Source organism: Pleuronectes platessa, chromosome 4 (assembly GCF_947347685.1).
Source record: "Pleuronectes platessa chromosome 4, fPlePla1.1, whole genome shotgun sequence".
Classification (NCBI taxonomy): Eukaryota; Metazoa; Chordata; class Actinopteri; order Pleuronectiformes; family Pleuronectidae; genus Pleuronectes; species Pleuronectes platessa.
In genome coordinates, this window is record NC_070629.1 from 7,761,784 (window position 1) to 7,885,955 (window position 124,172).

General features: G+C 41.3%; 7 protein-coding genes and 1 long non-coding RNA gene across 8 annotated transcripts; 3 read left to right on the forward strand and 5 right to left on the reverse strand.

Moving 5' to 3' along the window:
* The first annotated feature begins 11,429 nt into the window (after nt 1-11,429).
* Nucleotides 11,430-14,989, forward strand: znf703 (zinc finger protein 703). Its single transcript, XM_053420525.1, has 2 exons — nt 11,430-12,141; nt 12,696-14,989. The coding sequence occupies exons 1-2, from the start codon at nt 11,875-11,877 to the stop codon at nt 14,205-14,207; spliced, it is 1,779 nt and encodes a 592-aa protein (XP_053276500.1). The 5' UTR covers nt 11,430-11,874; the 3' UTR covers nt 14,208-14,989.
* Nucleotides 14,990-21,056: 6,067 nt separating this feature from the next.
* On the reverse strand, nt 21,057-24,136 carry LOC128438122 (uncharacterized). Its single transcript, XR_008338291.1, has 3 exons — nt 24,021-24,136; nt 23,521-23,615; nt 21,057-21,192 (listed from the first exon to the last, which is right to left on the reverse strand). It is a non-coding gene; the product is annotated as an uncharacterized LOC128438122 (long non-coding RNA).
* A 20,497-nt stretch (nt 24,137-44,633) lies between these two features.
* Nucleotides 44,634-58,120, forward strand: erlin2 (ER lipid raft associated 2). The gene is made up of 12 exons (XM_053420526.1): nt 44,634-44,737; nt 46,311-46,418; nt 47,064-47,145; nt 48,965-49,011; nt 49,274-49,335; nt 49,578-49,703; nt 50,869-50,942; nt 51,703-51,761; nt 53,905-53,996; nt 54,090-54,179; nt 54,444-54,523; nt 54,602-58,120. Exons 2-12 carry the CDS (start codon nt 46,312-46,314, stop codon nt 54,779-54,781), a joined length of 999 nt encoding a protein of 332 aa, XP_053276501.1. The 5' UTR covers nt 44,634-44,737; nt 46,311; the 3' UTR covers nt 54,782-58,120.
* A 1,476-nt stretch (nt 58,121-59,596) lies between these two features.
* On the forward strand, nt 59,597-63,108 carry ch25hl3 (cholesterol 25-hydroxylase like 3). Its single transcript, XM_053420529.1, has 2 exons — nt 59,597-60,260; nt 62,190-63,108. Exons 1-2 carry the CDS (start codon nt 59,821-59,823, stop codon nt 62,539-62,541), a joined length of 792 nt encoding a protein of 263 aa, XP_053276504.1. The 5' UTR covers nt 59,597-59,820; the 3' UTR covers nt 62,542-63,108.
* Nucleotides 63,109-65,654: 2,546 nt separating this feature from the next.
* Nucleotides 65,655-71,662, reverse strand: bmp10 (bone morphogenetic protein 10). The gene is made up of 2 exons (XM_053420528.1): nt 68,402-71,662; nt 65,655-67,801 (listed from the first exon to the last, which is right to left on the reverse strand). Exons 1-2 carry the CDS (start codon nt 68,805-68,807, stop codon nt 66,732-66,734), a joined length of 1,476 nt encoding a protein of 491 aa, XP_053276503.1. The 5' UTR covers nt 68,808-71,662; the 3' UTR covers nt 65,655-66,731.
* Nucleotides 71,663-71,711: 49 nt separating this feature from the next.
* On the reverse strand, nt 71,712-83,434 carry arhgap25 (Rho GTPase activating protein 25). Its single transcript, XM_053420527.1, has 11 exons — nt 83,137-83,434; nt 79,944-80,146; nt 78,401-78,488; nt 77,739-77,852; nt 76,811-77,015; nt 75,615-75,747; nt 75,078-75,151; nt 74,750-74,871; nt 73,933-74,087; nt 72,796-73,328; nt 71,712-72,265 (listed from the first exon to the last, which is right to left on the reverse strand). Exons 1-11 carry the CDS (start codon nt 83,198-83,200, stop codon nt 72,064-72,066), a joined length of 1,893 nt encoding a protein of 630 aa, XP_053276502.1. The 5' UTR covers nt 83,201-83,434; the 3' UTR covers nt 71,712-72,063.
* Nucleotides 83,435-83,722: 288 nt separating this feature from the next.
* On the reverse strand, nt 83,723-99,284 carry cds2 (CDP-diacylglycerol synthase (phosphatidate cytidylyltransferase) 2). The gene is made up of 13 exons (XM_053420530.1): nt 99,053-99,284; nt 94,516-94,649; nt 93,663-93,759; nt 93,474-93,571; nt 91,718-91,857; nt 89,967-90,025; nt 89,317-89,399; nt 89,014-89,101; nt 88,730-88,798; nt 88,058-88,210; nt 87,815-87,934; nt 87,443-87,546; nt 83,723-86,938 (listed from the first exon to the last, which is right to left on the reverse strand). The coding sequence occupies exons 1-13, from the start codon at nt 99,119-99,121 to the stop codon at nt 86,803-86,805; spliced, it is 1,350 nt and encodes a 449-aa protein (XP_053276505.1). The 5' UTR covers nt 99,122-99,284; the 3' UTR covers nt 83,723-86,802.
* A 10,020-nt stretch (nt 99,285-109,304) lies between these two features.
* zgc:65851 (uncharacterized protein LOC321113 homolog) lies at nt 109,305-114,014 on the reverse strand. The gene is made up of 4 exons (XM_053420531.1): nt 113,262-114,014; nt 111,216-111,533; nt 110,836-110,960; nt 109,305-110,031 (listed from the first exon to the last, which is right to left on the reverse strand). Exons 1-4 carry the CDS (start codon nt 114,012-114,014, stop codon nt 109,662-109,664), a joined length of 1,566 nt encoding a protein of 521 aa, XP_053276506.1. The 3' UTR covers nt 109,305-109,661.
* Nucleotides 114,015-124,172: the final 10,158 nt, after the last annotated feature.

Below are 124,172 nucleotides of genomic sequence, written 5' to 3' on the forward strand. Positions count from 1 at the left end.
GACCTACGTGGCATTGTGAGTGTAAGTACAGTATGCCTTCCGGTATGTGCGGCTGCGTGTCAGAGAGAGAGAGAGAGAGAGAGTGAGTGTTGTGTTGGATTTGCCGGCAAACATGATTTATGTTGCGGAACTTTGATCTTCTAAAAGGCTTTGGGATTTTACACAACAATAATTCTCTTCTGCCCAGCAGCTAAAATAAATGATGTGTCCATGGCGAGCGTCCAGAATAGGTTTTAATAGACTGATCTCTGTTGGACACAGACACAGAGGTGAGGGGAGAATGAAAGGCTGTGGCCACACTTGACATTTTTGCAGGTTTTTTCCAGACACCTCATTACAAAGATTGGATGTTATGAGATCACATTACTTCATGTCAAAACAACGCTTGTAAATGAAGGGGGGGATTTTTCTGAGGCTGCATTCATAAGGAGTCATACTATCCTTCTTCGTGCTGCAGCTTAAATGTACCGGTGCAATCAATGACGGACGTCGAAGGGTTAAACTTAGTCCCACCTCCTTTGTCACTGTTGCTTTGCCTTTTCCGAACTTTCCATCCTCACATAACATGTGTCCATGACAGATTTACTACGATGTGTTCGTGATTTCACACAGAGGCAGACAAAAGCTGACTTCTAATTGCTACTTGACAACCATCAATTTGGCTGTTGTTAGCGTTTTATCATATTTATGTATTGTCACTGGCTCCACGAGTTGGTTGAATACGTCAGCTCATTCCGAAACTAGTCTTTCACTCGATTACGTAACATCGTGCTAAAAGACGAAGGTGAAGAACGCCGGCATCGTCACCAGCCGATACAGGAGGAAGAAATGGAAACAAAGGAGCAGGGTTGTTTCGTACTGCAGGGCCGAGTTAATGATTTGTAGTTTACGATACAAAACAAAATGCTATGAGAGAATCTAATATCTGAGGTCATTTTTTAACTCTGTTTAGGTGTTTACAGAAAATATACAACACATGATGGTCACAGTATGTTTCCCTCTTCCATTACTGCTCTTGTGTTTTTGGTTTAAAGTCTCCATAGACAGACCACCTTTGTTTACTGAGTCATTGCTCCTGCACATCTTTGGTGCCTTTTACAATAGTCACAAAACTCACTGACACACACTATCACCTTGCTTTTGTCTGCTATTGGAATGGATACAATTAACAATCACTTCTGAGTCAAATTACTCTGCAGTTAAGTCTTTATCGGCTTCGTTTCCGTTTGGCAGTGACTTCGGGTGACGATGCATAAATATCAACAAACGTTTGTGTCCTGTTTTTTACATCTTGGGAACAACATGCAATTTTTTACTTCGTACTTCATGTGCAAGATGCCACGCTAGCAAGACAGCAAGGTGAGAGAGCCTCTAAGTTTCTAGCACTACTGTGACGGTGAACATGAGTCAGTAGGAGAAGGAAAATACAGATCCTCCTCTACTGGCAATGGGAGAGGAGTCAATCACCTTTTTAGAGGGTTAACCAGCATTTAAAAAACATGTGTATACCTGCTAGTTATATGGACAAATCTGGAACTAAGTCAAACTTAGAGCAAACAACTACATCTGGTTTCCGGGGGGAAAAGTGTTGCCGGCATTGCTGAGAAGGTCAGTCTTCAAACATTCAGAGCTGCAGCCCTGAAGCTGGGGCAGACTCGATGCCTTTGCTCAAGGGCACTTCAGTAGGAGCGTATGTTTGCCAGCTCCCGGCCCTTGACCTTGGATCCTCTTGTTGAAGGGCAGATTCTCCCTACTCCCTACAGATAAACAGATAAAGTACACAAACTCATTACCACAAAATAGGAAACACAATGTGAAGCCTGGTCTCTGTAGGGGGAAAAAAAGAGTTTACATGAGGGAAAAAATGCCTTAAATGCTTTCCAGAGAAATGGGATTTCTGTTTGTGTTCGAGAGAACGAGGCCTGTGTTTCTCATTATGTTTTGTGTCATAAGCAGTGATGAGATCGCTGCTGCCTGCTGCCTGCTCTCCAGGTGTGTGCATGTGCAGTGCACACATTCAGCTGGGTTTTAGGATGAGGTCACCTAAAACAGAACACACATTGTTATTATGTTCCCTTTCAGGTCAAGACTGCTGACCAAAATTAAAGTCACGTTAAGCCAGATTGCCTAAATGGAAGGTTGATGAGATGTGTCACATGGGCAAAACACTAAAGGCCAATGTATGCTTCTCCGTTTTGACGAACACGGACAGATAGGACCGCCCTCTCCAACGTGGAACGCCCTCTGCGTGCCTCTCCGCGGCTCCTCGCAGAGCTTTTCGTGCAGCTCTCATTTTTCTAACTACATGTCGAAATGACGGACAGCCCACGGATAGCACTTGGCTGTGATTGGTCCGCTAACGCCAGCATTTCGGAATGGAAACTTCCTGTTCCATTCCCTACATCACAATAAACCAAAATAACAACTACGACTCTATGATTAATGTGACAAGTGTGTTAAGCCAGCGGCGTTGTCCGGCTGACGGTGGCTGGTTAGAGCACTTACGGCATGTGTGTACGGTCACATGAGGTTATAACGAACTTTCATAACGGGGCTAGCGGGCTAACCAACATGCTAACTGCGGTGGGAACAGCGCACAAACCCGCTGACTTTAATCCCACGGCTCTCATGACACTGTTTCTCAAACACCGTCAGGTTAGAAGCAAACACTTGGTAGTAGTTAGTATCGGGTGTCCGTGCTGACTGTGTGTGGAAGCTGGGGGGAAGCTAGCTGCCTCCGTGTAGCTTCAAGCTGTTGCAGCTGTTGAATTAGCAACGCAGTTTGGAAACAAGACCGGGGAACCGCTGCGCTAAGACACGATAACATAAGCATTTTGACCCGCTGGGTGTCACTTTATTCAGCGAAAACTGTCGCGTCATCAACATCCTTTTTCTGTTACCATCGTTCACTGTGTGTGAGGAGCCGGGACGACGTAAATACACCAGCGTGGACTTCTTCTATATACCTCATGAGGTAGGCTTCTCTAAGCTCGACTTCAGTTGCGCCATCTACTGTTCTGGCGGTGAATTGTTTTCACAACAAAAAGGCTCGTAGAACTATAAATCAAAAAGGGTCCGTCCGCTCTGTCCGTCCGTCATTCCGCAACGGACTCGGAGAAGCATACTGAGGCCTTTAGGCTGCATCCAGACTATTACATTACAACTCTGCAACAGATTTGCCTGCTGTCCACACTACTCTGAAAACTTTGGCAACACTGCTGGCCCTGTTTTAGATTGAAAACTCCAGGGCAAGCGAAGAAACTGAAATGTTTGGAAACATTGTTTTCAAAAGAAAATGTAGTATATGGATGCAGCGTGAAACAACCATGTTCAATTCCCATTGATATACAGACATAGACATTGACACAAAGTAGATACATAGATACATACTTGAACATAGGCCTGAAGTCTGAGGTAACAGATTATCCTCAGTAGGAGGCCCACATGTAGCAAAAGGTAAAGACAGGTTTACACCCAAAATAATGCTGACTTCCTTACTTTCTTTCAAACTACTGTTTTGCACCATGAGTTTTACCACCTGTTTCGCTCAATTTGTAGGCTATCATGGAAAATTACACTTCATTACTTTCTGGAAGCATAACTATAAATCTGATAGACAGGTTGATGTACACACATGTACACACTTCTCTTGTCTGTCAGTTTGCCCTTTGCTGAGAGAGCGAGCAGTCTGTCAGTGGAAGAATTCCTCCCTGCAGGACTCTTGTGATGAACGACCTTGGCCAAACCATGGATTTCGTTTTAATAGCAGCTCGCACAAACAATGTAAATTTACAGCTGGGAACCGCTCACTGAAAAGAACTTCAAATCTGCCAAAACCATAAGTCCAGTCAGCAGTCTCTCACACTAACCGTGTCTCCGTCCTGTTCTTTCACACTCCTTCAGTGGATCAGTGACTCTCTCTCTCTCTCTCTCTCTCTCTCCAGCTTACGAAATCATTCAGCCATCAATACCCGACTGATTTAGAAATTACTGAGGATGTTCAAACACCACTCCAAACGCAAAACTTTAGTCCAGACCACAGTATCATGACATTCATGGTCCCCAGAGGATCAATTCTACTCACTGATTTTATTCATGTTCCCTAGAGGATTAATTATAATTAACTTTGCTGTAGTAATGATTACCATTCTATACCATTGGCCAAAGCTGAATTCAGTTATTAAAGTAAGGTTAGTAATTCGTTTTGGAAACATTTTTGTATATTTTTTTGGGCAAAAAAGCTAAATGTTTCACCTGCTCTTAGCTTTTCAAGGATTACCAACCCTAGCTTTAATGTTGTTTAGACAGCACATTAGCTGTCAATTAATATTGTCCTTGTGAGACTATTAGCATACATTCCACATAGAAAACCTATGTGTAAACTGCAAATCCCACGACTTTACTCAACAGAAACAGGTTACATTTTGGGCTCCATGTGTGAAAGGAGTTTCTGTGTGTCTCCTGGTCACTGGCAGCTGGAGGTACTCAGCACTGACTCTAACATAGAGCTTTGAAATAGCAATCAATGCCTTTATACTGCAGGGAGGGCTCGTAAAAGTGTCGTTGGGAGGAATATATGATGTCGTATTTCAACCTCCCCTCCCTATTTTTAAACGCTGAGTTATGGCTGCAGAAATGTGTACCCATTAAAGGTGATATGATGTATTTTCTGCCTTGTTCAGAAACTCATTCATCACCATGGACCAAAAAGAAAACTGCACTTACTCTTTCACCCCCTCTCCTTCCTCTCCCATGTCTCCTCCCCTCCTCACCCCAACACTCCCCCACCCTGTTCTTGTACGCTGTCTTGAGTAATTTACGATACACCGGTAGTGCAACCTTCTGGCAGGAGCTGCAAGAGCAGCTTGCTTTCTCTCTCTCTCTCCTGGCAACTAAATAACCTTTTATAAAGGACCAAACTTGGCCAAGTCATCTGCTGTTGCACATTAAGACACACCAGGGTTGGACAGAGACTGCAGCTACATTCAGGAAGAAGAAGGAGGGTGAAGAGGTGGCATCTTGATGGCTAATGTGGATCTTTAACAGGCTTCTTCTCGGCTGTGGCTGAGGGGTGGAGTGGTCGTCCTCCAACCTGAAGGTCGGCGGTTCGATCCCCAGTCTGACCCATCTGCATGCCGAAGTGTCCTTGGGCAAGATGCTGAACCCTGAATGGCCCCCCATAGAATAACAAAGTGCTGTGAATAGATGCACTTTATGAATGTGTGTGTGAATGGGTGAATGTAAAACTGTACTGTAAAGAGCTTTGAGTGGTCATCAAGACTAGAAAAGCGCTATTTAAATACAAAACCATTTACCATTCTTCCTCACTTATAAGGCAGTGGAACAGCCAAAATGACTTGACTTTAACAAACAATTGATTCCATTTCACATGAAAAAAAAAAAGTTGAGATTTGGGTAACACAATCTAATAATTCCATATGTCTCTGTCAGTCTGTCTGTCCGTTTGTGGCTTGCATATTTCAAGAACTGTTCAACTTATCGCGTTCACAATTGGCATATAAGTTGATAGGGGCCCAATAAAGTGTGTTGTTGAACCTGATGTGATTTGACGTGAAATAACGTTGTCGATCATGAAAACAGAGGGGTTGGATCTGCACTACTGTGTGAAAAAAACAAGAGCTAAACACAGGCTGTTTGAAAGTCTGCTTACCCCATTTTGGTCTGAAAATTCTTGGGGGTGACATTTGGGTCCTGATGGGCAGATATTTTTGGAAACAGTGGCACAGATACCCATGTTTGCTTTCTGATTGTGTCTTCTCAGTTGTGACTCACCAGCCATACTACTTGAATCCAATATAGACTACAAATGAAAAGCATTTCTAACTCTTACTTTGCAGTTCCAGCTCATTGTCAGTCCAAGAAAAGAACTTCCTTATCATGTTTTTCACAATTGCTTTTCCTCATTCTCATTATTTTCCTCAACTAAGAAACCCACTAGAGAGTAGACAATCTGCTTCCTGCAGGAATCCTGTCCATGAATGATCATTTTAGATTATTTTCTGGTTGTCTGGTCAGAGAACACAAGTGTAGAATAACCTTAAAAAAATATTTTTCAAGTTCAAATAAACAAAAAGTGTCAAGGGTTTCCAGACATTCACCAGAACGTCTTTTTACTTGGATCAAATGACAGACTGTTTAAGCTCATCCCGTCTACTGGATTCCATTCTGACTTAACTAGTTTTCCTTGGAAGGTTCAAGTTTATACTTTCGCGTTGAATTTGATTCCTACACGTTTGTGTGTGTGTGTCTGTGTGTGTGTGTGTGTAAGGGTGTCTGTGTCACATATTTGTGGAAAACACTGCAATAATTCAGATTGTTGAGGAAAAGCTTATACGCATTACTTAATGTCCTTATGTGGTTCAGAATAATTTCAACAGACATTGTCGTAACTCAAAAGCTAACTGCTAACTGTTGCATTAACATTTGTTTTCAGTGTGTGTGTGTGTGTGTGTGTGTGTGTGTGTGTGTGTGTGTGTGTGTGTGTGTGTGTGTGTGTGTGTGTGTGTGTGTGTGTGTGTGTGTGTGTGTGTGTGTGTGTGTGTGTGTGTGTGTGTGTGTGCTGATGCAGTCTGCTCCCAGACTCTGCCGAGAGAGGATTAATCTCCCTAGCTGAGGCAGTAGCTAAGGTCAGCATGGGAAATATTTCATAAGTGTCAGCTTGGCCCGTAGCCCTCAGCGCAGAGTTTGAAATGAGAATGCATAGTCGCATAACAAACAGCCGTGTGTGACATTGCACGGCTCACATGGAGCACATGATATAGGAGGATACATAGCACTGCATCATTTTCATCTAAGCTGGTGTATTACTGCCATGGAAAAGCATGGGGCTTTGTAACCACAATTGACTACTCGACAGTTATGACAAATGTTTCTGCCACAATTGTCTTTTCAATAACGGCCCGTTCTCTAAATACCAACTTCTCTTATACCATGTTTACCATACTTCAGGTCAATGAACCAGCATTGTTTTTAAAAAAAATCCCCTGCATGTGTTTTTGTCCATCAGGTTAAAAAATGGTTTTATAAATTGACTTTGTCATATTGTCTGAATTTTATACCCTTACTGTTGCAGGGTTTTGTGCTCGTGCGGTGACCCAGGGTTGGCAAGCTCATGCAGAGAGATTAATGGCATGGGCGGGCCGCTTCAATAATCGTTTGATGTTCGATGTGTCAAGCCTGAAAGACACTGATTTACTTACAAATTGATAGGCTTTTAATTGAGCGATGCCATCCCTTGTCACATGAAAGCCGTTGCAGCTGATATGACTCGGCCTCACTGTGGGCTGTGATGATTGACAAGTACTGCTTAGCCCCATCCATCCCTCATCCTCCTCATCATCATCCTCATTATCATCATCATCATCATCATCATCATCCCCAGTTATGTTTGGCCGAAACTTTGCGGCTACTTCAACCTTCTGACAGGTCATAAATGCTTTGTCATGCTCTTAAATAGACCAGTAGGGCTAAGTTTGAGAGACTACAATGAGGAACTTTCTTTTTTATTGACCCAACTTCATTGTACTGATGAGAAAATATGTTGCGGTTTCTTGAGACATAGGAGTGGTTTCAAAGAAAGATGGACAGTTTCTTTCACATAACAAAGGCCGGTGATGAAGACACTTAGGCAATGAGTCTGAGCGAAGGAAGCAGCGCTGACTTTAACAAGCATGAGGAATGTACTGGGGAGATTTTTTCTTTGCACGACCTGTTGTTGTTCCTTCAACCAGACCTGTCACAGGTCCAGCTTGTGAATACCTTGATTGTGCCTCTATCAAAGTGACCTGCCCTCCGTTTTCAAACCAATGGAAAATAGAACATCTCTTGATGTCATCTGAAATTTCACACCACAATGCAGGATGATGTGATTTGAGTCAGACGCTGTCTGGCAGCGCAGGCCCATTCGTCCCTCGCCTCCACCTCCCTCTCCATGCTCTCGATAACTTTTCGGCGTGGAGGACAATAGCAGCTTTTGTTTCCCAGTGTGGAGAGGACCTGCTCGGGTGTGGGCGGCGTGCATCCTACGTGCCTGTCTGCGAATGCATTTCAGGAGTAGCAAGTACGACAAGGCGGAACCCTGCATGGTGTAGGATTCGGAAATAAAAGTGCCAATCTGCGAACACAGAGGGAAGCCTATTATCCCGGTGTGATTATAATGCAGACAGATAGACGACAGGTAGGCAGAGTGGATAAGAGCGTTAGCTTGTGAGACGCGATGAGCTGACAAGAAAGACAATCTCTCTCCTAAACTGGAGAGATAAGGTTGTCAGCCACAGCTCTGACTCTGACACACACAACTAACACTGATACAGTATGCAGACAGTCAGATAGATTATACTGTATAAGACCTGCAAAAAGGTACCATTTTAAGATGGTATCATGCACTGTTTGGCCTGTCTGTTTGTGTTTGTGTGCACAGGGTGCTTTTTCTCATGTGAGCGCATGCACATGCAACTGTGAAAGGATTAGTGTGTGTATGTCAACGACAGAGGGAGAGGCAGCCACACAAAGATAAACGAGGAAGTGTGAATACATTTGGTACACTGTGTGGATATTGTTTGTGGACCTTTCAGCTCAAGTAAATCCTTGTTTCAACATTCTGTCCTGGCTGGAATGTTGCCTGCAAGGCTCTTTTTAAGTGTTTGGGTCTAAATGCCATGTCTGCTACACCCCATGAAACTGTCTTAATCCACTTTTTTTTCTCCCTTGGTTTTATTACTGCAGGAGAAAACACTAGGGGTAGAGCAGAGCCCCAGCCTCAGGCCTCTATTCCCATTCCACACACCCCATAAGTCAGTCACAGATAATTAAATAGGAGTTATTTACACTCGTTTTCCCTCCTCTGCCTTTCTGGCGCTTTTATCATTTCTTTCTCCCTCTCTTTGTACAGTACTACACACAGCCGACCTTGTCAAAGTCTGGCTGACACCAGTGAAGGCCTGTAGAAGCATAATAACTTGAAAAGGAAAATAAAAAAGGAGAAAAGGGGAAAACGAGACTCTTATGAGCTCACATCAATGTCAGCCCCTCATTAAACAATCACAAAGAGCATCTACACGGCACTAATCCCTGTATGCGCCACAAAATGCCTCAGTGCTTCCTAAAAACGGAGCAAAAGACAAACGAGCAGATGAGGATTTGCTTGAGCCAGGTTTGAAGAATTCAGCTGCCTAATGTCAGCATTATATATTTACTCTGGAGTCAGGCAAACAGCAGCTTTTCAACACGGGGATGAATTAGGCCCCGCCACAGAGCTATGGCGTCTATTACAGGCCTCAGCGGCTCTATAAATCACTGGATCACAGGGGCATGTGGGGTCTGCTCCTCCTCACTCCTCCCCAGACCCTAGCAGCCCCATCCTGGGGGTTTTGTTTGGCTGCTCTTCCAGTCAAACCCGCTGCTTTGATACAGCTATGGAAAGGCATGGAAATGCCCCGAGGGCTAGTGGGACCTGGACATGCTGAGAAGTCTCTTTAACTGGAAAGCTGTCCCCTTAAAATATCCACAACAGGAAACAGCCATCAGTCATCAACACGCCAAAACAGCTGTTACCAGCCTACATCAAGGGGACACATGAAAGGAGCTGCTCCCTGTTGTTTGAGCCCTCCCTTGTTTCATTCTCTCGCTGCCTTTGTCTGGCTTTTCCCAATGCCCTCCTCTTTGGTCTCCTTTTAAACGCCCCCCTTCCTCATGCAACCCCACCCACACTGCAGCGACTTACCCGCTCGCCTTCTTAACAAGGGGATGACTGTGTGATAAACAAGAGTGCAATCGGAAACCTTGCATCTTAAATGGCAGTCTGCGCTGTAAAAAAAACTGTTTGACATCCCCTTTAAGCTCTCAGCGTTACCTTTAAATCTCACTGTGAGAAAAGCAGTTGCTATGCGTCACCTGTTTATGTGTCTCGGGCCGAGGTGGCGACAGACAGTTTTAAACAAACAGGCGGATTCAAAAGAAGATTGTACCGCACTTAGCCCGGTGGCGTGCACATCGGCGCACACATATTCTCGGATCTCTGCAGGCCACCGAAGCGTGAGTGGCAGCGTGTGGGTGATGAGTGACGACTAAGCCTTATGATGACAGGTCAAACAGTGACTATGCTGAGTGAGGCTGAAGTGACTTCATCACGCCGCCTTTCCCCTCAGCTGCAGATAAATGGCAGCAGCCATTATGATCAAGGAGCAAGCTGATGGCAGCGTACGGATAAGGCCGTCCTGTGTTGTGAAATGTCAAACTAGTTTACCCAGTAAAGCTCAGAAGAAAGGATTGCACCGACTTTCATTAGCCACTAATCAATAATCCGTGAAACCAATTTGAACAAGATACACCAGTGTTGTCATATCTTGGATTATGGGTCGGGTCGTTTCGAGCCAAGCGATCAGATTAGTTGAAGAGACATTCCAACCGAGATGGAAATCCCCATAAAGCACAACATTTCTTTTCTTTCAGGGGAAAATGAAATTAAGTCACTGGACCCAGTAATGTGGCAACCAAGGACAAGCTTCACTGTCTTTTTGTTTACTCTGATTTAGGCCGATGCACATTCTGGGAGACAAATGCATTAGAGTAGATGCAAATAAAGAAAATGTAAAGCACAACATTGGAGATGTTTGGGAACGTTTGACTGTAAAGCTGAAGATGTCATTTCAGCTGCTCTCTGACATTCACTGAACTCTGGGCACTCTGTAGCCACAAATGTCCCAGTGAGAGGCGCCGGACTTTCTACAAAGTTTCTCCTCCCAGCCCCCATGTAGAAACTCAGAAAACAGCAAGAGACCCTCTGTAGGGCTCAATAGGAGCGAGTGGGTGTGTTAATGACGTATCAAGAGCTTTCAGTGATAAGGGCTTATGCCGGAATTGGAATTGATAGGTTAGGTCCTGCTTCTGTATGCTGCGCCACCCCTCACCTGAACGCTGTGTCGTGTGTGAGAGGCAAACTCCAGAGAGAGTCCGGACTCAATTCTGACATCCTCAAGAGCCAATAGTCTGGAGAGGCCAGGGTTTCAGAGAAATAAAGCAAAATTGAATTTATTTCATGGTTGAAAATTGACTCAAACCCATAGCAGTGGTTTGGTCACTAAAATGTAATAAATCCATTAACAGAAGCTTCCCTCAGGCCTAGGTTGTTATAGTTCTCCCATTTTGATCCTCACCAGGAATATTTGTGTTTAAAATTACTCAATGTTGTCACTGTGTTACATAATTGAGAACTGTTAGATGTGGTTCGCATGTGTCCTATGGAGGTCACTGACTCAGATGTGTACACACACACACACACACAACAGCCTGGATCCGCGGGTGAGGCCAGGAGACAAGCCACGCCCCTACCGCTACCCCGCCCCCTGTCTGTGAATGCGGTCACTTGTGATTGGACGGCGGCTCATCGCTATGAAACCCCCCCTCATATCGCCAGTATGTGGAAGAAGTGATGCACTGTGAAGCTGTGGCAGACAGAGAGAGACCCCCACACACACCGGAGGACCCACACACACCATCCTCTGCGGAGATATTCCTTCACTCGCCCCGTGTCTTGAAGAGCATCGACTACTTATGGTGTTTGTTTTTTTAAATCTTGGCTCCATTGCTCGGTTTTTCATCTCCGGATACAGGAATATTTAGGATAGTTAGTGGCTGATATTCAAGAGTGCGATCGAGGATGACATTCTGGCGATTTGTTCTTCTTTAGAGACAGTTTGGGTTCAGACACGGAGGACGCGTACTGCGCACATGCCCCTGTTGGATTACCGCACTTCCCTCTGTCTAAAGCTGTCATCATGAAACGTGCCTGTAAATGAATTTCACCTCCGCGTCCACTCGTCACATGCCGCCGTCCCTCACAGCCTCCGGATCTAGATGAGAGATCTCCCCGGTGGAGCTCAACCGCTTTTACGCAGCCAGTCCCCAGAGCGCAGCACCGCCGACGCCAGCTGTTACCCACGCCGGACAGGAGCGGAGCGACCGTACGTTCCCTCACCCGCAATTTGTCCGTCTCCCTCGGATCCCTTGCGTCAGGCTAAGAGGCTGCCCATCCGGATCGTCAGGATGTTGACGGCGCACAGCGGCCACTTGCTGCACCCGGAGTATCTCCAGCCCCTCACATCCGCGCCAGTCAGCATTGAAGTAAGTAAAAGCAAAAAACTAAAATCGAAATGACTCTCAGAATCAACTGATATAATGTCCCTTATTTGTTAGTCAGGTGGTTTTTAATACACGGGCGCTGGTGGCAATGAATCTAATTCTGACAAAAAAGCGTATGCGCCATTTTACGCGCAGGATTTTCAAGTTTGCGAGTAACCAGAGTTTAGAAATGTTAAATAAATGTTTTAACGGCCAAGATTCAAAATAAATTCATCTCTTTAAAAATAAATCATAAAAAATGCAAATGTTCTCTGAATAAAATTGTCAAATTAGAATTTTTACCTTTTTTATTTTTTTCTCACTCTCTTTCCTAAAGTTGACTTCAGCCTTGTGTACTCTGACTTCTTTTATTATTTATTTCTAATATGAATAAACTAAGGAATGTGGTTGTGAAATGTTTTTTATTACTTACTGGACAGGGACATATTTGGTCAGGAATTTGATTTGTGATAAAGTCAATGTGCCACACGGTGTTAAACTTGAATTAAACTTAAACAAAGTGTATTCACCTTCTTGCTCTCCCTTTTCTTTCCCAGTTGGATGCCAAGAAGAGTCCTTTGGCTCTGCTGGCCCAGACCTGCTCTCAGATTGGCAAACCTGACCCCCCCTCTTCCTCAAAGTTGGCCTCCCTCTCCTCAGGCATCCTGGGAGACAAGGAGTCATCCAGCCGCTCATCCAAGTCTGGAGAGCAGCACCAGTCCCCTGAGGACAAATCCAGCTTCAAGCCTTACTCCAAGTCATCAGGCGGTGACTCTCGCAAGGATGTTCTAGTGACAAAGGGGCCTTCTGATAAACAAGCTTTCAGGGTGCCAAATGGAAACTCCAGTGGTGGCAGTGCTTCGTGTCAATCCTTTCCCCCCCATTCCCGGTCACCCAGCTCCAGCTCTCCTCCACTGCACACCCAGAGCCAGTCCCACAGACAAAGCCATTCCCCCTCCACGCAGCCCCCATCACACTCACATTCCCCGCACATGGACATCAAATCCGGGAGCTCAGAGCTGGCCAGCTCGGACACCAACCACAGCAGTGCTGGCAAAAAAGAATCCGATGCGGCTAAATCAGGGATGGATGGGGCTCAGTTAGCCAACTCAAGCCACGTACGGGCCAGTGCCAACTCCAGCAATGCTAGCTCAGCCAGCAGCCCGCGGCCGGAGAGCAAGGCTGACCTGCAGGCCTCTTCACAATCTGGCCTGGGCTCAGGGCACATTGCTCCTGTTTCCCCTTTTAAGCCAGGACACTCTGTCTACCCCATGCCTCCTGCTTCAATGGGCTACCATGGCTCGATTGTGGGAGCCTATGCTGGCTACCCCTCCCAGTTTGTACACAGTTTGGATCATACCAAGTCTAGTTTGGGGATGGGACTTCAGGGGAAGCACCCCAGCTCAAGCCCCCTCACTGGAGCCTCACCTCCATCTTTAATGCAGGGCTTATGTCGGGACCCATACTGTCTGACTTACCCCAATGCACATCATCTAGGAGGCAGTAACTGCAACACCTGTGTTCACGATCCCTCAAACTTTAAGTCTGGTTTCCCCATGGTTTACCCTTCACATCATCTTCACTCCTTGCATGCCAGCGCTCTGAACTCCAGCACCAACCCCTCCCTTTCCCACCCCCTCTACACGTATGGTTTCATGCTCCCCAATGAACCTCTGCCTCACGCCTGTAACTGGGTCTCTGTTGGAGGTCCTTGTGACAAGCGTTTTTCCACATCAGAGGAGCTACTAGCACACCTGCGCACCCACACAGCCCTGCATGGGATGGTGGACAGTAAGCTGTTGTCAGGTTACCCGTCATCGGTTTCATCGACAGCCTCTTGCCACATGCACCTGCCCCCACACAGCAGCCAAGGTACTCTGCCCAGTTCCTTCTCCCTCCGAGGCTCCCCTGGTTTGAGCCTGGCTCGGTACCATCCCTACAGCAAATCCCACATGCCCGGAGCCCCAGGACTTCATATGCCTTCCCTCGCCTCCTCCTCAGCGTATTACTCCCCCTATGCCCTCTACAGTCAGAGACTGGGCTCAGCCTCAGCCCTTGGATACCAGTGACGTCTGAAATAATGGCGATAACAGTGGGCTCTTCAGAGCAGCCATGAAGAAGGACTCTCGAGACTGGGGTCATCACCAGTACAGGACATTACGCCTGTCAGGACTAGCACCTGTTAGCCTCAGGATTGTGATTGGGTCAATGTTGGATTGTCCACAGCACAGAACCAAGAGACTTAAGTCCTAAAGATGGTCGGGAGCAGAGCTTGAAAATTATGAATTTGTGGGATTTTTTTATTCAACAGTTTGATTTGTATTCTCTATATCTGTCTCCCAGAACTGAAAGTCTGTATTTATTTTTCACTCAAGCGCTTGGTACTCAACTCTGGAGGGAACTTTTGCTGTCCAAATAAATTGTTCCTAAGTATTCTAACTGAAAAAGAATGATTTAAGTATAGTACCATTATGCCTATCATACACACTAAAAATAAAAATCTTGCACCATGATGACGATGGACTATGATGCTTTATTCTGGGAATCTGGTTATATCTCCTTTCCTTTCTGCTGTTGTTTTTTTTCCCTTCAAATTCTACTGTACATTCAAATTCTGGAGGAGTGCATGTCCATGAAAGTTATCTTGAACAATGTCATTATTTTTATTTGTAAATATGCAAAGATGTACTATTTTTTCAATCTTACTTGGGGTCAGCAATTTGGGATCAAATAATGCAAATGGTACAAAGATAAGATAAAATGACATTAATAAAAACGATTAATGATGGCTGTGCTATCAAACCAACAGTAAAGGGTCTTATTTTGTTGAATAAACAATACATGATTTTGACTTCTGTATATCCTTATTGGCTTCTATAAATAGGAGTGTCCTTTTCCACAGATGATGGAGTAAATCTTACCAGACTGCTGCACTGCACTTACCTAGGCCTATCTATCATTACGGCTGTTACAGCCACGCTATATGTGGCTATGTGCAATACTTCATGGCTCATATCAGTTGACAGGCGTGTCCCAAGGAGGGCAGGCCGGGTCACATTAGCCCTGTTAGCTGGTCTCTGAAGACCTTCATCCCTCATCCTCTCTCCATCAGCCCCATTGCTTTTGTTGTTGCGAGTGCAGCTTTTAATTGCTGATTCCTGTTTGCGAGACCTCAAAAGAGCCTCCTCAGCAGAGTGGAGTGGCTGCTGGGTCACTGGGACTTCCATAATGACCTGAGGGAGATGTCGACCCAGGATCTCCTCACGGTCTGACGGATTGGCCTGCAACACAAAGGCCGGAGCTGACAATGGCGGTTAATAGAGAAATATTCATCAAAGTCCGGACACCTCCCCTGAGGAGAGTGGGCTCTTACAGGAACCACAAACCTGGAGGCATCCATCCTGACGCACAGAGCCATTTTCTTGCTGCTCTCTGCTGCCCTGTGGTCTACTGCGGTCAGCATTCTCGACCCAGAGCTGTTAAGATACTAATTCGAAGGGAAGGAGTGGGTCTATCTGAAAGCCGCACCAGTGCCATTAAGAGTGTTGTGGCCCTGATAATGTATCCGCATCTCCTCTCTATTTGGCTCACAGGGTTTAGGAGGCACAGAGCGAAGAAGCTGTAGTCTCAGAGGCGGCTATTGACCCCGACTCCCAGACTCCTCTACTCTCGCGGTTCATTAGCACTCCAGACAGGGGAAAGGCGAGCACAGGTGTCACTTGACAGGACCATTAACAAAATGGATGACCCTCCCAAACAACACCCAGCCCCTGCCACACCAGCAAGGTCACGGCGTCCTGATCACGGCTCTGGTTCGCTCTTTGGGACACAGCACTTGTTTTTCTTCCTTAGAAACTGGAGCTATGTGGGCACTTCTCTGGAGGAGGACAGGCTTACTTTCTGGATGCTTCTACTTTGACTTTACAAAGTGAAATCTGATAAAATGGGTCAAAGTAATTCTGGTTTAGTGTTGCATTGCTCATATGTATTCCGTGCAACATATTTCTTAGCAACCTGCAGCTGTGCCACAAGAGATAAACTGGATTGTGTTGCCCCCTAAAGTAACGTTGTTGAAGTACAGGGGGGATTTGTAAAGTAAGGCAGATATGTCTCTCTCATGACAAATGTATATCAGTTATCTTGTTGTTGATATGTATGATCGTGAATGTAAGGATGCTGGTGGACAATAGAGAAGAGGGTATGTTGGCTCAAATCTGAAAATGATTCACACTGGAGGTCACCCAGAGGGGAGAACTTTCAATCTTGTCGGGGAGGTGGAATTAATTCCACTGCTGCCAGTTTACACTCGTTCATCAAATGCCTCACTATTCTCCCTATCCCTGTGCTCATCAATCTCCTCAATCTATCTCCCCCCACACACACACATACCCGCAGCTGGGTCAACACCCACACACTCCGTTTATGTCGCCTGTGTGAGGGTGTGTATGTGTGTGTGTGTGTATTCAGCCCCAGTCCTTTGTCCATAGGGGGGGGTACATGTGAGACTGAATTCTGTGGGGACACAAATGTTTTGTAGCCAAAGAAACAGGCTGATGTGATGTAAGAGCAGTGTTTAACATTTAAATGTCACACTAAAAAAGTTTAAACATTAAAGCTGTCTTCAACTTGTCATGAAAAAGGACTTAACATTACTTAGCATTATTTGTTTTAATCCTCTACGCTTGAAGGTGCTGAACACAAAATTTTGTTTTTTATTGTTAAACAATTTTTTTGACGTTTCATTGTTATCCAGTGCTATTTCACCTTATTCAATGGAATTTATTTTAAATAAAAAGCAGTAAAAAAGCAGCATTTAACCCAAAAAGTAATGATATCTTATAAATTATATACTATTCTTTTTCTTCATTCAGGTAGCAAAATAAAAAAATGTTTATAGATATATACATACACACACATATATATGTTTATATATAGTATCAGTATTTTACATTTTTTACAAAACAGCCACAAGAATAATAATCTCCCCATGATCTCAATCTCTACAAGGTAACAGCTGCAGAAGTACAGATAGAAGCGGCCCTGAAGTATTCAAATAGTAACAGTACTAGAATGATCATAGTCATCAAAGTAGTGGTATCAGTGGAGGTGGTGACGGTGATGGAGGGTACTAATATTTTCCCCTGGGTGCAGAGACGGTGCAGAGTGCCACTGTGAGGTCCTGAGCAGCGGCTGACAGGCCTGGTGATTAATGACGACAGGGTGTGGAGCTGCTCTTCAATTAGACGCCAGCTCTACCACGACTCGCCATCGCCGCTGACAGCCAGGACAGAGGGAGAGAGAGACAGAGCTGTGGGTTTTCTCTCTCCCTCTCTCTCTCTCGCTCTCACTCGCTCTGTCTCTCTGTGTCTCCAGAACAAAACATTAACCTCAACTCCATGGCTACCACCTCTGTGTTAAACATCAGGACACAATACAGAGCCCTCGGCATCCAACAGTGACCGCAGTGTTAAAGCAACCCAGATGGCGTGAACACATCCCTCATCAGGGCCTGTCACACAATCTCTGCTTCATTTCTCCACATAAACCCTGTGACTGACTCTTTCACGTGCCTGTTTCAACTCCCCTCTCATTCACGTCTGCACTCAGGCATGCTGTAATGCTCGCTGTGAAAACAATAACAGCCACATTACAGTCTTCTAGGTTGTTAAGCAGGTTGTGCACTGGTTTGAGCAACTTCCTCCCACAATTATACACTGATGTTTGCTTGGTCAGTGGAATAAGAGGATCATGAAAGCATAACTTCCTTCGCAGGAGTGACCCAAGCTGGTTTGATTGTTGAAAGTGGCAAACATGACTACAAAACTTGCTTGTTTGTCATTGGTTGAATTAAATGACACCATACCATTGGCTACAGGAATGAAAAATCTAAAGATTTATAAAGATATTTATGTGGATGCAGGTTCATATACACATAATTTAATGTAATGTCATTTTGTCATAAAAGTAATACACAAATTTAGAGCAAATTTTAAAGCAAATAAAGGATGGACATACACTGTCTGATTTGACCAGATCTCTGAGACTTTCAGTCATTTGCCGTGCAGTGTACAGGGGGATGTGAGGAGCGATCGGATGCTCCCCATCCCTCGTTGGATGAATTTTTCGTAATCTTCGCAAAATACACTAGTAGGAAATGTTTTGTTTCTGACAGGAAGCAACTATACAGCAAGAAAGAAAAACAAGGAGAGAATGGGGTTCTTACAGTACCGTCATCTGACTGTGTCTAGTAATCACTTTACAATACAGTAGCCTCAAACGTAATTAGCTTTCTATCTGCAATGTAGCCATGCCCAGAATGCCCACATGTTCCGAGCCACGCGCGTGTAGATAGGCAGTCGCCTCCTGTTTGAATTTTTAAACACAGAACGACACATACGATCAAGGCATTTTTCTCCTCCAAACTTTGACTTCTTCCTCTTTGACAAAAACAACGGTCCTGTGCTGGTCCGGAGGAGCAACACAGTGTGAGCAGGCAGGTCGTGTCAGCCAGTCGGAGTGTGAGCACATGAATCGGGCTTTTGTCACATGGTGTGAGATGGAATTATCAACATTTCTCAAGTCACACAGTGTATGTCCAGCTTAAGAGACAATAGAGTTAATGGAACATTTTCTAAATGGGCAGCTCTGCATCAAAATAGTTTGTGATTTTGTAGACCTGTAAGATGTCCCAGTTTTTTTTTCTCACCTGTGCCTGAATGTATTATAAGATACAAAAATAAATGTAAAAGAATCCAACTTCCCAAATATACTTTTTGTAAGTATTATCAATCTTCTTTTTCGCTAAGTGAAAGCAAATTTCCCGAATATTTTCTGAAGTGTCACTTAATGTTACCATCACTACTGAATAAGTGATCTGTTTCTTCTGTTCTCAAAACTGTTCGGTTTGAGCGTGTCATAATTATTGCTGCCACTAGTGGTCACCAACCAATATAACGTAACTAATGGTCATAATAAGCTACCGGCACAGGCGACCTATAAGGCTGTTCTTTTTAATAGTGTCACATCAGCTAATGACAGGGTAAAGGGCCATTATGTAATTTAAAATAGTTTTTTGCCCTCGTCAGTAACCTAAGAAACAGAAGTGACAGTTCTTTGATGCAGCCTGTAATTATTTAAGAGGCTACAAATTATGTTGTCAACTTCTACAATAACAATACTGCATGTTAATTCTTTTAAACATTTAACCTCCTGAGATGTTGTACAACATAAGTTGCGTCCCTCCTGCTTAATCAGGCCTTGAAAATGCACAAAAAATCTGGTGCTGTTGTTCAATCCTCTTCTTTGGCTTGATGAATTTATAGATCAGTGATGAATAGGGGCTGTCAGCTCAGTCGTAGCTTCAGATAGAGAAATAGTGCTGTCATTTACTTTTCAGCCAGCCCTGACCTTGGCAACCCTCACTTGGCCTCAACATGGAAAGCTGCCCAGTGCTGCTGTGGCCTCTCCAAAGTTCCAGTGGTGTGGGTGAGCACCGTTAATAAACATACCCTCCCTAGCCACCAGTGGAGAAATTAACGTTTCAATTACAGTACGGAGCACTGCTAATAGGGCTTGGACCGCGTGTCCAGCTCGATTCCATTTGTTGACTTGCAGGGAGTTTGCGGCAAAGACGTCACGAACGTTAGGAAATGATCGTGCCTTGGCGAGGAACGAGCGGCGGTGATGACGGTCATGATTCATGCTCTGATTGACAACTTGTTTTTTCTCTTCCACTTAGGGACAGCCTGTGGTCATAATGTACTCACTTTAAGTATCATAGGCCTTATGTCTGTTCTCCTACTGGATTGGTCATCCAGACTCAGAGGCTGCCATTATGATGATTGTACTCATCTTAACCGCTGCACTACAGGCCAGGATACACAGTTTCTACCCACTTTATACAAGCTGCTCAACGTTTCTTGCACAAGTGCCGCCACATTAATGGCAGATTGCCCCTTTCCATTAAAACGAATCTACGGGCATACAGGATAATAAACCCTGTAGAGAAACAGGGGAGCTGATTGACAGGGAGGATGAAATGGAACAAGGTCCCGCACTTAGGTTGGAGCATGTGGAAACAAGAGCCAACATGCTGATTCAATTAACTTTAAACGTGAGTATGTGTGTAACAGATAATGCAAATGTAGGTCCTTTAGCCAAGCATTCAAAATAAATGAATGTACGTCATTGAACACACCAGAGATGTTCAGCCGCTAACTGACAATGGAGTGTGACTTCAGCCGCTCAGTGTGAGTGGGTTTGTTTGTGTATGTTTGTGCCATCATCACTCTGCTGTGATTTCAGACATAGTCACACAACAAATAGATTCGTTATTACACATGTCAACACATTGTAAGAGCCCATTCACACCCTTGATGTTTATATTCAACTGAATGTAAACAGTATGCAGTCACTCTTGATAATACATGTATTCTGTGTTCACAGCCTGTTTAATGGTCACTTAAAACTTTGTGCTAGTGGGTATATAGGATTCTTTAACCCTTTGATAGACAACATGGGTCAAAAGTCTCAGTTTTTGAACTGAAATCCTTTTTTCAGTTACTTTTGGAATAAAAAAAGGTTTGTATCTTTGTCCTTCTAATGCATAACATGGGTCAAAAATGGCCAGTATTCATTTCCTGTTTTATTTCATGCATGATGAAATGTATTTTATCAGTTAAAATTCGAAGTATTCATTATATATCTTGTTTTTGATAACCACAAATCATTATTTTCCCTTTCCTTATTTTAACTTTTTAAACAAAAGTAAAGTTTGTATTTCTACATCACTTTTACACACATGGGTAAAAGACTTGTATTCAGTATGAGAAATATGTACAAAACTAGATAGCTAGCTTCTTTTCTGGCTAGCTAACCACAGCTAGATCAACAAAATAAAACTCATAAAGATGCTGGGATGAAGAACAGGATTAGGAAGATGAGCAGGAAATTCTTTGTCTTGATTCTGAGTCTGAAATATCTGAAGCTGAGGACCTAGACGATGTTCCACAGGATCAAGCTGGAGTTGTGGGTGTGTCTTGGAATTCAGCTTTTCTAAATGAAAAAGGAAAAATAAGGTATAAAAGAATATAGCAAAGAAACTTCCCGCCATGCATGAAATAACAAGGGTATGATAACATGAATTCTGGTCTTTTTTTACCCATGTTGTGCATTAGAAGGTGTTTGCATAGCTTGTGTATGAAAGGGTTAACTACAAATACTTGAGATTTTTTGACTATAGTTTGGTGAGGTACAGGACGTTTTAAGTTTTGCTAGTTTTTATTCCTAAATTCTCATTAGTATATAACAAAAACTAGAAATCAAGAGCTCCTACCTCTGCCGAGGCCCAACAGTCCCTTCATGAAACCACATTTAAATTCATTGAATCCTGATTTTTATTTTTGACCTGCACCATATTGCCAAAACTCATAAATATCAGTTAAATAAACATGCAACATTTATCATATTTAAAATATTAAATATTAAGTACTCTCTAAGAGCATAACAAAAATGTCTATACATCAAGGTCTATAGAAAACAATTAATCAATTCTCCCTTGGGTTATGTTCCATCATTCCACCAAGTTTGCCGGATACTATTTTGCTTTGACAGGGGTGAAAACATAACCTCTTTGGCAGAGGTAACAAATACAAAAATCTGCACTCAGACCACTTTAGGGCTGTGAAAATATCCACTATACCCAACAATAGTAAAACATCATGATTAAATCATGATTAAAAACACAGCCAATAGTCTTTTAACAGCTTTGACCAATCAGAAAATGTACATGTGCTCAAATAAATAAGGCCTCACTTCAACCAAGTGTCCTCAACATGCCAGTGAGGCAGTTCCTGCCCATGAAACTGCCTGACCTAAATGTTCCACATGTGGAAGTGGAACATAAATATTACTATTCATTAATGGCTCTGTGTCAACCTGTGTATTTCCTGCCATGATATATCATCACATCACATCTTCCATGGAATGAGTTTGACATCTCGTCAAACTGGTGCATTAGAATAGATTGAAGAACATTTCCACTGATTCAGTGCTGCAGGTCCATCTTGTTAAATGCCCTCATATTTTAAAACTCTGTGCAGATCAAAGTCTTTAATTCAGTCTTCACTCTTCATGTCTAGGCAGAAAAAACTCTGATGAAATTAGTATTGATATTGATATTGTTATTGCTATTTTCCGGGACTTGATTAAGCTCTTTCAGGGCCACAAATTTCATTAAATAAGACTGTTTTTAAACTCTGACTAATCCTCCCCATGGACAGTAATGTATATCGCTGTATGTAATAATCTAGATGTGTAATCATTGGACTCCCACTGTTAGGATCGGGTTTTCCACCTCTTTTTTGTGCTCTGTGTTTTCCCCTCTCCCACTGTTTCTCGTTTCCTGTGTGGCTCTACCTGGAGCCGGGAGGGTCCTCCTGCTGAATACCTGCGCAGCTGAGCTTCATCTTCTAGTAAACTCCATCTCTCAGTCTACAATACCTCAGCTCATCTCCCCTGTCGTCGCCAGATCTTCCGTTCACCAGTGTGATAACTTATCTCTGCTTTGTGATTTCACCTCTCTTGCTGTTTGATGCTTATTTACCCCGTGCTCCCTGTTTGCCACAGAACCAGCTGCGCACCATCCGTTTCTTAACCTTAATCTGCTCGGGCCTCACCCTGCCAGGACCTTTGGCTCCCCACTGCCTGCCATCACCACCCCAGCTCCAGCCATGGAACAATAAACCTTTTTTACTACCATCTTCCTGCTGTGTTTGTGTTCTGCACTTTGGGTCGGCAAGAAACAGATCATATCACCCACTTCAACGATTTCCCAATCGTAACTAGTTTAATATTGATAATTTCTACAATAAATGTTACATTACATTTGCTCATTGACAGATGCTTTAACCTAAAGTGACTTAACAACTGAAGAATGAATATGAAACTTCAGTACAGTAGAAAACCTTCAGCGATTGGTAGAGACCAAAAAAAGAGCTAAAAAAGAGTGAACGTTTACCGGTTTACAGCTTATTTCTAATTCCTCCGTCCCAATGGTTAAAGAAAAAAAATTGTGTTTAAGGGCAAAAGTTTTAATTTAATTTAAATTATAATATGGATCAAAAGAAGAGCCTGTTTAACCCAAAATATTGTAGTCCCCATACCTACACAAAAAATGGATTCTGATGATGGATTTCTTTTTTTAGATTTAATTTTAATTGTAATTATAATTAACAATTTCATCATGATGTGTTATTGAACCTTATATATATTTTTAAATACATTTTAAAATGCTGACAAATAATAAGTGTAATCAACTTAAAAAAAGATATGTACATTAAACATAAAACACAAAGATTGATTTAGATAAATGAATTGTGCAACCAAAATTTCAGTGGACCTCCCATGTGTGGCTGAGGTACTGTGCCGACAGCTCCAGGGACCGATTCCTTCAAAGTGAAGATAAAGGCTGCACTATCCTGCAGATGGAAAAACTGACAGTTAGGAAATGAGACAGAAGTCATTTCACCCACCGTCTCCTTCAACAGACATTTCACTTCACCTCAAGTTCAGCTCCAAAGTTCTTAAAGTTATGAGTGAAGCAAAAGTTTACAAATTTCTCCCTTTCATATTCTACTTAGAAAGTAAAAAGTTTTAGAACAGCCTTCTGGCTTTGCATTTCTAGTTTGGTATGCTCAATTCAACATCGTCAAATCCCACTGTTATTCTCACATTTTCACATTGCAAGGTCAGTTTATGTTTTTAAGTTCCCGGAGACCTTTACACATTAAGACGTTTATGGTTCATGTTAGCAGCTCTACACTATCCACAGATTTCGGTGTTGGATTTAGCAGGACCGTGTCAGTGTGAGTGTGTGTGCTCACATAGTTTGTATTAGCAGAGTCCTTGCGGTTTGTTGAGTGAGGGTGAAGAAAAAAATATTTTTCCACAGGCATCATGATTATTTTTACTTTTTCGGAGAACTCTTTTGGACTTTGAGAGACCCCTCCCTCGCTTCCACAATCCCTCCTTCACCTTCTCCTCTCCACCCACATGCCGACGATGGTGCTCTGGGCAAAAGACAAAAAAGAGAGAAAAACATACGAGTACAGGATAGGAAGGAGAGCCAGGGAGAGCCAAGGAGAGGGCGGGAAGGGAAACCGAGCTGATTATCCAAATACAGTCATTAAAGGGGAAATGTGTTTTTCAAGCTGTCAAGATGATTAATGGGCGAGAGCAAATCCTCACAAATGCTCTTGTTTAGTCTAACTGGCAGACACGATCCTACCCATTGATTTATGGCAGGCCTGCTGTGTGAGACCATAGTGAGGTTAGAGGGGGGTTGTGTGTGTGTGTGTGTGTGTGTGTGTGTGTTAATTTAGAGTGCGTGTGTGTTCATGTTAAGCTGTTTGGTTTGTGTGCACACGCTTGTATGTGTGTGTGTAGTGGAGTGGAGGGAGAAAGCAGTGTGTCGCTCCACGTGACCAGCAGGAGTTGAGGAGGAATCGGAGCACAGAGTCGATACAGTGAGTACATTCACCCTCAGTTCCGACAAATCAGCCACACAAACCAGAGCTTGGCTGGGGACTTTTTTATTTTATGGTTCCGTGATTGAACATCAACGACAGAATCAATGTTACATCCAGAATGAATCGAACTGCTGTCGAGAAGGACTTAGGCTTTCATCCGTCACTTGCTGATATCCCTCCTCACAGATGAGATCGCAACAGAATAAACAATATTTCTCTCCCTGCTCAACTGTTACTGATGTTTATCTGGCTGAGTTGTAGATAACGTTATTACATACAGTCCTGACACTTATCATAATTTGGTGCTGATGAGCCAAATATTAAGTATTTTGTGAAAACTACAATTACGTATATCTTGAGAAGAAGCTCCACATTCGTCATTTGAATGGAGGCAAAAGTTGACACGTAGCTTAAAATTATAACTTTTACTACAGTAAATTAATACAGACTTAATTATCATAATATTAGAACTTTATTCTCATCAATTTACTTTATTACTGAAATTTCCAAAAGTGGTGGTCCCTTAAAGTCACCCAAATACCCCGTTGTAGCTCAGAATGATGCATGTAATTCATGACGTTTAAAAAATAAAAAATAAAATAGATGTGGATGAGTGTTGCATACATTTACAAAATCCATATTTCTATTTATTTTTCCCACTGTCTGTATCACCTTCTTCATCCTCCTCATTGTTGCTGCTGCACCAATCCAGATTTACAGTGATACATTCTCATCTTATTGTTTCTGTATAAGCTGGGCTTTCAAGGGATTTTAAAACAAACTCTATGAATTTATAGCAGACACTTACTGACCCTCCTCTGATGGAAAGTCCCAGTGCACTCATCCACTGAAGGTGAGTACGTCACTGCAGGCCGATCCAGCCCAGCTATCCAGGCTGGTCCAGATGGATGGCTCGCAGCTGTTGGCCCCACAACCTCTTCCCTCAGCACGACCATTAGGCCTATCTGTCTGCAATTTCCTCATTCTTCCTCGGTTCCCTCTGAAGTCCACTGTGATCGCTTTCCCACACCCCCACAGCTCCGCGTAGTACCACACTGTACGTACACTGGAGTATCGTTTGGCCTGAGCAGACCTAAGCACATTCACAGGACCAATTACCATGTCCACCCACACATGATACACACACAGGCATGCATGCACACACACACACACACACACACACACACACACACACACACACACACACACACACACACACACACACACACACAAACAAACAACTCTAATACATGAACTACAAAAGAAGTCAGAAACCCACGAGGAAGATGTTAAAAATAGATTTCTGGGGGGGAGATTAATTTTGTGCCGCAGAGAGAGACCAGTTGTGTATCTTTGTGGTTGGACCTCCTCTGGGACTCTGCAGAACAAGCCAACCCCTCAAATGCTAATAGTAACAGATGATACAGAGTAGAGAATAGAGGAGGAGGATGAGAGTGGACGTCCAAACCTTAAAATTAAATTGTGACTTATTGGAGTTGGGATGTTAATGTTGGTCTCCTTCTAGAGGCAAGAAGATGTGACGGATTAATTCTTCACCTGACTTTAAAGGTGGTAGAAACAATATTTCTATAATATCAATTAATCAATTATATTATTAATATCAAAGGGGTCGCTCGTTGTGACAACCCCACAGAGAAGAATCACCTGAATTATTCCCTTACTTGCCCTTGTTTCTGGGCAGGTCCAGGTCTACAGGAGTGATTTAAAACCATGCATTGCACCCTCAGTGGAAATTTGAAGCATAAATATGGAGTGATTTAATTGTAAGTGTTGATCGAAATTGCACAGGTCTGATGCATCATGTCAAATGGAGCGATGTTGGTGACATGCCTCACTCTCCACAATCCTGCATCATACACAACCTTCCAATTGGCGTTCTGTTTAAGCTGCAACGATTTGCCATCACTCCTTTTGCTTATCGAAGCCTCTGCTGCCAGAATCGCTGCCTGACGATTCAGGTTCTCCATCACGCCAGCATTCACCTGTAGGCTCGGAAAGGCAGGTTTGAAATTTAGATGAAGTCACAGCCTAGAAGCCAAACTATGGTCTGCTTCTGTAATAAACATTTCAGACGTGATTTGTCTAAATGAACTGTGCTTGGTACAAGAATCTTCCATAGCTGAAGATCTTGGAGACAACAGTAACGTTAGCATCAGCAAAGTCAGATTCCAGTCAATGCTAGCCTACAGCCATCTCACATTTAGCACCTATACTACACAAGTGTCTAAATAAGTAGTTTTTTCACTCCACTGTGGGAACTGGTGCGTTTCTTGATCATATTGTGAGGTCTTGACTTTACACTGATCGCTATGAGATCATGTATGTGGAGATTGGGCGATAAACAAAATAATATTGATTTGAATTGAAGTGAATTTCAACTCATTGTTTCGTTTAACTTAAATGTTTTAGTTCACTTTCACTGCTGTCGTTAGCGTAATCTTAGCCCGCAGAAGGGAGCTGTTCTAAAAACCCATCTAGGCAGAACCAAGCAGCTGAACAACAACATGAGCAGTTACTGGAGACAAAACCAGAGGAAGGTATATTCAATTTAGGTTTTCAAGATGCAAGACTTTATATTCAATTGCACAACAAATACATTTAGCAGTCGCTGGATATGAAATGCTTGGGTCACAGGCTCTCTTTTAGCAATGCTCAAATATTATTCAAGCAAAAAATGTAAATAAAATATAGAATAGAATACAGAAAAAAAAAAATATATATATAGACCTAAAAAGATTAGTGCAGGTGGTCTGTGTCAGGGGAATCTGCAAATAGTTACTATTTTAAAGGTTTCGGCTGCCTTTAAGAACCCCCAAAACAGTAATTGCCTTTTTACAAATGTTGCTTTATGCTTTTTGTTGTATTAGCAACAGATCATAGGGTTGGACTCACTTTGAGGCTGTTCTACCTAAAAGGTTATTTCATGTTACGAAAAATGTTAAAGACCTGAGAAAGATAAGTAACTGGGGATCAGAGCTTATCACTATTTAACCAACCCAAGCTTAAAGGCCAAAAGATATCAGCTTGGTGAGCACAAGTGAAAAATAAAATGTAAAATAATAAATAGTAAGACTTATTCCTAATAAGTGTCATCAACACATCTGCATTATCTTGTGTCGAGCTGTGTAGAATCACACCTGAGCTGACCCTGAGTCAGTTAAATCAGCAGTGTCCTGTTGGGTTTGGGTTCTAACATGAAGTTGTTATTCCATGTGTAAACTCTGCTCAGTATACCCCTCCAGGCCTCACCTAGGACTCTATGGAGAAACGTATAGGCCTCGGTATATGAGTCCACGTGTCAACACAGAAATGATTAATGACCCACAGCCCTGCTTTCTTCTACTTCCTTCCTCTCTCGTCGTGTCACACACGTCATCGTGCGTTGCCGTAACAGAGGCTGGCAGACGGCTGCAGCAGCACCTGCTTGGCCTCATGGCTACAAACAGACCATAACATGCAAATACACGTATACATTTACATGTAAAGCTGCTCTGGAAGACTTTGCATGTCAGTAGCCTCAGAATGTGACATCAGTAATGAGAGGTCAGCTTTATGTTGCTGGAGTCACTGGATGCTGTTTGAACCGGACTGTTTCATGTTCCTCATCAATGTTTTGAAGTTGGCAGGACCCTCATTAAAGTAATGCTCAGGATTTGAGTATTACCAAAGGTGCAGCAATTTCACTTGGAGTCTAAAGCTACACTGAAGCCCCCTAAGGGGATTGCTTGATATGTTGGGCAATTCAATACTACTACAAAGAAGCACCTCTTTATGGGATTACCTGCAGTTTAAGGGTAGATTTAGATGGCCTTTTATGTTGTGATCTTCTCAACCTATATCTAACTTGCCATTTTATTAACTGATACAACTCCTTCTCCATTTTTGACTTTCTTTTCTCAATTTGTCAACTATAGTGAGCAAACTTTGGTCAATAACTGAGCAAATTTCCTTCATTAATACAGTTTGCAATCTTACCCAGATAAACACCACTGTTAGAATATATATTATTCTCACCTAAGGTCTGCATCGTGTTTTCTTTTTGTAGTTTGAACAAAATATGTTGAGATAGGATTGTGTTGGTCCGATTTTTTTTTCTCAGCCACTTACACTTCCTTTCTTTATGCTAGGCTGACAAAGCATAGCTATGCTAAATGCCTCCTGACTATTTATTTAATAATAAGTGTTTGAACCCCAGATAGCAGTATCTATCAGTTCATTTTTGATCTGCTGATAACACACAGAAATATAACTGACTAGACATACTAGACGTTATATAAAAAGGAACATGTGAACCATACTGGGGCCACTTTGACTGGGAAGGTTTTGTTGATCTGTGTTCACACTAATAAAACAGAGTGGACTTTGGGATAAAATGTACTCTGATCCAGGCCCAGGTCCCCAAAATGAAAATCCCCTTTTTCTTGGAGAGACAGTAAAATCATTATACTTGATGGGGAGATATTGGGTCAGCTCTCACAGGTTTGTAATATGAGCTGATATGGAGACAGCAGCTTTAATATTTTTAAATGTTTCAACTGGCTCTTACAAAGCTAATTCACTAACAACCATTTAACATTAGTCTATATTTAAATTCCTACATTGCCACCAAGTGATATTAAACAGCTAATATAAGACTTTACAATCATACAAATACATGCACACACAAACCCGGGTAACAATATCTCCATATCCATTTTCCAAACTTGACATGTCAAAAACACTTATGTATGGGACACAATGAAAGAGTGTGATCATGTGAGCACATGTGTCCTGAGCTGTCTGCTGACATGCTGCAATGTGCTGTAAGTGTGTGTGACAGACAGATAAAAGAGACAGAAAGAGTCAGAAAGGGGGTTGGTGCTGAAAAAAAAGAGAGGAGAAATGGGGAGAGAATTGAAGATAATGAAGGAAAAAACGAATAAGCATTGGTAAACCAGTCAGAGAAGAGAAAGAAAGGGAACTGTGGAGAGGCAGAAAGCAAGCGAGTGTTGCATGTGTGCTGGTTCCCAGCCCTGTCAGGGCCCTGTCAGACTGTGATTTATGGCTCCGAGACTGGGAGCAGTCTCTGCTGCCAGCTCAGTATTGTTACAACTGACAGCTAATGAGGCCAGACGGGCTTTCAAGCACAGCACTTAACAGAGGCCTCCATCTTCACAAGTCACGAGCTCGCCTCTTTCTTTTCTCCCCCTTTCTCTCTCTCCCCCATTTATTTCTTCTTCCAGGGTGGCAGCAGTGTGGCGAGCTAGCACAGGATTTCTGGGGGTGCAGCGAGAAAACGAGGCCGGCCGACAGAGATGTATGGGCGACGCTCTGCTACTGCCGCACTTCCTCTCTCCTCCTCCTACTGCATGCTATTAAGCAAGAGGCTCAGCTCATATAAATGAGGGAGAGAGGATGAAATGCAACAAGGGAAAGAACCAGCCCTGTACCACTTCTTGAACCTTAATATTCCACTCTCTCTACATTTACCCTCCCGTGTTTCAAAGGCCCGGAGTTACATGCTGTCTTCTCACTCTGTTATTGTGTGTGTGACCTGTGTGAAGGCACGTGAACTCCGTAGCCTTGGCTGTGGTGTGTTTTACCTTCAGCACCACTGGCCCTGGTTGCTTGGACCCCGCTCTGTAATCACTACCAGAGTCTCTGGCAGAGCGGCCCCCTCCCCTCCGCCCCCTCCCTCGGCCCCTGGTTTCTTGTCACTCGTGATTAATGGCACTAGGGCCCCGGCGCGGCTTACGCTGCCAGTTCCAGCAATGTTCCCTTGATACTTAATGAAGTCTGACAAACTTCTTTTCCCTTGCTCTGTTGTTCCCTCTCCCCTCCGCCGCTCCGCCTCTCCCTGTTTAAAATGCAAGGCCCAGAGCTGCCACTGCAGCACCTAGGGGTTAACTGTGGTCCTTTGAACATTGCTCAAGGGGCCAGTGTCTAAAAATAAAGCGCACAGTCTTTTAGTGTCAGGACCCTTGTGTTGTGTATCAACTTGAGGCTTGTTGCTGTTTGAGAATGAAATTAATCGACTTCTTGTGTTTTGCACTGTTTGCACTTCTGGTTGGTAGATTTTTTGCCTAATTTTCTTTAATAAAATCAAGACTTTCTTATTGTTTCCTGTGCCAACAGCTAAATATATCCACTGCAAATGGATAAACAGTTAAAAATAAATTCCTGCTGCAATGTAATAGTGAAAACATGTTGAATTAAAAATAAACAGTGTGAAGTAGTGTGGAGCCTTCAGCCTCTCAATACATCTATCATGGAAACGAAGCTGCACGTATCATCTGGTCTGTGTCGCCATCTGCTGTCCACATGAGGTAATTTCTAAGGTCCAATGAAGTAAAATGTGAATTATTGTTAGGTTCAGGTTCAGGTTACAGTTAAGGTTAAGGTTAGGTTTAGGGTTAGGGCTAGGGTTTAGGATCAGGGTTAGAGTTAGGTTAGGTTAGGTTAAGGTTAGGTAAGGTTAAGGTTAGGATAAGGCACGAATAATGTTTTGGTTTGACTGTCCACGGTAATAGAAGTCAAATCTAAGTCCTCATAAGTACAGCTGTGCAAACCTGTGTGTTTGTGTGTGAGTGGTTACTAAATACATTGTATCATTATCAGAAAAACGAAAAAGTCTTTAGGTATAATTGGAAAAACAACTTTATCGTTAAATCAACAATTTGAAAATAAAATCACTAAATACATCAAATAAATATGATTTAATGAAAATCAAATGTATTTATAGTTAGACCACCACATCCATACTGTAATATAATTTATATAATTAATTTACAAATTGATATATATAAATTAAATCATTTTACATTGACTTCAGTGCCATGAACATGTCTTCTGATCTGATATTGACCTCAACCATAAATAAATTGAAATAAATGTGTATATATATAGTAAATATATAAATGATAATGACTTGTGTGTGTGTGTGTGTGTGTGTGTGTGCGTGCGTGTGTGTGTATGCGTGTGTGTAAGTGTATTTGTGTGTGTGTGTGTGTGCATGTGTGTGTGTGCGTGAGTGTGTTTGCGTGTCAGATGGGCGTGGTCAGTGTGATGGGTGGGCCCTCAGATGAGATGATAGTATTATTATTGTATTGTTGTCATAATTAATATATAGATTTGACCAAATGTAAAAAGGTTAAGAAACATTGTTTGTCTATGCTCTGCTGTGTTCGTATGAATAGTAGCAAACTAAATGAATCACACTGATTTGTTTCACTCCAACACTGTGTTAATTGATCGATGAATCCTGTATCTATATTCAGAAAGACAGAGGTAGATGTTACTGTACTAGTTATTTTTATTCAAAAAGTTTGACATATTTACAACACATCATTAGATCATTTCAAATATGTACAAAGGGGGACAGGGGAGGGGTTTGTTTTGAGGAGTAGAAAAAGGGTGAGGGCGGGGCTTCTCCACCTCTTCTCTCTCCTCCGGCTCATCTCGGCCTCATCTCAGTCCCATAGTTGGAGTCTCCTGCTGCAGTTTAGTCTCCTTTCGGCCCTGAAGCAAGCACCTTCTCGTTCTCCTTCTCCTTCTCCTTCTCCTTGTTGACCTCCACCTCACTGCTCCTTCTTGTCTCAGGTTCCTGGTGCAGGCTCCTGGTGCAGACTTGCTTCCAAAATGTTAGCCTTGGCCTGACAGTCAGTGAGCTCCGCCAAGCAGTCCAGATAGGCCCTGAGGCGAGCGCGCCGTTTCTTGACCTCCTTCGTTATGACATCATCTTTGTCTTTCAGCTGGTTTTCCAGCTGCTCCACCTTCTCCTTCAGAGCCTGGATCTCATTCTCCTTCTCCGTCTCCATCTCCCTCTCGGTCTCAGTCTCAATCTTAATCTCCTTCTCCTTCTCCTTCTCCTTCTCCTTCTCCTTCTCTTTCTCTTTCTCTTTCTCCTCCTCCTTCTCCACCGCCATCTTTATGACATCATCTCTGTCTTGAAGCTGGTTTTCCAGCTGCCACACCTCATCCTTAAGAACCGAAATCTTCCTGTAGGCTTGGAGGATTTCGACATTGTAGAGCGTCACAAGTTTCTCCTTCTCCTTCTCTTTCTCCTTCTCCTTCTCCTTCTCCTTCGCTTTCTCCTTCTCCTTCTCCTTCTCCTTCTCTTTCTCTTTCTCTTTCTCCTTCTCCTTCTCCTTCTCTTTCTCTTTCTCCTTCTCCTTCTCCTTCTCCTTCGCTTTCTCCTTCTCCTTCTCCTTCTCCTTCTCATTCTCCTTCTCATTCTCCTTCTCTTTCTCCTTCTCCTTCTCCTTCTCCTTCTCTTTCTCCTTCTCCTTCTCCTTCTCCACCGCCATCTTTATGAACTCATCTCTGTCTTGAAGCTGGTTTTCCAGCTGCCACACCTCATCCGTAAGAGCATTAATCTTCCTGTAGGCTGTGAGGAGTTTGTCATTGAGGATCTTCAGAATATCTGGTTTCTCCATAGTTTACAGCAGAGAATAGATCTATCTTTTGATGAAGCTGATGGAACAGTTGATGCACTATTTTCAGAAGAAGTTTCCGTTCTTGTCTGGATCTTGAAGTCAAATGGCTTTTGTCTACAGGTGACAGGATGAAATAGTGTGTAAGATTTAGGTGAATTTGATCTATCAAACATTCAATATAAAACAATGACACAGATAGACACACGCAGAGAGAAGGAGAGAGAGGGAGAGAGACAGACTGGCTGGTTTAAGCGAGAGATTGAGAGAGAGAGAGAGAGAGAGAGAGAGAGAGAGAGAGAGAGAGAGAGAGAGAGAGAGAGAGAGAGAGAGAGAGAGAGAGAGACTCCCCTCCTGCTAGTGTGTATCTGGTTGCCATGGAAACTCAACTGAATGCACCTGTTCTCTCCTCACTGGGAAGAGAGAAATCTAAACTCTGAGTGCACCACTCAAACAACTATAATTCAGAAACTATAAGTCCTATCTGTGAAATAAAGACATCGTGAGAATTCCAAGACTTTGCCGGACACACAAATATATTTGAAATTTGTGAGAGTAAAAAAATGGGACTGTGTTAGCAAGTTATGCAAGTTGATGCTCCTTCCAGAAAAGTTTTCTCTGAAATAACATTAGACCCAATGGAGAGGGATTGTTTTTTTCCTTAAAGGAGCTACACACCTCATGTAATGTGCTCCTAGCATTAACTTAAGCTTCCGTCAACTTGTCCTTCAACACATTCAAACTACACCTTAACCAAAAAATCACCAGTACATTTTTTTTTTAAAATAAAACTTCCCTCATCAATCACCATGGCACCAAGCCCCTTTGATTTGAATTTGAATCTGACTTTGATTGGCAGTGATGGAAGCTGTTGTTTTTTTTACCTTGTCTTAAATACTAAAGTTAAACACCAAGGTTAATCTTCCCAATGTTACAAAACACATCGTTTGGTAGAATAAGCTGTGAAATGGGAAAATGTCCTGGTGCTACAGGTGTTTTGTCCATAATGCCTCGCTCTGCCTGGCCTCGGCGACCTAACCCTACTTAGCATTACGTTAACACATATCACACATTAAGATAAGCAGCAGAAAACACAAAAGAAGCCATCAACAATATTTTCACATTTGTCATAAAAGCAACAGAAAACAGCACATTATCAACATGTAACAGCAGAAGCTTCATATTATACAGTGGTTTCATTTCAAACTTGAATAATGAGCCTGAATTGTATTGGTTAGCATGCTGGGTAAATACAGAGAGAGAGTGAGACATGACTTACCTCAGTCAAGGTCAGAGTGCAATAGCAACTGTCTTAAACTTTAACAGTATTTAAAGCAATCAACAGCCAATCGGAGGTCTCCTATCAAAATACCAACTTTGATGCTGTTCATCAAAGCATCAAAGGAGGTATTGAGAGAGTGTCCCTGTCAATCAAAATAATCTTCTATTTCAAATCTTAGCATCTGGTTGCTATGGTGATAGAACACCTACTGATGAGGAAGTTTTGCGATCAGTTATTTCGGTAAATAAAAACAGGACGTTTCATTTTGGTGGACTTTTAATTGCGTCGTTCTTGCAGCATCTGATCTTTAATTTGTTATCACCTTCTTGTCTTAGTATTAATATATATATATATATATATATTATATATATATTATATATATATATATATATACAATATATACTTACATATATGTTTATATACATATACATATGCATGTATACATACATACACATACACATTGTGTGATGGTAGAAAATGTATTTTGTTTCATTTCATTCTCTATTGTTCATTTCGTCGTGTAACTCTTAGCATTCAGTATTATTAGTATTAGTATGTGAACATTATACAACCCAGGATATTTCCAAACAAAATTCAGACTTAAATAGTTAAAATTTATTTTATCAATAGGTTCATGTCACACTGTATGGAGAACATTTAAGAAAAGACGATTTTCTACAACCACAAATTCCATTGCACAAGTGTTTTGCAGCAGAAAATACCTTCATAGGTGTCTATGGATGAGAGTAATACAGCTCAGAGCTCAAACAAAACCTAAAGAATCACGGAGACGGATGACCAATTACAATACATATGACTAACTGGATATGAAATGACTTCTATAGAGGATATGAGATTTTGATCATTTTGCGCAGCCCTAGTTTTCATTGAAATGCTTGTTCTCCCACATGAAAACACTTTGTTTTTTAAAATGCAAAACAATGTTTGTCAGTAGGACTTCCTGATATCTTCCTCAACGATGAATGGACACACATTCTGTTCATCCACCGACGGCCCTACCTTACACATGGCATGAGAGTATGATTTTGAAGGTCAGATTTCAAAAACATCTCAGAGTTAATTTTTACTGTTTTAGATTTTTAGTACTGGAGATCCTTAACATCTTTCTGTCTAAAGTCGATTTTAGGTCTATTTAAGAAGACCTGTACTGTTTGTAGTGATCTATTAATGCAAAATGCAACAAATTGGCAGCTAACCTGGTCTATCAATGAGGCCTAACTGGTTTGACCGCTATAGAGGCTATTGGAATATATGAACTTTATATGAACGGCATATCAACGACAATAAAGAACCAATGTTTGCTGCAGATGTTCTTTCAAAATTTGTATTATTGTACAAAGATAACAAGAACTGTAGGAGTAACCTTTTGTACTTCATTTCTTTGTCAACATAACACACCATTCATTATGTAAGAGAAGTTTTTTATGAGATCAAATTATGACCTGATTTGACAGATTCTTCTTCAGCGTGTCTTACAGTGCAGGGCTGTAATATTAATGTTGCTCTCTGTCCTGCACCTCACGTCACCTCTCTGTTCCTCTGGTAACTCAGACCAAATGCTTTCCTGAAAATCCATGTCATATTTTTACCATATTTTGGCAAACTGTGTGCACACAGCAGCACTGGATGATCTTGAGTCTTTACTTTGTTGCTCATACTGTGAGTTATATCAGTCATTGTAAGAGTGAAGTCCTCGCAAAGAGATGTAATTCCTGACACAGCCAATATTTTCAACATTATTAGAAATAGCTCCGTTTGTTTAAACCCCTGCTTATCAAGCAAAGTGGAAAAAACTATTCTTCTCAGGTTCCTTTTCATCCTCTAATGCAATAAAGAGAAGAACTGAAAATAAAATCGACTGCATTAAATTACTACCAAAGATGCCGGCTTCTAAAGGCATGCACATGTATTTATTTTAAAGTAATGTGCTTTTTTTCAATGATAAACAGTGTAGTATATGAGGAATAATGCAGTGTGGCATGCATCTTAATTATCTTGACAGACACATAATGGTTTCGGGTCTTTCTAAAAAAATGTAGCATTTAAATCCAGAGCCTAAATTAGCGAAGTAAATTGGTAAATTTTAAAAATCTATTTTACTCATTCAGCTGAATGGAAATATATTATCAGGTGCATGTAGACTATATATGTAGAGTATTTCTTTCTTTCTCTCTCTTTCTACATTTCTTGTTTGTTTGTAGTACTTTTGTGTGTCTCTCTGTAGCCATTTTGTGCCACTTCAGACTTGTGTTGTGTCTCTTAGTCTTTTTTTTGTCTGTTTGCAGTGGATTTGTGTCAAATTGTATATTGTTTGGTTAATCTTTATAGTTATTTTTAGTTTCTTGGTAGTTGTTTGTTCTGCCTTAAAAGATATAAAACAAGCACGACGATATCCATGACTTTTTATAACTTCAGACGACAAGAAATAGCAAATAATGATTCAAAGGAAGCAAACAACATGGAACCTCGAACAAACACAGGAGAAATGATACATGTAAAATTATTTAGATCAGTCAATTATATTAATGATTAGATAATAAGATATAACAAATACGATTCTTAGTTTCAAAATGTACTCAAAGGAGAGACGTTTAAATGTGCAAAAGTATTGACATTGACAAATGTGACAACTGAAACAATAACATTTGTATTGGAAGCTATCAAATCTGCCCCATCAGCAAATGTAGTCATCCTTATAAATCCTAAACATCTCATTTAATTCAATTCAAAAATATATCAGGCAGCACTATTTTGACATGTGACCATCAAATACTACAAATTGCAGCACTGACTGAGCTTTCTCATAGGTTTGACCCAATAGTTAATACTTTCTCTGGGCTTCAGAAGAGAGTTTCCCTTTAAGTGCCACAATAAGAATCCTTTTCCAACAGGTTGGACATCTCCATCCAGGACAGGTCCCACTGCACCTCCGTCACATCCAACTTGGTGGCAGGAAGCATCCCTGCTGGAACTTCCTGTTTGGAAACTGGCCAGCAGCTCCAAGTGCAGAACTTCTGGTACTTTCAAGAAAATACAACAGGCAGTGAATCATTTACTTCACCACCTGTTGGGCTTGTCGTTCATGCAGTAGAAAGTAGGAAGTCAAGACGGATGAAGATTTTATAAATACTAACCTGTAGTGACAAACGAGCCAAACAGTCAAAGGAATGACGATCAGAAGTAGAACCCCACATGAAGCAATGATCCATTTCCAGGAACCTGATTAAGACGACATAATACTTGTTTAAATAAATAAAACTGTTATAATAACAACAACAATTGGATTTCCAATCAACTTGGCGGACAGATGTAGTGGGTGTCAGGACTGTATTTTGGTATTAAGCTGATCCAGTCATTTTTTATCTCTTTCTTTAACATTTTGCTTTTAAAACGTTTTCCCAGGGAATAATTCTTGGACCTTAATGAAAAAAATCTGCCGTATGTAGAGGACTGATATCTATGAGTGTGTGAAATTTGGTGCGGCTTGATTGTAAGTAAGGGGACTGCTGGGCCTTGGTGAATATGCGCTCTACTGAGTCCCGTTCTAGTTTCTTTCATCTCATTAGATCCTGAGGGATCTTCCTGATGAAAAGGAGAACCAGACAACCAAAAGGCTTCACTCAATAATGGAAAATGTGTTGATGAATATTGAGTATTTCCTCCAAAACAAGTTGATGTATATAAATAAGAAAAATACCAGTGGAGGCTGGAGTCTCCTCTGATGAGAAGTTTCCTAAAAGAAGCAACAGTGTATATGTGACACTGATCCACTTCTATAGAACACACAGCAGAGTGATGATGTTCAGCTAACTTCTGTCCGGTCTCACTGATAACCAGCTCTCTTGACTCTGCAGCTGTCTGTCGTGGGACGCACACCTGTAGAAGCCTTCATCTTCCCCTGTCACATTCTTAAGAGTCATCTTTATGACTCAGTCTGAACCGGACAAACTGTTAGAGTCAATCAATGCTCCGTTTTGAAAGAAGCTGGTTTGTTTGTGTTTGCCGCTCTGATACTGACAATACAAGGTGACATCGTCACCCGTAAACACAGGGGAGGCTTGGGTCTTCAGAATGATATCGCCATCTGTGGGAGAAAAATAGAAGGCAAGATTGAACTACTTCTTTTATGTTACCTTTGTATTAAATACAGTCCTATTTAATCATCAGTGCTACACAGAAGTCGGTGGTTTCTTCCTGAGTTTGTCCTGAAACTTCTCTGTTACACAAGACTCACAGCTTACTGTAATGTTGACTGCGTTGCTGCGGCCCCTGGCGCCCTCACACCAGTACACTCCACTGGTCCCACTGGCAGAAGTGAACACAAACGCTTCAGAATTGTAAGGGCTCATGCTACCTCCTGGCGGTGAATAGTGAACGGTGAGGTTTGAGGTCCCTGCTTTTAGGTCAGGAGAGAAATGCACCAGCTTCCACCCTGAGGAGTTAGTCGGAGATGTGAGGCACTGCAGAGTGAAACACTCCCCACTGAACATCAGTCTGGTGTCAGGAGTCAGAGAGAGCGAGGGAGGGGGCAACTCTAGGACAGAGGTTGATAGAGAGAAAAAGAAAAGGGGAGAGAAGATGAGAGAAGCAACAGAAACAGTCTGAGATTGAGGCTTTTCAGACGTATCCTGGTTTGACGATTGGTCAATCTGTAATGGACATAACTGAAATAGCCACATATCTTGACAAAATGTCAGAAACAACACAAAAACAGAGATGTGTTTGGCATAGTCAGAAAGTTTGGACAACCAATCAGGGATGAGTAAAGTCATTTGAAAGCAATCCATCGATGTGTCTGCCATTGTTACCTCTGCCGAGGTCAGAGGTCATGTTTTCACCCCTGTCTGTTTGTTTGTAAGGAAAGTAACACAAGAACAACCCAACAGATTTGCAGGGAACTTGGTGGAACAATTTGGTTTGAGTCATAGAAGAAGCCATTATATTTGGATCTTCCTGTAACATTTTGAGATTCTACGTTTTTCAACACTTTCACCATTTTCCAAGGGAGCAATCTTCAAGAAAAAAGATCTGGCACATTTATGGAACTAATATCTATGAGTGAGTGTAGCAGCTTGATTGAATTTAAGGGGACTGATGGGCCTTGGCGGAGGTGCGCTCCACCGAATGCCCTTTTAGTTTTAACTGTAAATCTCTGCTGTCTGTGAAACTTGTGCTCTCACTTAATGTGATTTGCCTTCAGCTGTACTCTAATCTCCATACTTGCTTGACTGTAGTCTCTAAAATCACCTGGGCCTACACTTCACTAACAATTATACATTTAGGAAACACCCTTCTCATGTGATAATCTGTCAAACCCAGTCAACATGAATTTCTCCAGTAGGGGTCAGATTGCCTATTTAATTCCTACATGAACGACATAAAACCAACAATGTATCTAATGTTTGCATGCTTTTGTTTGCTGTTCGGCAACAGCTGTGTCCTGCTCACTGTTGTTAAAGCAGGACAATGGCTTCACATCTCACAGTGATGACATAGGATTTTATAATAATGAGACATATTAGCATTGAGTAATAAAGGGGTGTAAAATATGATGACTTGCTCTTATAATAACCTTGTTGGTGCAAGGACACTAATACTTTTAAAGGTAATGGTAGATGGCTCTCTAATTGGTTTATTGCATGTTATGCCCAAAACACACCTCTGAATAGTAAAGAGACAAAACAAATCTTGTGTCGAGTGCAGCAACATTTTGTAATAAATCTAGTACTACAGTGAGAGTTGTGTCTGTTTTTGGATTCAATGTTTGGCAAAAAAATGTATGACTGATGAAGATATCCTATTGATAATTAATATACATTCTTTTTGACAGTTTTACATTTTGAGATTGAACTGTCCGGGGTGTACCCTCTCAACTAATGTCAGCTAGGGTTCGCTCCAGGGACCCTCAAAGGGGTTTTCAACATTTTATTGTTGCTACACTGGCCTCCAGAGATCCTGCAGGAACAGGGGAGGCTACATTATGGGCTTTTGCATGCCGGTGTCAAATACTAGTACTGTATCTGTGTGTCAGACAGGTGGACCCTGATTCATCATCTCTGCCAGTACCTTTAAATGCAGCAACATGGAGAACTACACCTGAAACACAGAGAAATTATTTTACACAAACACAACTCATATCATCACTATTGTTGTTTTTATATTGTTGTTTGTACAGTGCACCAACCACACCAAGGCAATTTCCTGTATGTGCAAATATACATGGCAAAATAATTCTGATTGTGATTCTGATTTTGATAGGAATTATATTTATTCATGTCTTTGTACAAGAAACTGTTGGGGTTGAGTTCCACTAATAAGGAAGAAGAAATCTGATAATCTTTGTCTGGAATATATTGCATTCAGAAGTGTAGAGGAATAAAATCAATAAATATATATGTATTAATTTTATTTATCTATAAATATTTATAACTATATGTTATTGAGTATGTGAAGCAATGCAGCCACCAATTTCTCTACACTTGCTTCTGCTTCTTCTTCTTCTTTTTTCCGGCTTACTGATCATCCTGGGGGCTCTGCAGAGGTCTCCAGGTAATTAAAAAGGTATTTAGGCATATTTCACTGCCAGTCTGCCATGATTGTTCACCAGCAACAACAATGCACTCAAATGTCTCTAATGCCCAAAGAGGTCTAACTTCTTTTACTATTTTGTAAGTTTGTTCAAATGCGTAAACTGTGAGCAGGTTTATGCTCAAGCATACAGTGTATCAACTACAGAGGAAGACAACAATCTGCAGAGAACGACATGCTTTCAAAAGTCCTTTGAAAAAGCACTGGTTTCTATGAGGTATTATTGTTAAAATCCCATCACGCAACCAGAACCTGTCGGCAGTGTGTCACAGGGCCGACATACAGAGACAAACAACGCTCTTCACACTTAAATCTTTACAAACAACTTAAATGGGAGGATTTTTAAATTTTCATGTATAGCTGAAAATACTCACTCAAGCACACTAATGCAGATCAATTATTTATTAATCAAATTGGTTTCCTCAAACATCTTAACGTTGACATCTACCGACAGTGAAGATGATGCAGATGAGTCCAAAGGGCTCACTCACTCTTCAAAACAACACCCAGCGAAAAAAGACTATTATCTGAAATCAATACATTTTCTCTGAAGACTAAATGGGCAGTTTTCCTGTCAGTGATAATAAAAACTCGCTGTTGGTTCAACTACATTTTGAATAAAAAGTCTTTAAATTAATATTGTTTAAAACAGTTTGATGAGTTGGACATCATTTGATATCACACATCACATCACCAATAAAGGTGTGAATATTTTAAATGAGATGGATGCTTCTTTCCTCCTCATCATCCCAAAATATTGCAACGAACATTACATAGTGTGAATGCTATGAAGTGCAACATTTAAACTGGCATATAAATATGGATATTTAGGGCCCGAGCACTGACAGTGGGAGGCCCTATTGAAACTGTAATGATTATTATTATTATTATTATTATTATTATTATTATTATTATTATTATTATTATCATTATTATTATTCAGGCAAATGAATTGGCTTTTTGAGGGCTTTAACACGCTCAAATTCTTACCAAAATTTGGGGTGCTGAAGCCCCCCTAAAATGTTCTTCAGCCCCCCCAAATAATTATTGTGATTTTTTATTTATTTTTTTAATTAAACTATTGTTTTACACATGGACAAGTTATTTATAACTCTAACATGCTACATATATGAGTGCGTTTCTGGTTTGTATGTTTTCTCCCCCTTCAAATTACAATCCAATAGCCTCTCATCATTAGCCTGACGTTGTCATACTCACAATTCTAGTCAGAATGTGAGTCTGATACTGCTCCATTGGGCTGTGGTTATGGGGCGTGTTTCAACCGAACCAGAAAAAAAAAAGCCTCTTGTCTCAATTGGATAGACCTACAACCAATCAGAGCAACGTAGTATGTGACGTATGTTAAGCGACTCATTGTGAGTTATTTACTAACGCCGGGTTCACACCGGACGCTGAAGCGCAGCGCCAAGCCTTAAATAACAGCTGGCTCCCACCATCAACTCCCATGTTAAACCTTTGTGCTGGTCACACCGGAGGCTGAAGCACCGCGCTGTGCCAAGGCTGCGTCGCGCCGTGCAGCGATCGTTTCGGTGTGGAGTCTATTTTTTGCGCTTGCTGCGAGCGTATCGCGCCAGGCACAACCACACAAGCAGTGATAAAGATAAAAAGAGAGAGGGGGGGGCTACGTATTCTCCACATAGGCTTGAGTGGAGAATACGTAATTTACCCTCAACACCCGACATTTAACGGAGCAAACAGCGGAGAAGTTCTTCAACCTGGATGACATTAAATTAACAATTGAAGTGGAGAAGTGCAGTGAGTTGTATGATCCTCGGAACATGTTGTATAAAGACAACACAAAAAAGACACATGTTGGGATGCTGTTGCTTAATGTTGGAGCAACAAGTAAGTATATGCTTTTATACTACTGGATCAACGGGTGATATTATTAGCGCTGCCCGGCGGTTCAGCGTCGCTTCAGCGTCCGGTGTAAACAGCCAAGCGCCGGCGCGATAGGGATTAGCGCGGCGCTTTGGCGTCGCCTCAGCGTTCTTTGTTCCTCTTTCAAAATGAATGCGCTGTCGATGTCTTCTAAAACAGACTCAAATGCAGCATCTACACATCTCAGCTCTCCAGCGGAAGGCATTCAACCTAAGCGCACTTTGATGACGTGGTTGATTACGTTATCGTTGATCATCTCTCCATCATCGTATAAAGCCCGCCCTGACAATCTGATTGGCCCGGTCGATTTTGTACCGGGCATAACTTCTCCCCAACGGAGCGACTCCAGACCGAACTTCCCGACCTCAAAAGTTGTGGGCGGGGCTAAGTTCGTCTGGCATCCAGGCTATCTCATCATACTTAACAATAATAGACCGGGCACTAGGACCTTGGAGAGTCTGCATCGCTGCTGCGCTGGCTTTCTCACTCTGCCAAGTAACGTCTCTCATCAAGACAGCAGGATTACAGCCAAGGAGTTTAGCTCATAGTAAATGATGCACGGAGTGAAATTGTAAGTACAGGTAGTTACAGAATGTGGCTATCTGTAGTTGTTAACGATTGTTACCTGCTTAAATTTAGGTTTACTTGAGGCAAATGAAAGGGAATATTGTAATGAGCTATGTTAACACTAAGCTAGCTAGCTAGCTATTTTGTTAGAAAATGTCTCCAGTGAGCAAGAGTGTGAACGAGCAAATTTGAAATGTAAGAAATAATCAGTTCATATTTGTGTTTTCAAATTTCACAATTTCACATTCAGCATCCTTAGGGGCTAAGCCCCCCTTTCTTTCAATCCTATAAATGTCCCTGATTAAAATTAGTATTACAACAGTAGAACTACATAGTGTTGCATCACTATTACATTCGAATAATGTGTACATCTAATATCTAATAATAATATATACACATTTATTCTCTGAGATGTTCTTCTTTTCATTACAGTTATAGAGTGGTTACCATAGCCTCTCTGTCAGCTGCAACCAGTCGGACCATTCTCCTCTTAACATTTATTTCATCCACAGAACTGCTGCTTATGGCTTTAATTCTGAGTAAAAACTCTACAAAATGTAAAACTACCCCATTTATTGCCAACAATCATATCGGGGTCAAAGTCACTCAGATTACCTTTTCTTTCTTATTTAGATATTTGTTATGACCATAAATTGAAGCACCTGACCCGTATATCTGAAGAATTCTGTTCAATGATTGTCTGATAGTGGCTTACAATTCAATTTTAGCAATAATAAAATGTAAAATTACGTCCATGCCAAGCAATGCAGGGAGTGATAAACCAGTCAGCTCAGCAAGTTTTAGATTGATATGCAGGAAAAGGAAACTTGAACAATCACAAAGATTTTGTACAAAACACAGTAGTCCAGTCGCCCCAACCGGTACTACTAATAATAATACTTATACTATCTCTAACAATAATAATCACAATAATGATAATCATCATCACCATCATTCATGTCAATGTGTTTGATTTAAAGAGATTCTGGGGGGGGTCCAGGTCCAGTCAGTATTCTTCTCTCTACAGACCTGTCACTTACCAACAAAACAAACAATATTCATGACAATTTGTCATGAATATTTATTTGAATGTTTTTCAAATAAGTGTCATCGTGCACTACTGCACACTGAAAAACAGGAGGTGCCCACAGAGGGCGCTAACGTAGCGATCTGGATGTTGAACAGTAAGATTCAGAGGAGGAGGAGGAGGAGAAGAAGAGTGTAGCGGGTGCCAAAGTACCTGCTTCGTTTGTGTTCTTGGTTTAATCTCTAATTTACAGGTAAGAGCCGCCGAGCATCCGGAACATGAGTCACTGTGTGTCTAAACTAGATCTCTGTCTCGAACCCTCTGCTTTAATATGGCCGGTGAACGTCAACAGGAGAGGAGAGGCGCAAACATGAGTTTTGCTAACTTGAATTAAAGGTTAGTCAGTATTTGGCCTTGTGTTGTGTTTCGACACTGACACTGAGGTCAAGGCTGAGACACCAAGTCAATGATATCACATCGGAACTGCTTCTCCGTTACAGGAGGCTTCAGTCGTAGAGAACACAGCCACAGAGTAACTGGCGTCCTGCTAACGCTGTTAGCCCTGAAGCTCTCTGAACCGAATCCCTTGCATATGCTTTTATATTGAAAGTTGAGTTGCCATAAAGTCAGACACACTTGTCATAATCTGATTCATTTGAATCTGTATACAATTCTTTAGACTCGCATCTTTCATTCGGCAAACTTGAAATGATGTTAATGTTTACGGTTTTAGCTTGAAACCATTTTATAAAGCTGTTGCCGCAGAGGAAGCGGTGTCCTCCACAGCTTGGGAGCTTAAACGGTTGAGGCTGAAAGACACTGTCAAATGGTTCAAGTTATTAAAACTGAATTACCCATGGTGCTTTGCCAGGAAGAAACCATCGCTTCCTCCCGGTCTGCCCATTCAGGATGTTAATCTCACTGTATTGATCATGGTATAGTTTACTTTGTCTCACATGTTCATTTCATTGAGAGTTTAATCGATTTTGTTTGTCCAAACAAGACAACTTAGTGTCCAAAGAAAAAGCTGCAGACCAGTGGCATAGATTTGTATTTATATTTTTATTTAGCATATATGAAAATAATACAGAGATCAATTTAAAAATAATAATGAAATATGGTGCAGAAGGAGGCAAAAAATCCATTGGGCTTATTAGAAAGCCTCGGCCTAAGTATGGCCTAAAATTGGAAAATACAGTATCAATATACAGAAAATTAAATGACTACCTGTGAGAGTCAGCAAACAAACAATAAGTTAAATGGACACAATCAAAACACAGTCAAACACACATTGAAGAAAGGTTAATATATAATGAGAAACAACACAGAAGCACCGGCCGCTAGATAAACATTTACTCTCTGACCAGAGCTGAGACATCCTCTTCCAACTCCCTCTGCTCAGACCAGCTACATTAAACCTTTGTATATATGTATATATATATATATATATATATATATATATGTAGAGGAGTTGAGATATTGTTTCATGTCCGTAGCAAGATGTTTATTTTACATATGCAGGAGAAGTTAGAACGTTTTCGCGCTTTAGCCATAATCCTCTTTAAGTGTGACAAGGTCACTGAGTCCCAGCTGACGCCTGGCTAAGCATGAGCTGAGATAAACCAGTGAGCAAGATGCCAACTCCAAAGTTGTTTTACTACTGCACGAGCTGCTGAGTGGTTCCTCTGGTTGGATTGACAGTTTAGTCACTTAAAGTAAGGAGGAGAGTGTCTGAACATTTCATTGTGATAAAGGAGGGACACTGTGAGAACTTTAAAAGGCAAACTGTTGATTTCCACATGCTCTCTCCTCTGTCTGCTTGTCAGGATGGCACAGTGGGGTGCCATATTCTCAATTATTGTTGCTCTTGGAGGAGCAGCACTCTTGGCCTCCGTGCACAAGATCGATGAGGGACACACTGGAGTTTACTACAGGTGAGACTTGTTTTATTTTTATCTCGATCTGAGACTATAGAGAGAGCTACTGTTAAAGTGAGACATTAAAGAAGGTAACATCTTCTTCAGAAGTCTTCGCCTTAAGAAAATTTACTTTTAATCAGCAGGTTCTGCAAATATTAGAATGTTAAGGTTGACTTAAATGTCACTCACGATTGTGACGCTTGACGGTAATCTTAGTCTTATCACTTGCACAGACATGAAGTAAGTATCAGAGTTTTCATGAGACAGTGATGACTGACACTGTTGTCTGTATTGACTCATCGTATTGTGCGGTCGATAAGCAAAGTATGATTCTTCATCTTGAAAAGAGATTCATGTGGGAAAATTCTTTATCTCTTGCAGTATGAAACAGGGTGAAGAGGTTGTGCAATGTTTGATTTCTAGACTTGTTCTCAGCAGCAGGAAAAAGGGCAATGAGAGCAAATGACTCCTGTTGCTAACAATGATTACAAAAGTAAAACTGAACTCCCTCTTGTTGTCTTAACATGAGTAATCATAATATAGTGGGTTTTCTTTGATTACAAGCTGAAGTTCCAGCAGGAAATTGTCTTGTGGTGATCAGAAGCCTACTCTGACCTATAATGATCATTTGATTTGTATATACGTTTGTCTGTATGACAGGGGAGGGGCTCTCCTGACTATCACCAGCGGCCCTGGTTTCCATCTTATGCTTCCATTTATCACAACCTACAAGTCTGTTCAGGTGAGTTACGTCAAGCAAGTTTAATATTCATAGCCTTAAGTCCCAAATCTCTGGCCTGAGATTTTCAGTTCACAGACACAACCTATTAATGGCTGTACTTTATATCACAAACAGAGTGCGTGTGAGAATTAAGCCACTTTTCCGCTTATCAAAAAACTCACTAACACTCGATAGTATCTGAATTTTGTCTGATTGGGAATGGATTTAATCAACATTCAGTCCCGGGTCAAACTACTAATCAGTAGAGACAGGTTTTCATCGTCTCTGGCTCTAATTCGTGATGTCGGACATGACTCAAGAAATCAATCATCTTTTTGCAGTCTTACTGTCATTAAAAAAATCTGCGTACCTGCTAACTGTGTAAGAGAGATATAACAATATATATAAAAATTAAAAGTGTAAACACAACATCTGAATCTTTTCCCTGGAATCCTTTCTGAATGGTCTCAATATTATATTACTGGTTATGTTATTGGACAGCCGTATTTAATTGAATATTTGAAACATCCACTGTGTCCAGGGAATAAGTGGACTTCAAATGGTCAAGACAATCACAGGCTGAAATTTTTTTGGGGGGGGGGTCATACAAAGTAATAAGAGCAAGCATGTGGTACAGGTTAAGAGGAGGCCATGCCATATCATCTGTATATGGGAGTCCTATTTATTAAGACTGACAGAAAGATGGTCTAGCCTTCAATACGAACAGTTTGCACAGTGACTAATAAGCTGGTTAGCCACATTAATGATGAACGCACTGATCATTTGCACAGAGGAAACAAGCTCAGAAGACTTCATTTCCTTTTACGGCTGATTGCAATTCTAGATGAAAGAAAAAGGGATTCCAGGACGAAGAATGGATTTTTATCAACATTATGTTATTTATTTAGCCAAAAGTCACTAAGATGCATACCTACAACAATGATCTTACAGTATAAAATTTAACTTGTGTTGTGGTGGTCGAACTGTGTAATGGTGTCACTGTATGTCTTCTCTGCTGCATTTTCTTGTTATTTATTGTTTATTCATAGGCTAATAAGCCTGCGGGTGCACTGATGCTATTATATCTTCAATAAGCTGATATCAGCTGGGATGGCACTCTGGCCTATCTCAACAGTTGTAAGTGAGGTGTGCTCTCCTCTGCTGCTCCAACACACTAAAACCCAGATGAATCAAAACAACATGCCTTTGGCAAGGTTGTGATGTTCAGGTGGTCTGGATTTCCACACTGTATGCACAACTGAAATCCGACTCTTTAATAAAAGGAGTGGAATGGTCTAATTTCAAAAAGTGTTGATGGATTGTCAGGTATTTTTACAACCAGTTCAGAGCCTGCCTGTTTAAATGGTCGGTTTACTTTGCCTATGGTGATGCTGGTTGTAGCTTTTCTTACTGAAACTGTAAAAGGGACCTGCAGTAATTTAAGCTGCTGCAGATAAAGACCTGCTGCCTTATTCAAAGTTTAGTGACTCAGTGGTTTTTGCTGCTGTTGTGAATGACAAAATCATTTCCACTGATGAGTCCAAGCAACCACTGCTTGTGGACTGTAAATTCAAAGTTTATTTATATTGAGCGGATTGCACATCCAAATCCTACCAGATTTGACACTGCACTAACTTGGGCCCTTCACAACAGACTTTCCAGGTTTGAAGCTGATGAGATGAAGTGTTCTTGAGTTATTCCTTCCACCGGCACACAGGAAGGCTGACACACAGAGATTTCAGAAATTATTCGATAGATCAGTAGATTGATGATGATGATATTGTGAGAAAAACTCTATGCCAGAAAGTTATACGTTAAATGTGAATCTTTATTTTCACAGACGACGCTGCAGACAGATGAGGTGAAGAATGTACCATGTGGCACAGGGTACGTTTGCAGTTTTCACTCACTTAAGTGGAATCCAATATGTTAAAGACACGCATTATAGCCAGCATTCATCTTGTACCAACACACTCCCTCACAGGATATTGGGTAGAATACGAAACCAACTGAGTCAGAGGTTCATCGGTGCATGTCTGAACATCTGACATCTCTCAGAGTGAACATGAAACACCTTTTATCACATTTCAGTGTTTTGAATAAAAGTGCAAATAACAAATGTGAAGTCTCTATGTTTTTCTTTTTTCAGTGGAGGAGTGATGATTTACTTCGACCGCATAGAAGTGGTGAACTATCTCGTTCCATCAGCAGGTAAACTCCACAGGCCACTAACATCAAACAGTGTATTTATTCTAAAGGCCCTGAGGTTTGTCTTTAGGATTGTGCAACTGTGAGTCAGTAAGACACAGCTGAAGATAACTTCTTTGGCACCCACAGACGCATTCAATCTCATTTTTTTGCAGCTGGCTCCAGCAGAATCAAATATAACCCTTTGCTCAGTTTTTTTTGCTATAATGTCTGACGTGTTTGAATGCCTGTTCTCTCCTCTGCAGTGTACGACATAGTGAGGAACTTCACCGCAGACTACGATAAAGCTTTGATTTTCAACAAGGTGCACCATGAGCTCAACCAGTTCTGCAGTGTTCACTCGCTGCAGGAGGTCTACATCGGCCTGTTTGGTGAGTGTTGTTCGCCACAGACTGCACCACTAAGTTGCAACCGCTCCTCTCAGTTCTTTTATTGGACAGGGAACAGTTTCAACGAACAGCATGGATTCAGTCTGTGGCCAAGGGAACAAAACACCCTGCATTTATGGGTTTTCCAATTAGGTCTCATTAAACGCTACGATGCATATGGAATTTATTGAAGCAACACATGTGAGTGTGGAAATCTATCCATCTTACAACAGTCAACAGAGTGCGGACACAACCATGTTGTGAAAACAAGAAACGCACTTATGGATTATTTATCAGACGAATAATGTAGGATTTTTTTTATTTGCAGATCACTTCTCTTAATAAGTTAATTTTACTTCTGATCTCAACACTAATGAAATATTTATGAGAAATTATGGCCAGATATCTGAAGTTGACTGATATATTGGACAGTACTTTTGCACTGATCATTTGACTATGTAGTAGTTATATGAATAGTAGAGTTTTCAATGGTCACAGACAGTAACGGTTCTCTGATATGTGGATTAATTGTGTTGAGACCCTGACTCAGACCAGTGTGTTACTTCTTACATTAATTAGCAGCAAAGTCCCTCCAGAATTACAGTCAGGATGTCTCACTACATACCTAGTAACCACATCCGAAGGACTGTTCTCTGGCATGCTACGGTTTCACAATAAGTATTTTTACAAAGTTTCTTTCAGAATAGGGCGATGTAAACTTAACTTTAATTAAATACACATTTGTTTTATTAATGAAATCACTAAACTGAACCACATATGAAAGAGCCATTTTCAAGCTGCTGAGGGGGATTTGTTAAAAAAATTAAGTTGGATTAATTTTTAAAGCCATGATGGGCTTCTTGGTATATTATTGAAGAAGCAAAAGCAAGTAGCTTAAAATCTGTTTTCATACATAAACGAAAAATGACCAAACAAGTGAATTTTGGGCATTCCACAGTGTTTGTCTTTCACATACGAGGAACACAGCAGGAGATTGTCCGAGTCAAACGGTTCACAGCAGAAGAAAAATATCCGGAACAGGTTAGGGAAGGTGTCTAGGTAGAACAAGCATCATATGTAAACTGTTATGTCTGGATGAAGCTCTAAGGGGAACACCTGCTGTGTGATACCGTTTTTTATTGAAGTTACTCCCTCTTTTCCCACTCAGACCAAATTGATGAAAACCTGAAGTTGACGCTACAAGAGGATCTAACATCCATGGCACCTGGACTCATCATACAGGTACAGGGAGACCCTCAGAAAGCCTGCAGTCAAAACAACGTTTATTTATTCTGTTGACATTGACTTTCTCAATTCCAGTTTATTTAAAAAAAACACAGCTTGGTTAGTGCAGTTAACTATTGATTTAAGGAATTTATCAAATGAGCTCTCGGTCATGTATTTGTCACAGTTTTGACAATTTTATATCGGGTATAGCATAATATTAAATTGTGTAGTATTGGCTTGATTGTGGTAAATGGTGTGTATTTGTATAGCACTTTACTAGGCTGGAAAATCCCCCAAGCACTTTACAGTGAAGTTTCGCCATTCAACCATTCACGCACGCACGCACGCATGCACGCACACACACACACACATTCCTACTTTCACAGCACCTCTCCTGGCACATTCATCATAAGAACACAATACTTTGTTTTGTGACAAAAGTTATGATAAGGTGTGGTTCCCCTCCTGTTGAATCCTTACACACACTCATTTATATATGTGGGTGTGAAATGTTTTACTGGGCTTTAACTCTCCGGCATTAGGATTCCTGTAAATCTCCAGAATCACTTGAAGTAACAATTGCTCTTGTCTCTCTGTAGAACCAGTTATCCTACAGTTCAGGGGGTGTTTGAAAATAAGTCTTTTTCTCAGGGCTTCTCTCCAACAGTTTTTTCTAACTTGCACATTTTTTTTTAATGACATGTTTCTTATTACGCCCCTGCTGTCTTCGTCGAACTACTTCAGTTTCTCTTTTGGTGTCTCATGTGGTCAACAGGCGGTGCGTGTGACAAAGCCCAACATCCCAGAGAGCATCCGGCGAAACTATGAGCTCATGTAAGTTTTTTTTGTCTGTGTCCAACAAGGATTGTTCCCTATCCCCCGAAGGCCTGAATTATATATTTATGTTCATCCAACTCTCGCCTGCCAAGTCTCATAGAGAAGCAACACTCTGCTGTTTCATGTCAGTGAGCTCCTAGTTTGGCTTCATGGCTCAACAGGATGTGCCTCGTCACAGGAAATTTGATCTGAAGAAGAAATAGATTTACAGTAAGTTCTAGTCATATTCAGGAAAACACTGTGAGGCATCAGACAGACTGTGGAGAGTGGTAGTCTTCCAATGAGACGTGTAATGTTAAATAACAGACAGAGTTTTTATTTTAGTTTATGCAACAGGCATGTCCCAACTTATCTTAAGGTGTGTATATTTGATGGTGTAACTGTGGTGGGTCCAACTCTGTATTGTGTTGTGCTGGGCATGCACAGTTCCCTTACTTTGCAAAGCACAGCATATCAGCATAACTGTTTGCAACTGTAGAGAAACATGCCCAGGGTCAATTTTACATAGATACTCTCTGTGGTTTATCCACGAACATTCCACAGTAAAAATAAACAAATTAGCATTTACACAGAAATTTACACAGAAACCTGATGTAAGCTTTTAGGAGATGTGCACGAATACACTGATTGGAGCAAAGTAGGCATGTTCCTTTCACCAAATTCAGTGTGACAACTGATTGCAAAATATACACTCACTCTCTCCCATCACAGCCCTTAACTTTTCCCTCCTCATGTTGAGCAACTGTCAGTGTTATAGATGAATCACACGGATGTCGCTGTCTAGTGATGAACTGAGACAAAAGGGGGATTCACTTTGTAACCTGTGGCTGAGTTTCAGCTTCCTCAATCATCACTCTTAATATTTCACTAATCCTCTGAAAAAATATTGCATAATTTGGCACATTTATCAGAAACGACTTGCAACTTAGCTTCACACAAAGCATCATCACAGTAGGAAATCTTAGTAAGTACTGAATCTGTTCTATAAGACAAAGTGTAGGAGATCCAGTATCCAGAGGAAATACTATATTTAACTTTCATACTTTTATTTTCCCTTTCCAATTAGTGGTTCACAGTACTTTCACTTTTGTTTTTACAGCCTGTGCGAAAGTGTGGGTCTTTGTGTGGCTTACTCTGCCCTCCAGACATGGAAGCAGAATTTGAAATATGACAATAGCTGTTGGTAAAGTTAATCCAGTCTGAAAGTTAAAATTGCATACAACATCATCTGCAGGGAAAAGAAGCCACATCTTCTCAGTCTCTAGATAGATTGTTTTAATTTAGTGGGACTGTCTGTAATTAAAAATGTTTCAGTGCAGTGGAAAGAGTAACAGTACTGTGCACTCAAGTAAGACAACTGTTACTTAAAACAATTTTCATTCAAATATAAGTAAAAACTACCTCAGATAAAAGTACAAAGTGAGTGTGTTAATGTGTTCTGGGTAAACATTACTGTTACATTTTAAATAGGTGTGGGATGATGTGCAAAAATGTTGATAAATAGTTTTATATGCAAGCACATCTTTAGGCTACAAGTCTATCAGTATTTCAATGCATATCAACTGATCATTGATAATAACACGGATAATTATCAACACTGCTGGGGTGTCCATAGACTTGTTTAAATTTTAAGCTAAAATAATTAAAGCCCCTTCCCCTGAGAAAAAAAGGAAAGGGCGAGCTGTATAAACAACCAAATCCACCGCAGCCGCAGCCAAAAAAAACACAACAACAAATGCTTCTGGCTACTCAGGCGTGCAGGGAAATTCAGAGTCTTTGTCTCACGCATCCTCTTACCGGTTTCCAAATATAACTACTCTCAGCATTCAACATGTTGCTTAATTTGAACAAGTGCCTCAAAAGGCAAACATTTAACGTCATTCAATCTAAAGTGAAGGTTTGGTTATACTAACTATGATTACACCTCTGCACGTGTGTTAAAGTTGGAGGAATTTGGAATAATGTGACCAAACCCAACACTGCAGTAAGGTGTTCATTGTCCTGCCCTCTAACACTGTCAACAGGGGAGTGGGGCAGATGTTAATCAGGCCTGTTCTGCACGTGCCCACACAGCCCTGAGGATTCAGAGAAACGAGCGAAAACCCCTTTTTTATGGTAAAGTGTGCTTTAATCACTCCAGGGAGAGCGAGAAGACCAAGCTGTTGATCTCTGCACAGACACAGAAGGTTGTGGAGAAGGAGGCAGAGACCGAAAGGATCAAAGCTGTGATAGGTGAGAGAGAGCAGAGAAAACGGTAATTGGTGCGGTTTGTTGTCGATGGAGCTTCGTGAAAAACGGTTTGATCATAATTCTTTTGTTATGCAGAGGCGGAGAAATTGGCACAAGTGGCAGAGATCAAGTTTGAACAGAAAGTCATGGAGAAGGAAACAGAGAAAAAGATTTCTCAAATTGAAGGTTTGTCTCCAGTCAGTCGAAGAAGTACTCAATTGCTTACCACTGATTCACTCTTCAGTTTGTTCACAGATATTGCTACAACATGTGTTAGTACTTAGCTCTCCCCCTCTATTTGTGTCCGACAACCAGATATATGGCCCCAGAGAATCGGCTGTTAAAATGGAACTTGTTTATTTAACCATCTTTCTTAGTTTTGGACCTGTAAAATAATGTGGACCTTTCAAAACAAACCTCCTGGTGACTCTGACTGTTTGTGATTTCTAGATGGTGCTTTCCTGGCCCGGATGAAAGCCAGGGCAGATGCAGACTTCTATACAGCTCAGAGAGCTGCCGAGGCCAATAAGGTAAAGAGGCAGGACATCAGGTAATGGAGTGACTAAACAGACTTTTTTGTAACTTGAATTGTGTTGCCACTCTTGCAGATGAAGTTAACACCTGAGTACCTGCAGCTAATGAAGTACAAGGCCATCGCAGCCAACAGTAAGATCTACTTTGGGAACGACATACCCCAGATGTTTGTGGACTCTGGCTCTGCAGGGAGCTCCATGAAAGTCTCTGCAGCCATGGACATTATGGCTGAGCAGATCCTGGACATGGATTAAGTAGTGGGACGCACAGGACCACCCGGGGGTGGAGGACTGTCTGTTGGAGGGTAGTAGCCTGACCCACAGGCTGCCAGGTTCACCTTCTGACTCAGAGAAGTTCTGCTGACAAGGGCCGGTATTTCTCAAATATCTCAGAATCACTGCTAGAAGCCATGTTAAAAATTCATTAGAAAGTTGAAAAAAATCCCTATAAGTTAAAATTCCTCTTCCTCAGAGAAGAGCACTGGAGATATTTTCCTATTCTCGTTGTTTTGATTAGGAATGGTACCATCTACTCAGAACCATAATATAGGTGGAGGAAAAACTAGATGATATAGCATCGCCAATGGATGACAAGCCCCTTTAAAACTGACATTAGCCAACGCAGCAACTTTTTATTATAGTAATTTAGCCTATGCACAGCTTTATTTGGCCCATGTGGCAAGTGTACCCACTTACAACCAAACCAAAATCTCTCATTGCTTGTGTGTTAAACTGTGTTATCCCTCATGTGACGTGTTCTAATTGAGCATTAAAGTAGTGATATTTGTTGCCTGTTGTTACGCTGCATTGTCCTTGTTACATGAATTGACCATTTGCTAAAAGCCTCATTCCTCTGAAGCCATTCTCAGACCTGAACTCAGACCGCTATGTGAACGCCTTTCGCCTATGAAAACTGCGGCAGGAGATTTTCAATGCAGCAGATTGTCAATGCGGCAGGTGACAGGAAGTGCAGCATAAATAGACAGGGCTTAATGTATAAATTCCTACGCTGATCACATTATTGCAAACAGCACATTGACACTACCGTCGATATGCTGCTCAAAGCATGCTGAAACAGACACTTTTAGCATATATTTTTTTCTGTAGCCGTGTTGGCAAACTAGCGCCAACATGAGCGCCATCAGCTGGTTGAAATGAGGACAACAGCTGACTTTCTAATGTCGCCAACTAATTTATATCATTAGTAGAACCCAGTCAAAACGGATTCTGTTAATATGCAGTTTAAGGTTGCATACATGATGTGATGCTAACGGGCTGTTCCAACAAACAGTCATCATTGTAGGCGTGAATTTGGGTAATCTGGGAACTTGGGTACTGTGGGACACGACTAATCTTCACTCTGTTTATTTCATGATCTAACAAATTCTAGTCAACAGGACTTTTACTATAAATTAGCATAGACATCATGTGACTGAAATCACATGACTTCACGGGGATGATGTCACAGAAAGGGGTGGGGAAAATGTAAATTTGAAGCTCCCCCTTGGAATTGCATAACAAGATCAATTACATATGATTCTGACAATAATGTTAATGATATAAATGTATCATCAATAAGACAATGTTCCCTGAGTAGCCCCAATAGAATGGTGAATGAATAATCTTTTTTTTTATATATGATACACCTTGAATGTATTTAATTAATTTGAGATTCATAATTTAAGATAGAATTCTTTATGAAAAAACTTATTGTTGACATTTCCATGAATAATTTCTTATTCAACTTTCTGTCCTTTTTTCTGAGCTTGGCTCAGAAACATCTACGTTGATTTAATGTGTAAACAGATATTGGAATCAATCGCAGAAATCGAAGTTGCAAAAAATGTCCCAGATTACCAGAATTCGCCCTAACCAGTGGATTGACTGAGGATTTACAAGACACCGACATAATGACAACTTTAGACCTCGGAACCAAAGCAAAGTTGCTACTATGTTTTGTAAGCTAGTTAGCCAGTTAACCATTGCAGTTTACGTTACAGCAGATAACACAGTTTGATCAGTTTCAACCCTTTTTGCTTTCGGGCTCTGAGTCTTTTAAAGGTGATTCGAATGACACCATCCTTTTGACTCCTTTCAATACAGATTACCACTCTTTCTACATCCCCATCAACACCACCTTTGGAGGGGTTGAAAAAATGCAAAAAGAACTGTTTAAATCTAGATGATCTTTTTTTAGGAAACCTAGTTGATGTCAGTGATCATTTTATAATACAAATATTTAAAATGATTATAATGTTGACGGTGCTAAATGGAGGAGCAAACATATGCGTCACCCTGAGGATAATGTTCTGGGATTCTGAACAGGCTGAAAAATACTGGCCCAAATCAGATCTGTCACTGAAGACAAATCACAGGGAAGATGAATGTACTGTGTGACTGTCTCCACCAACATCGTTTCCTTTTGTTTTATATGTTTTTGTAAAATTTCTCTTCAGCACTGACGACTTATTGAATTGACTTCGGACCACATCTTTGCTGTTGATGTGTAAACAACTTTTTGTGTGAGACTGAACCTGTAGTGGAGACTATGTTTGTGCAATTATTTGTTTAATGTTTTGCATCAGGATTTTATTGGAAAAAAAAAAGATGGAGTTGATGTGACGTTGGAGCAGCATTTTATACTTTTGTTTGATAACCAAACTATAGATATGTAACATCAGCTCCATTTAGCCATTTTTAAGGATAATTATAGAAAGCATTGCATGTGTGTCATGTAAGAATCTCTACAGGACACGTAGTTTCCAAGTAGAGATTTTTCTTTGAGCCTTCGGCAACATGACCCACCGTCCAGTAGGAGGAAGAGGTCGTAGGATGTGAGATGAAGAAAGCGATAATATGTAAGTCATAGTCTGTAAGAGTCAGTTATTCTCTGTGGACACTTGAAACCTTTTTCATAGACATCTTGAGATGGTCAGGACCAAAAAACGCGTTGTTTACTTTGTACAATTTGTCCAACTGTTGAAAAAAGGTTCATGTTTGATTGTCAGTTTTGTGTTGTGGCACAGAATGCAAGTTAGTCACCAAATGAAAAAGAACCACGCAACACACTGTCAACATCAGAGTCATTTCATTTCATAGCTCAAGGTTTAGTAAGAAGTTAGAACCACATTTGTTTTAGTCATGTTTCGCAACTGATCCAGGGAAATTGGTTTCCTTTTTTTCCAGAGTCTTTAACACAAAGCTAAGAATCTTTTCTCCTGAATTCACTATAACCTACTACAAACAGATATTATGTTCTTAATCACTCCAATCTGCTGATTTCCTCAAAAGTTGGTCTAGTGAACCCTCAAAGTGACGACTGTCATTTTAGTTCTTTTTGGATTGATTTAGAATTATGACGACTTGAAGGGCCAATGCTTTTGCACTGATTTTAATAGTTTGTGCAATTGGGATTTTGTCATTAGATAATAAAGCACCATGGGTTATTGTGTGAGAACTCACTGGCATTATGAAGACTTTTGTTATGTATATTTAAAGTGCACTGTGATCTAGGATGATTATTCTTATTATTAAAATTGTATAAAAGACAATAAGTGTGTTTTGAACCCAATAAAATGTTGAATATTTAAACAACTCTTAAAATCCTGCTGGGTTATTTTTGAAGTTGATACTGAAGAGTTACAATGTTCAGACAGATAGACAGACACTTAGAAGAGCCATATTCCAATGGAACCCTAACAACATATATTCATATACATGATGTTGATATATATATATATATATTTGTGTTTATATGAAAAGAGGTGGATGGATTGCTTGAATCACATAATAATTTACTTACTTATAATTCCTTATCAGGCTCCAGCAGTAAGTTGTTAAAGACTGCAGCTTGTCCAGAATTTTAAATTCTTCTCCTCACTTACAAGGCCCTTAATATTATGACACCATCATATCTTAAAGAGCTCATAGTACCATATATCTCTACTAGAGCACTGCACTCCAAAGAACTCAGGCTTACTTGTTGTCCCTCAAGTCTCTAAAAGCAGAGTAGGAGCCAGAGCTTTCAGCTATCAAGCTCCTCTCCTGTGGAATCATCTTCTAGTTTCTGTTCCGGAGGCCGACATCGAGTCGGCTTTAAACCTTCCTCTTTGATAAAGCTTATAGTTACAGCTGGTCCAGGTCTGTCTTGGGCCTGCTCTTAGTTATGCTGCTGTAGGTCTAGAATGTAGGGGGACACATGACACATGGAGCTTCTCTCTCCTCTTCTCCCTCTTTATCAAATAAATGTGCCATCAATACATGTTACTGACTTGACTTCTTCCTCTGAGTCCTTGTGTGTGTCCCTGATCACTGCTATGGCCACGTTGTGGATCCTTTTGATTGTGTTGGTGGATCATGATTCTGTTGGCAGCTGATCGTGGACTATTATTTTCAACAAGACTGCTTGTCATACAATACGCCTACTCACATACTCATTACTCCTCAATTCATCTGTCATTGCTACTCCCTTCATCTCTATCAGAAATGTTCTTATGCACAAATACTTTAAGCATTGACACATTTTTCCATTATGTTACAAACTGTTTCTTCTAATCAATATTTAAGTACAGTTATTTTGCTGATGTTAACAGTTACATCTGTTGCACTTCTGTCGGTCCTGAGAGAGGGAATCGTTGTGGCAATTCTGCAATCCCACTCCGACAACGAGGGACGAGACACAATTCTCTTAGAGTATTGTCACACTTCAACGCTCAGAGCATGGTGCCCAAGACAAAGGTTAGTTTGTTATATGCACCCTTATGGGAAGCTGTTCCTTACAATGGGATTGATTTATTGATATCCTATACATATTCCACAATGTACAATGTGTGGAAATAAAATGTCACTCGTTTAAAAGCTTGTTATTAGACCATCAGGTTTTTTCCAGTGACGCAAATTGCTTGTTCTAATTAGACACTCATGTCAGAATTCCCCCCGCTTCCCGCACCGGGTCTACACATCAATGCCGTGGAATTGAGCCCCCTGTCACAGTTTTCCAATGAAATGATGCACGTTACACAATACCACCTCCCAACGTCCGTATGCATCATATCTGTGTGACTCCTCCTTCTACAAAAAACGGTAGAAAAAAGTCCCTAGCAGACTCTTTTCTCTCTTTGTGAAGAAGTGGAGCGGCAGCAGAGGGAAATCTCACGCATTAGATAACTCGTTGGAACTTTAATATACTCTGAAGATAAATCATAACAGCTGCTCTCTGAGAGAAGAAACAAGTAACTCTTTGTCTAAGTCCGGAGCAGAGCGCATGATGCGGAGGTGAGAAGGTGAAGCCAGTGATGAACCTATCGTCCTCAGAGCAGGGGGAAGCGTGTGCGCGTGTCCTGCAGGGCCTGTGGGTGCGTGTGAGAGCTGGACAGGAGGATATCCTGCTCTCTCCGTACCTGCCCGCGTCCTGCGCCTTCCTCACGCACCTCCTCCTCTGCGCACCTTTCCTGGCGCTGGACACGCTGGGCGGCGTGTGTCGGCGGGTCCGCTCCTGGAGGATCTCCGCGGGTTCGGGGCCGCCGCCGTCTGTCCGCCGGTGGTTCGGCTGTTTTTGGACCGTGCTGTACCGATACCTGACCGCCATCCTGCCCGCCACCGTGCTCTTCCAGACCCTCCGGAGCCCCGCGTTACCGGCGCTGGCCCCATCCTGCTGGCAGCTCTTCGTGGAGGTCTGCGCGTGTATTCTGCTGTTTGACTCGCTCTACTTCATATGGCACTTCACCATGCACAGGTGACCATCACACGCCTGTTCAATGCATTTTATTTGATGTGTTTATATATCATCATTATACTGTATAACGGCTCTTATTATACGCCCCAGGGGTCTCATTTATAACCGTTGCGTGCGCACAAAACGGGGCCTGAAACGTACGCACGCCACTTCTCATGCCAACGTTGGGATTTATAAAAACAAACTTGACGGGATAATGTGCGTATTTCCACGCAAACTCTGACCCATGCGTACGAACGTTTTGGAGAACGGGAAAGTTGAGACGCAGACGCGAAGTGGTGAACTGAAGCAGATTATTGATCCAGTTCATCATTTACATTAACACCAACAACTTAGTTGTGCTCGCGCGACATTTCGGTTGCACACGAACCTTTTAATTTAAATATATATAAAACAACTGACTGCAAATTTACGGAGCCGAGTCATTAATAGGGTTTGATAATATCTTCTAACACTGTGCGTGTATCATCAAGTTACTGCAGTGAACATGACTGTGCCATCAGGCGCACAGGATATCACTTACAAGAAATGAAGAAACTTTCCAAGTAATATCCCAGAGTGGAGGAGAGGATCCACTGATGTGAGGGAATCGGTCAGATGCGCTAAATAGATAAATCTGCCATGACAGTGGTGCGTGGTTCTGCGTGATGTGTGCAAGCAATTGGAAGGATGAAGAAGAATAGGGGTTCAGCATGTCAGATCAGCTGATATATATTATATTGATCTGCCAACTTTACTGAACTAGATCTGTGATATTTGTTTTGCTTCAGGCTCCGTTCTTTCTATCACACACTCACACATTGTGTAGTGGAGTGTGACAGTAAAGCAGAAGTAGAAACTAATCGAGTACACATACGGAAGAAACGATCATATGTTGACTAACATTGTGGGGTTTCCACTTTTATTTAAAGGTTCCGTGTGTAAGATGTAGCGACGTCAAGTAGTGAATTTGCGTGTTGCAGCTGAACACCCCTCACCTCACACTCCCCTTCCAACCATGAAGAAGAACCTGTGGTAGCCTTCAGTTGTCATCAAAACTCAAAAGATGTTTAGTTTGTCCAGTTTAGGCTACTGTAAAAAACATGGTGGCCTCCGTAGAGAACCCCCCCCCCCCCCCCCCCCCCCATGTTGTAAAATTTAAATATAAAGGGCTCATTCAAGGATAAAGAAAACATCAATTTGTACAAGTTAGATGAAACACACTAGTGAAAACATCACTAGGATTATTTTTGCATTACATTTCTGCCGATATATCCTTTTTAGCTTAATCTTACACACTTAACCCTTAAGTAAAGGATGTGAGAAGATCGACTGATATTGTCGATGATATGGGATACATTGTTCTACCTCTCTATCCTGAAATAATTGGTTTAAATCCATCTTCTCTCCAGCTTATGAAGATGAGTTGACTCGATGAACTATGCGGTTCAAAAAAACAATTCTGTTCCAACAGGTTGAACGCGGTTTACCTTAATGACATTAAATGGGATTACAAACAACAGGCAGGCATTTGTATTAAATAACATTGATCCTATTTCAAGACCCAATCTTTAACATAGATTGTTTTTGTAGCTCATTTTAGATCTATCTATCACTAACATCAATCAGGTGAAAAAAGAGATTACTCGTATGTATTGGTTGTATTGATACTGCTGGAGCTTCTGCACAAACATGCCAAGTAAGTTGCATAGAAAAGATTAAACATAAATAAAAGTGCAGTGAAAAGTGAAGCAACAGAAGCCAAGATATACCGACGTCAAGGGGTGAGGATTTTCCCTATGAACCTGAACTCTGCTTTAAAAGTAAATGTCTTGTACTGCTGGTAGTAATACTGGTATAATGAGTAAAACTTGCTTTTGGTTTCGTAATACCACAGAGAAACTAAGTGAGCGGGATAAGTAAAGGCTCTTTGTGTGTGTGCTTCATCAGGTTTCCCTGGCTCTACCGCAACATCCACCAGCTGCACCACCAGCACCGGGTGCCCTTTGCCCTGGCAGCCCAGGATGCCAGCTCCACTGAGCTGCTGTCCCTGCTGCTGCTGGCTCTGAGCAGCGCCTGGATGGTGGGCTGCCACCCTCTGAGCGAAATCCTCTTTCACCTCCTCAACAGCTGGATGGCAGTAGAAGACCACTGTGGCTACAATCTGCCCTGGGCTCTGCACAGACTGCTGCCCTTTCTGGGAGGAGCCCCCTTCCACCACGCCCACCACAGCCGACACAATGGCAACTACGCCCCCTACTTTACCCACTGGGACCACCTCTTTGGCACATACATTTCATGAGTGGCGTATACATCCAGAGTGGTGTTACTGCTACATGCAGCAGTTTGGGGCTTAATGGCCAACATGAATTGAAGGATTTCTTCTGTCGATCTTTCTTTCCTGATCAGATGCTCACATAATCATGGATCTGTAAAGTTTTTACATTTCAACAAACTTGCTCCCTATAAAGAACTGTATGCACTATCTTTCCTTGATAACTTCACGATGTTTGTGGACCAATCTAATTTTCCCAAGCAGCGTGTGATACACAAAGCGTGAATGCTGACAAGGCGGATGAACATCTGGCTTGTTCCACAGCAAGTGAATGCAGCTTGTGGTGAGAAGATAAAGCGGCAACATGATCGAATCAAGACAATGAAGCTATAAAAAAAAATGATTGATCAAATGAGCAACATATGTGCTTGTGTTTGGATGGATTAGTGGGCTTTCATACTGTTTGTATGGGCCAAGGCAGCTCATAACTGACACATTTGGATATAAATCTTTATTTTGTGCAAAATGTAAGTATTTCAGTGGAACTCTCAACAATGTAAGACAATAAAAATAAATATATATTTATATACTAGATGATAATTGTTTTTGTAAAGATTCTTTCATATTCAAGCAGATGATTTTGAAGTGTTTTTGTGAATCACCTATTCTAAACAAGGAATTTGAAAAAGATTGGATTCTTTTTGGTTTTAGGTTTCGACTTGTTTTGTGCTGGAATGCTGAGCGATCTGTGTGTACTCGTCCATACTCTGAGTTCCGCTGGAATTTGGATTGGTAATCAAAACCATGTGGGGTTTTTCTTTCTTACAAAACCACGTGTTCAGAGGTGAGTAGCCATTAAGTCACTATTGGGAGCTGTAACCTTTTTTTTAACTGCACCGCCACACTAAAAATCCAGTTACCTCCTCCACTTCACTACTGTGGGATGAATCTTATATGACTCACCATGGGAAGCAAAATGCATTACTTGCAATGCTTGCAGGGAGATAAAGAGTGTTGTCACCTCAGCAATGAGATCTTATTAGCCATTCCTCAATTGCAGCAGACTATACAATAACTAATCTTATATTTTCTGGAGGTCTGTGGTGAGTTAAAGTCATTACTTTTAATGAAGAGTGACAGTTGAATGTTGTATTTGCTGAGGAATCAGTTTGAGGATATTATTACTTGGCCCGCATAAGCATGTGAACAACACTGACCATCTGTTTTTCATTACTGACTCTTACAATGGGCTTTTCTGAAGTTGTGCAACACCGGAGTGGAAAGCAAATTGTTCAAACGTGTTTATGCATTTGGCTTTGATCATCAAATAATGGAGCAGCTGATGAGCAAGCTGCGCCTTTCCCTGGGAAAACGAGGACAGAACAAGAAATGAGCACTGGTTGGTGATGATGCTAAGAGATGGAATGATAAACATGTTACCCAAAACGGAAACAATCAGTGCTTATTACAGACCCGACGTCAGAGTCAGGGCGAGTCATGCAGCTTTGGATGACACACCAAAACACACGTTCACAGCAAGATGCACGTCGGCGTCCCGCAGCCGGCATCATGATGTAAGTAGGTGGAGCATTACAGGATTTTGATGCACTTTAAAAAGCTGTACATTGGGAGCCGTCCAATTTATCCACTGACTGTGAGGTGTGCTCTTAGGTTAATAGCATAGGCTCCAACTTTCACAAACTGCAGCATGAACCAGCAGCGAGATGAAAATTCTTTTCAACAAAAGGAGCCATGTCAAAACAAGAGCGAGAAACAGCACAGAGCCCTCTGCAGCGGTCCTTATCATCAAAGTAAATACTAAAGACTTCCCATTTCACAATGTCTTCTAAAGTTTGCCATCCAGTGACAAAGGCCAGTTTCATATTTCTTCCACCATTCTGTAAATATTCAATTAGTGAGCTTTACATAGCTGAGGCTGCCGGCTGTCCCAGAAACTGGCCGAGGTTCTTGCCCTCTGGTCTGGAGCCATTTTTAGATGACCTCTGCTCCCTTTTTTTTATCAAGCTTCTCACAGTAATATTAGATCATTGTAATTGCTTTACAGAACTGCAGCTTCTGTTGCGTTTTTTGGATACTGTTTCTGGGAAAGGGGTGTAGAATTTTATTATGTTGTAACCCAAAACTCATATAAACACCAGTGAGGCAATCGCATCATTATGGACTGAGTTGGGCTTACAACTCGCTGCAAAAATTTCGGAGCTTCAGATAAGGACACCACGTTTTCTCCTAGGTCTGCAAATCAGTACTTTACTCACACTACACTCACTATCACAGTCCATTCATTGCATCACTTTCCATCTCATCATCTTTTTCAAACTTCTGATTTTCATCTTCTTCCCAACAGAGCACACACGTCCCTCCCAGCAAATAGACAATAAGAGTTTCACACATTTCTTTGACAAATTCCATCTGTATCCTTTATTTACATCTCGTGTGCGTCTGTACGTGGAGAAAATAACATAACATCATGCTCTTACATCCTGGCTTAAGCGCTCATGGAAAATTGAGTGAGAGCAGAGAGAAAGAGATACGAGTCCAGATCTTTGTCTTTTGTTCACATTTTCTCTTCAACAACAGGTTTTCCATCACAGTTGTCTGCATCTGCTCGCTGTCAGTGTGAGCAGCAGGCCATCAATTTGGTTCATTAGCAGATCTTCCACTTAGTTTCCCATGGTTCTTTGTTTGTGTGACATATATGAACTATGACCTGCGAGCTGATACTGTCAGACTGAATGATCTGAATGTGAGCTGTGCATTAAATCACTGGTCTAGCAGGTTCCTTTGAGAAAATGGAAAAGAAAGGTGTCGTGTGGAAAGAAGTTCATATAGAATAAACTGTGAAAACAATGTCAGCCTCATACTTTGGCTCCAAATATTTATGTTCATCTTGACATGAAATAATTAAGGTGGTTGCTTTGAATAACATGATGTTATGTTAACAGAAGGCAACTCTTCATGTGAGATTTATAAAGAAATTGCAACTTATTTATCTAGAAACTGTTACCATTTCTCTTCAAAAAATATGTTGTGCTGCGAATGCATCGTTATGGTTAAACAACCTGCTCTACACTAAGTAACTTACACATTTACACATATTACTACTCTGTTGTAAAAATCAATAAATTAGAACAATAAATAGTCTTTTATTTGACACAAGCAGCAGAGGTATCAAAGGGCTGATTAAATAAGAGTTTTTCTTTGGAAATCCATAACTGGAATGTGAGGAGGGCCCCCACTCCCACTCTTAATATTTAGCTTCCAAAGAGGACATTTGAACATAAAAATGATGGATGACTCAATTTAGCAATTGGAGATATGTTGGGGGGCACATTGTGATGGGTCAGTGATTTGAGCCAGTTAAGATTGTTTGTTGCCTTGGAATTTGGACAACCTCTGCCCTCTTGTCATGTACCCCCAACCCCCAGTCCCACCACCTCAAAGGATGCTCAGAATGACGTCCAGCTCTCCAGGCCTGAAGCGGTGGCTCACATGTTTCTCAACCCCCAACACCTTGCTATCGCTTTAGCTTGAGGGAGTGGAAAAGAGGCATGTGACGTGGGAAACAGGGTTGGGAAAGATAACCCTCTCACCGGGAACCCTGCACAGCACCTACGTATCAGGAGGCTGCAGGAGGCAGGAGGTGGGCCTACAGAGTTCATGTCTTGTCAGGTTGCCTGTGGGAGGTCATTCCACTGCACCAGGACACATGAAGTGCTGATTAGTGTTTGCATCGAGTGGGGAGGCCAGAGATAACTGGAGAGGAAGACAGATGTCAGGGGAAGTAGAGGGAGGGGGGCGGCTGGCCCACTAGTTCCCACCAGGCTGCACTGAAGGATGTACTTGGTTTGGTCCTCGGGAAATCTTTTGCCTTTTGTTCTCACTATTGGCAACAAGTTGACAAGTCTGGACACTTTGTCTCTCCATTGTCGAAATGAGGGCAACTGATATACACGTCTTTGGCTATGTTAGATGAAGCAACTTATTCTGTTTTGCCATTTAAAACATATTTGTCCACACTTGGCGCGACAGTGCATGTACACGTCCGTTGTCACTGCGAAAACCCTCACAGAGATTCCAACAGTTGTCCCCTTGTTGAAGACATTCTGGGCTTATCTGCTTATCCAGCTTATTGTTTGTTCAGGGTCTTCCCTCCGACCGTAAGACTTTATAATAAGTTAAACCTTCTCGAGTGTGGACTATCTGCAGCCACACTCAGCCACCACCATACCTTCAAACTTGTACTTGTAGGTGACAACACCTGTGTCATCCAGGTACAGCAGGGAGATGGGGTCGAGCTTGGTGGGCACACAGCAGGCTCGTGCTGCTTTCTGAGGACTGTTGATATTGATCAATGTCTGCACAATGGCATGCTTGGTGGGTGTGACATGCTTTGTCAGTGGGAATGAGCAAATTCCAGCGCACTCAAAGGCATCGTAGCCTGTGGGTGCCAGGATCCAACTGTCCCATCCAATATCTTTGAACTCTACATAGAGAGATTGTTTCTTGCAATGGTTGCCTTTGGCATTGCGACGAATGCGAGAAGCTGAGTCATAGATCAGATTAGATCTCATTTGTAATAGGTCCTCCTCCTCTGGCTCAGCCTCTTCCTCCCCCCCATACCTGTCCCTTTCCACCTCTCCCCAAAGACCCCTTTCTAAATCATTCGGCAGAACCATGTTCGAGGTTTCGTGGTCAATCATCTCATTCAGCTCGCGCTTGTCATCACGATGATCACTGCTTTGGTCATCAGAGAAAACAATCAGCAAGGGTTTGTGTTTTTCTTCAGGGTTGGTGTCAATCTTCATGTCTCCCTCAGGTGGATTACTGCCTTTGCTGTCATCGATTGAACCCTGAACATTATCATTTGCCACACTGGCAATATGCACTTCCAACCTGTGCGTGGTGCCTTGGTCAGATTTGCGCCAGCGTTGGAGAGCAACAGTGAGGTCAAAGGCCTCCCATCCGTTATCAGTGCCGTAGACCTGGCGTGAAGCCAACTCCACCCGCTCTATCTGCTCTCCTCCCGCTCTTAAAGCATCTCCTCTCACAGTGTTCTCATCCGTCGTGTTGTCGTCCAGGTCGTGCAATTCTAGTTCATAGATTGTGACCTTGCGGTCGACACCAGCGTAGAGGTGACGGTCAGTCTGGACAAGGGTGTAGAGTCGAAGTTCTGCTGCTGTGATGCGTTCATGATGGGGGACTGACACGTTAAAGAGGAGGGGGTGACGCCTCACTCCTCCAACACCCACAACTCTCGGAGATGAATCTGGGGAGAGCATGAGTGGTCAAATTAAAATTACATTCTGTCTTTTCAATGATGTATTAAGCTGAGTTCAAAACACTCAACAGAGCTAAGTATCATCCACACCAAACTGAATTTGATCTAATTCACTTTACTGATTTGGGAACAATAAACTACTTTTTTAATTCTATTGCAAGCTGTTCTTTTTAGCAAAAACACCATTTTGATTTGATCATTGCCATGTACAAGTAACAAGGAACAGGGTTGTGACCAAGGCAAAAAAGTTAGATAAACTAAATTAGTTTTTTGTATGCGTGTCTATGATTTTCCCCTGTTGGTTCGTTTAGTAGATTTCCTTACTCTTGAGACAAATTGTGGTTAGTGAATATGCTCACTTTATTTAAAACCCTTTTTTTTTATAAATAAAGTGATATTTAAAAATGTTGTATCTTGTACTATTTACTTTAGCCTTGCAGAGTGTGATGACAAAAGTACAAATAATATTTAAAAAGAAACACAATTAAACTAAACAAGGCAGCAAATAAGAAATGATAATGGTAGTTTTCCTTTTGATCCATTTTTATAAATAAAAGGGTCATCATCATAGAAGCACATGAGCAATACCTTCATTTTTGAAGCTGCGGATGATGTTGGCGGAGGGCATGGCAGTGTGGTCATTAGCAAAGCGGTTGTAGAGCTCCATCATGTACTCAGGCGGCTCCTCTCGTGTGCTCCCCGGAGGCAGCGGAGGACCCAAGCCCGACAAGTTGAAAGTCTGCATAAACTGTTCCTTCAGGCTCTCCAGCAGGCTCTGCATGTCCACATTGCTGTCCTGCTCCAGCAGTGACAGATCCACCACCCCTCCGTGCCCGTCTCCCAGCCCCGGAGCTGGGCGATGCCTCTGATGGGCACCAGAGATGGGACTGCTCTCTCCACAGAGAGGCTCCTTGGGGAGCAGGATGAAAAACAGCAGCAGCCACGTCTTTGAGCTGCAGATGGTTCCCAGTTGAGAGACCCAAATACTCGCCATGAGAGAAACAATCTGCAGCTTTCTATTGTATGGCCTCTGTGGTTGTTTATAGATGAGCTGATGCAACAGCAAGAAAAATATCTCTGGATTCCGAAGGTTAATTTAGATATTATTCATCTCATCTGCTGCCTCAAAAAGTTCTGTTGTCCCAGGCAGTAGTCAGTTGTGTTGTTCACCCTGGGGTTGACCAGGATGAACCTCTCAAGAGTGTGTATTCCTGCTGCTCTCCTCCAGATCTCACAGAATTTATTCACATGCACACCTTTTGATGTCCTTTGCGTTGGGGCTGTAGTTCCGCTGACAGGGTGGCCGAGGCTCGTCTTTGTCCCTCCGACTCATCTCTGTTGTGTCCTGTCCTCTGTCAGTCTCTCTCTCTGTTCTCTGCTCTCCTCTTCCCAGCTCTTTCTTTCTGTCCCTTATCTATGATATGGTGGTCTCTGCATTGCTTGGTGCGTATGGTCTCTTAGCTTGTGTGTGTGTGTGTGTGTGTGTGTGTGTGTGTGTGTGTGTGTGTGTGTGTGTGTGTGTGTGTTAGTGTGTGTGTGTGTGTGTGTGCGTGTGTTTGTGTGTGTGTGTGTGCGCGCATGCCTTCAACTTTGTGTGATGCACATGAGCGTGTGTTATCTCACAACCTTAATGAGGATTTTGTAAACACTGTCCTGTAGCCTCTTCCTTGTGGAAGCGCTATTTTGTTTGGGTGGGTGCTCCGGGCTTGATATTCTTCATTTGTTTATTTGCTTTGTAAATGGTGGAGTTCTGCGAGCTGCTGTCTGGACTCCATTGACCATTTCTTTTCGACAAAATACTCTGTTGATATTGTCGAGTGCAACAGGATATATTAATGTCCAAATGAAATTGAAACGCAATGAGGTGTGAGGCCCTAATGATGGAGAATGAGAGATACTGAGCTCACAGTGGGTATAGAGTGAATTTCAAGTATCTCCTGATGACAACAGGGTAGCACAAAATAATCACTTGTGTTCATTAGGCAAAGCTCCAATGTTTGCTGAAATGTTTTTCCTCTTCTGGTAAGCAGACACAGCGTCTGAAATGGCTTATCTGGGCACAAGAGGCCCCCTTTTTGGAGCAAGAGCAAATACAATGGAGCACAGACATAATCATGAGGTTTGCATCAGCAACAAGAGAAATGATGCTTCAGACACTGGATGAATCAATGAGAAAAACCTCCACCATCCAACATGTCATTACTGCATGTATGAATATGCTGCACTTGGTGGAGCAGACTCCCACCAACAAGAGGTCAGAGTTCTCAGAGGTTTAATGACTCAAACGTCAGATTTGCATAACTGACTGATTCGTCATCTGAACCCTCATTCCACTCCACAAAGTGTCCTTCATTCCTGAGCTTCTTTGTGTGACCTGCAGATACACTCCTGATTGTGGCTCTTCACAGAGGTGGGAAGGAATGGAGTTTTTCCTGCCTCTGCCACTCATCTGCCAGGCTGACAGTTGACAGACGTGCTGTTATCTGTCGCTCTATGTTACTGCTGCCACAACAGACTATCACATCCTCCTAATGGCTGTCAAAAGGCCTTTCAGAGGCAATGTACACACAGTGACCCCCCTCCACTTGGTCCCTATTATGGACCGCAACACAAAACATATGTGGATATGTGAAGGCCAGAGTCGCTATTTTGAGACTGAAAAACTTCCAAGAGACATTATTTTGTGCTGACATCTGCATTTCTTCCATATCACTTTTTTTTTTTAGATTGTAGCTTGGTTGAAAAAGTAATTCATGTGTAGATGATACCATCAGTAAAACGGATTGATGTTAAAATCCTTCCAAAACCAGATTTGTCATCAGTTTTACAAAACTGGGTATATCTGAAGCAGAATGTATCTGCAATAGATCAGTCATTTGGTTAAGATTCCATCAGATACAGACACATGTTTGTGTTCATTTGGAGTCGTTGCTGGCTGCCCAAAACATGTATACTGTCCTTTTAGCTCATTTTTTGTCCCCAATTCCTTAAATGAATTTACAGATTAAACAGTCTGAGGTTTGGCTCTTTTTGTTCTGAAAAAAGCTGCATGTTGTCTCTGGAAACAAGGTTGTTGAGAGTGAACAGCTGGGGTGCCGGCAGTACAACTAAACCAAGAAAGCGAAAGGTGTAATTACGTAGCTTGAAGCTGCCAGATGACTGTTCTCTATACTGTATATATTTACATGTAGTCATTTGAGCCCTGGTCAATAAGAAAATGTATTGATTGAATGCAGTCTCTGAAGTGAATTATAACATACTTGTTGGCCAAGCTAACCGCACAGCTCTGTGGATAACTAAATATTCAGGTGGTTTCAGGGATATTTCCACCAAAAATGAAAATTCACTCATTATCTAATCACCACAATGCCGATGGAGGGGCCCAGGATCAGAGCAGACCTTTTTAGGCATAAAACACGGTGTAAATGATGCCGCTTAAAAACTAATTTGAATGTCGGGGCTTACTGACACTTGGATGACATCACAGGAGCAGTGTGGAGGCATGTTATGTTTCTATCTGTTGTTTTTTAATGTTTTGAAGAATCGGCCCCCATTTACTCCAATTGTATTGAACTCGTATGCTATAAGTTTACCCCTGAAGCTCTCAATGTGTTTTGTGGACTCAAACACTTCACCCGCCTTCCATCAGCATAGTGGTGAGTGGATAATAAGTGCATTTTCATTTTTGGGTGAACTATCCCTTAATCATAAATGTTACATGTTAGCATGTTAGCTTGCTCAGTGCCATGATAGCATGCTGGTGTTAGCATTAGCTTGAATCACTGTTGTGCCTGTAGTGTAACAAGCAGCAGTAAACAAGATCCTGATTCGTATGGAAAATACATGTATGTATGCATGTATGTGATGAAAGGTTATTTAATGCATTTATGCAACAAAACACATCTGTGCAGTTTTATTTATTTAGCTGACATATCAAATGAACTGAAAATAACATTGTATTTGTATTGTCCACCATTATGATCAGTTCTCTGATCAAAGGGTGAATCTGTGGCATCACTGTGGCATCACCCGTCGAGTAGGTACAACAAACTTGAGTTGGATTGTAAGTCTTTATTAGGAGTTGTGATATTTAAATGTCTGATAACAGACTTTCAGGTCCAGACAGAGCTCAAATGGAAACCACTCAGTGTCATTACACTGGAGGAGTTCATAATCACCTCCTGTGAAATAAGGTCTGTTGAGGTTGATGGAGTTATTGATCCATACACTACTGCGTTTGAATATGACATCTAGGTGGGAGCCTGAGTCTTTCCACTGAGGAACTGCTCAATGTCTCTTTGCAGCTCTTCGTTGCGTCTCTGGGCCTCATCTCGACTGCGCTCTGCATTTCTCAGACAGATCTCCAGAGCGGCCACACGGCGGCGCTCTGCCTCTAGAGCCAACTGGAGCTCTGCCATTGAGGCCTTCAGCTCCTGGTTCTCCTGCTGCACACTGAGAGAGACGACCAGGGTTCACTTATACAGCAACAAAGTCCAGAAGAAGAAACAATTTTTTTTGGTCTATTTACGTTTGGGAGTGATGACAAGAAAAAACTTTACAAAGTCACTCTGTGCAATGTTGAGTGTAAAATTTGAATAGAAAAATATATAAATAAATGTGATAATAATTCACTTCTTTCCTTTACAAATCAACTTAATTCAAGAGTTTTGGAGTAATTTTTCTTTATTGTGATCCTTTTTTGTTTTAGTTTTTTTGATATCAGCATAACCTGATATGTTTCGTGTCCTTTGGAGAATTTCCCGAATATTAACATTAGTAGTAGTACTAAAGTTATAAAATCTTTACCATTTCTAAAACATTGATTTAAAAGTTTTGCATTGGCTTATAACAAATTACATATTTTAAAGTAAAAAAAAAGGAGGTGTACTTCATGTAGAGGTTGGTGAGGGTCTTATTGGTGTGTTGTGAGTTAGTATGAAGGTAGACACTGTGTTTCCATGTGACTCATCAGCTGAACCTACCTGTCTATAGGCGGCTGGTCGTCTTTCTTCAGCTCAGACTTGCTGTTGACCTCCTGACCTGAACCACCCACTGGCAGGGTCTCTACACTCTTCTGATGAGACAGCACCTTGGTAGGATGGGACTTGCTGTCAGGTTTCTGGGAGCCATCTTTTGAAGAACCTTTGCTGTCACTTCCTCTGCGGGACGTGAGCGTATGCTCCTCCTTCTTGTTACTCATCTGAGACCCCCCGAACAATGATCCTGAGCTCCGGAGGTCCAGGATCCTAAAAATGTCCTCTGACAATGTCTCGCTCTTCTCCTCCACCACCTCCTGGATGCGACTCCACCGGTTGAGTACGTCAGCCTTAGCTGCCATCCCAGTGAGGGGGCAGGTAAAGGTGGGCAGGGTCTGGGTGCGTTTCCGGGGACTTCCATGCCAATCGTCTGTGGAATGTAAGATTTGGTTGGGCGAGCTGCAGTTCCCTTTTTCTGGGCTTGGACTGTCAGTGTCCTCCTCCTCTTCTGGAGACTCAGACAGAGATGCATCACCCATCTGAGATAAACACAAAACATATTATTTACAGATATACAGCCTACATAGAAGTCTTTATGTGTGCAAAGTATGTAGGATCACCAAACTAACACAGTCTTAAGCTATAGTGCAAGAAAGAAAAAATGTGTTAGTGGTGTATCTAGGATTTTTCTAGATCAGGGGTCATAAAGGGGCCAACATTTACACCGAGGGGCCAATTATATGTCCAACATCCATGAAAACAGGTCAATATGAGGAGGGCTGTTTTAGACAGGGTAAAAAGGATGCTGTTTTAAATGATCCTTGTGGTATTTTGACAATTTTTTTTTTACAGACATTTCATTTAGACCCCAGGGAACCATTTCAACTTGCGGTAAAATGGGCATAATATGTCCCCTTTAAGATTTCTGATAGGCCAGGAAACTTCAGGGGCCAATCAGATTTCAGCTGGGGCCAGTGCCCGTGGCCCCACCTCTGGATCTGCCCCTGACGTGTTTCTGACATATTGATTCCAAATGTTGAAGAAAAAACAAAACTATAGGATGTGATGATGGTATGTCCACATGAATTGGCACTAGCAGCCAGATTACTCAGGTACTGAAACCATCAGAGTGACTGTGTGTACCTCTGCAGACTCCCAACCCACGAAGCTTCGGGGAGTGTTCTTCTGGCTCTCTGCCTTTTTTGAGGGGGGGGAGGGAAGCACGTCTTCGGAGACAGGAAACAGTTTCTCATGTTGTCTGATCATCACTGTCATCAGCTTCTGGATCTGAGGAGTCGCTGAGAAGAAATAGAAATGACACAATGATCAAAATCTGCAAATTCTTGATTTACATTATTCACATCTTTATAAATTCCCTTAAATAACTTCAGATATTTTTGTGCTTGTTTTCTCTTTTTTGTACTTTTATGTTATTTTGTACTGTTCAAATACAAAGGCCATATATCAGCAGGATGATAAAGATTGTTGGTAAAGTTCTTGGGATCGATGAAGAAGTACAGGAATTTGTTACTTAGCAGAAGGAATAAAAAGGCTACATAAAATGACTCATGTTGTAATGCTACATGTCAATGCTTAATAAAATGGTAGAAGCAGAGAAAAACCATTTTTACAGTCAATACATGGAAAATAATGATGTCAAGGTCATAAATTGACACATTTAATCACTTGTATATATTCTCCGCTCCTGACATGGGTCAACGTCTGTGGTAGGACACATAGCCGGACCTATGTCCTATAAGTCAACTAAAAACTTTGTTGCAAATGTGTGCAATAACAAGACAAAGTTGACTGTTTAAAACTAATTTGCTTTATTTATGATTTATTTAAGAGACTGAATACCAATACAAAAGCTAGTCTGTTCACTGCGAGGCAATCCCCAAACTTATTCTGCTTAGGGCCTCCAGACGTACAGGGCCCGCCCTGACATGTTTGTTCTTACCCTTCATCACATCGATGGGATCTTCCATCTGAGGTTTCAGCAGGTTGATCCCCATCACTGTAGCCAAGTTCTCCACATTCATCTTGTTCACCTTGGAGTGTTGCTGCACCTCAAACAAAAACCTGGAAACAAAAAGAAGGCAAAATGAACTGCTGTGTCAGGACTGCAAACTGATCTAAGAACAGTATTGTAGTTTTTAACCATAAAGACACTGGGAGATTCAGTCTATGTACAGTAGATAGTCTTACTCAAGGACATTTTTTTGAACATGTATGGTGTCCTCTCCTGAACATCCCATAATGCTATGTGCTGCAGCTTCTATACTCACCGGCACACATAACTCAGAAGGTTGTAGTTGGTTCTGGGGAGAAGAGAGATTTGTTTCTCCAACTTTTCCCAACCCTGAAAGTACAGAGGGGCAGTAGGTTAAAACACACACACACACACACACACACACACACACACACACACACACACACACGCACACACACACACACACACACACACACACACACACACACACACACACACACACACACACACACACACACACACACACACAGCCATATGGCCCTGGCTCTTGACATCAGAGGACATTAAATTGATTTCCTGGGGACTTAGTTACCACTTGCTTTACCCTAATTCTTACCCTTATCTTAACCTAAGCCCACCTGTAAGCTAGACCTAACTTTAACCAAGTCCTAAACTAACCTTAAAACTTCCTCACCTTAGAATTTAGGGATTTACATTACAGCACTCGCCCCCATAATGTGACTGTGTAAACAGGTTTAGGTAGTAATACCTGGACCACGCACACACACACAGACACAAACACACACGCACACACACATACACACACACTTACCTCTGTGTTGCTGCAGTCCAGCAGGCTGGTACAGTCCAGAAAGTCTTGGTATTGAGTCCAAGGCACCACAGGCTCTGGCAGCTCCCTCAAGTACAGCTTGAGAAGTGACGCCACCGTGTGGACATCTGTGTCACTGCGTGCAAAGACACATTCACAATGAATATCCTTTTACACTTTAACTGACCGTTATTCCTTTAACTGGTACTTGAGCCATGGAGCCAACGTTGGTTGCATGAGTTATCACATGCATGTCATTTGATCACATGTTGTATATGGAGTCCTTTAACCTTTAAATGTAACATAATGTTAACTGCATTCTACACACATGCATACATATGTGGCTCTTCTGTATCTGAGTTTTATCGATGGTTTTGTTCCATCCCGACCAGACCTGTGTAAATATTTTAACTGGACTAAAAAGCATGTACATGGTGGGCTGCAGTGTAAACATCGTCTTAGTTACATTCCAAAATCCACTGGTGACAAAAGTTCTGCACGACCTCATTGTTTGGGCCTCTGGGTCTAGTTTTGTATATTTATCTCTACAAAAGGGTTGCATTCATTTGTGTGGTTTTGAAGAATACAGTTAGAGAAAACACGAAACCTTTCTCTTTTATTTTTTCTTTCTGGCCTGAAGTATCATATACAGTAAATCATGTATCTGTGACCCTCGTAACTGTGTGCTCCCTCACCCCGGGCAGACAAATGTTAGACTGATGTTTTAGTGCTCTGTCAGAGGAGCCTGTGATGTTGAGTAACACAGACGCCCTCCTGCGTTCCTGCGAGAACAGGATGTGGTGTCGCTTTCGGCTCAGAGGACACAGAAATCTATCAGCCTCTCTGCATCTCTTTCATCTCTCCCTGCTTTCTCAGAAGAAGTAAAACTGAAAAACTGTTGATTGACTGAGGCTAGTACAGTTTCACCGTATGTAGCAGTGACCTTCTTCAGCTCATGCATTCACTAACCAGGTTTGAAGAAGGCTCCGAATTGTTTCAGAGTTTTAGTTTGTTTGAGATGTGTGAAAAAAATCTTTTAATGTTCACTATTTCCTGTCTCTTTCAATTACAGGATTTAAAATAATATATGTAACATTCCTACACACAATAACACCTTCACAACCGGTCAGTACATCAAGAAGTTAATGATTATATGTTATATCACATCATTCTGTCCATACATAACAATGAGTGTATACCTGGGGAAGGACGGCCTCTCTCCAGCATCGAAGGCGTCTCTGAACTGTTTGACAGCGTTGTCCTGCCCCGGCAGGCGGAAGATGCCCTCCTCATTCAGACCGTGTTCTTTAATGAACTCCACACACTTCTGCACCAGGATCGGTACCATGTGAGGCCCGAAACGCTGGTCATACGTCACAGTGTCCATGAGACTCTTTCCAAACACTGTGGGGACAGAAACATTTAAAACAACACAGAGACTAATTAAAAGAAATTCCTTTAAAATCAGAAAGTGCAGTTTAAAACCGTTTTCAAGAAAAATAAAAGAGATTAAAAGATGTGAAAGAAATAAAAATGATATACTAAATTTAAAAAAAAGAATTGAAGGTGTTCCATTTTGCAACTAATTAATACGAGTATATGGAATGACCTTAGATTTTGTGAAATAGTTTAGTTAAAGGCTCTTATAAATAAAAGTTTTCAATCTGGACATTTTCGACCAGTAACGGTATCAGAAAAGATGTGACATGTTCGATCCAGCACTATTTGTGTTTCTTTTACACAGTGTATACTTCAGGGGTGAAGTAAGGTTCAACATTTAGGGGGGGGGAAATTTATTTTATTTCATGCTGAGAACTAGATGAGTAGATTCACTTTCATGTCCATTAGATGATTAGCTAGCATAAAGGCTGCAAACAGAAAATATCAGCATGCTCTCTCAGCCGGGAACAGTCACTTCCTGCAGGCTTTTCATCATCATAATTTTGCAAGACAAACAGCAAAGACTCCAGGAAGTCACTGCTAAGACAAGGACATAACATTGGAAAACCTGATTTAGTCCTGATTGCCCACATTTTTTATCATATGTTAATCAGTGAGCTTTAGAGCTTTTCTTATAATCTTCGGTTAAATGACAGTGACATCATCTTTTAAACAGTTTTATCGAACCTCCACTTGTCGGTACTCCGATGACTCTGCGTAGGGAGCGGACCCACTCCTCCATGTCACTCTGGGAGTTTGCCATGAACACATATGGACCTCGCTCTCTGTCTCCTGTTTTTCCTGCGTGAGTAGTATTAGTAGTAGTATGTAAACAGTGCATCATACAACAAAACCTTGAGCTCCGACTGTCACAAAAATTCAAATTCCTACCATACAGATAAGATTTGTCCCGCACAGACCAGAGGCGGATCTAGGATTTTTCTAAATCAAGGGCAGGGGCCACAATTTATATATCTAACAACCATTCACAACTCCTTATTAAATAAGATGCACATTCTAAGTCATTCCTTGTTTACTTTTATCTCTATAACTTTGAGCAAAGCCAGACATAATTATATATATTTTTTTTAAATGATCCGTGTTCAGGCATATTGTCAACATAGAAAGAGACAGATACCAAAGAGCGACATGCAGCCCCAATGGGACAGGTGGCATTAAAAACACTGGCTTTCAGGAAATGTTACAGAGAAATATTTTCATCTCCTCTTTATAAAATAACAGTGCTGATGTATCTCTGTTATACACAAAACTGGAAAAAGGTGTTGGAATAAGCAATGTGAGGCCTAAAGTCACTTCTGTTCACTTTTTAGAGTCAGTCATATGCTCACGTGGTATGATCTCGAACAGGTACTTCCCAGGGTCGTCTGAGTTTGGAGGGAGTTCGTTAACTTTACAGAATCGTAGCTGAACGACTCCCTGGAGAGCAAAGCACACAGACACACACACACACACACACACACACACACACACACACGTGAGTGAGTGAGAACAAATGTCCTGAGAGAGATGTATTGTAATGTTCAAAACAAAAGAAGAGAACCAACTACTAATATTTACTTTCATTCATTCATTCATTCATAGACCACCTATTTCTACCCTTATATATTACCAGCACATGCCCATGCAGAACAGTTTCTTTCACTATGTGTCACATGAGTTTTTTGCAGAAGCTCAACGCTATGAAAATGGAGAGTTGATGCTCCATGCTCATCTGTTCTCACGTTCCATGGCTACATCACAGCATGTAGGCTAAAACACAGTTCACCTCACACTTCACCAAGTGTGAAGCCGACTCCTTCCATCTGCCACTGTCCCACTCCTTCATGTCTGCTTTTATACCAAGCTCAGAAAAAGCATTGACTCTAAGGATTTCTGAGTTACTCCTCATCTTCCTGTGGCTTTATCCATCAGTTGTTGGTGGTTGTGAGGCCATGTTCAATGTCCCTGAGTGCAATTGTGTTCTTGGTTTTCATGAACTGTTTGAGTAGCTCTTGTTTCTTAACAGGAAGTACATGAGAAGGAAGGCAAAACATGTAGATGTGTAAGAGAAGTGGTGAATAGAAATGAGACCTAAAGTTTCAAGGCCAAAGCTAAAGCATTGTTTCTTTTTAACATGATAACATGGTCAACAAATTTGACCACAATCTCTGAATGTTTATCAGAGGGTAAAGGGATTTCATATGTGTACATGTGGAGCCACTGCGGTAACAGGCCACTTTCATGGGGTCACAGCCTCTACTGTTTTTGAAGGTTTACCTACACCATGCACAACATGCAGAGAGAGGAACATCAACATCACAAAGAGAGCAGGAGAGTACATAATATACAAGTTTTAAATGACTGGGGACCTCTCATATGTGGCTTCATGCATTATTCATGTTGTGTACAGGAAGTGTGGGAATTATTCATGAGCCATTTCCTATTATGCTTTGAGCTTTCTGTACATATAAAACATTTTATTGAAAAATACTGACTCTATATTACCTTTTTTAAATAAATGTCATCCACAGTATTCTATTCTATTCTTTATTTTTGATATGGTAATTTTGCAAAAAAACTGGCAGAATAATTTCCTTCAGAATGATAAACGTCTTAACTTATCTCAAATATAATTCTGAGCAGCTCTTAATGTTTAAATAGAAAAATGGACATTTAATAACATAGAGATCATTTTGATGACAGTTATATCACATGTAAGTCACTGCACGTGCCAAATAAAAAAAGGTAATTTGAGCATTTTAATTTTGGAATATGCAGCATTTTAATGAAAACATCTGCTCCTGTGTATCATAACAAGAATCTACAATTCAATAATAATCATCATCATCCACATCATCATATTAATAATCATCATAATGAGGAGGGTCTCACCTGGACAGTGGTCTCCTTGTCATCTTTGTGGTAGGTCAGAGTGCTGCCTCTCAGCACAAAGTAACGCTGCTGCCAGTTCTTCACCAAAGACCTCTGTTGTTTCTTGAGCCAGCCGGCCTTCAGCGGCCTCTCCATGGACCTGGGGGATCGTGGTGAGCCCGGCCCGGTGCCTCCCTCTCCAGATATCACAGTCCTGGATCGTGCTAAAGAAAAACCCACCACAAGAAAGCAGCTTGGGAAAATGTTTCCAAGAGCAACAATCCCCAACATATGCTGTGTCACATTCGAAGCTGTTAGAACATTACCAAAACACAAGTGCTACTCAAGTCATACAAAGCACTTCCCCCTTCTTGATATGCATCAGCCTATCAAGGTTGAGAAACCTGCTCTATGTCTATTTTTGTTCCCCGTGCATTCAGTCTGAAAGGAAAATGCTGGTCAGAGCTGACCAGTTTCCTGTGTACGGTGCATGAATGTAGCTGTGATTCTTCTATGTGAAAAACACAATACTCTGCAACAGACGGACCGACAAACAATACAAATTTAAGTCTATATAATTCATAAATATCTATCTGTCTGTATGTGGAACACATACTTCAAACTGTACATCTTATCGCCTTCATACTTAACATGTCTATTGTTGATGGCCCAGGGAAGTGCAGTTTCAAATTTGGTGTGATTTGAACATGCAATAACTCAAGAGTTGTGAACTTGGGTCTGAAGTTTGTGTGGGTTGTTTCAAAGACCTCTGAAAAAGTCTACATGCAACATATGAAAAAACAACATGTAAATCATTCAAACTTATCTTAAAACCACACACGTAAACAGTTAGAAACCACATTTAGTTTAATTGGAGGAAAAACGTTGACTGAAAAAAATCTTTAATGCAGATTAACCAGGTAGGATGAACACAAGTTTTTCTAACTTCACTCTGCACCATAGACTGCAAACAACGTCCAACACACAAACAATAAAAAGCAACAGTATTTTGGAGAAATGTTTGAGGAGGACTCTGAAACATGAACGCAGGTCAAGTTAACAGTCCAATGCAAACAGGCAGGTTTACAACAGCCACTGCACTACTAAGACAGAAAGGTCAGAGATCAAGATCTACATAGACTTAATCTCACAAATGAACATCATCCTATTTTTAAGTTGTTCTACGAACATTACCCTTCAATAATACGTGTCACCCTGTGAGAGGCCACGATGGAAAGGAACAGAGATCGCGGTGTACGTGGCCCAGGGAGGACAGAGTCAGATGGAGACAGAGGAGATAGCGGGAGTGAGATTGAGCCCCGTCGCTCAGTTGTTCTTTAATGCACCGTGTCTACTTAAGAAGGATGATGGAGGAGAAGAGAAGAAGAAGGGCTGCCCAGGGATAAACAGGAAGCTGCCATCAAATTGCCACAGGGCCGGCCACGCTTTGAAGGCCTCCACCTAGACGCCGGAGAGTCCTTTCGTGTCATTTCTGGAGCCTCAGCCGCCCATGACTTGTGAAGGGTTAACACGTGCTGTTGAGGAACCCTGAGCCCACACACAGAGGCCGATGTCACACCACACCCTCAGCTGACAAATACACAATTCCTTTCATGTAGCCTCAACTCATGATGAGCCAAGAGCTGTACTGCACCTCAAAGACACGTTCAAGCTCACTTGATATGGTGGGAAATGATATTCACCGTCTCCTGGTGACCGTGGAGGAGTTTGTACACATTGGAAGAACTAACTGTGATTAGATATTCGCCTTAAGAACAATACACTGTATGTACATGTCTACATATTTCTTGCTTGGGTGTACTCTCGCCCAATGTCAGCTCCACATTGACATCGATTTCTGTCCCTACTGGGACTTTGTAGACAGATTTAGGTCCCTACAAAATGAGTTATATCTGTAGCACACACACACATATGCACTGCACACATGCGTCACATACACGCTGTCATACTGCATACGTGAGCACAGTTACATCGGCTACAGACAGCACTGAAATCAGAGTTCATTCGAAACTTGCATCAGTTTCCTGCTGTGAGCCTGCGTCACTCCTGTTCCACCGAATGTAATAAAACATGGGCCACGGAAATCACCACAGGTTAAGGAATCAATTAAGGAATCACCAGCTTTCAGATGTCAAACATACTGTCATACTGAAAAGTTTGCTAATAAAAGTGACTGATACACAGTCATCATGAAGCAGATGAAATGTTTGCAGGGGGGGGCTGCTACTTCCTTAAGCAGAGCTCAACAACCAACCACTGATGGTAAGGTGATTAGAGTCACAGCAAACACGATGCATGTTGTGAAGCATAGCAGCAGTGTCGAAAACTAAGCCTGTATCTGCGTGTGTGTGTGCAGATATCAGACAGCTGCAAGTGTTGTGCCATCTTAGCCTGAGAGGAACTGAGGCATGTAACTGCAGAGTCCACCCTGTATTAACACTGGTGAGTATTAGTGAGTCTAGACTGCTGTGCAGTAACCGTAAAATACACTGTACACACACACACACACACACATGCACTCGCACACACACACAAACACACACACACACACACACACACACACACACACACACACACAAACTCACTCACTCACTCACTCACTCACTCACTCACTCACTCACTCACACACACTCACACACACACACACACACACACACACACACACACACACACAAACTCACTCACTCACTCACTCACTAACACACACACACTCACACACTCACAGTTATGTTTCCATGACTTCATAGGACATAACATTGACTTATATTGTTTTCCTGAAGACTTACTCTATTTGCCTAACACTGATATTTACCCTGACCTAAACCTAAAACTAAAAGCATGTCTTCACTTACATCATTATTACATAATCATGTTTGTTCCCAAAAGAAAAGTCCCCATAATGTGACTTAGGTCCCCACAACACAGGTAATACTTGACTAGTCTTATTTCAACCACTGGTTGTTATTATAAAAAACACTTGACAGTCAAGCAACATCAAAGTAATAAACCACAGTCCATTCTATATTAGTCGACAATGATGTTAGACTGAAAAAAACTCTGGTTAAAATTAACATGCAACCACCAGTGTGCTCAAAAACCCACAGAGAGAAACAAGGGGCATATATATATATATATACATGTATATGCTGCATCCTCACTGCTGACAGCGAGCGCAGCACAGCCTCAGACTTACCTATCCGACCTGTCTCAGCCTTGAAGGTGCTGAAGTCCCAGTTGCGAGGTAGTTTCAGAGACATTATCCTTTAAGTGGTCGTACAGGTCAGTCGTTCATCTCACACACACATACACACACACACACAGACACACATTGATACACACTCACACGCAGACAAGGACTGGAGAGATCTCTCAGATCACACTTCCTACTTCCTGTGTGTTCATCTGTTCTTCTCCTTTTCAGCCCATCATAACGCTTCGCCTCATGTTGTCTTTACATCCGTGTTCATACTTGTTCTTATCAGTGTCATGTGTAAGTGCATTCAAGGCTTATTCACTCACAGGGCTTGGTTTTCAAATGACTAATGATCTGGTCTGGAACAAAAAACAGGGGGGTCTTGTTAGAGGAAATGGTTTGTATCATGGTTTGTCTCCTTTTATGAGGATGTTGCTTCACAGCTCAGGCTGCAGCAGTCACTAGTAACGACTAACGTTTCCTCCATCTTTAATGAATCAAACCCCTGTTATATATCGGCAGCTCTTTTTACAAAATGTGGAGGAAGACCCAAAGTAAATAAAAAAGTCACACACACCAAACCACGTGATGTTTTGGGTATATATATCTTTAATATTCTCTGAACCAAAGCAAAGCACATTTCAGCATTAGTTTGCACTCGACAAACAAATTAACACAAACCATTGCACAGTTTAAGAGTAATATACTGAACTCAAATAGTTTTTAAAGATAATTTATAAACACAAAAATAGTTGTCCACAGGGGAGGGGGCTACACAGTGTTGGGAACTCATCACTCCCATACGTTCCTTTCAGAAGGGTCCTGGCAGGGCAGGATTCACAATAAACCGACTTGATTAGATATGGCACGGAGGAGGTTTCCTGAGTGCCAAGGAAAAAACCATCACTGATCCCTCATGGTCCAACTCCTCTCGACTTCAGGGGTACTGGAATGTATCTAACGGCAGTAACAAGGGTCACACCTTTCTGCTCAGATGCAGCATCGGTGTTACAGTGGGTGGCCGGCCACAGGAGCTCCAGCTCTCTCTAGTGGCCTTCTACAACACCACACAGAGAAATGGCAGTACAGAGCCGTGGGGCCGAAAAACACCTCAAACCACCACAGAGAGAGAGAAATGTGAGCTATCTATGAATTATCACACCCTCTCTCAGGAAACTTCCCACGTCTACAAAGAGGGAGACGGTGCAATGCAGCACTACGACTATCCACAATGCTTCAGAAGCTGATTCACACAACAGCTACCAGGGAGGAGCAGAGAAAACGTGTACTAAAGTCACAGCAAGAAAAGACAGAGAGAAAATACGTTTCTAGAATCTCAATGCCCCTCCTATATGGCAATAATAATAAAACTTAAATTATCCTCTAACCAAAAATACTAAAGAACACTCAACATGTCTCTAAATATCTTCAATGAACAATATAGTCACTTTGAAAAGGTGTGGTTTGCTTACAGTCAATAAAATAAATATTTTGAGATAAGTCAAGTTAAAGACTGCGTGGTTGGATATCACACACGTCAAACCACAGACATGAATGGAATGACAATCAATCAATCGATAGAAATATGGAGAGACATTCAAATGCAAAAAAATAACATGTAGAGCGTTTTTGCTTTATACAGTGGCTCTGATAGCATGTTTTTTATATGATTACCATGAGACATGGAGATACTGAGCTTCACCTGCCAGCTACAGACGACAGTGATGGCTCGTATTGCTGTTCAGTCATTTAACACTGAAAACAAACTGCTCCATCTCACTTCACTGACAAGGAGAAACACATGAACACCTAATGGACAAAACTCAATAATGGCTGTGAACAGACGTGAACAGGTGATTGGCTGATTTCTTAGTTTGCACTAATCTGCATTGTCTGAGCCCAAGTTGCAGATAAAGTTGACCGCATCTAGATTAACAATCGAGGCTTTTGAAATCTATTGAACGTTTTTTTTAATACTTGAGTATTTAAGCTGATTACATTTGCACAGTCATTCTTTTAATAACTCACTCTGTTTGAGTTTCAAAGCTTTAACGTAAAAAAAAAGGCCTATTATCAATGAAAGGATGAAGGAAAGAGTTAACTCAAGACATTCCAGAAATTGATGCAGCAGATACTTCCCACTATCCAAATTAATAGCCTTTTATCATTTCTCCTGCTCTTGAATTACCACTGTTTAGAAATACCACAGCACAGGTTTTTAAAAGTCTGTCAGGTAAGATTGTTCCCTGTGCTCAGAGCGAGATAACTTGGGACGCCATCACCATGACATCATCAGGGTTAATTTCCCAGACTTGAAAAGAAAGTTACTCTACAGTCAGCAGGACAAGATACGACTGTTTTGGCAGTTTGAGTAGTAGTTTATGTTAAAGAATCAGTGCAGTGCCCCTTGACAGTTAAATTAGAAATCTTAAACAAAAATGAACCCAACTATACAGAAGCGTTTATATTCTAAATCTGAGAAATATTGGCCAGTGATCAATAACTCCTGCTTCAGAACCTCAGGGAACGAACACTGGCTGGCTGGTTGGTTGGGGTGGGGTGTGTGGATTGTAACTCCAACTACCACTAAACAACATCCCAAATAGTAGCCATAATAAACAATCCCACCACCTTATGAACATACCTGTTCCCTATTTTACATTTGAAACAATATGTAGAAACACTGAATAGGGTCAATAAAAACAAAAAATTCAACGTAACAGGAAATGGCAATCAGGTAAGGATGGACTGTGTCTGGCCTTCATTCATAATAAAAGAGCATTTTGCAGATTGAGCTCTGCTTAAGTGCCAATATATGAACAAAAGCACCAATAGATGGGAATCAAGACACTGGACTCTGTTCATCAGATTCAATCAAATACTTCAGCGTAACTTCCGTAGATAACAAAGGAGAATATGATTGAAATGAATTGACTGAGCACGAAAGGCTTTGAAATGTTGAATGGCAGCAAACACAGACAAAAGACACATACACACATATATCAACATGAAATGATGGCAAAAGTCTGAATAAACCCGACACAGACACAACCTTTAAGATATAATAGAACATAGCAAATATAAAAAACATCTATTTATAAATAAAAACAATCACAATAAGGAAAAAATTAAAATTGAAAAATCTGGGGGGGCAGGTGGAGGAATTATACAGTGAGTAACAGGGGTGCGAGCAGTGCATTTAAACAAAGAAATGTACAATAAAATATGAACACAGTAATAGGTTTATAGAGGATGTCCTGTATACGGGTAGAAATGTACAGCTGACCGACGTTATGTTCAACGGTTTGAGTAGATACAAGTTGGTAATAATGGAAATGTGTAACAGTACAGTAATTCACTAACGCAACATGAAAACACTGGTGTAACAAACATGGTTCACAGACTATATGAACACAAACACATGACCCTCATATGTCAATGAAATGGAATGAACCAAGGCTGTGTTTTTTTTCCGGGTTTTCTTTGTTGTTGTTTTTTCTCTTCTTTGTTGTTGTTTTTTCTCTTCTTTGTTGTTGTTTTTTCTCTTCTTTGTTGTGTTTTCACAAAGCACTGTGAATCTCCCAGATCTCCAGGGCTGCCCACCACCCACAGGTGCTGCCCTCCTGTCTCCCCTACAAGGGGGAGCCGCTGTGGTTGCAGCCGGATCTAGGCGGCGGCCCCCCCCAGCGCCGGCAGCAGGCCCTTCTCCATCAGGTGAGCCTTCAGGGAGTTGAATATGGAGAGCTGCTGATCTGGTCGGAGGGCCAGGAGCTGCTGGATCACCTTGCTGGGGTTGGGGCCCCTGATGCGAGGCAGAGAGATCATCAGATACACATCCCACTGTTCACAACGTTTCACAAAATCCTTCTTCCACACAGCGACTATCCAACCATAGCTTAACAACAACCGTAACTCAACAGTGTTTCCTCTAGGTTTCTTAGTATAAGAGGGAGGGCAGCCCATTTCTAAGCACCGGGCAACAAGTGATTTTGTCCCTAATCAGCTCTGCAGCGACAGGCTACAAAAAATGTGTGTATTAGAAACCCTGCTTGATGTAAACAAGCTCAGATTTTTCAACATGTCAAAATGCTGTGCGAGCTACAGTAAAACATGAGAAAAAGTGTAAAGTATGAATTTAATTGTGTTTATCTGCTCTAACCAAAGCTCTAATCTTTCGCATGGCTAACTAGCTACCTACATTATTAAAAACTTGGCATAGAAAGTTGAAAAGATTGACAGTTGTGTCGAGCATTATAATAGTGCAAAAAATAGCATCATACATTTCATATAGCTGTCGTGTGTTTACCTGATGAAGCTGGCAATGTAGACGTTAACAAATGTGGCCATGAGGTACTGGCAGTCGAATCTGTCCATAATGCCTCCATGTCCCGGGATAGTGTTGGCAAAATCCTGAAAGGACAAAGGACAGTTCACATGCCTGAACACATAATATAACATTTAAGAAAGAAAAGACATTAACAGCAAAAAAATAAAAGCATTTATAACAACACTATATGCATAGAATAATCTGTGTGATAAAGTATATTCTAAAATGCTGGCCTACACCAGGAGGCTTTGCAGAGTTGAACCAGACTGACACAACAGCAGCAGATTGCCTGTGGCACTGTGTGTATGCTGATTGGTTACCGGGGTCTCGGTTTGTGTGCTACATCTCTACCTTGATCTTGAAGGCCCTCTTGAAGCCGCTGGCAAAGAAGCCACCGAAGGGTCCCATGATGGAGGCAAATGAAGAGAGCGCAATGCTGTGGATCTGGAATGGGTAGAGGCGCACGGTGGTCTGTGGAAACAATATGGGAATGTGAGACTCACACAGTCCAGCAGATAGTGTTTTTAAATGGGACTTGACTAAATCAAACAAATGAAGCTAGATGGACGAGGAACAGTTAAGGTGGAGTCTTACCCATCCAGTGAAAGACTCCAGGATGGCTGGCAGGGTGTAGTCCTGCAGCTGGAACAGGTCAGATGGTTCACAGTCCACCTGGAATCTGTTGGAGTCGTTGTTGAACTCCACTGGACACACAAAGTAGCGGTAGCCAGCCATCACATAGGAGAACTGCAAGCAGAGCAAGTTTCAGTTACTCACAGGCTGTACATGTCAAAGCCATGTGGAGAATCAGCTGTCTGCTTACATGGGTATAGAGGTGCTTTCTCATGTCTGAGATTAAGATTTGTTCAGTAAAATATTTTACAGACCAACAGATACAGATACACAGATACATAAAAATACATTTGATTAGTTGAGAAACTGCATCAAGTCAACGGACATCAGCTGAGTAGGCGGTACTTCATATGTGACCCAGGAGGCATTTACATTCACACACCTTCAAATGTGGTCTGAGTGATCAGATTTCAAGGAACACCCGTGTGTGTAATTGTTGAGCACATGTGATTGGATAACAGGATGGATGATAATACCACATCTGAATGGAGTTTATAACACTCCTCACAGTCAACTGAATCACCAAGCCAGTACAGCAAAGTTGAACACACCAGACATCAGAGTGCGAAGGCTCTGTTTCCTGTGTGAATAACTAAGAACTCTATAGAGGCGTGTGGTAAAATCATATCTTACCATGATACCAAACACAATGGTGGCGAAGAGTCCTCCAATAAATCCCTCCCACGTCTTCTTAGGGGACAGCTGCAGAGGACAAAGTCAAGGTGTGGACTCCAAGTTAACATGTCACCATGTTTGATGTGTTGATAACCAAAACCCAGACATTTAGATAGATTATCAGTATGTTTGCTACACAGTACAGAGTATAATGATTCTAAATATTAGGGAGTAATTTACTACAAAAATGTTTTCTGTTGATGCAAAACATCTGGTGTACAAAGCAAAAAAAAAAAACTAACCTTGATGAGCGGTGTGCGGCCAAAGAAGAAACCAAACATGTACGCCATAATGTCGTTACAGATCACACAGGAAATTGGAACAATAAACCTATAAAAAGGGAAAGTTCAAATCAGTCATTATGAGACTTAACGAAAACAAGATGTCTGGTAACGCAATCAGAAAACTGTAACCATTTAATCAATAATTGTGTACACATGCGCAGGACATAAAATAACATTACAGTATTATTATTAAGGGGGTGTATTTCCATTGATTGAGATAAGATGTAGTTTTTAACAGGAGATAAGGGACTATTCACTTACCAGATCATCCCCTCAAACAGGTTGTGAATGATAAGGTGAGACTGAGTCACCACAATCAGCAGAGTCACATGGGTCCAACCAAACTGTGAAGAAAAGATTAACAAGTAATTCAAGCTTCTTTCAGACAGGCACTCAACACATTCTCCTGCCATTTTCCTGAGGAACTGTATGTGAGAAGGCAATTGTCTGAATCAGTTGCTCTGGGACATTTTTCAGAACTTTACCTGCCAGGCCCCCTATAAAATGTCTGCACTGATATAAGAATACAGAAGAAAAATTCACAGCACGTAGAAAGTGTTACTGTCATTTCTAACATGTGTCCACAAAATGAACCAACAATATGAATATAATAAGAATAAACTTCAGCATGAAAAAGAGGACCTATACATGTAGAAGAAACAGACGAAGACATTAACTTGGAGAGAAGACTAGATTTGATTTTGGTGATGAGGAGCAATGGCGTTAATGTGCAAAAAAAAAAAAGGCAGCAGCAGAATCTGTATCTACATACAAAAAGTGTTGCTCAGTGTTTACTGGCTACATGGCTAAAATAACACAGTTAATACTGCAGGGCCTGTATCTCTACTAGCGTCATCAATAACACAGTGGCCTTGAGGCTGGTAGGCCGGACGAGGTACGGTGCTACTTACCATGTAGAACTGAAGGCGGTAGTGTTTCTTCACCAAACTCAGCACAAACATGCAGAAACCTGCAAGAACCCAAAACATTGTGTATGAAATACCTAATAGGGATATGATCAGAGGTGTAGAGCCTGGAAGGAGGAGATTCATTCATTCAGAATCCAGGTCATTTAAGGAAACGCTGACTAAATTTAGCTCAACCTATTTTCAAGCCAAGTAGTAAAAGTAGAGAGGAGCTCAAAACTGCTGCAGCCATTTATTTCATATAAACATGATTGAGTTGAGGACAGGACACTGCGAAAAGACAAAAATACTTTTACTTTGGGAAAAGAAGTCAAACCAGATGCACGGAAGAGTCTAGGAAACTGATCTCTTTACTCCTTCCCAACATATAAAACATCTGTCAGGAGAAACACTGCAGATTTTTGCACTTCAAGGTTTGACACCATCATCTTAACAAATACCTTTTCACCTCGAGTCTCGTCGACAGGAGGCAGAAAGTCAGGGTGCTTCCTTCCACACCACATCCTGTTTGCCATTTGTTCGCAGCTATAGTAGCACTGAATCACTAACAGACACAGGAAGTGGGTCTTCTATGGTTAAAACTGTGCCTGTTCAGTATGACAAGCAACATTTGTATATATAGAAATATCTTTAATTAGACTTTTAATATGTTTAAAGAAAGCCCTAATCAATCATTTACTGGCATCTACTGAGACAAGCTTAGCGTCTCCTGATGTCATCTCATCTTCTGTGATCAATTCTAATTGATGAACAAATTGAGTAAACAACTTACTCACTCATCAAATATATGAGTCTTGCTGTTGGGAGCCGCACGTCTGCTCAGTTCAATCATTTTGAATCATGTTTAAATGCAAACACATTCATTTCTTTGGTCCTGTGGTCACAAATCGCACCACGTCCACTAACCAGAGGGTTGGTTCGACCCCTGGATCCTCCCCTGTCAACCTGTCCTGGGTCAATAAAATGAACCCTTTAATTGCCCCTGGCAGCTGTGAATGAATATAAACTACTCTATGTGTGATAGAAAAATTGCAGCATAAAGTAGCGCTGTATGAATGTGTGTGTGAATGGGACTTGTACTATAAAGTGCTTTGAGGGGTCAATAATACAAGAAAAGCGTGATATAATATATTCCCTCAGGTTATCTTCAAATGAACTACTAGATACTAAAGTGATGGATGTGATTTGTGGCATATTTACTTCACGTGACTTGGTCTTGACTTGTCTGCCCATAAATCTGTTTATGCAGTCAAATGTTCTATTCTAGCTGTGGCTGACGGGTAGAGCGATCATCCTCCAACCTGAAGGTCATTAGTTCGATTCCCCAGTCTTCCCCATCTGCATGCCGAAGTGTCCTTGAACCCTGAATTGCCCCTCATAGAACAAGAAAGTGCTGCTAATAGATGCACTCTATGAATGTGTGGGTGAATGGGTGAATGGGTGAATGTAAAACTGTCCTGTAAAGCGCTTTGAGTGGTAATCAAGACTAGACAAGCGCTATATAAAAACAAATCCATTTACCAAAACCACTAGAGCAAATTGTGGAACTTGAAACCTCAACACTGAAAAACCTGAACAACTGATACATCTCTATGAGGAACAGTGGTGTAATGAGGTGACCCATTTATAATATGAAAATATACCTGTGAAATCTCAGTGTGTAAACAGAAGTGATAGCAATACTTCCCACACACCAACATGAGAACAGACATTTACAGGCTTTACTTTGTTGGTACCTGTGAGGTAGAGGGCGAACGAGATGAAGCGGTGGTATTTGCTGAGGATGCGAAGCGGTTCCTCCCTTTGCACCAGTGAGAAGAAGTAATCTGTCACGGTCTCACCATAGAAGAAGTAGTTTACACACAGCAGGAAGTACCTGTGGGGCAAAAGGATTAAGGCAAATGCAAAAATCTGTCAGATTTATAACAGCAACTAATCAGACTCTGAAGTCACCGGCCTGAAGAAAAACTGGTAACAGATCAGCATTGATTTTTAATCATCTTGAAATGAATTGATAATGTGAGTTGACTGTCATTATAGTTGTACTAACCATAGATGGTGTTTGACTTTTCATCAGGCCTTTCATGCACATGGCAAACAGAATGTCAGGAGTCTGCTGCTATCTATGACACTAAACCAGAGGTTTTCAAAGTACGTGGCCTGAAGGGAGAGAGCATCATGTGGGTGAGCTGAACTGTAGATTAGTTCAGCTCACCAACATAGAAGGCAGCTGGAGCTGAAGCAGTAACTGTGACACACAGCTCATGGAGGGAGTAAAATAAAACAAAAAATCTTAGCACAAATTACCAATGTTTATTCCTTTTATGAGTTGGCAATTAGTCACATGTGAACAATATGATTTTTTAATTTGTAATGATATAATTTTATCCAATATCCATCAATAATTTATTTGTCCACAGATCCATTTGAAAAATCATGGAAAAACATGTTCCTGAACAGAAAACAGGAAGTAATGTAGATGATTGGGGGAGGGGGCTAATTTAGGATGAGGCAGTGTCAGACATTTTGAAAACCCCTGATCTAAACAGAACACCACTGCTAAGATCAAACAGCAGACCTGCCAACCTCACAGTGACACCATATCCCAAAATAATGTATCCTTGTGTACATGTGTGCATATTTATTGCTTATACCATTATAATAATATAAGTACTAAGCATTACTTTCATTCAGGGGATTACCCTGGATACTTAGCTGGTATTGGCAGTTTTGTTGTGTGTTTATCCCTTTTTATTTAGTCTTGACAATACAGAAAAATGTTACTGATCTTTTATGACGGATATTTTTAACAGATTTATAACAGTATTGTAGACTGTGCAGAACACATAGGCATGGTCACCTCTTCTTGTAACTTAAAGAAATTTCTATGAAAAGTCCTGTTTAAGCATCTGTGATGGTCAGACAGTATAACTGAAACTGCTAACTCAAATGACTGGTGAACAACATGCTGGATTTCTAATACATATGTAAAGTCAGGCTAATGTTAACCTAATTCACATCCTCATTTACCTTTGCTAAACGGTCCTTAAGATAACATTACTCACGAGTCAATCATCCCCGCCTGTCAATATTTTTTTGTATTGGGACAAGCGGAAAGATTCCACCACTATGATTTGTGTTTTTTGTGTTCTTTTGCATTTCTGCAGTCTTTACACTTGAGTACTTCACAACTGTCTCACAACGCATCACCAGAGTTTGGCGTACTTAACCGGAGAACTTTGATGAAGAGATGCGTTCTCGTTATGCACAGGTTGGCAGGTCTGCAAACAGAACTAATCATTCGCAGTATTTTTGCCACTTTCATTGATTGGTTTAATTATCTTTAGTCTACTCAAGATTTCAAAACTATAACAAACCTCAGGAAGTCTGCAACGAAATAAAACGTGAAACAATAAGAAAGAAGCAAAAAAAGAAATGTGCTGCATTCACGAAACCTTTGTGTAGTGTGTGGGTTTGTGTGGAGATCCTCACCAGCTCAAGGTCCTGAACCAGGGCAGGTGGTACGAGTGGTAGACACTGTATCCGATGGTAATGATTTCATGGAAGCACTTGATCTGAACGCAGAGGACCTGCATAGAGAAACACGGTGTCACTACCGGGCAAGAAACTTAAGAGCTGTCAAAGAGTTTGCTCAGCACCATCTGTGTTGTTTGTACTCACAATCATCATAAGCACCATGGGGCCCAGGTAGATGATGAGGAAAAAAAAGGAGATCATGGCCAGTGTGAGGATGCCTCGTACCCACCAGTTCTTCCATCTGAAGGAAGCACACAAACATGTCAGCTCAAAGAAGAATAAAACACAAATGTCAACACATCAAACCAAACATCTGGTTTAATATTCGATCTGTAAAGAAAAAATTTAAATGAAAAAGGTGGTGTAAATAAACCAGCTGAGACACTGGCCATGGACAGGGTAAAAAATACTAGTTTCTGATTGGCTGGTACCTGTACATTAGAAATGTGACATCATGTTTGTTCTAAATATACATCAGGACACCTTAATGTGCTTTATCCCACACATAAGATGTGCTGCTTCATCACGTTAACTGTGTAGATGGTGAGCGGTTAGTGTCAATGTGAATATATTGTACATGACTGCAGCTTTAATCTTGTAATCGCACACATACACACACAAACCCAGTCTGATATTATCAACGTTACTGCCAGAAACATGGATCTGTAACAGTTCAAGGACTCAAATCCTCTGTTCACAGAAAACTATGTGTGGGGAGGGATTCCTCTGTTTGAATTATGACACCTCTGCATGTGAAGCAGTCCAGAGATGAAGTCTAGGAAAAACATGGACGGACCCCTTGAATAGTTTAGCAGCTCTATATTAGAACATGTAGTGATGAACAGAAATACTCTGAATACCAAACGCAGGTTACTTAGATTATCTGTGTTTATTCATTATTTACTGAACATTTAAAATGCTATTTCTTACTGTTATACTGACAACTTTCATTACTCTAAACTCAGCAGTATGGTTTTCTCCTAAACTGTAATCGCACCTCGAGGAGAGTCCAGACAGGGCCTTGTTTAGAACCTCTGGGGTGTCATCAGGAGGAACTGGCACCCCCGAGTCCACCTTGGTCTGAGTGTCTGACGCCACATATTTTTCCCCCTTCCGCTCACTGTCTGAACCCTGACACACACAAACACACGAAGAGACAGACAGAGGGGAAAGAAAACACATTTAGTAATGATAGAATGTTGCAGCAAAAAAAAAAAAGGATCATCTGAAATCATTTCATATACATTTAACTTGAGTTTATTTCATCCTGAATTCAGTTCGAGAAGGTGTAATACACCTGCTATATAAGAATATGATTATATTTTTAAAAAAAAGCCCAGCACATACTGTGTTTAGCGAAATGGATGTGAGTCAGAATCTTTATTCACAATGTAAAAATACAAAAGTGAACAGTATTTACATCAAACTAAATCACATGATACTGTATCTGGGTTGGATGGCTCCTAGTAATTTTTGCCCTTTACAGCACAAACACACACACACCACAGTTCCCCACAAATACAATGATCCCCTACACTACATTTAAAATAAAAATACAAAATTTATTAATTTACTTAACATCATTCAGATCAAACTCCCAACTCCCTGTCAAGAAATCTTTGAGTCAAACTGTTTCAATACAGCAGTAAAATGTTTTAATTAATATAGGAAGAACCAGCCACGCAGTCTTAAATAACTTATGTTAACAGCAGTTTATCATGATGAGATATAAAGATGCTGTGTGAGCAAGTAATCATCACACAAAAATCCTTTTATCACAATTATTGTATGTTTCCCAGTTCAGACTGTAATCATCAGTTCTGAATATATCAAAGTTGTGTGAGTATGGCACCTATTCAATGATATTCACTATAAATTAAATGAAAATGCATGATAACAAATTACTGTTTGACTAATAATACACTTCCACTATACATCCATTATCATCTATATACAGTTCTTTATTTAGGGTTGTGGTGAGCACACCCTGGAAGTTTGCCAGTATATTTTAGTACAGTACAGAACAATCAATGGAAAAATGTGCAAAGCCTCTGCAGCCCTGTGGGTCAATGGTGCATTAGTTATTAACTAATTCAAAATACAAATACGTACTCTGTACTCTTACATGTGTACAAATATTGATAATTATCATTGAACAAATAGCCTCAGATCCATGGTATCAGAGGTGCACAAACAGCATTTCGCAAGCAGCAGGACTCCAAGTGCAGGATTGTGTGGGAGGCTAAACACTGAGCCAAACTGTCTCCATCCATGTTGTTGATGTCTCAGAGCCATCCGTTCTCTAATGGAGGCCAGCTTAAAATGCAGCCATAAACAACAATCAAATGATGGATGTAATCACATGACAGCAGCTACACACAGTAACAGGTCCTCTGGTGACAATTGAGAGGTCTGCTCAAGTCAGTCCGTCCTTTCTCTGCCCTCTGACCTCTTTGCTGCTGCTGACCAAATTAGGCTCACAGCTCACTCCTCATTTCACACAGCGGATGGTTGGCTCACTCCTCTGTGACGCCCACTCAGTCTCACACACAGGCTTTCACAGTTAGACTTTCCTATCAGACTAAAGCCTAAATATTTTCAATAAATATTAAACCTTTGATGCTTGCTGCATTCAAATCCAGCCAGTTATTCTATCTTATCATCTTACTGAGCTGTCCAGTGTTATTTTATTTACCTTCACAGTGCACTAGTCCAGGAACACTTCTGTCATTATTAACTTAATTCAAGCTTTACTTCCCTTTCATTAAATATTAATTATAGGCGCGACTAATACCATTACCATCTCATATTTATGTTTTTTTTTAATCACGTAAATAAAACTATAGAAGTAAAATATCATCCATATTCAAAGTAATAGTTCACCAGGGGTCTGCCAAGAATTCCAGCTAATGACGACCAAATAATAAACCGATATGTTTTGGACAGTGGAAGGGAAGAGAAAAGAATCTGTTTTGATTAGGATCAAACCATGTAATTTTTAAATGCTTTAAGAATCATATGATCTGCGTTAACAGGAGAAATTCCCCCCAAATATATTTATATATTCATCACCACTTTATATTTGTTTAACTCCTACATATGCTCAGTTTCTTGTTCAGAGAAAAAAACGCAATCGTTTTCACATTATGTGTTCATTTAAAATTATTATATTAATTATTATATTTGTGTACTATTCATAGGAAGTGTTATTCTTGTTATTACTGCAAACAAATCATACAAATTGAATTAGAGAGGTTTTTGATTTATCATGAAACTTTGTTATTTCATAATACCAAGGACGAAATCACTGCATCAATATTAGCAATTGCAAAGACTTGATGTTTGTGTTGCAGCGTTTTGTAATAACAAATTACCAAAATGTCAAGCATAAACTGCAGACTGCAGTTTGCATATCACAGCTCAACAAGCAACAAGACACATCATTAAAAACAGAAAGCTAACTTAGTCACATGTTAAACGCTTGAGGTTCTGGGTGTACTGTCAACACATCAAAATATGCATTTTCCCGCAAGTTATACTGCAAATACCATTTGGGTTATGATTCATTTAGGTAAATAAGGCCACAACGTAGTTTTCATTCAATGCACTGTGGCTGATTAATTAATCTGGAGATAATGTGTGGATTTTTTTCTCCACAACCAATCGTGTGATGGAGGAGCCGGTAGCTCCAGAGAAAAAAGAGTTTCTTCTTACAGAGATAAACTGAGCAATGCTCTGCTGATTCTGGTGGCTTTTTAGAAAGAAAGAGAGGTTGTGGATCAAATTTAGTCTTTCGAACAATCAATGCATGTTCACCTTTCAGACATAATTTAGATTCCCGCACTGTCCTCCCCATCTCTCTGGGTTTATTAAATTCAAAGGAAAAGAAATGCATACTTTCTTAAGACCAGAAACACTGTCAGTAACTGCCAAAACCCACTGGCTGACTGCAGGAGCATGAACAAGAATACACACACACACACACACACACACACACACACACACACACACACACACACACACACACACACACACACACACACACACACACACACACACACACACACACACACACACACACACACACACACACACACACACACACACACACACACACACACACACACAGACTCATTCTCCGCCTGCTGGTTTCTATGGAAACAATGTCCGTCATTCAGGATGCTTGAGCTAAAAATAGGGGCTCATTTTACATACACACTCCTCCCCTTTCATGCTTTCCTGTCGACCAGTAGCGACCCTGAGTGTCTCTTTGCTTGGTCTACCTCCAATTTATTAGAAATCCGAGGATCTGCGGGCTGTGAAAGGATGAACACAAGTACGCCCCATCTTTAGTGGGATTACAAAGCTTTTAGACCGAAGCATCTAAACCCAGGGGAACGCTGCTCTCTGAGCAATACAAAAACTAAAAGGAAAAGGTTAGGTTTGTCCGATGGAAATATTTTGGAGCAACTGTTTTGAAAGGTTTTGAGTATCTAAAAGATGAGTGTTCAGCTGGTCAATAAGAATGATCCTTCCCAGCAGCAGCTGAAAGGACATGAGAAACAGAATTGTATAAAGACACTATAAAAAAATAACCCCATCCCAATTAATTACATCCTCATTTTGTTAAGAGCCTGCCTTATTTGTTCATGCAGGAAAAAACATGTCAGAGCAGAATAGGTCTAATATTTATCCCTTATACACTTTTACCTTTATGGTCACTGAGTCACTGAATTGTTTAAAGTGTCCTTGAAATTCAACATCACCTTAAAAGGACAATAAACTGATGTCGGAAGCTGATAACCAATCAATATTAGAAGCGCAAAAGCAACTTCTGACAGAAGTCCAAAATGAAATGAGAGCATATTAGGAAATGGTGCAAAGTGAGCTCCACTAGTAAATGAACTATTCACTATTCATGTTGCTGAGCTGTTGCTACAGCCACACTTAATTTCCCCCCTAATGTCAGCACCTTGTTGTCAACACAGACAGGACAGTGATTTCCCTCAATTACAGGTTAATTATAAAAACCTGTTTAGACATCAGTGTGTCTGAAGATGTGAGCAAGCAAACTAACGGCGATACAGAATCTGGGAACATGGCTGATCTCTGTTCAGCAAAGCTACAGTAAACAAGCTCGAACAGCGCTTTCACAATTATGCTGTTACTTCGCTTGGCAGCAAAGGAAGAAATCGTTTCAAACATTACTTGAGTACGTTTAATATACAAGAAGAGTCATCCGATATTTCAAATGGAGGAATGTGATACAATTGGAGCTTTCGTCGTTTGGTTTGCTGGATGTTTTCACGACGGAAGCCCACCCAGGCAACACAGAGTCACATCAGCCAGTCACGTCCAAATCGCCAGTAAATAGACGGAGGATTTGTACAGCGACCTTCAGTGTAAACTAACACCTGTTGTGTTATATAATGTTGTTTAAACCAAGAAACTCGTGTTTAGTGGACAGAGACGCGACTCTGTCCAGCTGACGTAACACGCTCCACTACCACAGCTAGCTAGCGTTAGCATCCTACCTTGTCCTCTGAGGGCTGCTGCTGTGGCGGCTCGGTGTCTCTGGCTCCTCGGTGCCTCACCTCCGTCATGTTGGCAGCTAACGACCACAGCGAGTGTCCTGAGTCTCCTGAGGCTCTGACACACACACAGACACACACTTTCTCCTAAAGACAGACTCGAGCTCGATCTGTTTGTACGACAACACTGCTCACTCGAATTCAATCGATGTCCCTGACGAGGGGTGCAGGATATAGATAACTTCCGCTTTTCAAAATAAGCTCTGTGTAATCATAAATGCAGACCGTGTAAATTCTATCTTACTATTCTCCAATAAAAAGAGACGTACATATTTTTGACATAGTTTATTTAATAACATTATCATGTACTTATAGCTGCGCAAGTTTCCAAGTGCAGTGTGTTTGCCTTTGTTTTTAAGGTTGTACCTATACAGTTGTATTTATCTGTACTCTGTGTAACTTGATCTTCCTGTCAGCAACAGTATCTGTACTCTTTAAGATATAATGTTGATCTACGTTAATATATTTGTTACTGAATATTTATGTTGTGATAATATATATATATATTATACATCGAAGAGCATTCGTAATTTAAATAAATGTGTTAATAATGGCATGATTACAATAAACAATTCCCAATGTATCATTGCATTAGTTTATAAATGCTTCACAAAACAATGCATTTTGAAAGTTTCATTTTACTGTTGTTCTTTATACATACATGGATCATACATTAAACTCTGCACTCATGGTATTTAGTATATTAAGGTGAAATTGTACCTATTGATACATATAAAGCATTTTAATTATCATGTTTTTATTATGCAATACACACTCCATATGCATACATACGTCTTTTTAAATGTCAACATCATTCTAGATCTACCTCTCATCTGATCTCATCAATGTATAAAACTCTACCCTTACAAACTGAGAATACAAGTTACCATTGTAATTCTGTCTAATGTCAATCAGTTACGTTTCTCTGGATGACTTGATGGAAGTGGTGGTCTCTTGCGATTAAATCTGTAATTTGCACCGTTAACACCAAGTGGCAGCAAAGGCCCACTTTAATTTTCTCTCTCTCTCTCTCTCTCTCTCTCTCTCTCTCTCTCTCTCTCTCTCTCTCTCTCTCTCTCTCTCTCTCTCTCTCTCTCTCTGTGTGTGTGTGTGTGTCAGCTGTGTGGCCTGACAGAAGCCAGTATAAATATTTACTGCCCTACCACTGTTGCAGCAGAAGGAAAAGGGAGAATAGCAGCCCACACACAGTAGAACACTTCAATAGGACCTGACACCCCTGTGCTGTGGGATGTTCACTTTATCTACAGTCAGTGATTAATGGTATTAACAAGGCTGTGAATCAGAGAAGGGTTGTTTCAGATCATCAGGTGAAGTAATTTATATTTTCATCAACCACAGATACCATTATACACAGAATGTGAGTAATCTTTAGGTTAAATACGTTTTGAATGAAACTAGTGCTCCCCTACTGAACTGATTTGCATGATCTTCTTAGCTTTTTCCAAATTTCTCCAAATGTAATGAACCAAACTTGTGAATTATTACTCATCTTTTATTACTGTGGTGAACAGATAAACTTGCGAGTGGATCTATAGAGTAACTGAATCTGTAAATATTCTGTACTTTCCATCTGTCCCCTTATTTCATCTGTGTCTTGTTTTAAGACTGGCTTTTGTTAATCTGCTATTTTCATTAAATCTTTTTCAGTCCTGTTTATGTCACTTCACAAACTTTTAAAACATAATTTTGTTTGTCTGCTTTGACTGTCCGTTTTAGGACAAGTATGATTTTTTTCCTATTATGCTGGAATTATTTATACGATTGAACTGATGCTGTTACACAAAATAAATTCTCAATAATTTTTTTCCCATAGGGTTTCTGTGACCTAATAAATAGTCTTGCTGTATTTTAGACAATTCTTCACAAATCCTCTTTAAATTATCATATATATTTTAATTCAGATTCATTTAAAAACTGTTTATGTATTTTTCAAAAGCTTACATCCAAATAATCAGTAACAATAATGTTTTCTTAACTTCCACTGGAAAGAAACAGGGAGATTGATGCTGTTTTTGAAGTTGTGATAATTGACCATTCATCCTTCAGGTTATAAAGCATTTAAAGCTCCTAAAAAGTAGAATCATAACCCAGCAGTTCCGGAACGTAAGCAGAGAGAGGAAAATTATCATGGCAACAAATCCTCACCCTCCCAACCAAACATCACTGCAGTAGTTTTAACTCTGTGGGGGCACTTCACTTTGCCGCAGTGTGATGCCCTGGACTCATGCTGCACATGTACAGCACTACTGTGTACAGCGCTGTCATAACTCGACCGTCCCACCCTGAGGTGCACGGTTCATCTGCTGTCTCCGCTCGCCTGGTGTGTATGCATGTGTGTGTCAGGCAGACAAAAATTTGGCTGGGACTCCTCAGCAGCTCCTCCAGAACTGCAGGGCTCTGGGATATCTGCAATGCAGAAGTCTATATATAGCAATGGATTTGCAAGGAGAGAGAGAGGGGGGAGAGAAACACAGAGCAAAAGAAGGATGGCTGGGCAGAGAGGGGAAGAACAAGACAGAGGGAAAGAGTGAAGGAAAAGAATGATCCTTGAACCAAAAATTAGCTGGAAACTAAGAACTGACAGAAAGTAGCTGTGCAAACTTTTACCACAAAAAGTCCATTCCTCTTTATTCAAACTTAAATCAATTATTATATCATACCATATGTGAAAGTGGCAGAATCCTTCAGGACCATTGCACCAACCAAGTGTCAAGTCAAGATGTCAGCGAGGTCATTGACGACTTAACTCACTTACAGGTGGAAGTGTAATTATTTCCTCGTGGACTCCCAGCTACAGGAAAAGGGGAAGGGTGCTTGTTAAATCCTAAGGTTGAGTATTTGTTGCCTCTGTCTGGAGGATTCTCAGGAGGGCAGTGGAGGAGGAGGAGGAGATGGAAGGGAGTGGTTCAATTATGTATGCACCTCCGCAACAACAGAAAATGCTGACAGCAGGGCTCAACACCAACAAGGCAGCAGCGTGGGCCAAATCAAGGACGAGTCAACACTTCGGCCAGAGGCGTGCAGAGCTGCAGGATTGATCAGACTCTTGAATTTTCAATAAATCTGCCCTCTGAGGACAGCAACTGTCATTTTGAATTCAGCACACTGAGAGAGGAGAGAAGCAAGGAGTCAGAGTTACACAATATCTTTTTTAGGTAATCTTGTCATATGTATTATTATTGAAGCATTTCCAGTAGCATGAATGGTCGAACTCTACAACCTAAATATTTATAACATAAACTAGTGCACATAGAATATGAAATCAGACATGCCCCTTGCAGTAAGAAAAACTCATCACCAGTCTGTAAAGCACTAACAGTGTTGTCCTGCACTGAACACTACAACAAGAAGCCAAGTTAAACTCCTGCAGGTCAGCAAAGACGAGGTTTTCAGTCAGTGTTAAATTGCTCTTTAACTTTATTGATTTACAATTATGGACAAAGCTGAGTACACCAGTCTTTCATTTGACTGATGTATCATCTGAAGGAAATACACTTGTTGGCTGTCTTGCAGAGAGCTGGGGGGCGTCCAGAAGGAGGAAACTCTGCCAACCAGCAGCAGACTCACTAATGAGCCCATTACATCTTGTTTGTTTAATCTGTAAAAAAAGCACAGCTATGCGGTTGAATGCTAAATGACAGCACACGCCCCAGCCTCTACAGAAGTGTCTTCCCTCAGGCTGTGAGAGAACTGAATTCTTTCTCAATCCACTAACCAAAAAGTTATATTAAAATTTATTTCAACACTTTTTTAAGGATAAGGAGCAACTTTATAGATCCCACGGTGAAGAAATGTACTTTTTACAGCAGCACATAGTCTTAATGAGGCAGACAAGAGATTAAAATAAGGCAATAGAATAACAATGAAAATTTAAAATACGTTCCTCCTCTTGATCACCTGGAGAGTGGGAAAAAAACATTTTTAAATAAGGATGGAAATTTGAGATACCACGGCTGATAATCTGGATTTTTGACTGAAATACAGAGACACATCACAGTTGGAAATCAGATAAAAATATATGAAGTTAATATTCAGTTTGGTGCATAAACAAGCACATTTCATGTCTTAAATTAGCTTATTATAGTAAATAACCTAACCAACTACAACTACAGGATTTGTTGCAGTGAGGGTGGAATAACTTTGTAATGGAAAATAAAGCTTTTGTAAATTACCTAATTTCACCAACATACCTTTCTGCTACAATATCATCATGAGCACATATTCATAGGTTGTTATTGCACCTTATAGGTAATATTTATTATGTTATACTGAATTATAATTCTTTGGAATGGAGGATGATTCTTTAGGTTTTTTGGTGCTTTTGATTTTTCCATATCAGAAAATGTTTACCTCGCCAATGTTTAGTATCTATTTCATCACAATATTGCCTCTGTGACAAGTTCATTAATTGCCTCTCTTTTCAGTTACATGATCTTTGCCAAGTGCCATTAGAATCTAATTTTCTGTTGCGGAAAATCTTTCATCTTTCCAAGCAACTTTCTAAAATCAGATTGTCCCAATATTTTCAGTGTCAAAATCTGAGGTAGTGACCCATCAGTGTGAAGTGAAATCAGTCTGTGGAAACAGGTGGTTTATCAGTCTTTTACTTTGTTACTTGAATCAAGTTTTTTTCATTTACATTGTTGTTAAGTGTTTTCTTATATCAACTCTCTGCCAGGTACTGAGGATGTTTAAAATGGCTGGTGGTTAACATTTTCTGATGTTTTGTCTGATTTGCATGCACTTCATTCGACTGCAGTGTGTTGAGGTTACAAGGATTTTCTAAAATAACAATTTTATGAAAACCTTTAACAATCAAGCCCCTTCATATATTAAAGAGCTCATGAACCTATATTATTTAAATGGATCACTTCGCTAGTCCCCTTGCTCTTTCTGTCTCTCTTTGCAGGTATCTCTGACTCCAGAGTTGTAGGATAACAACTATTAAGATTCATATTAATAGCAATATCAATATTAATAAGAATGCATTATTATATGAATTGCTGCTGCTATCATTAATAATCAAAAACATCTTTACACTCTTATTGTTTTCTTTATAACTGGTCAGAGCTGATACCTGATGGTGCACAAGTGTTCCTGGTCTCTCTCTCGTTTATTTATTTATTTTCAAGAGAAATAATAAGTTGAGCAATGTAATTGTTAGTTGTAGCTTGAATAAATCAAATCAAATATCTGCCCTCATCAAAATGAACAGAATCCTATTTATTTTTCTCGATTCTCCAGGCGGTCGAGTCGTAGCTGAAGACTTTCTCAGCCAACGTTTTAGAAAAAAACATCTCTTAGCAACTCAGGCTAATCTTCAGCTAGCATCTATCACATGGTTTTATATGTTGGAAGTTCATCAACATGTATGATATAAGTTTGATTAACAGTTGATTAAGTTCAAAGCAAGAAAATTTACTTTTAGATGCAAAAAACACATTTTTGTGAATAAACATAATTACCACAGCACCAGCACCTACTTCTCCTTCATGGCAAGGGGGGAATGGGAGGGGCTTGAAAACATAATGGTCAAATGACCACAAATGTGTTCCGTTGCCTAGATACAGGGGGTGTTTCACATTACCCGATGTCCCACATTACCCTGCTCTCCCCTAATTCCCGTCCATAACAGCACGACTGTAAATGCTTATCTCTCGACCGCTCACTCAGGCCTGAATTTTTTGTTGACTTTGTACAATGATGAGGTACTGTACTGAAAAATAATCAATATATTTTATTTACAGCCTGTAGGGGAGAGCGGGGTAATGTGGTCTAGATCCATGGATCCAGAGGATCCTGTGTCACTGTAACCGCTGTCTGGGGTTGCACAGTGGACCCAGTTCTCAGTTTGGTTGGCCCTCACTGCAGTTTGGGAGGTGATCAGACTGGATGAGGGAAGACAATCAATTAGTAGATCAGTAAGTGTTATTTAATCAAAGTCATCAGTCCCAATTGACGGATAAATAACTGGTACAGATCCAGTCTTTACTTGTACAACACATGAGAGAGTATTCACTTGAATCAGGTCATTCAGAGCTCGGCAGCTTGTCAGTAAAAGCTGTTGTATTTCTGTTATGTCTCCATCTTGTTTGCAGCAGAGAATTCTTCTGCGCTATGAAGAAGAAGAACAGTAAAAAAATGAGAACAGGGCAGTATCATTTTATAATGCTCCAATAAAATTCTCAAACAAGGAAGAACATGGTTGCTCTACCATCAGTTTCCATGATGAACCATCTTAGGCCTTGTCTTCAATAAATAAGAGCTGGCCCAGCACTGCAACCTTGCACTTCATCTGCAATATGAGGAGATTTCCAAGGATGACAATAGCTCCTGGGATGTGATGAGTGTCTGCATTGAAGAAGCGGACTTTCCTCATAAAGGAATCGCCCACTATAAGTTTTTGTGGGGAAAGAAGAGGGCGAGAAGAAACCTCCTGTGTGTTCGCATGGCAGGAGCGAGCCTGAACTGCTTCCACGCTGTGTGTGGAGGACACTGACCTATGAATTGGAGAAATACCATACGTAAGTGAGGAAGGAGCGACCTCTGACTACGATAACGGATTATTTCCCGATTCTGAGGAAGAGATCCAGAGCGTCGGAAAACACAGCGTCTTTCAGCATCCTACGACGGAGGATATTATCTAGTCAAATACGAAAAATAAGGGTGGATTTGATAAATATCGATTCCCAGCCTGTGCCTCTCCGACGATCGACCGCCAAAACCGCAGTTTCGTTATCACTTTTCACACAACTTTTTATCTGTGTGTCCCTCTTCTTCTGGGTCTTGGTGGCCTTCAGGTGACATAAAACCTCAAAATGTCCTCCAGAGCCACTGTCTGGTTCTTATCATCCGTTGTACTGTTGAACATGGAGGACCATATCTCAAGGTTAAAGGCTCATAGACCAATGAAAACGCTGTTGTAGGAAATTATATTTTAATATAAATATCTGAAGATAGAACTACAAAGTGAGCCTTTGAGAAAGTTTGTCAGTCGCGTCAATGATACAGCTCAATAGTTTCATTTTCTATAACATTAACCTCTGGACAAAGATGAAAAATATACCCACCCCAACACTCATGTCCAGACCTGGAATTGGCCAGGTAAAAAATAAGGCAGGACAAAACGGAAATAAATATTGCTTTAGAAATAAGTTGTAGAAAATAATAAAGATAGCATAAAACCTTTGAGAAGTATTAGAGAACCTTCTAGGAGCACATTCTTTTTCCAGGGCTGATGATTTTTTTTTCTTTCTGTATATCTCCTCCTGCTGCTCTGACACTGCTATTGATTACATGTTAGTGCTGATAATGCTTTTGCCACTATGCTGATTCTCCCTCCCACAAACACTCCAACAGGACCACAGCCTGCGAGGCAGGAAATAAACAGTCCCAGGCTGTGATGAAGCCCTTTGCTGGTGACAGCCCTGCTGGCGGGCCGACGTAGGCAACCACCATCCATCAAAGCCACCTCCCTCTTTCACATCTGGGTGCAGGCAAGCAGAAGCTGAGATGAGGCGATAGTAACACCCAGCCGATATTATGCAGCTGCGGCCATTGCATCGACTGCAGCCTGAAGAAAGTTAATTTAATTCAGCAATGCACAACAGTAAATGATTTAGGCTTTTTTCACAGAAGCCTTTTTGACATGTCAAAGAAGGAATAGCACATGTGTAAATAATAAAATCAGTACAGTGGCCCCTCACCAAAGGGTTTTTCTGGTAACTGCCCTGGCAGCAGGAGCCACAACATTCTACCATTATTGATGATAGTCCATCAATTAATTTACCTTCCATTATGCTACAAACTGTGTATTCTAATCAATGCTGTAAGTGTGGCCATACGTTAATGAGGTAGAAAGCACTATGGGGAGGGTTGTTCACAAAAACTGTGTAGAAGGTAGAGTCGCTGTCAGATAAGACGTATGTCGGAAAAGAGCTGCAGTGTGACTGGAAGGTTAAGCTACAACCAAATGTCAGATGAGGTGTGAGTATACTGAAGGTAAATGTCGCTCATAGAAGTTTGAAGTGTTTGAAAATATATGCATGTGATGTGAGAATGAGAAAAAGAAAGCTTTAATCTGCAGCAATGCAAAGTTGTGTGGGCCTGTGGTAGATGGCCCTGCAGCGATGCCTTTCACCCAAAGATCAGTGGTGGGAAGTACATTTACTTAGTTAATGTACTTTAACTGTACCTTTCACGTATCTGTACTTTACCTTGATTTATTTTCAGGTCCTTTTCATTGTCACTCCACCACATACATTATATGTCTGTATTATCTGGTCAATGTTCAAATAGTTTTTATTTATAAAAAAAAAAAATCAATGATTGAAGTGGTCCATTGATCCAATCAGAGCGAATAGTAACATTAAACTCCGCCTCTTGCATCAGCATTACTGGTAACCAGAAATGGATTCAGATGACACCTGCATTAGGGAAGTACTATTACTTTAAAGTATATAAAAGCAGGTATGTAATTACTTTTACCCGAGTAGAGAAGTTTATGTGGTAAATTTACTTTCATTTGAGAACATCTCTATTTATTTGTACTTTCACTGAAGTACTTTCACTGAAGAACAATGTTTGATTACTTATTTCTCTTGGGGAACTAATCATAATATTGTTCAAATTTCTTCTGTGCAAAATAGTCTCATTATCGTTATCTGTGAATACGATCAGATTACCCTCATTATTCATTTGGACTCTACACAACAAACATCTACAATACTATATTCAATGAAATCATTGTATCTCCAAACCCATGATCATGGTTATCTTATATTACAAGCTCTGAACACCTATGGAGTAAAAGGAAAGTCTATGTCATATTTCAAGCCATTGAAGAGATGCAGTTTGGTTCATAAATGTTTTTATTTGGCTTTGAGAGGAATATCACTGCAGGAGATAGCAGCACATACAGTCACAGTTGAATAGCATTCTTGAAAGTGGCAGCACTCCTCAGCCTCCTCAGAAACAAGTGAGATGCAGGTGAAAACATGTTTTTATTTTATCTTTCAGTCATGGTTAAGGCAAGTTCTTAAGTTGTTCTAAATTGAACACACAACAAGCAAAAATCTATCGCATCCAGAAGATTTTCAAGCTTCAAGAGTCAGGCCATGCATTTATGCCTGTTGGTTGATTCATTTGTCAAAAAAGAAAAGCTGGGCAGAACAGGGCTTAGAGAGGGAAGAAGTTAGGGTGAAAATAGCCCTTATATGCGACTCTGTATCATACAACCATGACCACAGGAGCATCTGGCCCACCTGCCACTTGCAGTGTGGGCTGAGGACTGTCAGTGTCACCTTCAGCTGCCTGACACTGACAGCCAGGCTCACATTTACTTTGCTTCCTATTTCCAGCTAAAATACCAAAATGTGTGTGAGGAGAAATAATAAAAAGTTGGTTTGCTCTGAAAATGTAGGGGAACGAAAACAAGCAATAGGGCTTAATTATCAAAATTAAACTCTGACAAGTGATGTGGCTGATAAATTATTTGACAAATGAATCAATCAAAAGGGGGATAAATCATATTCACAAAAATATATATATTTATATTCAGCAGCAATTTAAATTCTATACTTTTCATTCTCATAGATGCACTTCCTCTTGGAGAAGCTGCAGCTCTCCTCCTCCGACACACTTACTGTATATACAGTCTTGTTTTTATGGTTGCCATTATTGCAGGGCTGTGATGCTACAGTAAATTAAAGAAAATGAAAAGAAGAAAGGGCTTGAATGGTTCACTGGTACATTTCATCTTGTCGTGGTGGGATGAGGGGTGGAATTAAGTGGGGATTGATGGACTGGAAGAAAAGAGGGGAGTGAGAAGCAATCACCTGCTGTGTAGCATGTGGGGGTTGAGCTGCAGTTTAAATAGAAGCGTTTTCATTCCCTCAGACTGCAACATTCAGGAATGAGCTGGTAGAGGCTTGATCTGTGATAAAATCTTCACCTACAGTTGCTCCCCAACTTTTATATGTAAAAATCAAATAGCACCGTAAAAGTTGGACCGGCTGTTTCACATGCTCCGAGCTTCTGTGCGTTTATCTTTAATGTCCGTGTGCTGTGACAACATTGTTACTCTTTAGGTATTGATTGCTCTTACTGTGAATATTCGTCATTAATGGCACATTTACTGTTGCTCATGTGAGGAAAAAAATAAAATTATTCCGCGTTTCAAACTGATGAAACTTTGTGGCATGATGATCGCCTCCTGCTGTGACCTTAAATGGTTGTGACCTCTGCAGAGTGTGAGGATGGTTTCAACTCTTCTCTCGTTGTCACACATCTGTTTCCTGAACAGCTGAACTAATCACTTCTGAGCTACAGAGAAAACCGGCAACAACACAGAAGGTGTGTGTGTGTGTGTGTGTGTGTGTGTGTGTGTGTGTGTGTGTGTGTGTGTGTGTGTGTGTGTGTGTCTTTGTGTGTGTCTGTAAGCGATAATGTGAACAGTAACCAGATCCATATAACTGATTGGTGGGATGTGGGATGTCTCATTGGCCATGATGAAGATGGTGAAACAAGCAGTTTAGCTCTTGCTGTTTTTGCCGGTGGGGCTCTTCTTCTCCTTCTCCTTCTCCTTCTCATCCTTCCCCTTTGGCTTCTCCTCCTCCTCTTCTTCCTCCTCCTCTTCCCCTTCCTCATCTTCCTCCTGGTCGTCGCCCTCCTCTCCCTCTTCTGCCTCATCCTCAGCCTCCTCCTCTCCGTCTTCTCCCTCCTCTTCCTCCTCCTCCTTCTCTTCCGCCTCCTCTTCCTCCTCCTCGGGCTTGGCACCGAACCTCCTGTAGGCTCCCAGGTTGTAGGTTCTGGCGGACATGTAGGAGAAGCCGGGGTAGCCCGACTGGACCATGGCGCCGCTGACGGAGCTGAGGCGGCACTCTTCACCTTCCAGCAACTTCCTGTATGGTCAGAGAGAGAGAGAAGGGGGGATGACGACCTCTAGTCTGGTTTCATTATCTGAGAGTGTATCTCTCCTGAGGGATCTAATGTCACTGGAGTATCAGTGGCAGCACCTCTGTGGTCTGATTGTGTTTATTTCCCCTGAACATCATCACTGTTGCTGAGTTAGACTGTGGTAAGGTTTCACAATGCATCAGTCCATTTCATATGTCATGTTACAATGGACAACAAGTTCATTGTTCATCTTATATTGGCATTTTGCATTTCTTTTCAATTTACAGTGTGTATATTTAGTAATTATGTGTTTATAGAGAGGGTTGTGTAATAGAAGTCACTGGCCAGACGGAGACATTACTTTCATATATCATGGGTCTGTAGTCTGCTGAGTGTTATTTTATTTTCTTGAAATAAACGTTGGGCTGAAAGTGCAGCTCATCATAAAGTACTAAAGTTTTCAAGACATGCATGAATAAAATATAATTCGATTTTTTTACATGCAATTTATTTTTCAAAAATGAAAGAAAGGTTGATTACTTTTGCCTTTTTTGTAAGTGTATCACTGAACTTACAAAATATAAAGGTTAAAAACAATACAAAAATTGCAATAATAATAAATCTTATTTCATTGCTCTTTTCTAGACACCAATAAGGACACCTCACAGTATATCAAAAATAAACACATCAATAAATAAATCATATAAGGGTACATAATAAGCAAGTTATTATGTGTTGCAAAACTTAAAAACAAGCAGAGTCCCTCATACTGTTCACTGTTGTATTGAGTTCACTGTATTGTGACCCACCTGTAGGCAGCGATCTCAATGTCCAGCGCCATCTTGACGTTCAGCAGGTCCTGGTACTCGCGCAGGTGACGGGACATTTCTCCTTTGGTGCTGCGCAGACCGGCCTCCAGCTGCTGAATGGTGTCCTACACACAGACACACACCGAGAATCACACAGTGAAATACCACTGTCTTGTCATATAGTCTGAAAATGCCAAACATTTTAGAAAATATTTTAATTATTGTGCTGAATTGAGTTAAGCATGAAAGTGATTTATAAAACATAGTCCTATAATTACTCTCTCAGGCTGTGTCATTAATCATTATTCATTGTGCCGAGTGTGTCCTGGTCTGTCTGTTTAAAATATAAAACATAAAATTACACCTTGTTATTCTCTTACCTGCATCTCTCCAATTTCATTGTTATGGCGATCATCCATCTCCGCAATCTGCCTCTCCAGGGCCTCGTTGTGGCCCCTGAGGGACTCGATCTCCAGGGTGCGGGCCTGCACCTGCCTGCGGTACTCGCTCAGCTCCTCCTTGGAGTGCTTGATGGCGTCCTGGTTGCGGGCGGCTGCCTCGGTCACGGTAGTAAACTTGGAATGGTACCACTCCTCTGCCTGGACCTGGTTCCTGGCCGACAGGTTCTCGTACTGAGACCGTATGTCCTTCAGGGCGGCAGCCAGGTCTGGCTTACTCATGTCCATCTCCACTGACACCTGGGCGTATGGGAGAAGGACAGAGGACAGCTTTTAAGTTTATATAAGATGTCATCATATCAGTAGAAAATCTTGTTGTTGTGTTTTTTTTCACTTGTATTTAGTTTGAATTATTTATCATGTCATTACCCCAGATGAAAAAAGCTTAATATCATGATTCAACAATCCAACTTCTCAACAGGGGTTAAGTGAAGATTATGTCCTAAAATGGCTGATGTGAAAATTTGACCAGTGTCATGTGAATTATTGTTTCAGGGTGCAAATCTTTCTCTGTTCTTGTTGCACTGGAATCATGCACAATATGTGTAAATATATATATGTATCTTTTCAACATTATTTAAAGCTACTGTAATACATTGGTTTACATACATTAACTAACCAGTATTGCAACAATAGTACAGGTACTGGAATCTGTGGAATTCCTTTTTTGTGTCACAAACTGATTAAACTCATAATTTAACTTGAATGTTTTTCTGAAGTGCTGCACTATGACAGACAGTACACATATACATATATACAAGGTGAGCGGAGTGTTGATGAGCTGACTTGTAGTCCAACGAGGTGGACTGCCGCAGCACTGATTCATCGACTGCTGAGTCAGGCCTCTCTCTGCTGAATAGAGCTGTGCTGTAATGGCTTACATGGCAACTCTATTCTCTGCAGGGGGGGAGGAGGGGAAATTCTGGAGAAATCTACCCAGCAACCACTCATATATGAATGACCTCCCTAAATATAATATAAAACTGCACATTGAGTGACTTGATTTCTACACAGAGTTGCAGCATCCCCCAGCTTCAGAGTCATGTTTTAGTTGGCTCCATCTGCAAATCAACTCCAGGAGCCTTAATATCTGAACACAACTAAAAAAAACTTTACGGCTTTGTTAATGAATTGTGGCAAACGCTTTTTGGGTAAACTTCTACCATTTGCACTTTTGTGCTACCGTTTACCTTAAAGTTCATAATGAAAAAAAATGTTGGGGTGTGCGACCCCCCCCCCCCCCCCCCCCGAGACGACCACACCCTTCGATAATGCGCTATGTATCTGCATCCCCCCTCCCTCTCTGCTCTGCACCCACCTGCTCACCATCTTTAAAAGCTCCTTCTGCGTTTATAATGACTTTGCTGCAGTAGACCCCCCCCCCCCCCCCCACACACACACACACACAGGATTACCACATATTCAGCACAGAAATAAGTGTCTGAGAAAAACTCAATGTTAAAGTTTGCATGGGGGAGGGGGGGAGGGCGTGACGGAGCGCAGGACGCTGCAGGCACGCGCGAGAGGAGGAGGAAGGGACAGCGCGTGGTGCTGAAACGGAACTGCCGTGTCATCACTTATAATCAGTGCGCATTGAAGGACGCAGCGTAGGCTGCAGAGCAACACTGTCATTATTACATTATCACTGGAGGTCTCTGAGGTCTCTTCAAAGCAATCAGTCATTTGATCATTCACTTTGCAGTCTGTTGAAGTCATGGGAAACATAAGAAATAACGTCCAGTCACTACAGTCAGTCCAGCCGCAGTCCCTGTACCAACATGTGAGGTGCTGGTTTATTTTGCGAATCATGTCTGGATATATGAAGGAGGATTGAAGAACATGAAAGTACATTAGTGTAAGTGTGAAAACTACAGGTTGATGATAAATCTGACATGTGGACCATGATCAACCACCTGTCACACTGCGGAGCACCAGGCCATGTGGACCCGGGGGGGTTGGGGGGTGTACCTGTGTGGCCTGCAGAGAGGTCTGCAGCTCCTGCAGCTCCTCCTCGTGAACTTTCCTGAGGAAGGCGATCTCGTCCAGCAGCGACTCAACTTTCTTCTCCAGCTCCAGACGCACCAGCGTGGCGTCGTCCACGTCCTTCCTGTAGCCCTTCAGGACGCCCTCCGCCTCCTCGCGCAGCCGGCTCTCCTCCTCCAGCTTCTCCCGCACGCGCTCCAGCGTGTCGTTCATCTGCACGCAGTCCAGGTGCATCTGGCTCTTCTCGTGCGTCACCTCCTCGACCCGCGCCCGCAGCTCGCGGATCTCCTGCTCATACAGCTCGTGCAGGCGCGACGGCTCATTGTGGCGCTGTCGCAGCAGCGTCACCTCCGCCTCCAGCACCTTGTTCTGCTGCTCCAGGTTGTGCACCTTCTCGATGAAGGACACGAAGCGGTCGTTGAGGCCCATCAGTTGCTCCTTCTCGTTGGTGCGGATGATCTTCAGCTCGTTGGTGACCGCGGTGGACTGGGTAAGGTCCATCCCGGAGTCCGGCATGGAGGAGAAGACGCGGCCGGGCGCCGCCGTCCTGCGGTAGGTGGCGGAGGACATCGCGGAGGGGGATCCATAGGTGCGGTGGCTGCTGCGGTACCCAGTGGAGTGCAGACGGGACGGGCTGCTGCTGCTGCTGCCCCCGAGACCCACGCGACCGGAGCGGGGGGCATCTCCGAAGATCTTCCGATAGGAGCTGCTGCTGTAGATATCGCTGGAGTAACTCATGTTTCCTTTTCTCGGTTGTGTCCTGTACAGGAGAGAGTGTGTGATAAGTTCAGGAGTGCGTGAGGGTGAGTGTGTGAGAGAAAGTGAGATGCGAGTGATGTCTGAGCAGGACAGGTGCTTTTATAGCAAAGGAGCCGGCGCATCATCTGACGCAGAGACAACAGAAGATGAGGGGAAACCTGCAATCTTTAGCAGAAAGCCTCCACCCTCTGGGGAGACACGGACTCACTCATGCAGCCCCTCTGCTCAGCCTCAAGGCTCACGCATCAACACACCAACTCTATACCATGATTTTCTTTATTGAATCGTCCGTGGCCCATTAAACTTTTCCATAAGGAACGAAGTCATGGACATCCATTAATGATCAAAAGCACGCGAATAATATCAAATCATAATCAATAATCTCATTCTCCCAATATGATCCCACTGGACTGTCTCATGTTACGGCCAGTCCAGTGTGTCGCTGCAGCTTTTCTTTGCTGTCCCAGCAGAAAGGCGGATGGGATCGATGAGTGGAGCTGTGCGCTATAGAAAGGGTTTCGGTGCTGCAGTCCGCATCCAGCCGCCCTCACCCTCATCCCCTGACCTCCGCAGTATCAGAATACGGGATGAGATGAACTATATGCAGCTAGGAAGTATCACAGTAACTTGAAACTTGTGTGTTTATGCTTTTAACTCTGTAAATAAGTTTGATCACAAACACCGTTACTCATTTATACTTATCTGACTCATCTAAAGCTTTACCTAGGTTTGGTTGTAGAACTATGGAGCTTATACGGTTCAGAGAAAAACAAGGAGCCATGTCTGCGTGGCCCGCGCGAGGAGCGGTGCTGCGCAGAGCTGTCGCTGGCCTTGGTGCTGATCCAGGCTGGCGCGGCACCACGCCCCATGTGAAGGAGACAGCCCCACCCACATGACTGCAGCCCCCCCACCACATCCACACCCAACAACACATCACAATCCGCCTCTTGTTCACCTACCGTCAGGAAAATAAATGAGCATTAGAGCCCATGCCAAGTCGTCTTAAATCACCTTGTACCAGTTTCGCCCATCAACAACTTTTGTTGTCGCCTTCAGTCAAAACATATGGTCTTTACGAGAAGGCATCTGCTCAGCAACAACATAGACTCAGTCACTGGATCTTCTCGTTTTTAGGCATTTCATTTTAGAACATTCCTTATTTTTATATTTCCTAAGTGTATTTGTGATTGTTTTTGTGTGCAGGTCAGCTTGTTTCTGGATTTCACTTACTCTGTAAGATGAGCCACTCTCTAGATTTTTCTTCTATTCAACAAATTGCAATGTGTTGTTTCTATATTTATATGTTATAAAATGTGTATTTCATAATTTTTTCATAAAAGCATATTTCATAAAAATATCAGTAAACTGGAGTCCTGTAATTTCTCTATTACATTGTTGTAACGCAAAATCTAAAAGACATGTAGATATTACTGTAATAATGCTATTAAAGTTTTACTATTACAAGATAGATAGATAGATAGATAGATAGATAGATAGATAGATCATATCCTACTGTAAAGTCATACCTTGCCTTTTCACTCAGTTAAGGAAGTATTCCATCAGCTACTACAGATACTATACATTTCATTCTCAGTGATACTTTACATGTGCTGCAGACCTGAACTGATGCTGAGCACATGTAAACAATAACCTCAGCCTCCCTGTTATTACAAAACATTCATGGTCGTATGACATTATCATCTATGTGAATATAACAAGGCACAGGGATCATGAGGAGAAGTATGTGATGTGTTGGTCAGGCCCTCAATGTCACTGAGCTGGACATAAAACACCAGGGGCTAGAAATGCACATGCATGTGTATTCTACATATGATGACATCATCAAAATGTTAAATTAGGCTTTGTTAGGCCTTCAGTATCACATGCCAGCTTCACACTGAGGAAGAACAGGCCCACAATGTGAGTATGCTTCAGTTAATCATGAGAAAATCATCAGTGAATATACACACTCATGCAGACAGGCTGTAAGGTGCACAGCATAAGTTACCATGTAAATCAACAGGATGAACGGGAAAAATAACTCCTGACACCAAAGTGTGTGTGTCGTTCAGAGTATGAGTGAGTGAGTGAGTGAGTGAGAAGAGAGAGAGAGAGAGAGAGAGAGATACTGTAACACTCTAGATGACAAAAGGGCCCATAGAGGAGGGTGGATGCCAGTGACTCAGCAGGAAATGACAGGTAACCAGAAATGTGTCTCGCCCAGCCTCAACATCCCTCTTCATAGGAACAAGAAAATTCAGTTTGACAAAACATCATATCCTACAGTAAAGTCATATCTATCATCATCAGATGCCTTTTTACTCAGTTGACTAAAAGTACAAAACTACTGAATTTGAAATATATTGCAATATCACTACCTAACCTCCATTTCAGTGTACAGGCTCAATGAGCAGTGTTTTTGCCTGAATAAACAAATACACATTTCATTCTGATGCAACAGTGTACCGAATGTTAACGAAAAAGACTGCAGTTGACATCCTTGAGCTGTCCCTGCTTTGCCTTCCTATTTGGATTTCACAGGAAATATGCGGTGGTGTTTTGCAACAAATAATAGATAGAGGGCGCTGTTCTCCAACAAGTGAGGATGCTTTCAGGGTTTGTGGAAATGGCAAATGGTGGCACATGGTGTCCTCTAACATATACATCATGAGTATGAAAACTGGTAAAGCACATGGAGTGAGGCCAAATAATAGATATTTATAACGGTAAACATTTGGTAAATACTTTGTTAATGATGGCTCTGTTCCATTTCAGCCGTATACATGCGAGGGTTAATATCATGTTGATTCACTCTCTGGCTTACTGCAGTTATTGGAACCGTTAAAACCATTAATGTCTTAGTAGTTACACTTTGTCTCGTAGTCCGGTTTCTGAGTAATGTCACTTTGACTAGCTGGGTTAGGGTTAGGAGGCTGAGAGCTTAGTGGGAAATCAATAGGTGAAGTTGATTTTCTGCTGTCAGCTTCACAAATTGAAATTGTAACGAGTGGACAGTGATCATTTTCCCATAAGGAAACTTCATCCTCAATCCCATGCTGCATATTAGCTGTTAGCATGCAACAAGCAAGTCAGAGGCCTAATGTAACATGGTGGTGGTATAGTTTTTTGATTTGTGTAGGCCTACTTCAGAAAAGCTGAGAAAATCTAAATTCTTTACAAATAGTCGTATCTATTGTGACTATTTTTAGAGTGACTCTTGTAAGAGTACTGACAGGACAGGGGCACTTTGGAAGCCAATCAGATTTCAGCCCCTCTATAAAGGTGACATGATTGAGCTGTTGAGACCTGACAGTGAGGCATGGAGGAACAACAGTATCCCTCAGTCTACATGCTGTGAAACAATGTAACAAGGTCAGAATAGTATTATAATCATAACTTTTTATCTATTTACTCTGCCCCCCCCCTTCCAGATAGGACTGCAGCATTAACATGAAAACACTCTCCTCACCAGCCTGCTACTCTAACCTTTCTCTCCCTGACCTCCCATTCACTGCTGCAGCCTGCACAGCCACACTCTCCTCACTGGGGTTTCACCTAATGCTCTCATAAATACTGTAAACACTGCTCCTTGTAGATCCCAGCCGGTCGACTGCACCAACACAACCACCTCTGTTCTTAAAGATGATTTTAATACACACAGGATTTATTATATTCAACGCTGAAATGGAAAGATTGTATGCAAAACGCTACTGCTTAGTGATTGCTGATGATATCATGACTGAATGATTGAGCCACACTGTATGTACTCTCATATCTAATCACTGAGTGGTATTATTTACACATTGAACAGCATCTAAAAACTCCTCGGAGGCTCCAGCCTCTCCGGCTGCCCTCCTGCTTTGAAACTCATATTCCTTTGGTGCTTTGATTTGCCAGGTGCTATTCACCAGTGCTAAGCTAGGCTTTCTGTGAAGAGCTTTACTACGTGTCACGTACAGGCCACTCAGCTCTCTCGCTTTTGTTCTATCTTGGATGCACTCATCTTGTCTGATGTGCTCTCTTCACTCCGGTCCCCCGAGATCCCTCTTTCCCATACGCAGACCATCTCCTCCATCTGTTTGCATACATACACCCCTCATACAAAACACCCATACACACTCACTCGGTTCTCTGTCCCTTGATCTAACTGTCATCTGTGATGGAGGCTGTTGCCACTCATCCACTTCCTGCTCTGAGATGATCAGACATGGTGTGTGTGTGTGTGTGTCTTCCTGTACTTATACCTTTTTGAGGAATATTTTAAGCATAGGCCCGACAGTGTGATAAAAGTTTTGGAAAGTGAGGAGAGGCTCGTCCTCACTTTTTCAAAGGGCTGTTTGAGGGTTAAGACTTGGTTTTAGGGTTAAGGTTAGGCATTTAGTTTGGATGGTTAGGGTAAGGGTAAGGGGCTAGGGAATGCATAATGCCAATGTGTGTCCTCACTAAGACAGCGATACAAACATGTGTGTGTGTGTGTGTGTGTGTGTGTGTGTGTGTGTGTGTGTTTGTGTGTGTGTGTGTGGCTACTGTTAGATTTCTGCTCAGGTGATGAAATCCAGTGAGGCTCAGATGAATCAGACAAGTTCAGGTGGAAACTGGTGGTAGGTAGACGACATGATCAGGAATGTACTATCCACACTGGAGGAGACCGGAAACTACTTTCCTACAACTTACTTCAGCCTGAGGAGCATAACACAAAAACTGAGTTTGTTCCCCCCACACTGCCTGACTTCCTTGATCTTGATAAAATACTGTATGCAGGGCCACAGTTTTCAGATGTTAATCATGTTCCCTTTTCTTTTCCTCCTTAAATTTTGACCTAGTTTATCTCGATTCTGTGCTACCATGTCTCTCTATTCTTGTTTATACTTTCATTTTAACTTCTACTCCATTTCTTCAAATTCTACAGGATGTTTTCTAAATTTGCACATTTTTGAACATACATACAAATAATCTCTTCTGCACTCACTGTCCATCACAGCAATTTGCATGAGTCATCCTCAGCGTTTAAACACATGTAGGATCTCTTTAGTGTTGTGCACGACGAAGGTTGATTTCATTTGATTTGAGATGGACACACCTTTGATAGGGACAAAAAAAACTGGTGATCCTCATTAAGCGAACACATCAGTCAGATATAAGATGCGAAGAAATGTATTAAAATGTTGTGCTTTTGTGTCTTTTGTGATATAATAAGAAACATCAAGTTCATATTCTTGATAACTTTATAACTAATATATGTTATTATTTCTAGTGGCTCAGTTCCATGAAGTGTTAAAGTTAGAATCATACCAATGAGCCACCATGAAAGATATCAACACCTTTATCAAACACACTTCATGTATAATAAATAGATATTTGCCTCAGGTGACCCTGAGGTAAATAATGATCAAACTAAAACAAGTATTTCTAAGAAAAGAGTGTATCCGGTCATTATTGTAAATATTCATTACCTTCCCATTTCAGACTACGCTTCACGATAGTCACACAATCGTCATGACTGTGGGTAGAGTCAGGGAGGTGGAGCGAATCATTATTGGTAATTTGGTGGCTATGAAGAGACTGAATGGTGGGTTGTTCGATGACTATGTGGCTTAAGTGCCTGTTTGTAAGTGTGTGTCTGTTTGTGGGTGTGTATGTGCACGACTGGTCAGGGAAGTCCTGGGCGGCGAAGGTCAAAGCAAACTGGGTGTTTGCGGGGCCCGGATAAGCTGCTGGATTTGACTAATCTGAAAAGCGAGGACGTAGAGAGGTAGGTCAGTAGGCCTGTGACTCTGACACACAGACACTAACAAACACACCTAATTTTACAACTGTGTCAATAACAGTTGTACAGACACACAGCAGCAGTATAGGTTATGTCAATACACTCAGCTGGAGCATGTTATGCTTGGCTCAGGATAAGCTGCACTGCAGTCGGTCTCCAGTTTCATGTGCAGATGAAATGTAAGGTGTGTCTTTTTGTGCACGCCTTCATGCAAAGTGCTTTACAATAGGACGTGACTGGAAGATTATCTTACAACAACAAGACAGATAGGGAGATAAACAGATAAATGGATAGATAGATAGATAGATAGATAGATAGATAGATAGATAGATAGATAGATAGATAGATAGATAGATAGATAGATAGATAGATAGATAGATAGATAGATAGATAGATAGATACATACATACATACATACATACATACATACATACATACATACATACATACATAGATACATGCATACATACATACATAGATAGATAGATAGATAGATAGATAGATAGATAGATAGATAGATAGATAGATAGATAGATAGATAGATAGATAGATAGATAGATAGATAGATAGATAGATAGATAGATAGATAGATAGATAGATAGATAGATAGATAGATAGATAGATACATACATACATACATACATACATACATACATACATACATACATACATACATACATACATACATACATACATACATACATACATACATACATACATACATACATACATACATACATACATAGATAGATAGATAGATAGATAGATAGATAGATAGATAGATGGATACATTTTCAGATACTCCCTCAAGCCTTTCCTTGACAGCAATGACCCCACTGCCCCTCCCCCACCACACACTGTACTCATTCTCATGACCTCAACAATCTACTGCATTAGCACCAGGACACACAGCCGTCAACAAAGGTTATCACATGAACGTTATCATTCGGTGGTATCGCTCAGCTGCCACGAGGTCTGCCTTTGTACTGATTTGGAGCATCCAACATGGGACTCTATCAAATTCAATCAATCAAATTTTATTTGTATAGCCCATATTCACAAATCACAATTCGTCTCATAGGGCTTTAACATGGTGTGACATCCTCTGTCCTTAACCCTCAGCAAGAGTAAGGAAAAACTACTTAAAACCCTTTTAACACCGAAAAATACATAGAAACCTCAGAGAGAGCCACATGTGAGGGATCCCTCTCCCAGGACGGACAGAAGTGCAATAGATGTCAAGTGTAGGAAAACATCATCAAGAGTAAAGTTTTTAGCAGCATTGATGAGGGTAAACATCTTGAAGGATAACTTCAATATGATATGTCAAGCAGTCCAGCTGCAATCATAGTCTATGGTCAGCAACCAGGATCCACCATACAGATCACATGCCACTTTAGTCCACAGTCATTGTCCACTATTATTAGGATCCATCATGAGCCGCCGCCGCGGTCCTGGTCCACCGCCCCTATCTAATGCCAACGCGACATTACCACTATGATCAGCCCAAACGATATAGAATCCGCCATACTGGATCCATCATTGCGACCTCTGATGGGCGATCCACAAATCTTAATCCATGGTGCGGCCACAGAGGCCCTGGATCTGCGGGTGATAAAGCAAAGGGATTCCGGGGAAGGTGGATAGGGATGGAGAAGAGGTTGGAGAAGCCGGAAACTGGTTTGTATGATAGTACGATGAAAACCATGTGGCCCACTCAGTAGATCAGCCATCAATACCTCTGTGCCTTTTTAGACTAAACGCTTCCTATTTTAGAACATAGGAAAAGTAAAGCTCTGCCGCACTGATTAGCTCTAACTATAAGCTTTATCAAAAAGGAAGGTTTTGAGTCTACTCTTAAACGAACAGACGGTGTCTGCATCCCGAACTGAAAGTGGTAGATTATTCCACAGCAGAGGGGCTTGATGGCCAGAAGCTCGGGCTCCTAGTCTACTTTTAGAGACTTTAGGGACGACAAGTAGGCCTGAATTCTGGGAGCGGAATGCTCCAGTGGGTTGATAAGGTACTAACAGCTCTTTAAGGTAAAATGGCGCTATATTATTAAGGGCCTTGAAGGTGAGGAGGAGAATTTTAAATTCTATTCTAGATTTAACTGGAAGCCAGTGTAGCGATGCTAATACTGGCGAAATGTGCTCTCTTTTCTTGGTTCTCGTCAGGACACGTGCTGCGGCATTTTGGACAAGCTGTAGAGTCTTTAACGACTTACTGCTGGAGCCTGATAATAAAATGCTACTAAAATGCTCGTCTGTAATTGTGTCAAAATGTTAAATTACATTACGCAAAAGTAACACAATTTTAGACTGTGTGCTAACTTGTTGGTCAGTGTGACCAAATAATTCACATTCCATGTGTCCATATAAAAACCCTTCTACTTCATTAACACCTAAATTAGCAGGTATACACAGGTTCTGTTTATTTCCCCCATGCGTGATGCTCAGTGTCACCTAAATGCTGGAAACCTAGGCGGTCTCTCGTCTCACTGTCTTTCAATATTAGTGCATTTGCCTAAGTGTCTCGTTTCCATCAATGCCGAAGCCAATTAAAACCTGTGTTGACTGCAGTCATTTGATCCAGAACAGGAGTGAATGTCGATTGTGTCCATTCCCATTGCACACAAAATCCTAATGTAATCAGGTGTTAGTGGGTTTACATGACCTGCTATACAAACAACAAGCAGTTAAGCTGTAATGTAGGCAAATTGCTGCCCTCTGTAAAAATTTTAATAGACATTACGGATCATTAAGACCTCACTAGCTACAACATTTAGAGTAGTAATTGTGCGACCTCATTTAGTGAAACACCTGTAATATCATATATTTGCTATAACCCAGTTGTGTGGGCAGTAATATTAACCAGTAACTTTAAACATTTTTAAGTTACCAAAAAACAATTCTATGATATCAAAGTTTTGAACTCAGGTTGGGTTTCCCAGGCTGATATTTGATTTGTCAGTCCTCTGATTTCCTTGCAGACTTCAAAATGAACCAGTCAATTGTAAATGTCAGTTCTGGTGCATTCGGTGCAATTGGTGGAGAAGACTTTCCCTACACCCTGGATGAACTACAGGTTCATATGAGCATTTCTATCTTTCACTTCCTGGAGCTCAGTGTCCAAGCATGGAAAACATATAATATATATATATATATATATATTAGGGCTGTGAAATGATTATAATTTTTAATCAAATTAATCACAGGTTTCTATGGATTAATCATGATTAATCACATTACCGATTTTTTCGGAATATTTTTGTGAAAACAAGATTTATGACATTTAACTTTTCTTTTGTGCTGCAACTCAGCAGTTCTTCAGCAGTTATCATTGCTTTTCCATATGGAACATTAATATAATCTTCATCCTAAACAGAATTCGGGCTCCTTAGCCATTGTGTGGTTGAATAAAACTTTTTTTTTTTAAATCAAACAGAAATTATTTGAGCTTCTTAGCCATAGGATAGTTGACATTTTTTATATTTTTTGTCACACAACCATTAACCACACCATGATACAATCTAATGCCTCTAAAGGCCCTCTTGGCTACTCGTTCTTTATCCAGTTGGTGAGGCAAACTAACTTGTTCAAATTCTCTGACAGTAAAGCTGACCGCTTCTTTTGCACAATGTGTCCGGCGAGTGAGTCTGGTTTGGCGCATTCCACTTGAACGCCCCTCGCCGACCAACACATGCTTCGCATTGCGGTGGTTAGGCGGGTATTGCTACGGTGAAACGATAACGTCTTCTCGCAGAGTGTGCATATCACCTTGGTTTTACTGAATGTTCGATCTTTGTTTTTTTGGAACACGATCTTCCCGTCCAGAAGGTCCTCAGGTTCATCAGAATTATCCATGTTGTTTGTTTGAATGGCAGCTGCTGTCTGACTGCATTACGCCGGGTTCACACCGGACGCGGAAGCGACGCCGAAGCGTGGCGTAAGCGCAGCGCCAATCCTCTGGCTCCCATCCACTCCCATGTTAAACCGCAGCGCTGAACACACCGGAGGCTGAAGCGTAGCGTTGTGCCGCGGCTGCCTAGCGCCGTGAAGCGATCGTTTCGGCGTCGAGTCTATTTTTTCCGCTTGACGCGAGCACATCGCGACAGGAAACGCACTGAAAAATGATTTTAAACGATATAGATGACATATTTTATATGATATAAATGATCAAATATGCATCCCATACTTTGTATTCACGTTCTGTTGTCTTGGAGTTTTAATTTTACCACTTTTACCAACCACATTATTTAATGTCCCCCTCTGCCCATCCACTAGAGCCACACAAGCAGTGATAAAGATAAAAAAGAGAGAGGGGGGGCTACGTATTCTCCACATAGGCTTGAGTGGAAAATACGTAAT

What these genes read in the sequence shown, in the direction of transcription:
- znf703 (XM_053420525.1), top strand. Translation starts at nt 11,875, where the DNA reads ATGAGAGATCTCCCCGGTGGAGCTCAACCGCTTTTACGCAGCCAGTCC. An exon ending in CCGCGCCAGTCAGCATTGAA is followed by an intron (nt 12,142 to 12,695) that starts GTAAGTAAAAGC and finishes TTTCTTTCCCAG; the next exon opens with TTGGATGCCAAGAAGAGTCC.
- erlin2 (XM_053420526.1), top strand. Translation starts at nt 46,312, where the DNA reads ATGGCACAGTGGGGTGCCATATTCTCAATTATTGTTGCTCTTGGAGGA. An exon ending in CACACTGGAGTTTACTACAG is followed by an intron (nt 46,419 to 47,063) that starts GTGAGACTTGTT and finishes TCTGTATGACAG; the next exon opens with GGGAGGGGCTCTCCTGACTA. An exon ending in CACCTGGACTCATCATACAG is followed by an intron (nt 50,943 to 51,702) that starts GTACAGGGAGAC and finishes TGTGGTCAACAG; the next exon opens with GCGGTGCGTGTGACAAAGCC.
- ch25hl3 (XM_053420529.1), top strand. Translation starts at nt 59,821, where the DNA reads ATGAACCTATCGTCCTCAGAGCAGGGGGAAGCGTGTGCGCGTGTCCTG. An exon ending in TGGCACTTCACCATGCACAG is followed by an intron (nt 60,261 to 62,189) that starts GTGACCATCACA and finishes GTGCTTCATCAG; the next exon opens with GTTTCCCTGGCTCTACCGCA.
- bmp10 (XM_053420528.1), bottom strand. Translation starts at nt 68,807, where the DNA reads ATGGCGAGTATTTGGGTCTCTCAACTGGGAACCATCTGCAGCTCAAAG. An exon ending in CCGCAGCTTCAAAAATGAAG is followed by an intron (nt 67,802 to 68,401) that starts GTATTGCTCATG and finishes TGCTCTCCCCAG; the next exon opens with ATTCATCTCCGAGAGTTGTG.
- arhgap25 (XM_053420527.1), bottom strand. Translation starts at nt 83,200, where the DNA reads ATGTCTCTGAAACTACCTCGCAACTGGGACTTCAGCACCTTCAAGGCT. An exon ending in CGGAGTACCGACAAGTGGAG is followed by an intron (nt 77,016 to 77,738) that starts GTTCGATAAAAC and finishes CTGTCCCCACAG; the next exon opens with TGTTTGGAAAGAGTCTCATG. An exon ending in CTTCTGAGTTATGTGTGCCG is followed by an intron (nt 74,872 to 75,077) that starts GTGAGTATAGAA and finishes TTTTGTTTCCAG; the next exon opens with GTTTTTGTTTGAGGTGCAGC.
- cds2 (XM_053420530.1), bottom strand. Translation starts at nt 99,121, where the DNA reads ATGACGGAGGTGAGGCACCGAGGAGCCAGAGACACCGAGCCGCCACAG. An exon ending in CTGTCTGGACTCTCCTCGAG is followed by an intron (nt 93,760 to 94,515) that starts GTGCGATTACAG and finishes TGCTTCCTTCAG; the next exon opens with ATGGAAGAACTGGTGGGTAC. An exon ending in GCCGCACACCGCTCATCAAG is followed by an intron (nt 88,799 to 89,013) that starts GTTAGTTTTTTT and finishes TGTCCTCTGCAG; the next exon opens with CTGTCCCCTAAGAAGACGTG.
- zgc:65851 (XM_053420531.1), bottom strand. Translation starts at nt 114,014, where the DNA reads ATGAGTTACTCCAGCGATATCTACAGCAGCAGCTCCTATCGGAAGATC. An exon ending in CCTCTCTGCAGGCCACACAG is followed by an intron (nt 111,534 to 113,261) that starts GTACACCCCCCA and finishes CCATACGCCCAG; the next exon opens with GTGTCAGTGGAGATGGACAT. An exon ending in ATTGAGATCGCTGCCTACAG is followed by an intron (nt 110,032 to 110,835) that starts GTGGGTCACAAT and finishes CTGACCATACAG; the next exon opens with GAAGTTGCTGGAAGGTGAAG.